This window comes from Euleptes europaea, chromosome 3, assembly GCF_029931775.1.
Source record: "Euleptes europaea isolate rEulEur1 chromosome 3, rEulEur1.hap1, whole genome shotgun sequence".
Taxonomy (NCBI): Eukaryota; Metazoa; Chordata; class Lepidosauria; order Squamata; family Sphaerodactylidae; genus Euleptes; species Euleptes europaea.
Genome location: NC_079314.1, coordinates 26,977,578 through 27,107,879, shown reverse-complemented (window position 1 = coordinate 27,107,879; position 130,302 = coordinate 26,977,578). Strand labels below are relative to the sequence as shown.

General features: G+C 45.7%; 1 protein-coding gene across 1 annotated transcript; it reads left to right on the top strand.

The window, feature by feature from the left end:
- The first annotated feature begins 78,896 nt into the window (after positions 1-78,896).
- Positions 78,897-123,998, top strand: PSMB2 (proteasome 20S subunit beta 2). The gene is made up of 6 exons (XM_056846927.1): positions 78,897-79,002; positions 83,125-83,247; positions 84,035-84,105; positions 116,219-116,381; positions 120,133-120,182; positions 123,835-123,998. The coding sequence occupies exons 1-6, from the start codon at positions 78,912-78,914 to the stop codon at positions 123,940-123,942; spliced, it is 606 nt and encodes a 201-aa protein (XP_056702905.1). The 5' UTR covers positions 78,897-78,911; the 3' UTR covers positions 123,943-123,998.
- The last annotated feature ends 6,304 nt before the right edge of the window (positions 123,999-130,302 follow it).

The window sequence follows — 130,302 nt, the reverse complement described above, 5'->3', positions numbered from 1 at the left end:
GGTGAAAACATCAATGCACTGGCATGACGCTGGTGGGCCAGCCCCCACGCCCTATATGCTCCTGAGGGTTGTTGGCTGTGGCCTAGCAACCCTTAGAGCACGTGTTTTGCATACAGAACCTCCCAAATTCTGTTTTTGGCATTTCCAGTATAGAAAGGATCTCAGGTTGTTAGGATAGAGCTTTCTCACCTGAAACTCTGGAGACCTGCTCTCTGTCAGAGCAGATGATGCTGAACTGGTTATCTGGCTCAACTGTGTTAAATTTAGTCACATGTGAGTTGAAGGTTCTTCTTGGGCCATGGGCATAGAGTACCAGGTTTGAATTGGAGCCATGGCATGTGTGGGGAAACGGCCTCAGCCTTCCCTCCTCCTGGTACCATGTTCCCAACCTGAAACAGTCCTGGGGATGCACTATTTGGGGAAATCCACATGCCACATGAGTTTCCCCAGAAGCACATCTTTGGGATTATTAGAGGTTGGGGAACACATGAAGTGCCTTACATTGAATCAGACCCTTCAGTATTGTCTACTCAGACCGGCAGCAGCTCTCTGGGGTCTCAAGTTAAAGGTCTTTCACATCCCCTACTTGCCTAGTTCCTTTAACTGGAGATGCCAGGGATTGAATCTGGGACCTTTTGTATGCCAAGCAGATGCTCTACCACTAAGCCACGGCCCCTCCCCTAAACAGTGAAACAGTGCAGGGAGGGGAAGACTGTAGCCCCTTCTCCCCATGAGCTGTGATCCTGAACCAAATTGGGCACCAGGTATGTGGGAGCTGAGAACATACAACTTGCGTGTGACACATGGTGGGAACCTCGCACCCAACCAAAATGTGTGAATCAGTAGGCAACTTCATATACAGTTTTTGGCACTGGGGGAGTTGGCTTCACCCTTGACTTGAGTCTCCCCTCCTCTCTGCCTTTCCCCACCCCAGCTTGTGAGGAAAAATCATCCCAAGGAGTGGACCTCATTGATTCATTGGAGTTGCAGTATCTCATACTTTTTTGCACATGGCTTGTGTTACTTGTCTTCCTAAATGGCTGGTCATCGTTGCTCCACAATACCTGATGGATAGTATCTCAAATTCAAGGTATATCATGTACCGTGACATTTTCCTTGAGGTCTCTTTCCCGTTTCTCAGTGCCCCCCCCCAATACCTTAACGACAATCAACCCACATTGGCAGATCCATCTTTTAATCGTTTTGTTTAGCGCTGCTCACTTTGGGGAGAGATTAATCAACAGGGTAATTTAGATGCTTTGCCCTGCAGGATGCCTTTTATTTGAAAGTAGCTCTTGAGAAAGTCCCACCTTGACTACGCTGGACTCGCTCTGACACATCTCATTATTGGAGCTGAGGAATGGCCTTTGCAGCACAGGAGAGAGGCCTCGAGGCCTTTGGGGCCCTGCGAAATGTAACAGTTATTCTGCAGAGTCATTTTGGCTAACCTGTGCCGGGTTAGAAAAAGGAGGGTTTACATTCTTCTTGTGCGCATGGAGATCTGGAAGAAGTGGGCAAAAGGGATGGCTGTAGAACTGCCAGCCTCAGTTGGGAAATTCTTGGAAATTTGGGGGCCTGGGGAGGGCAGAGTTTGGAGAGGGGAGGGAGCTCAGCAGGGGCGTGATGCCAAAGAGTCTGTCTTCCAAATAGGGTTGCCAACCTCCAGGTAGCTAGCAGGAGATCTGTTATTACAACTGATCAACTGATAGAGATTAGTTCACCTTGAGAAAACGGCCGCTTTGGCCATTGGACTCTATGGCATTGAAGCCCCTCCCCAAACCCCGCCTTCCTCAGGCTCTGCCCCAAAAACCTCCCGCCGGTTGCAAAGAGGGACCTGGCAACCCTGCTTCCAAAGCTGCATTTTCTCCAGGCAAACTGCTCTCTGTAGTTTGGGGATCCGTCATAATTCTGGGAGAATGCCAGGCCCCACCTAAAGAAGAATGTAATGGTCTCACCTAAAGAAGAATGTAATGGTCTTGCACCCCAACATGGGCTCCAAGGTATCTACCGATGGGCTTTCTGGCACCCATTTGCTTCTTCCCCGGTTCATTTGTTCCCCAGAATGAACAGCAAATCTGGGCTTTCTTCTACCTCACTGAAGCAGGAGATGCTGCAGAAGAACCCAGGAGGCATCATCTTTGGGTCTGCAGAGAGCCCCCATTTGGAAACGGCGGCCTTCATCAAAGGGGGATGCTTGGATGGCAACCTTCCAACATAAGTTTGGCCCCTCAAATCTCATGGCACGATGGCATCCTTTCACTCACCCCAAAATTCCAGAAGTGACCACATTCTCAATTTGACCACTTTAGAACTCCTTGTGTGTGTGTGTAAAGTGCCGTCCAGTGTCAGCCGACTTATGGCAACCCCCTTTTTGGGGGGTTTTCATGGCAAGAGACTAACAGAGGTGGTTTGCCAGTGCCTTCCTCTGCACGGCAACCCTGGTATTCCTTGGTGGTCTCCCATCCAAATACTAACCAGGGCTGACCTTGCTTAGCTTCTGAGATCTGACGAGATCAGGCTAGCCTGGGCCATCCAGGTCAGGGCTTAGAACTCCTTACTTAGCCAATATCACAAATTACAAGTTCAAGTTCTTTATTATTACAGTCCACGACCAGTAGATAAATAAAAGAAACATTAATTGCAAAAAGTATAAAAGTAATATACAAAAGTTCATTAATAAACACAGGATAGTCCTAATGGATACCAGCTAAAACTATACATGTCTGACAACAAATCGGCACTCGGACACTCTCCTGGGCAAATACTAAAAAATAGGTCATTTCAGTAACTGAAATCTCTGCCACTCTTCAGGGTTGGAGGCCCTTCCCAATTTTTCTGTGATTACAGCCCAAGGTGCAAAACTGGGCGACCAATCGTGTTGTATGGTGGTTCTTATCTGACAGAAGATATTCACGCCTAATTTTGTTAGATCTTCCAGGAAACCTTTCTAGCAATGGTCCGATAGTTTCGCTACGAATTTTGTTGTATAAGGTGCATTCAAAAAACAGGTGCTCTTCATCGATTCGGTTTCTTTTTGTGGGCAGAAGCACAGTCTTTGTTTACGCAAATTACAACCTTAGAGCGTCCTTTACATCATTACGCTTCCAAACTATGCCAACAGCTTTATTGGTGGGGCGCTACTCTCGAACACCAAGGGATCAATGTGTCTGTATTTGTGGATCCTCAACTCTGGAGGACTTGACTCATTACATCCTATTTTGCCCATTGTACGTAGGCCCCAGGGCTAAGTTTTTGGCAGGAATATTATCCAGTATTAATACACACTCAGATGCAGAGCAAATTATATTTCTGTTATCTGATATTGATGCATATGCATCATATAGAGTTTCTTTGTTTGCTCTTGCAGCAAAGAAAATAAGGTCCAACATGGTATCGGAAGGAGCAGCTATTTATCTTTCAAATCGAAATGTTTTAGTATATTCCATTATCTATTTCATATTTTACTTGTGAACCCATTGCATTTGTATTATTTATTTGTTTTAGCAAATTGTGATGGCCAATGACTATCTACAATAAAATTTTCATTCATTCCTTCACATGCTCAACATGCATGTGCATTGTGTATTGTGTATTGTGCAGGGGGTTGGACTAGATGACACTGGTGGTCCCTTCCAACTCTATGATTGGGGGATCCGAGATTCTGGTTTGTAGGGTGAATGGATGCTCCTGTATCTTTTAATGTTTTGGAAGAGATGAGGAAAGTTGGGCCTGTTTATTTGGCCACTTGTGCACAATGGTGAAAGATACACAAGTATTGTTTTTCGCCCCCTACCTGTGCCAGCTGTGATAGGTGTCTCGGGCACCAGAGACAACCAGTGTGGGCACTGGTGGTGGGTGGGAGCCATGTTGGCCATTGGAGGAGGGGCAGGCAGCCTGTCTGTGCTGCGTCTGGTGGTCCTTGTGTATCCCAGAAGCTAATACCTGTGAAAACGCAGGCTTAGCTTGGGCCATGTTTCATAATCTTCACACTCCCCGGCGATGAACAAAAGACCCAGCTCTTCAATGGAGTTCTTAGAATAAACCCTAAACCTCATCAAATCAAATCCGCCAATAAAAAACCCGGCTAACAAAAAAGGCTGACGACTAAGCTGCCTCTTTGCTGGGCTAACAAGTTTTTGCAGGGACTGTTTATCCCCACAATTCGGAACGACACTTAAAAACTCTAATCCCAACAGGCGTGAAAGTGATGGGCCCTGCCCAAAGCAGGTGTATTGTTCCTCCTGCGAGCTGCCAGCACGGTGCCCAGGGCGGTTTGTTGGGAATGGGGCAGCTGCAGGCTGAATGCCTTTCTAAGTTCAAAGGCGCCTCCCCCTTTCCCCCCATCCAACCCCCCCTACCACCCCATTGAGCCCAGTTGCTTTTTTTAATTTTCATTTTAAAAGGAAGCAAAATGGTTACAAGGTTTTAAAGCAGAAGCAAGCAAAATGCTCAACAATAGGGCAAGACAAAAGGAGGTTCAGGGTCTGCTACCTAATCCGCAAACGCATGGTAATGAAGTCCCATGAAAACGGGCAGAATTAAGCCTTCCACCAAAGGGACTGGAGGCTTAAACAGCAAAACTGTGGCTTAGCAAGGAGATGCTTTCCCCTCCGGCACGTTAGGAATCGAGGGAGACCTTTCTGCCAAAGGAGGATAAGAGGCGCTGGGTTTGTCTGTACTGAAAAAATCTGCTGGTGTTTTCCATTTTTGTTTGGCTTTCGTACTCCCCCACCCCTCCCCAAGCCTGCTTTTGCGTGGATGGCATCCATCTGATCGAGGGCAACACACTTATCACCCAAACAGACCCACATAGCTGAACAAAACGAAAGGGAACACAAACAAACATCGGTAGCCAAGTGAATGCCACATTTTTGCCCCCCAGGGGTGTTTATACCAGATCATTTAGATGTATAACCTAGCATGTAGCTACAATAGGGTTGCCAACATCCAGGTACTAGCTGGAGATCTCCTGCTATTACAACTGTTCTCCAGCCAATAGAGATAAGTTCCCCTGGAGAAAATGGCCGCTTTGGCTATTGCACTCTATGGCATTGAAGTCCTTCCCCAAACCGCGCCCTCCTCAGGCTCCGCCCCAAAAACCTCCTGCCAGTGGCGAAGAGGGATCTGGCAACCCTAAGCTACAGTCACTAGAAACTATGGAAAGCAGGGCTCCTCCAATATCTATGCAGAAGAGGGGATTTGGGAAGGGGTGTGTTTTGAACACCTACAACTATGAAAGGTACTGGAGCCCCTGTCCTCAGTTGAGCCTAGTCAGCCTCGGCAGAGCTTAAGGCACATGGGATGGTGAGGTGCCACCAACACGTGTGGTAGATCACCATCCTTCCAATTTTACAGCTCAGAAAACTGAGGTGAGGGCAGGGACGGATTGGCCCAATAACTTACTGGGAAAGTTCCTGGTGGGCTGCACCCCTGGGGGGTGGCTGGAAACATGGAGCAAGTGAGCCAAGGGCCTACACTGGCAGCTCCAGCTTGTTCCATCCATGTCCATCCCTAGATGAAGGAGAGGGGCGACATCCAATTCTGTTTGCTGGGTTCATGGCTAAGCTGAGATACTGCAACCATTTCCAGTGTAGATTTGGATTGGTTTCACACAGAGCCCTCAACCTTGGATGCTCCAGTGCAAACACCTTGTCCTTCAAGAGTGCAGGGAATTTCAAATCTGTATTTATTTATTTTGAGGAGCCCCGTGGCGCAGAGTGTTAAGCTGCAGTACTGCAGTCAAAAGCTCTGCTCACGACCTGAGTTCGATCCCGACGGAAGTTGGTTTCAGGTAGCCGGCTAAAGGTTGACTCAACCTTCCATCCTTCCGAGGTCGGTGAAATGAGTACCCAGCTTGCTGGGGGTAAAGGGAAGATGACTGTGGAAGGCACTGGCAAACCACCCCGCAAACAAAGTCTGCCTTGGAAACGTTGGGATATGACGTCACCCCATGGGTCAGGAATGACCCAGTGCTTGCACAGGGGACCTTTACCTTTTTATTTATTTATTTTAGAAGAAGAAGAGTTGGTTTTTATATGCTGACTTTCTCTACCGCTTAAGGGAGAAACAAACCTGTTTACAATCAACTTCCCTTCCCCTCCCCACAACAGACGCCCTGTGAGGTAGGTGGGGCTGAGAGGACTCTAAGAGAGCTGTGACTAGCCCAAGGTCATCCTACTTTCTTTCATGCTGAGGAGTGGGGAAACCAACCTGGTTCACCAGATAAGCATCTGCTGCTCGTGTGGAGGAGTGGGGAATCAAACCCAGTCATCCAGATCAGACTCTACCGCTCCAAACCAACACTCTTAACCACTACACCAGTGATGGCGAACCTTTTAGAGACCGAGTGCCCAAACTGCAACCAAAAACCCACTTATTTATCGCCGAGTGCCAATGCGGCAATTTAACCTGAATACCACCCCCAGAGGGGGCCCAGAGGGAGAGGCTAGGGTTGCCAAGTTCCTCTTTGCCATGAGTGGGAGGTTTTTGCGCCTGAGGAGGGCGGGGTTTGGGGAAGGACTTCAGTGCCATAGAGTCCAATTGCCAAAGTGGCAATTTTTTCCAGGGGAACTGATCTCTATTGGTTGGAGATCACTTGTAATAGGAGGAGATCTCCAGCTAGTACCTGGAGATTGGCAACTAGTTCCTTAGTGTTTTCTCTCTACATATCAAGACAAATGGAAAGGTGTTTGGAGGATGGCTTGTGGGCACTTCAAAGGTGGAATAGGACTGCACGCCCCTCCGCCCGCACAGACCCAGAGGGCGCCGGAGAAGCCGCTGGAGGGAAAGAAGGAAGGAAGGAAAGAAGGGAAGGGAGAAGGAAAGGGAAGGGAGGGAGGGAGAGAAAGAAAGAAAAAGAGAGAGAAAGGGAGAAGGAAATGGAGCAAGGGAGAGAAAGAAAAGTAGGGAAAGAAAAGGACAGAGGGAGACAGAAAAAGAAAGAGGCCATTTATGCATGGGAGGTTTTGCCTTGGATTTGCCACTCGGTGGGGCGTGGCGGCGGCAGGCTAGTGAGAGGCGAGCAGGGTAGGGCAGAGGACGCCTCCTTCGCACCCACCGGCCAGCCACGCCCCTCCACCCGCACAGGCCCAGAGGGCGCCGGAGAAGCCGCCGGCCATGCCGAGTGTGGGCGCTCGGCTTCTGTTCCCCGCTCTCCCACCCACCTGGCCGGCCACGCACGCTCCAGTGGCGGCAATGGCGGCAGCTTCTGTGGGAGAGTCCGGCGGCCACCGCCAATGATGTTGGAGGTTCCCCACCCCTGGGCTACAGCCTCCCCCATCCGGGGCAGGGCAGAGCCGGAAAGACCAGCGGCTTGGAGGAACCGCGCGTGCCGGCAGAGAGGGCTACGAGTGCCGGAAGTGGCACCCGTGCCATAGGTTCGCCAACACGGCACTACACCCTGTTGTTTCTCCAAGGAGCTCAGTGCAGTTCTCCCTCCCCATGTTATCTGTACAACAACCCTGTGTATGGTTGCCAACTTCTAGATGGAGCCTGGAGTTGTCCCAGAATTACAGCTGATCTCCAGGCTACAGAGATCAATTCCCCTGGAGAAAATGGCAGCTTTGGAGGGTCATCTCTGTGGCATTGCATCCTTGCTGAGCACCTTCCACTCCCCGAACTCCACCCTTTCCAGGCTCTGCCTCCTACCTCCGCTAATTTCCCACCCCAGAGTTGGCAACTCTAACAGGCCCAAGGCCACCCAGTGAGTTTCATCACAGAATGGGGTTTTGGACTTGAGTTTCCCAGGTCATAGTTGAGCACTATGTCACATGAACACATGATCAACAAAACAAACATTACGCTGCAATGAAAGTTATTCAAAGAAAAACAGCTTGTGGCAACACAATTGGCATGCAGAAGGTCCCAGGTTCAATACCCACCATCTCCAGTTAAGGATCAGGCTGTAGGTGATATGAAAGACCTCCACCTGAGACCCTGGAGAGCTGCTGCCAGTCTGAGTAGACAATGCTGACTTTGATGGACCAAGGGTCTGGTTCAGTAGAAGGGAGCTTCATGTGATCATGTGAATTGTAATATATATGCAAAAAATACATATGGCAAGGTGTGATCAAATCATCAATGTATTTACAATTGAAAGAATAAAGTACATTTCTTTATGTTTCCATAACTATTCTTCCTAACTTCATATTATGAGTCCATTCTTTTTGTTTACATAAATCAGCCACGTAATCTTACATATAATATAGTTTAAATCACAGCTCAATATATAGTATAACAATTTGTTGAAGTATCTTTTGAGAATCTTCCGTTGGGCAGGCTCCTGGTGAAAAATCCCTGTTTCACTGTCTACTTCAGCTGCCCGAATACACGGAGGCGGAAGATGTTGAAGGTTGACTCACATGAACACATGAAGCTGCCTATTACTGAATCAGACCCTTGGTCCATCAAAGTCAGCCTTGTCTACTCAGACCGGCAGCGGCTCTCCAGGGTCTCAAGCAGGGGTCTTTCACATCACCTACTTGTCTAGTCCCTTTAACTGGAGATGTCGGAGATTGAAACTGGGACTTTCTGCATGCCAAGCAGAGTCTCTGCCACTGAGCCACAGCCCCTCCCCACCACCTCTCAAAAAATTGTCTGCTGTAGTTTCCTCTGGCCGCCTCCTGGGTCAATTCGTTGAATTAGGAGATGGGAAATTATAATTTAAGAAGAAGAAGAGTTGGCTTTTATATGCCGATTTTCTCTACCACTTAAGGAAGACTCAAACCGGCTTACGATCACCTTCCCTCCCCCACCCCCCACAACAGATACCCCGTGAGGGAGGTGAGGTTGAGAGAGCGTGACTAGCCCAAGGTCACCCAGCTGGCTTCGTGTGTAGGAGTGGGGAAACAAACCCGGTTCACTAGATTAGCCTCCGCCGCTCATGTGTAGGAGTGGGAATCAAACCCGGTTCTCCAGATCCACCGCTCTCCAGAGTCCACCGCTCCAAACCACTACACCATACTGGCTCTCTCAGCCACTACGCTACTACACCACGCTGGCTTTAGAAGGATCCCCCCTCTGTACTGTTTAGCCCACCAGTTAAGAGCTCCCTTACAAGCTCCATTCTTTGTTGACCCGCCTCCAGAGGTGAGGCAGGTGGTAATTGGAGACTGAACTTTTTTGGTGGTGACATCTCTCCTTGGATCTAGGAGACATAGGTTTTAATCCCTACTCTACCATCGAAGCTTATGGGGTCATCTTGGGCCAAGCACACATGCTCAGCCTAACCTATGTCATAGGGCTGTTGTGAGGATAAAATGGAGGATAGGGTTGTCACCTCTGGGTTGGAAAATTTCTGGAGATTTAGGGGTGGAGCCTGGGGAGAGACCTCACCAAGGGAGAGATGCCATAGAGCCCACCCTTTGAAACTGACATTTTCTTCCGGGGAAACTGATCTCTGTTGTCTGGAGATTCTGGGGAATCGCCAGACCCCACCTGGAGGTTGGCAACCAGAGTATAACAATGTAAGCTACATGGAGGCCTCCTTGGGGAGAAAGGCAGAGAACAAATGAAGTAAATAACTGTATAAACAGACAGGTTCCATCTTTTAAAGTCAGTTTCTAGCCTAGGGTTGCCAGCTCTGGATTGGGAACTACCTGGAGATATTGGGGACAGAGCTAGAGGAGGGTGGTGTTTGGGGAGGAGACGGACTTCAGTGGAGTATAATGCCATATCTCCCAAAGCAGCCATTTTCTCCAGGTGAAGTGATTTTGTCACCTGGAGATCAGTTGTAATAGTGGGAGATCTCCAGCCACCATCTCTCTGTGTGTTAAGTGCTGTCAAGTCACTTCCGACTCATGGCTACCCTATGAATCAGTGTCCTCCAAAATGTCCTATCTTTGACAGCCTTGCTCAGATATTGCAAATTGAGGGCTGTGGCTTCCTTTATTGAGTCAATCCATCTCTTGTTGGGTCTTCCTCTTTTCCTGCTGCCCTCAACCTTTCCTGGCATGACGGTCTTTTCCAGTGACTCTTGTCTTCTCATAATGTGACCAAAATACGACAGCCTCAGTTTAGTCATTTTAGCTTCTAAGGTCAGTTCAGGCCTGATTTGATCTATAACCCACTGATTTTTTTGGGCAGTCCAGGGTATCCATAAAGCTCTCCTCCAACACATTTCAAAGGAATCTACTTTCTTCCAGCCACCATCTAGAGAGTGGACATGAATATCCTTTCATGAATATCCTTTTAGTCTATTCAAAGTTGGTTTTATGCACACTCTTGTTTTTAACGGTTTGTTTGGTTTTGTTGAATTGTTTTAATTGTGAGCCACCTTGAGTGGGTATTTGGAAAGGCAGCATGTAAATTTTTCTAAGGGAACACTAATGTGCATGTACCCCAGCAAGGAATAACACTCCTGAGCATGCTCAGGGCATGAAAATGAAGCTTACAAGACCTCCACTACCAAGGGAGGGTCCCATTACCGTGCTTTCTGCAGTCCTTTAAGTAGGGTATGTTTTCTTGGGAAACAGCAGTTGTGGCCAGGAGGTCTGGGAGCCAGTTCCTTGATGCTTAATTTTCCTGAGAAGCCTCTGGATTAATTGTGATTTCAGCTGGTTTTGATCACTAACTTTTGGTGCCGTAACTTTTCCCACTGGTTACTCTGCATACATGCACACACCTTAAGCAAAGAAAGAGAATCTGTGTGTGTTTGTGTCTGTGAGAGAGAGAATTCAAACATGCAGTCATTCACTTTCATTCTGAAACAACAGTTCCCCAGAGCCGAGCTTTTTCTATAGATCACCTATCACTGGGTAGTACTGGTACTATTTTTTCGGAGTGGATTTACAGTACAAACTGAAACCAATTTAATTTTGTTTTAATTATGAAGATTCATAATTGAAGATTCCTGGGGACTATAGTTTGGTTAAGAGTGCTACAAATCTTTTGTTAAAGTTCTCCAGAGTCATAGAATCATAGGGCAAAAACGCTCGGGAGGTTTTGCCTTGGATTTGGTGCTCTCTAAATGCATTTTCCCCAGCCAAATTCTCAGAACTCAAAAATAAGCCCCCATGCAGAGTTTTGAGAATTCAGAAGGGGAAAATGTACATCTAGAGAGCGGCGAATCCAAGGCAAAACCTCCTATGCATTTTTGCCCATAGAATCATAGAGTTGGACGGGACTGCCAGGGTCATCTAGTGCACAATGCAGGAAATTCACAACTACCTCCCCACCCCCACCCCCAGTGACACATGGAACATATGAAGCTGCCTTATGCTGAATCAGACCCTTGGTCCATCAAAGTCAGTATTTTCTGCTCAGACCGGCAGCAGCTCTCCAGGGTCTCAGGCAGAGGTCTTTCACACCTACTCGCCTAGTCCTTTTAACTGGAGATGCTAGGGATTGAACCTGGGACCTTTTGCATGCCAAGCAGATGCTCTACCACTGAGCCTACTCCATGCCCAGAAGATGGCCAAGATGCCCTCCCTCTCATCATCTGCTTAAGGTCATAGAATCAGCATTGCTGACAGATGGTCACCTAACCTCTTCTTAAAAACCTCCAGGGAAGGAGAGCTCACCACCTCCCAAGGAAGCCTGTTCCACTGAGGAACCGCTCTGTTAGAAAATTCTTCTTAAGTCTTTATTATATTTAGGGTTCCTTGAGCTTTGATGGGGCCAAACTAGATGTGACGGCATCCTTGTGGCTGCCATGATATCAGTGCCATTTTATGAACTAAAATGCTTTAATTAAAAATGAAGTTAGTGCAGCACAGTGAGATGAGGCGCTCTTCTTTCTCCCCACTCCACCATACTGAGTGCTGAAACTGCTACCCCCACAAGCTGTTTTGGCACTTGAAAAGGTGCCGGGGGGGGGCGATCTTTGTGTTGTAGCGGGCCCCCACAACATTTTTAAATGACTTTAAAACGGGCGGCGCCTCATGGCAGTGAGGGGCGGGCTTGGAGGGGCGCTTGCAAGATCCAGTCCGGTCTATCCATGTCCAGCACAAACCAACAGGAGTTGGAGGGTGGGGAGGTAAAGAAAGGGAGAGGCCGCCCCCCCCCCCGCATAATCCCACATTCCCTCCTCCATCCCCCCCTTGCTCCAAGACTCTTAGGCTGCAAGCTGGACCCCCCTTCCCCCATCGTTGCTGCCTTAATGTTGTAGAAGGTTGGTTTTTAAGGAAATTGTTTTAATTGTGAGCCACCTTGAGTGGGTGTTTGGAAAGGCAGCATGTAAATTTTTCTAAGGAAACACTAATGTGCATGTACCCCAGCAGGGAATAACACTCCTGAGCATGCTCAGCGCATGAGAATGAAGCTTACAAGACCTCCACTATCAAGGGAGGGTCCCATTACCGTGCTTAAATTGTTTGGACCATAAATAGTTTGGACCATAGTTAAAAAAGGTTTGAAACTGGATTAAGTATATTGTGTAGACATATGGACGTATAGTAAAAGGCTATCTGTAGAAGAATTGTGCAGAAAGATATGGAATATGAAGGTAACAAACTAGCAGCCTTTAAGACACAGCATGACAATGACCTTGAAATAGAAATAAGATCTGCAAAAAAGGCTCCACTAATATCTATCATTTTTTAAAATCCTGTCCTTCTAAGGAGCTATAGTATCCTGACCACATATAGTCCCCCTACCATGTGCAATTTTTCTCTGGACTGAACCAGTTTAAACCTTTCCATTGGTTCTGTTGGCCTTGAAGTTACTAGATCTGTGAGGGGCCACCCATCTCGGCTAGGGTGTCCCAACTCCAGGCCAAAGTATTAAATAGCATTGCGCAGGTGCTGACTATTGTATTAGGAGCGATACCCACAAATGGTATTATATTCGCCTTCATAAAGGCAAAGAGTGTAACCATGGGTTTCCCAGCTGGATTCCCACCCCCCCTGCCTTTCACCCCAAACGTTTGTTCCTGGGGTCAGCATCAGAGGCCAAGGGAGGGGGGTCTGCAGTGGGAAGAGGGAATTGGCAGCGATTGCTGCCCCCTCTTCCAATACAGCATTTTTTGGAAGAGTCACAACGTGTTTGGATATGTGCCGCTATTGGTTGACACTGTGGAGTTTGTTATAAGGGAGTAACCTGGCTACCTGCTTTTGAATACATAGGGCTGCCAGGTCCCTCTTTGCCACCGGTGGGAGGTTTTTGGGGCACAGCCTGAGAAGGGCGGGGTTTAGGGAGGGGAGGGACTTCAATGCCATAGAGTCCAATTGCCAAAGCGGCCATTTCTCCAGGTGAAATGATCTCTATCGGCTGGAGATCAGTTGTAATAGCAGGAGATCTCCAGCTACTACCTGGAGGTTGGCAACCCTATGAATACAATAATTAAGGTTTTTCACTCACTGAAAGACTCCCTGGTTTTTGTTCTTTGGCCTTGGTATTAGAGTTCAGGCTACCTCCTTATTACTGCCTTTCCCCTTTGTTTCTAACATAAGACTGGAAAGTGATCACAAAGGACTGAGCGAAGAGCGATAAGAGCCTTAAACTCACGCTAAACAAACACATTTGGATTACAGCTTCCATCGCTGCTGATACCCTGATTTCTGGTCCCTGCTGCAAACCTGGCAGCTGCTCTGTCCAGTCCGGTTAAAAACTTCCTTTCCCGAGCCGTCCATCGCCTCTATCAGCCCTCCGGCACAGTGACACGCAGGACGGGCCTGCTGGCTGTTTGTTTTCAGAAGTGTGTGAGGCTGCCTTTAGTGACCAAGATGTCTAATCCTCCCTCTTTTAATTGATTCGACCCAAACCCCTCATATCCTCAGGGCTGTGGGGATGGGGGGGAAGCGTGTGGCCCGCACTCTCTGCAGATTAGCACTATTCCGTTAACAAATCAGGCAGGTTCCCCCCCCACCGCCCGGCACTCACCCAACCCTACCCACAGCCTTTTTGCCCTCCAGCAATGCATAGAAATAACACTAATCTCATTAAAGCCCAGAAAGGAAGCCTTCGGAGCTTATTAATAATGGGAAAGGGCAAGGAGAGAGCTGCCTGGTAGTGCCTTTTTTTCTCTGGTCTGCTTCAGAAGAGGGAAGCAGGAGCTTCTTGGGTTTGCTCGATGCTGCCCATGCCTTGCCAGGTTGCCCGCCATAGCAGGCAACCTCCTGCTGATGCTACCCCGGCTCCCATCGAAAGCAGCAGGAGAAAAATGGGGGGAATGGCCTTGTATAATGCTGCGATGTAACATCCAGGTAGGCGTACCAGTTGCCCGTTAATGACAGGCACAATCTTGGCTAATTGTTGCTGAGGGCCGGCAAAATGGGGGTGGCGATCGTCCTTGCTGTGGGATGGCATCACTTCCTGCGCAACCCTGAAACAACGGTATTGCACCAGGTTGATGATTTATAGGGTTGCCAGGTCCCTCTTCGCCACCGGCGGGAGGTTTTTGGGGCGGAGACTCAGGAGGGTGGGGTTTGGGATGAGGAGGGACTTCAACGCCCTAGAGTCCAATTGCCAAAGCGGCCATTTTCTCCAGGTGAATTGATCTCTATCGGCTGGAGATCAGTTGAAATAGCAGGAAATCTCCTGCTACTACCTGGAGGTTAGTACAGGAGCGACACACAACTTAGCGCACTTAGATATCCAGGATAGTTATCTTGTTCCCATAAGGTTATCTATGGGAACAAGATATCTATCCTGGATATCTAAGTGCAGTCATGTATTATTGAAGCTTGAATAAGATTGATACTTTTGGGGACTGAGGAAGAATTATACAGAAGAATTTTGAAACGGCCGTATCCCCCTGTTCATCTCTTCCATGATATGCATCAGTTAAAACATCTATGAAGAAACCATATGTGGACTTTATTATGACCCTGTTTATACAGGACTTATTGCATTGATTGCACATTGTATTGTGACATACTGAGATTTGATAGGATTTTTTGCACTGATTGTACATTGTGACTTGTTGAAATTAGGTAGCTTGTTAATAGAATATTTTTGCACTTTGAATAAGTTGTGTGTCGCTCCTGTACTAATTTTATAACTGTTTAGTAACAGTACAGTGGTGTCTGCTTTTTTCCACCACTACCTGGAGGTTGGCAACCCTAATGATCTAGCACTCACTCAGAAATTTCATAGAGTTTTAGGGTGAGTGCTAGAGCATCGTCCCCGTGCAATGCTGGTGCTTCCGGGATGTGCCGGAAATTATGTCATCATGGGGCGGAGAAAATTGCCCCCCCCCCCAGTAAGAACATGCTTTCCCCATCTCCTGCCGGTTGCCAGGCCTACTTCCAGATGAGTAACAGGAAGTGACATCACAGTGCACAATACATCACAGTACACAACACATTAAAATTCCCCAAATTTATCTTGTATTTACCATAGAGTTTTAGGGAGTTTTTGAGTGTCACATGATTCCGTTTCCCCTCCCCACTCTTCGCCCCCAAATGCTCCTGACCCCAGCACCTGCTCCACTGGCAACGCTAGTCCTTGGTGTGGTAGAATCAGATTTCTTTGGACCCTCACTTTGCAAAGGCCAGCTGCAAGAAACTACCACTTTAGGATTGCCAGCTTCAGCTTGGGAAATTCCTAGACATTTTGAGGCAGTGTCTAGGGAAGAATAAGAGTTGGTTTTTATACCCCACTTTTCTCTACCTTTAAGGAATCTCAAAATAGCTTACAATTGCCTTCCCTTCCCCTCCCCACAACAGACACTTTGTGAGGTAGGTGGAGCTGAGAGAATTCTGAGAGAACTGTGACTAGCCCAAGGTCATCCAGCAGGTTTCATGTGGAGGAGCGGTGAATTGAACCCGGTGCACCAGATTAGAGTCCGTCACTCTTAACCACTACACTCTTAACCAGGTGGACCCTGAGGGAGGGATGGGAGCTCAGGAGGGAGGTGATGCCATTGAGACTGCCCTCCAAATCTGCCATTTCCTCCAGGACAACTGATCTCTGAAGTGTGAAGATTGGTTGCAATTCTGGTACAACTCCAGGTAGGGTTGCCAGGTCCTGCTTCACCACCGCTGGGAGATTTTGGGGGCGTAGCCTGAAGAGGGCGGAGTTTGGAGAGGGGAGGGACTTCAATGCCATAGAGTCCAATTGCCAAAGCGGCCATTTTCTCCAGGTGCATGGATCGCTATCGGCTGGAGATCTGTTGTAATAGGGGGGGATCTCCAGCTAGTAACCTGGAGGTTGGCAACCCTAACTCCAGGCCTCACCTAGAGTTTGGTAATCCTAGAGGAAAGCAGTTCCTTAGGTTGGGCTGGCAGCCATTCCGGACAATGTAGATATCAGCATAGGCACGATGAGGGCAGAGACCATCGTTTCTGGTTAGAGTGGTGGACATGGTTTTGGGTATGACCCTCTAGAATTTTTTGGGGTGGGGGACATTCGTTTCCATATCCCCTCAATTTGGCCCTAGTTCTCCCATACCACTACATACTTGATGCTTGGCACCTTGATACATATTTATTTGAGGTCAACCCAACTAGCCCTGATCTGTTCTTTCTGCAGCTACCTGCGATGCCTGTCCCAGCCGATAGGGGACACATTCACCTGCAGAATTCAAGGTTTACAGTAGAAAATGCAGCATATTCAGGCACTGCCCACAGTCATAGAGAAGACACCCCTCAGATTGCTCCAAAATCTGGATATTTTCCAGATATTCCAGCAAAGTGCTGCTAATTTCATTTTTATAAAGCAAGATTTTAGTCCTTATGACTGCAGGGGAAAAATCAGTAAAGTGTTGAGAGATTGTAATGAATAAGTCTTGCACTTTTTAGCCAGGCTGGGGGTGACAGAGGGCAGTTAATTCTTGGCCCCCACTGTGTATAAAGTGGGTGGTGGGATCTGGTTCAATTTTTTTAAAATGAAAGGAAAAGGGGGAGTGAAAGGCGATGGTGTTCCAAGCTCAAATCATTCATTCTAATTTTGAAATTGATCAGGGAGCAAATAAAAGAGAATCGGTGTTTGTCATGCGGTTTCCAATCAATGCATTCAAACAGCTGTAAAAGGTACCGTGCGATACAGCTAAGACATGTTTTATGATGGATCATTCCAATTTCCCTCAGTTTCCTGCGGGCGTTGCAACTCGAGGAAGCCTGTTTTTCAAAAATATATTCTGCATAAAGTGTTGGGAGCTGAGCTGTATTTTAAGAGAGGCACCTTGATTTATTAGCTGGCCTCAGAGCAGGGGCAAGATGATACAAAGCCCCCAGCTGCGTGATTCATGCCTCTTCCACACGCAGCCTCCGATTTTTGAGTGCAACTTGCAAAAGTAATCTATTCGTAACTGGGACATTCAGTAGGAGTTCTGCCTGCATATTGCCGTAAGAAACTGGCGTCTGAGCTTTGTTAGACCTTGGCCTGCCCAGTGTGAGGTGTGAGGTTAGGCCTGGCAGCAATCCATACCTTAAACAGAGCAAGAATCTATGGTTGATTATGCATGGTCGCTTTAACCTCCTTTATTCCTCGTTTCAGCCAGGATCAAATTTTTCAGTATGCACGCTACCTCATTCCTTGGAAGCTCAACACTGTTTCGACACAAAACGAATCCGGCTTTTCCCATTCCTCTTCTGGCCCGAATTAAACCATTGATCCTGGCTCATTCCGGAGTCACAGAGCATGCATACTCCGTTAGGAGGAAACACAGAAGATTAGCTTTTCTCACAGCCAATCACGAAGCAGTGTGTAAAGAGGCGGGGATTCAAGTGCTTCCTGCTACCTCGGAGCGCTTTCTGAGCAAAAGAAAGGCTTTTAAAAAACAAGGCTTGGATTCCCCCAGTTCTTTCAGATTGCTCCATTTTTTTGTTTTTTTGTTCTTAAAATGCTTTTTTATGCAGCAGCTGGGCTTGGGGGGGGTAAGAAATCTTCTCTCACAGTAAGCATTGCAAAGTAAGCCAATTACAGAGTAGCATTTAAAGGGGTGGGACTTGATTTGAGCTTGGGAGACTGCTTTTCTGTATTCATGGCTCGATTAGTACACAGTTTCATCCCTGATCATTCCAGCCAATGCATACAGTTTCCTCCAAATCGGGTTACATTAATGTGCAATGAACCCAAGTCCAGCCAGGGAGATTCAACCCATGCATAAAAGGCCCTTGTCTAACAGTGTTTATAGGATTCAAGCAGGGTCACCTGACCCAACCTGGCCCATTGGTGCACCACCTCTAGCCAAAGGAGGGAATTGCAAGGAAACCAGACCGATATGACTGGTTTCTCTGCAATACCTTTCTTTGGACAGAACTGGAAGGTGGTGCACAAGACTAGTCCCTGCCTACCGTTCCTTAGTTGACTGGTTCAAGATCTGCTAGGGGCACAAGATTGCAGCACCAATGGGGTCGCTTGGCTCAGACCCGAGTTGATCCTGACCGCCAGTTCTTTTAAAAATTGGAGGGGTCCAAATTGGTGAGTTGTATCTCTCTTTAGCAACTGATGCTGATGATTTGTATGCAGTTAGTAGCTGCGTTAAATGGCACATATCCACGGAGGGCACCAGTCCCGTTGGAAGTTCTCTAGAACAAGTCCCCTTGAACAAATGCTGTCCAAGAGCGCATTGTAGCTTCCATGTGGCTCCCATTCATTTACATGGGACTCATGCAGGGGAATTTCCCATTTGTGCTCTAGGGTCTTCCATGGGTTGCTTGCCCTGCAATGGGGGAGGTATGAGAAAAGGCTCAGCCAGCCCCCATAGTGGTGACTAGAAAAGCGAGATATGGGCGAGGTGGAAACTACGGAGCACATGCTTCTGAGATGTCCATATTACAAGGAGGCCAGATCAAAATATCTCCCGCCAGTGTTAGTTGGGTTTCTTGATGAATCTGATGCGGCTAAACTGGAATATCTGTTGTCCCCCCTTTTAATATACAAATCCAATGCCTCTGTGACTGACATAATGCCTTTTTTACTAAGCAATAGGGACCCCAAGGCTACAATGTCAGTGGCAAGATTTGTTTCAATCCTTATATCCCTCCAACACTAGATATATGCTGCTCAAGATCAATTGATCAAGGAGCTTCTAAGGGATAAAAGGAAAGGAATATCTGTTGTCTGATAGAAACCACTGGGTATCCAAACAAGTAGCTAGATTCTGTCTTGGGATATGTAAGACACGGGGAAATAATATTAAAGCTGATGCAGAGTTCTAAACACATTGGACTAGCTCAAATGTTCATGTAGCTATTTTTCTGTTATATTGAACTATTGTTGTTTTAATGATGTTTTAACTTTGAAATACTGGTGAAGGACCATAATAAATTATACTATACTATACTTTACTATGCTATGCTATGCTATGCTATGCTATGCTATACTAATAGCGAGATAAATCAGCAAGAGGAGGTTCATTTCTGGCCCTCCATGTTTGTATGGACAAAGGTGGGAGTGCTCTGGGCTAAAAATGAAATTAAGGATCCTGACCTAAGATAACATCCAGGATTTTGAATCACCCTCACAGCTCAGCTTCTCTGCTTTTGCAGAGAAGCCATCAAGTCAGGAGACAGACTGCCCCCCCCCCCGTTAGACCTGGGTCCTCGCTTTCCACACCTTTCAGCTCTCTTGGCTGTATTTTTCTGCCAATGTGTGGGCGTTAAGCGGGCATAGCAACAGAACTTGTTGCGGCACCCTCCTTGCAGCTGTAAATCCATGTCTATGTATAGCTAAAGTTTTTTCCCCTTTTCTTTGAGGAGAAAAAGAAAAGGAGCAGGAGTGCCTGGCAGAATCCAGCCCAAGCAATTAACTCTGATTTGGCATGACGAAGGCCTCCTTGGGAGTTTGGCATCTTTAAAGGTGGCTCTGATGCTCATGTGGGACTTTAATGATGGAGCAGCTTTGCTAACAAGGCCCATTTCTCATCCTAGTTGTGTTTTCCACCCCCCTCAGAATATCAACAATGCACACAATGCATACAATTTTACTCCAACTGCATCTCCTGCTACAGTCCCCTGTGCCAGTGATGCTTCTCAGACAGTCTCTTCCTGATGGTACCCTCACCTAGGATGGTCCATTTGGCAACGGTAGATCAGGGACTCTTTTTTGTGGCCGATAATTTCCTCTGGAATGGGCAACCTGAGGAGGTTCGGAAGGCATCTGCACTCATTGCATTCCGGAAAGCTTGCAGACGGTTTTATTTCAGAGGATGTTTGGTGGATAGCCTGACCTTATCATATCTAAGAAGCTAAGCAGGGTTGGGAAATTTATTCTGAACTATGCTGAAAAGTTCGATGGACTTGATCTGAAAGTTTGCATATACCTGCTGAACTTTAGAAAAACATTCAATCTCCAGCCGATAGAGATCAGATCACCTAGAGAAAAATGGCCGCTTTGGCCATTGGACTCTATGGCATTGAAGTCCCTCCCCTCCCGGAACCCCACCCTCTTCAGGCTTCTTCCAAAAATCTCCCACTGGTGGCGAAGAGGGACCTGGCAACCCTAAACATATGGTTTTAAAAAAATTTCTTCCAAACGCACAGCTTACCTTCACTCATGCAGTGACGAGCCTTGTGTGGTGGTACAGAATCAGTCAGATCTCCAGCGGCTAATCTGAAGACCTGCAGGGCAAAAGCCCTACCTGGCCACACCCACTTTCTAAAAACCTTCCACTAGGGCCCTAAAGTGTGGGCAGGCACTATGGTGCCCATGGGCCACACGTTGGGGTCTCCTGTGTTATTTTGAGGCTCCCGGATAACATGACTTCTTATCTGGGAATATTTCCCATGAACTGACATCCCTGTGGTTCTCCTGTTTTCACATCCTCGACTGTGTGAGTGTGTTAAGTGCTGTGAAGTCGCTTCCGACTCATGGCGACCCTATGAATCAATGTCCTCCAAAACGTCCTATCTTTAACAGCCTTGCTCAGGTCTCGCAAATTGGGGTCCGTGGCTTCCTTTATGGAGTCAGTCCATCTCTTGTTGGGTCTTCCTCTTTTCCTGCTGCCTTCAACTTTTCCTAGCATGATTGTCTTTTCAAGTGACTCTTGTCTTCTCATAATGTGACCAAAGTACGACAGCCTCAGCTTAGACCTTTTAGCTTCTATGGTCAGTTCCGGCTTGATTTGATCTATAACCCACCGATTTGTTTTTTTGGCAGTCCACAGTACCCGTGACACTCCCCTCCAACACCACATTTCAAAGGAATCTACTTTCTTCCTATCAGCTTTCTTCATTGTCTAGCTTTCACACCCATACATAGTAATAGGGAATACGATGGCATGAATTAACTTGATCTTGGTTGCCAGTAACACATCCTTACACTTAAGAATCTTTTCTAGCTCCTTCATGGCTGCCCTTCCCAGTCTCAATCCCCTTCTGATTTCTTGGCTGCAGTCTCCCTTTTGGTTGGTGATGGAGCCAAGGAATAGAAAGTCTTGAACAATTTCAGTTTCCTCATTGTCAACCTTAAAGTTGAGTAATTCTCCTGTAGACTTTCGTCTTCTTGATGTTCAGCTGTGGTTCTCCTGTTTTCACATCCTCAGCTACAGTTGAGTCATCCTGGAAATTTAGGCTATGATCAAGGGAAAGGCTTTTCCCCATAATGCCACAGGATGCCGACCAGCCAAATTATGTCATGATGAATCTGTATCGTCCTCCTTCACTTGAAAATGCAACATTAAAAAAACACACACCAAGCCTAGCAAAAGTATTGGAGGTGGGGGGAAGGAAGGAAGGCAAACAGGGGCAGCTGAACAGTGAAAGCCACAACTGAGGGGAAGCTGGGTCTGGGGCTGTTCTCCCTCCAGGCCTAACCTAATCACTCTCTCTCTGCATTATTACTCTACCTAACACGGCATGCTTTTAAATAAAATATGCACAGATTTCTCAAATTATTTCCTCAGGGCCCAGCACACTTTCTATCTTCTCTCGTGCATGTTAATCTGAAAAATGTAAATGCCGAAAGAAATACACACCCCGCCAATCTGTTGGGGTATGGCCATTTATTAACTTTTTTTTTAAGTAATGTGTTCGTTTCCAGTGCTAAAACAGAGTTTTTAAAAATCTGTTTGGATATACAGAAAGTGGCTTATTTTGCTACTTATTCCCCTTTCTGTGCCTGTGTTTGTTCAAAGCAAACAGTTTAAAATGTCTCCAGCTGCAAAGGTTTACTCAAGAATGCCTCTCTTTTAATTGTGGAATGGGTTTATTTGAGATTATAGAACATGCAGGTCTTTTAGTGTTTTCTCTGCTAAGGAAACCAGAAATATTCCAGTGCTGACCAATATCTTTCAAACATACAAGCAAACTGGACTGTTTTACTGCAATACCCTCTACTTGGGGCTACCCTTGAAGTGTGTTCAGAAGCTGCAGCTAATGCAGAATGCTGTGGCTAGACTTCAGGTCGGGGCCAGCTACTGGGAACACATATCCCCAGTAACTAGGGTTGCCAACCTCCAGGTATTAGCAGGAGATCTCCTGCTATTACAACTGATCTCCAGCCGATAGAGATCAGTCCCCTGGAGAAAATGGCCGCTTTGGCAATTGGACTCTATGGCATTGAAGTCCCTCCCCTCCCCAAACTCCGCCCTCCTCAGGCTCCGCCCCAAAAAACCTCCCACTGGTTGTGAAGAGGGACCTGGTAACCCTACCAATAACTACAGCAATTACACTGACTATCCATCCGTTCTCGAGCCTAAGGGGCTGGTTTTTTTCTCTTTTTAAAAAATAACTCTTTATTTTAAGTTTAATTTATAATAACAACAACAGCAAACATAAAAATAAAACAGCAGTAGGTTAAACATCCTTGTACAGTTGAGATATGTTTCAAAACTTGGTTCCAATATATATTCCAATATTATACCTCAGTGCTTTTTACAGAAATCATACCATTTGTTGTATTCACTTAGCGGAACTTAATAAATGCAAATCATACGATAGTTTCGTGGGCATCCTTTACTTCGTGATGCCCCCTTCTCCACATATTCTAGAAAAGGCAGCCATCTATCTAAAAAGTTCATAGTGTAAGATAAGTTATTTGCTAGCTGGTTAGGTTTGATTCGTTAAAACCCGACATGACTAGTATTTGGGGTATCTGTAGGACTGTCTTCTCCCACACGTTCTTGCCCCTGAATTAAAGTTGCAGGAAGATGCCCTCCTGACTGTCCCACCGATCAAAGACACTCATCTGGTGGGCACACAAGAGAGGGCCTTTTCGTTGGCAGCCCCACGATTATGGAACGACCTCCCCAGGGAGGTGTTCCTGGCCCCCTCACTGTTCGATCTTCAGGAGGCGGTTGAAGACAGTTCTATTGAGGACGGCATTTGTCTTAGTTTTTTTATTTATTGGAAGTCCTGATTGGAGTTTTTAAATCGAAATTGCGACCTTTTATGTGTTTTTATTGTTGTTTTGTTTATGTTTTTAAATGTGCTTTTTAAATCATTGTATTTGTAAGCCGCCTTGAGTTTCGTAAGGGAGAAAGGCAGCTAAGAAATGTTTTTAAGGTTTAAATAAATAAACGTTTCACTTTCGGAGAGCATTCTGTCCTGTCCAGAGTGCTAGTGTGGTGTAGGGGTTAGTGTACTTTATAAAGCACTATTTTATTAGTGTAGTTAGAGTACTTTATAAAGCACTACTTTATTCAGTTCGGTCTGAATCCTTATTAATAGCAGTTCATTTTCACTGTATCAGGTGCATTTAAAAAGGGGGGGGGCTTGAAGATACTGTTTAGTTTGTACATAAGTCAAGAGCTTTCATTTAAAAAGCCAAGAGCTTTCATTTAAAAAGCAGAATTACAGTGTACAATAGCAAAGCAGGAGCAGGGTGGAAGGTGTGGTTGCATTCCAAGGAGCAAAGAATTCCCTTCCTCGAATTTCTCTTGCCTCGGGAATGTCATTTTTTGGCATGTGAAGCTTTTCCCAGCCCATCTCAAGGTCAACACATCTTCTTCTGTTGTGTATCTGCCTACTGTAAAAGGCACAGAAGCAGAACCTGTAAAAAAAGGTCTCAGCCCTGATTTTGGATGTGGGGGGGGGGAAAGAGTCAGGAGCTCAAGATTTCCTGGACACCCACTCATATCCCTCTAGGCCACTGGTTCCCAACCAGGGGTCCATGGACCCCCAGGGGTCCGCGAGAACTAAATTAAGGTCCGCGAAACAAAGTTATAAACCCATAATAAATTAATATTTTTAATTAAAAGTTCTCTATTATAAAAATATACATATTCAAATATTATTCTAAGTTTAATGTTTAACAGTTATGATTAAAGTTTATTTTCAAATTCTCAGAATTTTTATTTTGAACCTTGGGGTCCCTGCACCGAACAAAAAAGTCCTAGTGGTCCCTGGTCAAAAAAAGGTTGGGAACCACTGCTCTAGGCTAGCATCTCTTGCTTGAGAACCTACGGATGTTTTTTGGTTTGTTTGGGAGGACCAGCAGAGGGCAGTGCCGCTTCCATGTGCAGAGGAGACTTGCAGCTGTCCAACATAATATCTCTGATATTTATGAGGTTTTGAGGCCTGCGTGGGGAGGGGGGAAGCAGAACTGGGGGGGGGATGTATGTGGGAACACCGGAGAATCATCCCAGCAGATTCGGTGGACTTCCCTGTAGCTCTGTCTTTAGGGGCTCCACTCCAATGTCATCATTAAAGGAGTGCATTAAAATGAAAACACGCATACTCCATCCAGCCCCATGACAAGAACCGGAGCTGACAGAGTCCTGTATTTTGATTCTAATTGGCAGCTTCCGTCCAGGAGAGGGCCGGCAAACAAACTTGCTTGAAGTCTAAATTGTCTCCCTTCCCTCAATCCCCGTTCCTTTGCCTCCCGGCCGCCCATCATCGAGGCTGAATTGGGATCACGGAGACATAGGCTTGGAGTCTGGATGCCTTGGGGGATGTCAGTGTTCACCTAAGTAATGAGACAAGGGAAGGGGGAATAGGACAAATACATATTTAAAAGAATTTAAAAAAACTCTTAAGAAAGTAAATCAAAGTTCTACCTTCAAAAGATGTTTCCCCCCCCCCCGCAGCCATCCAGGGGTCTCAGAAACCTTTCATTGCCTTATTACTGCTAGCTTCTCTTCTCAGATGTAAAGAGGAGGATACAATGGCATTGAGAACTAAGATGGGAGAATACATGGGAGGGGTGGCATAGGTCTGTCAGCCTAGTTGCCAGAAGAAGAAGAAGAGTTGGTTTTTATAGGCCAACTTTCTCTACCACTTAAGGAAGAATCAAACCAGCTTACAATCACCTTCCCCTCCCCACAACACACACCCTGTGAGGTAGGTGGGTCTGAGAGAGCTGCAAGAGAGCTGTGACTAGCCCAAGGTCACCCAGCTGGCTTCATGTGTAGGAGGGGGAAACCAACCCAGTTCACCAGATTAGCATCCGCCGCTGATGTGGAGGAGTGGGGAATCAAACCTTGTCCACCAGATTAGAGTCCATCGCTCCAAACCACCTCTCTTAACCACTACACCAGCTGGGCAACCAGTGGGAGACTGGGAGGTGGGCAGCTATTGGCAACAGTGTCTTTCTAGGAATCACTGGAACTCCTAAAGAGGCATGACTTTGCTTCAGTTTTTCCCCTGTAAGTGACATCCCAAGGTCATCAATGAAGTTTTTCTCCTAGTAGCCACTGTAGTGCCAGCGGGCCAACACCTGCTGGGGATCTCCCATCTCCCATCCCCAGCAAATACGTGGCAACCCTAGCATCCAGCCGCCTCCATTTTATCCTCACAACAACCCTGTGACAAAGATTAGGCTGAGAGTGTGTGGCTGGATTGGCTATTCCACTTTCCCTGCATAGCTCCCTTCATTCTTGTCTGCTTTTACCATTGCCTCTCTCTGAGAGTGTCATACATCGTGCTTCCAGCGTGGTGTAGTGGTTAAGAGCTGTGGTTTGGAGCGGTGGAGTCTGATCTGGAGAACCAGGTTTGATTCCCCTCTCCTACACATGAGCGGCCGAGGCTAATTTGGTGAACGGGATTTGTTCCCTCACTCCTACACACAAAGCCATCTGGGTGACCTTGGGCAAGTCACAGCTCTCTTAGAACTCTCTCAGCCCCACCTACCTCACAGGGTGTCTGTTGTGGGGAGGGGAAGGGAAGATGATTGTAAGCCGGTTTGAGTCTCCCTTAAGTAGGAGAGAAAGTCAGCATATAAAAACCAACTCCTCCTCCTCCTCCTCCTCCTCCTCCTCCTCTTCTTCTTCTTCTTCTTCTTCTTCTTCTTCTTCTTCTTCTTCTTCTTCTTCTTCTTCTTCTTCTCCTCCTCCTCCTCCTCCTCCTCCTCCTCCTCCTCCTCTTTTATTCTGACCACACAACCAGCCCAAAGTGTAGATCACAGCTGAGTGGAGCTTGGAGCTGTTACCATTACATCGCACTCTTTCTATTTGTGTCAGCTCTAGTCCCATGATAATCCCATAAACAGACATCCGTAGACAAGTAGTCCAAAAGAGAGTTGATTTATTGGAAAATCCACAGGTTAACAGAAGCTAAGAGTCAAATGGACACTAATGAAAACTATAAGCACGGTACAGGGCACATATGAAAGAGCATAGGGCAAATCAGGTAGATCTGGATGCCATGGCAACCCCCCTCCCAGGAGCTGTCAGGGAGGTAGGATTCTACCGGCATTCCCACAGAGTCCAGTCAAAACACGTTGTTTGCAGGGCTAGAGAGCTGGCCTTGGCCAGCCCCTGGAGAAACCACAACATCCTTTTCTGAGGCCATGCCTGACAATTTGAGGTAACTCACAACACTCCGAAGTAGCTACTTTGCCCAGCTGCAGACACACCGAGAAGAGTTTAGGTAGCTAATCGACTTTGGAGAGGGGAGAGAAATCATGGAAAGGGGGCTTCCAGAGGCCTGGGCGTCAGAGCAGACGCCCCGGCACATGCTCATTTGCCCCACATGGCTGGGATTCCATAGAGGCACCATGTGTGTGTGGGGCACTGCTTTTGATTAAGGTTCTCAAATATCAAGAGCCTCTCGAGAAACTGGCGCTCGCTTTCCCTAATTCACATTATTGCTTTTGAAGATCATATCGCCTCCCCAGCTAATTTGTTTTAGAATCAAAATTATAAGAGCCTAAAGATATTATTATCACCTTCCATTGCCTGGAGGTCTTGTTTTAAGATAGAAATCGTCTGTCCTCACTGTACTGGAAAGTATTTCTTTGCCCCTGCCTCACTTCTCCAGTGTCCTTGCAAGGTCTGGACAAAATGTTGGCGAGGGAAGTAAGCCGCCCGCTCAGAACACTTTGTGTTATATATAGCTTTATTAGCAAAGCTTCCCCATATGAAAAGAAGCACACAAGCACTTGAGGAGGGGGAATCGAAGCTTTGGATGTGGTTTTGATTAGGATAGAATAAGATATCCATGGGAAATTATTCTGGGGGTGTACAGAAAAGGATACACATAGAGACGTTTGGGAAAAGGTTTGCCTGGTTGTGAAATACAAAAGAACTTCGTGCAACGTTTCTCTTCAAAGCCCCCCTCTCCCCCACGGTTCCAACTGAGAGAGAGGAAGAGCACCGAAATATATGAACATGTATGGTTAGTACTTGGATGGGAGACCACCAAGGAATACCAGGGTTGCTGTGCAGAGGAAGGCACTGGCAAACCACCTCTGTTAGTCTCTTGCCATGAAAACCCCAAAAGGGGTCGCCATAAGTCAGCTGCGACTGGACGGCACTTTACACACACACATAAGAGATTGCATGTGTTCATGCGTTGTATCAGGGCGGTAGTGAATTCTCTCTATCTTGTGAGAATTTTAAAAGTTCTGTGTTGTATCAATCTGCCTATTGGGGCAGCTCAGTGGGCCAAGCTACACAATGCGTTCAACATGTGCCAGGTCACAGCTTGATCGGACGCACAGATGTACGTCCATGCTGCAGAAGAAACACGTGTTCTCCTTTGGCGGCACCGATCATCTAACTGAATGGTCTGTGCCAAGTAGGGTTGCCAACCTCCAGCCGGCAGAGATCAGTTCCCCCGAGAAAATGGCTGCTTTGGCAATTGGACTCTATGGCATTGAAGTCCCTCCCCTCCCCAAAGCTTGATCTTGCTTCGTATAGGGGAGCATAGGTCCCGGATTTAGAAGCCCCACTCACAGCACACTACAAAGAGTTAAAACATTCAGATACTGATATGCAATTTTTTGTTATTTGGCAGTTTCATGGTCGAGCATTTCATTATCAAAATATAGATAGAATTTTAGCACAACAAGAATCACGCTTCATCTTCCTTTTTGACACTTTAATGCCTAATGGATTAAATTCATTTTTGGATCTCTCCAGTTTCCTTTAACTTTTCTAATTAGTAGATTCGCTTCTTCCACACTACTTATGGTAACATGAGTTTGTACTATTGAGTAGATTGCTTGCACCTGTGGGATCAAGAAAACCTTAAGAAAGATTGCATTGAGTTTAACTTCAGACTCTCAGCTAGCCTCTTAAACAGAATGGCAGAATAGATGTCTCTCCAAACTGGTATGTAAGATATAATAGATTAATAAGATATATATTTTTGTAAGCTAAAATATTTTTGTATATACGAAATATTTTAAGAACCATGAATTATTTATTATAGTACAAACCTGTGATTTTTTGAGATATTATGTAGGTATGCATTTTATTACAGGTGATACTTGCACGTGATACTCCTTGAAGCTTGACGAAAGCTCTGAAATGGGGATTTTACCGGAAGCCCATTGCGTTTGAAATCTGTTCCGTGCTTCATTTGGACATTACCATTCTGGATTGTCAATTTTTGTGCACCTGATTTTGTTGTGTATATACACTTACCTGATGTAAATTTATCGCATTATAACAAGTTCTTGCTCTGTATTTATATCCTTGGGATATTGTTTTGGTGAGGCTCCACCTCACAATATAACTGCTTGCAAAGTGCTTTGTATGTGCTTTATTGAGCTTTATACAAGTGCAGACTTTTGATTTCCTAACCTCCAGGTATTAGCAGGAGATCTCCTGCTATTAATGATCTATACAGAGATCAGTTCCCCCTGGAGAAAATGGCCACTTTGGCAATTGGACTCTATGGCATTGAAGCCCCTCCCCAAACCCCACCCTCAGGCTCCGCCCCAAAACCTCCCACCAGTAATGAAGAGGGACCTGGTAACCCTACACCAAATGATGACACTGGCCCTTTAAAACACACGGGCACAGACACACATGCGCGCGCGTAGCGCACACACAGACAAGCCAGGCTCCTCTTTATTTTATTTTAAGGGTTTTTTTTCCTTGTTAAAAGATGTCTGCGAGGGGAGCTGCCAGTCTGAAAAATGATCCTTGCTTTCCCCCCCCCCACCCCCCATTTTCTTGGTATTTTCCTTCTAGCTTGTGATAATCTGTTCAGGTAAAAACCGCAGGCGCATTCATTAAATCTTTCTCTTTGACACCTCAGCTGGTTTGCTGCCTTAGGCTCCTTTTCTCTTCGCTTTCCCTCCTTTTCTTTCTTTTCAAATTTCTCTTCCCCCCCCCCCGCCTTTCTTCACCCCTTCCTTTTCATTCCATCTCTAAGCTTGCCTGATCAGCACATATGAAGGCTCGAGGTGTGTGTGTGTATGTGTGGGGTGGGGGGGAGAGATGCTCCAGAATTGTGCAGTTGGCAAAACTGGGCCTTGCTGAAGGGCTGAATTTCCAGACATTTCTATCAAGTTGGGGGGGGGGGAGCGGGGAGGAGAAGACGTCTGCGTTAAACTAAAGGCATTGATCCTTGAGCTCCGAGAAAGACTATTCTGCAATGCCTCCGCTTACAATCGGCGTCGAGGGCTGCCAGGCGTCGAGGCCCCCTGAGCAGCAACACCAGTTGCCTACCACCGCCCTGAACAGCAACAGGTGCCATAAAATTTTGGCTACGGATCCATTATCATGTGGGGGAATCAACCCTGTTAAAATACCTACCAGAAGACCCCTACTGAACGCTCTGAATGGACAATCAAGATAAAAAAGAAAATTGCCCAGATAGGCATCGACCTGGACTCCCTGCTTCTGTCCAGCGAGAGTTATATCCTAAGTACAATAAAACAAAGACTAGTCGATCACGAGTGCCAGCGCAAATTTCCTTTAACGCCGCCAACTTGCTCACCTCAATACTTTGGACTTCCACCTAATTTCCATTTAAACTACTTGGACCGTCTTGATAATCCTAAACTCAGGAAAGTCTTTATGCAAGCTAGGACTTCACTGCCTTCAGTGATCCTCCGTGGCAGATTCCTGAAAACACCTTATGCTGAAAGAGTCTACAGATGTGGCGCAGGATGTCCTGACTCCCTGTCTCATGTTCTTTTGGACTGCCATCTTTATGATTCCCCAAGAGGAAACTTAATAAAACCTATAGTTTTGAACTTCTCCTCAAATACTACGAAAATACTTTACAAACTACTAGCTGATAAGGACCCTGAGATAACCGAAAACATGGCAAAATTTCTGACGATTGCAGTTAAATAATTAAAGAATGATTTATATTAATTTTATTTTACTCTAACTTTTATCCTTTTATATACTGCGGATTGTACTATGCCAATAAAGGTATTTGAAATTAAAAAAAAAAAAAGAGCAGCAACAGGAGAGAGAGAAAAAAACAATGGCAATGTCAGCTGTGTTGCTATGTCACTTCCAGGGAAAACCATCATTTCTGGCAATTCCTAGAGCTGTCCAACGTCACTTCTGGGTTTCCCCTGGGAGTGATGTAGCGATGCAGCTGCTGTCATGCCCCCCATGTCCCCACACCCAAATGCCAGTTGTCAGGCTTAGCCTGGCAACCTTATGTGGTTAGATGGCCATCTGTCAACAATGCTGATTCTATAACCTTAAACAGATGATGAGAGGGAACGCATCTTGGTCATCTTCTGGGCATGTAGTGGGGGTCACTGGGGGTGTAGGGGGAGGGTAGTATAAATTTCCTGCATTGTGCAGGGGGTTGGACTAGATGACCCTGGTTCTCCCTTCCAACTCTATGATTCTATGAAAGACTCATGGAAGGCCTCCAAAATGACACTCAGATGTAGAACTTGGATAATGTTGCCTGTGAGCCATAGAAGTTATTTGCAAACTGTGGGGAAGAACCATATATGAAAGCCAACAGTTTGTTTGATATTCCTAATACACCACCTTATGCTGCTAAAGAGACAAACCATTTCCTTGCTTAGTGTATAACTTGTAAAGTGGCTTGCCTCTTCAGTATTGGTAGAAATTTCAAAGCAAGCTTTTAAGGGCTATCGAATAGAGTGTGGTGGGGGTAGACCCCAACTGTTCCTGGGTCACAGTTTAAGAATCAATGGACTAGGGAATGAGGAATTGATTTTCAGGAGCGGTTCTTGAACAGGAGGATTTTGACAAAGAATGCTTGCCTCCTCCAATCTTACCATATAACTAAATTTTGGTTGGCTCCATGATGTCCTCATGTTCTCAGTGTGATCCCTGATTGGCTGGGATCATACAGCAGAGAATACAAAAGCAGATTGTGCTGGCAAGAGATTGAGCTGTAAACAGATGTGAAAAGAAGATCAAAGCAACGAGAGGGAGAGCTTTTCCTGACAACAATCAGGCCCCTTCACGATCATATTTTGCCAAGTTCTTCATAGGCGAAAATTTGATGCGGTGTTACTCAATGCACTCCTTGGCACTAATTCAGGGTGAAACTACATGTGCTGCTGGGCATTTGCAATGGAGTCCCCCAATGTGTAATTTAGACACAGGAAGTAGACTTGGGAATAGGGTTGCCAGCAAGTGGCTGACACCTGAGGATGGGGACATGGGGGGGCACTGTCACATTGATGGCATGACATTGGACTTTTATGCTTGGCTGTTCAGCTCGCTGTCACTCCTTCAACGACTTGGGGTCTTTGTGTTGATTATGCATGCGGTTTCCGACCGTCAGAGGTCGCCTCGCTCTCCCGCTGCCTTTCCCGCATTTTGCCCCCATTTTCAGGGACCTGTTTTATCACAAATTTGTAAACACGGGCAAAACGAAGGGAAACGCAGGGGGAGAGCGAGGCGACCTCTGACGGTCAGAAACCGCATGCATAATCAACCCAAAGACCCAAAGTCATTGGAGGGGTGACCGCGAGGGAAACACCCATGCATAAAAGGCCATTGTTTCCAGAGCAACCCAGAAATGGCGTTGGGCTGCTCTAGGATTCAGTGAAAACTTTATGGTTTTAACATAGAGTTTCCACTGAACACAAGAATGGCTTGCTGTCACTCCTGGGTTCGCCCTGGAAATGACATCACTCTGTCAATGCGGTGGCAATTTTTGTCTTACCCCCCCCCCACGGGCCTACTGTGTGGAAGCAAGGGTCACGGGGTCATTGGTGGGGTGGTAACTGTATTTGGGGTGCCCAATATGGATTGTAATGTGCTAACTTTGGCCTTGAATTATTCCCAAAGTCAAAAATGCCCCCAAAATCAAAAATAGTGGGAGGGTTCGGGGGCACAGCATTGCGTGGGGAAACTTCTTTTAAAAGTGCAGCCTCATGTACTTAATGGAAGTGATAATGGGAACTTACATGTACTTAATGAAAGTGATAAAGCTCTAGAAAGCACTGTAAACTCTATGGTAAAGTGACATAGTGACGTTGCTTTTTCAAAAAAAAGGGGGGGGCTTGCCAGTGGGAGGGCTCCTGCCATAGTGGGAGGCTGGCTAGCCCACATGGTAGCCATTTTGTTATGTTCACTATCTGTTCTCAAACTTCTAGAAGTTCCCACAGGTTGAATAGGTTTGGGGACCCCGTCTTAGGCTTGATGAGGTACCAGGCAGGGCCTCAGCTTTGATGCCTCCCTGCAATACTATCAAAATTAGGAATGGGTGGAATTATTTTCCTGTCAGCTGATTTTAGAGTTTGGAGAATCTGGATTTTGGTTGATTCTGCACTTCTGCACTTTATTTGTGTTTTTATTTTGGTGGTTGCTCTGTTGTTTTAGATCATCTTTAATTAAAAAAAAAACACCTTTATGTGCAGCACAGTTTTAACTTTAACAGCAGTGTTCCTGAAAAGCAGGAGGGACGATCCTTTTTAAACAAATAAATATCACCAAATCAATTACAGGCATATGGCGTCATTCCTATTTTCCCTCAATGCTGCAGTTTCTGTGCTCTTTTGTATGCTCAAAATCAACATCAGACCCTCAAGTGATGAGAATCCATACCTAACTAGTGAAGTTGCCAAATTCTGTGCTACAATTTATAAAGTTCGTCAAAGTCTTGTTTAGCGAACTCCCAAATAAATTATTAAATTTAACCTGCAAATAGTGCGCAAATGGATATTGTATTCTATTTTACTACAAAACAGTTTAAATGAATGTTTCTTCTTAAACTACTATGATATAACCTATATAGTTTTTAAGTAACCTTCTGAAATATCTTTGTATTGTTTGTTTTAACTTTCTATTGGCGAAACGCCGCAATAAATTTTACTACTACTACTACTAGACCCTCAAGTGTGATGGAGATGTTTGGGTTGTGTGTATGCAGATGTAAGCCCGGGTGTGTTTTTCTTTCGTATGAGAAGGAGGAGTGGCTGTGCTTGCAAGATGTGAGAGGTAATGTGTGTGTCTGTGTATGCCTTCACACATGTTCAGAGTCAAGAGCCCCACTTCACTGTCAATTCATTATAATTCCTCCTCCACCACCACCACCAGTCCCTGCTGAGTGTGACTTTTCAAGGCATCAAACATTTTAAGTGAAAGGAAAGAAAACAAGCGATTGCCGTGGGGGATGTGTGCTCAGCCCGCCCTAGAGAGGCATGAGATTATTTTAAGAACCCTGGAGGAAAGAAAACTTTTGCTTTGCTTTATACACGAAACGACTCCCTTGGGTTTCCAAGAGGGTGGAGTGGGAGAAGGGCACCGAGGGGCCGGCAGGCAGATGGTCTTCAGCGCTGGCAACAGCAGCGTTCAAAAAGAACCGGAGGGTCTGAATGACGGATCTGCGTGGCACACAACGGTTCCCTCCCTCCCCACCTCCTGCAGCTGCTGGTTGTGCCTCATTGTCATTCCTGGATCTCACAGCACAATAGCGGGCGCATGCTTTGCATGCCCCAAGTCCCATGTTCAAGCTCTGCTAAATAATCATATTGTTTCATATATTCAGTCTTCCCAATAACCCTGTAAGGTCGGTTAGTAGGGTTGCCAGTAGGGTTGCCAGGTCCCTCTTCTCCATCAGTGGGAGGTTTTGGGGGCGGGACCTGAGGAGGGCAGGGTTTGGGGAGGGGAGGGACTTCAATGCCATAGACTCCAATTGCCAAAGCGGCCATTTTCCCCAGGTGAACTCATCTCTGTCACCTGGAGATCAGTTGTAATAGCAGATCTCCAGCCACCACCTGGAGATTGGCAACCCTAGTTGCCAGGTCCCTCTTTGCCACTGGTGGGAGGTTTTGGGGCAGAGCCTAAGGAGGGCATGGTTTGGGGAGGGAGTTCAGTACCATAGAGTTCAATTGCCAAAGCAGCCATTTTCTCCAGGTGAACTGATCTCTACACCATGCTGGCTCCCCATTTTCATTGCTGGTGGTAACTTTGAACATTGGAGAAAAATCTTTTCCACAGCACCGAGAAGTGCCGTTTTTCTGTTTTGCTTTCCTTTGGCAGAAAGCCACATCACCATTATCCTCCACAGAAAAACAGAAAGCAATAGAAAGCTTCTGAAAATAAAATGGCGCCTGTGTATGCATGAGAATCGCCATTACACAGCACTAAATTCTAAGTAATATTAATTAATAAAGCAAACCCTTGGAGGAAATCTGCTGGCACTCTCCCCTTGGAGCGCCGTGCATTTATAGTGATATGGAGACATGGCGCTATATCGATATAAAAGAAGTTTTAAAAAATACCCACTGGGTTATGGGACAGCTCTTTTGGTAAAAAGCACAACCCCCTAAAGAGAACCATTTTTTTGTCCGTTTTAAAGAAGAAAATTCTATTGCTAGGATGGGAAGATGCTTTTGAAGGAGCCGTCGTCCCTCTTATATCAGTATAAGTCTTCTTATATCGATATAACCATTGAATATTTAAAAAAGTAATAAACAGGGAATGCTCATTTTAAGCAGAGGCTAGATGGCCATCTGTCAGCAAAGCTGATTCTATGAACTTAGGCAGTTCATGAGAGGGAGGACACCTTGGCCAACTTCTGGGCACTGGGGGTGTGTGGGGGAGGTAGTTGTGAATTTCCTGCATTGTGCAGGGGGTTGGACTAGATGACCCTGGTGGTCCTTTCCAACTCTATGATTCTATTATTCTATCTGTGACTGCAAGCATGCACTAATGATCTCTTATTAAATGATAAAATGCCCCTTCTTTGGGTGGGAAGTGGATGTAGTGATATCCAACAGCAATCTAAAAGGGAGGGGCAGACCCGTTCTAAAAGGAAGTATTTCTTCACACAACCCATAGTTACATTGTGGAACTCCCTACCCCAGGATGTGGTGATGGCTGTCAACTTGGAAGGCTTTAAGAGGGGAGTGGACATGTTCATGGAAAAGAGGGCTATTCATGGTTACTAGTTAAAATGGATACTAGTCATGATGCATACCTATTCTCTCCAGGATCAGAGGAGCGTGCCTAATATATTAGGTGCTGTGGGACACATGCAGGATGCTGCTGCAGTGGTCTTGTTTGTGGGCTTCCTAGAGGCACCTGGTTGGCCGTGTGAACAGACTGCTCGACTTGATGGACCTTGGTCTGATCCAGCATGGCCTTTCTTGTGTTCTTATCACCTTGTCTCTCTCGTATATTTGAAAACGCAGTTTATATAACGTCATTTGTATATGTAATATGCCTACAGTGTACAATGCTGACAAGGTTGAAATGTGTGAAAACTTTATGGGGGGATGTGGTGCAAAAACCACACAGTGCAGTTTGTGCAAGGAAGAAACCAAAAGCAAAATGGAGATTTCTTTTGGGGGGGGGATCAAAACCTCAGGCATAAGAAATGGGAAATCATCTCACTTTGCACTTTTTGATGAGGATGCTGGGAGGCAGGAGAAGCAGTTAGCTGGAGCAACAGCCCAGAGGGGCAGACCAGCTCTTTAATGTACCAAGAAAGTCTCTGGAGGGCTACTCCCCTGCAGGGCCAGTCCACTAGCAGCCAGAAGTAAGTTGAGCCAAGTGCCTCCATGAAAGCAAAGCGATACCCGTTGTCATTGTTTCTGCAGCCGAGGTGCAAGCCAAGCAGCCCCTGTGGTGGTATGAATGCCACAGGGTCCAGCTTGCTCCAGGGTCATTTAAATGTCCCAATTCACCCTCTTTCTTATATTTCTGCAAGATTTAAGAATTATTTGGAACCTCTCTCTGTGTTTGTTTGCTTCTTTGTTTAGGGAGCCTTCTAAAGCCTAAATTTATTCTTCTCATTTGGAGCCAAACATGCTCAGTGGCTCAAGTCCATGCCAAAGCGTTCAGGGGGAAGGGGTCTGGTGGTGGGGTTCCCCTCATCTCTGCTGCAGGGTTGTGTGCGCTTGGCTCCTCCGTCCCTCCAGCTGGCAGCCTGAGGTCACAAGCAATCAGGTTTCGTTCAGCCCCAGCACAATCCTGTTATTTGTCCTGTACCAGAGGGCCCACTTTGTCTCTTGCTTAATGCCACAGCTGGCGCTCCTGGCACATGCCCGCTCTGGTTCTCAGATCAGGGGTTCTGGAGGGATTCCTGGTCCTTCTGCTTGGACTTCCCGTGCGGAGGAAACTTACCCTGCTGAAGTCTGGCTGCAGCTCATCTGGCCTGCTCAGATGTCAACATCAGGAATGAGGTCTACATATGTGCAGGATGAAAGGGATATTAAGGGCAGTGGAGGAGAAAGGGAAGAGCGGCATTCATGAATGTGCTAGCTTGACCTTTGGCAGTTTGGCATGCATGGGGAGGGTGTTAATTTTCTCGTACAATGCATACCTCTGAACCCTTGCATTCTTATTCTGATCTCTGTAAAATCTAGTCTGGCTTGCCACTGGGCTTCAGGAAATCCTCTTCATATCACCTTGTTGGTCAAGAAATTACCTCCCACAGAATCCAGGGTGTTGCAAACGATTCTGGAACATATACTTATAACGCACGCGCAGTGTCTGTGTGGCACCAGCTGAGCCTCTTTTTTTCCAAATAAGATTTTATTAATTTTATAAAACACATACAATTCATACACATCACATTATACTGTCCTCTCTATCATGAGTTAAGATCTAAGACTATCCAAGAAATTTTAAGAAACAATATAGGGGTACCTGATAAAATTTGTATCCAACGACTACTGGAAGATAGTAACCCACAAACTTTGAGATGTGTGGCCACATTTTGTGTTGCTATATATAAGGCCCGAAAGGATGCAATTTACAAATAGGTAAAATTTGATAGATAAATATTTTAGAAGCTAGCTTATTTGCCTCTTTAGATATGGGATTTTATTGATATATTTTATTTTGTGGACTCTTTGTCTGACTGATACTGTTTTTATTACAAATTTATGTTACTTCTGATTAGATGTGTTCTATTTTTTGGTCAAATGACCGTAAAATAAAAACTAACTAACATACACGTCACACGCACCTCGAGCTCAATATCCATAACAAGATCCTCCTCAAGTGACTAATAGAGCGGTCCCAATACATTCTATAATAGTTGGTTCTATTATTTTGATCTAGACACATAATACATTCTTTACTGAAGCAAATGCATAAACATTTTACCTCTAAATTACCTTTAATCTAGATTATTTATCTTACTTATAATTATATTGATTTAAAACATTACCATTAAGACCTAATATTTTCCATATCAGATCTACAATCTAGTTTTGTATCTATACATTACAGCCTATATAGTCAGCAAACATACTAATAGTGGTTAAAACATATATGAATATATCTGTATATATGTATCGTTATATATTATTATTGTTATATTATTATTGTTATATATATTTTTGTTGTTTGTATATAATAATAACAAATTCTTGTCTACATATGTATTATTTTGCCCGCCGGCCCTCAGCTGGTCGACGGGCAGCCTATTGTATTGGCGGGATTTTACCCACCATCACCGGGCACTTGTAAACTCCATCTCTGCCACCAGCAGCAGGTTTTGGGGGCGGAGCCTGAGGAGGGCAGGGTTTGGGGAGGGGAGGGACTTTAATGCCATAGAGTCCAATGGCCAAAGCGGCCGTTTTCTCCAGGTGAACTGATCTCTGTCGCCTGGAGATCACATGAACACATGAAGCTGCCTTCTACTGAATCAGGCCCTTGGTCCATCAAAGTCAGACTAGCAGCGGCTCTCCAGAGTCTCAGGCAGAGGTCTTTCACATCACCTACTTGCCTGGTTCCTTTAACTGGAGATGCTGGGGATTGAACCTGGGACCTTCTGCATTCCAAGCAGACGTTCTACCACTGAGCCACAGCCCCTCAAAGAACACCAAACATGTGTGCCTCATTGGTTTTCTTCATCTAGAGGAGTCTGCTTAGGGAAAAAAATAGAAGCAACTGATAGCCCTTCAGCACAATGACAATAAATGAGTTTGGTAACCACTGCAAAGTGGTGCTGATCTGGACTTGCCTTTCCTGGCCTGCCATTCAGGCATGGCTTTTATACACAAAGTTGCCAACTAGCCTGGAGGGAAAAAATTGTTCCTGTCTCTTGGATAAAAGCTTAATGGAATGTTATGGCCAGGCTGGCAACCCCTGGAAGTATTTTGGGAAAGGGCATGGTGATATTGTGGTGTGATCCATAGGGATATGGCGACGCCCCCTCAGTTGTAATAGCGGGAGATCTCCAGCTACTACCTGGAGGTTGGCAACCCTAGCGGATGGGTGTGGATAGCAACACCTCTCTGTGCATTCTGGCAACACCACAGAGCGCATCGTGATGCGGCGCACCGGGGGCAAGGGCGGTTCCGGGAAGTGTAAGCGACTCGGTGCCCCGCGATGCTGTAAATTCCTGCCGCGTTTTGTTCGCGGGAGCAGCGTGCAGCCCAGTGCCCTGCTCCGAATTAATTATCCGCTGACACGATTTCGCTTCTCTCCTTCTTTGTGTTATTTTAATTAACGGAGGCCTCCTCTGAGCAAGCCAGCTGCCATGTAAATTGTAAAACTGTCAGCATGTACAGGAACTTAACGGGGATTTTTAAAAAATATATAAAGCATCACACAAAAGGGATGTGCTGCTTCTTTCTGTCTCCCTCTCCCTCGCCCCTCTTCATGTGCATTTGTAAACTTTATTTAAAGTGTGAAAACTGGTCGGGGGGAGGGGAGGGCTGAACGAGGGTGGTGGAGGAAAAGGCCCTTTCGTTTTAGAGCCACTATATTTCATTCATCTGCCAGGCTCGTCTCTCTTCTAGATCTTCCTGGTGTGCTTGGGAGATTTCGACACAAGGCACTCTGTAGTTTGCAAGCCAGCGTGGTGTAGTGGTTAAGAGTGGTGGAATTTAATCTGGAGAACTGGGTTTGATTCCCCACTCCTCCACATGAGCGGCAGACACTAATCTGGTTTCCACATTCCTCCACATGAAGCCAGCTGGGTAACCTTGGGCTAGTCACAGCTCTCTTAGAACTCTCCCAGCCCCACCAACCTCACAGGGTGTCTGCTGTGGGTAGGATTGCCAACCTCCAGGTAATAGCGGAAGATCTCCTGCTATTACAACTGATCTCCAGCCGATAGAGATCAGTTCACCTGGAGAAAATGGCCCCTTTGGCAACTGGACTATGGCATTGAAGTCCCTCCCCAAACCCTGCCCTCCTCAGGCTCTGTCCCAAAAACCTCCCGCCGATGGCGAAGAGGGTCCTGGCAACCCTAGTTGTGGGGAGGGAAAAGTGATTGTACAACAGTTTTATTCTTCCTTAAGTGGTAGAGAAAGTTGGCATGTAAACACCAACTCTTCTTCTTCAAGGAAAGGGCCTTCTGTCCTCCAGAAAGAAAAATTACACCCAGTCCTTTACATCCAATGTGTAGAAGCGGTAAAATCCTGTCTTGATTAGGACTGACCAAAGGGTGGTCAGAGAGCTCTGCAGCTCAGTCTGTTTAATCCATTCTGATCATAGAGGAAGTCCAAATTAAAAATGTGCTTTGCACAGAAGATACCATGCTAATGTGAAGTATTCTGGGACAGATGCCCCAGTTACACTGCAAACCTATCTTAGTTTCATCCTAATTTAAGTGCTGTGGCTTTCCCCCTCCCCAGGAATTCTGGGGGTTGTAGCTTGGAGATGCTCAGAGAATTCCATTACATATCCCTAACTCTCCCACCCACCCACCAAACTATCTTTGCTACAGTTCTCTGCAGTACCAGATTGATGTATAAGCTAAACAAGCTATAGCTTAGGGCCCCACTCTCTTGGGGCCCCCAAAAAATTTTTAAGGAAAAAAAAACTGGATGTACATTTCCAAAATATAAGATAAAAAACAAATAAAATAAAACCTACATACAGCAACAGTGTTTTGTGTTGTGTAGGCTCCTATGATGTAAGTAATGGGCCCCGCCTGCTAGCCTGCTCCCTAAAATATCACTGGTTTGCTCATTTTAAGTTAGAGCTTAATTATTATTTCACTATTAATATACTTCTTCTTAATTGTATTTCAGTTCAACAATTACTTTGATAAAATACGTATTTTGTTATGTGCAAATGGCTTTAGATACCTATTAGGTCCATAAATTACCATATAGCATATATTCAACACAAAAAACAGCGACAATTTGTTGTTGACAAAGGACAGCTGGACATATAAAGGCCCCCATTACCTTCAATAGCTTAGGGCCTCATCAAACCTAAATCTGGCCCTGGTTCTCTGAGAAGAGGGAACTGTTTTTCAAACCAGTTCATTTAAGGATGTAGAATAGATGGACTCTGAGAAGTACACAGATGACCATCCTTTGGATTTTTTTAAAAATGAACTCTCTAGCACTCACAAATCTGTTGGAAAGCAGAGAATGAAAACGGGGGTTCTGTCAACATGAGGAGAGAATAGGTTTGCCAGGTCCCTCTTTGCCACTGGCGGGAGGTTTTTGGGGTGCAGCTTGTTGAGGACGGGGTTTGCGGAGGGGAGGGACTTCAATGCCATAGAGTCCAATTGCCAAAATGGCCATTTTCTCCAGGGGAACTGATCTCTATAGCCTGGAGATCAGTTGTAATAGCGAGAGATCTCCAGCTATTACCTGGCTGTTGGCAACCCTAGGAGAGAAGCAAAATCAAAACAAGTTTTGGGGACCAAAAAGGCAGGGGTGAGACCTTCAAAATTTTCCTCATATGAACTGCTAGGGTGACATTCAGTATTGTGAAAGCACTCAAGTACAAGAAAGCTGATAAACTGATAATGGAGGAAGTTCTGGAATATTCCTGTAAATCACACTTGCTAGAAAAAGAAGGATTCTCAGAATCCTTATGTGGTTTGGCTGCATATTGGCAAATTACTAGGATAATAAGTGTGAAAAACTGTTTGGATCTTCCGTGCAGGAAACTAGCTGGATTTGTGAGAGACGTAAACTAGTGCTGCTAACTCTGGCTCGGGAAATTCCTGGGGATTTGGCGGCAGAGCGGAGATTATGGAGGGGAAGCAGTTCAGCTGGGACGTGATGCCATCGAGTCCATCCTCCGAAGCTGCTGTTTCCTCCAGGGGAACTTCTCTCTGTGGTCCAGAGGTTGATCGTAATTCCAGGAGAACTCAGGGCCCCACCTTGAGATTGAGAACCCTACATGTAACATGTGGTTTACCTGAGATGGTATAGTCCTGCCAGAGCCACACCACACAATCAGAGGTGGATTTGTGTGGAAGCTAAACGTGCTACTGTCTACGGGGCCTCACAATATGAAGGGCTTTTAAATTCAAAATTATTGCTCAAAACTGAATTTCCATTTTTGGAAACGCTTTGGAGCCTCTTAACCCTGACATAGTTTAGGGCCTCCACATTTCTTAATCCAGCCCTACGCTTGATTCTGCTGTCTGCATAGTTTGGCTCTTCTCCGTGGAGTGAGCACAGAGGGACCCTCAGCAGTTTTTGTTGTTGATTTGCATAGAACTTGGCCTGCAAATTTTTGGCCATCCATAGAAATCAAAGAGTGTTTTCTTTGGAAGCCTTCAAAAGGGAGGGAAAGCACCGTGTTAATGGGACTCATATGTCTTTGCTTAAAAACTTCTTTCAAAAGCAAGAACAGCAGACACAGAATGAAGCAAGTGGAGGGGGACAGTGGGAATATGGCACAGTGGGAGTTCAAGCAAGGATATTTGGTGGGTGTCTCATTTCTAGCAAGTGGTTTTTTCCCCCATGTTTGATACCACAATTTTCAGTGTGGTACTAATCCAGCACCAAATGTTACCACTTGCATAAATTTAAAAACTTTATATTTGATAGCATAGTTGCTTGATATCCAGCTTGGTATAGTGGTTAAGAGTGGTGGTTTGGAGCGGTGGACTCTAATCTGGTGAACCGGGTTGGTTTCCCCACTCCTCCACATGAAGCCAGCTGGGTGACCTTGGGCTAGTCACAGCTCTCTTAGAGCTCTCTCAGTCCCACTACCTCACAGGGAGTCTGTTGTGGGGAGGGGAAGGGAAGGTGATTGTAAACCGGTTTGATTCTTCCTTAAGTGGTAGAGAAAGTTGGCATATAAAAACCAACTCTTCTTCTTCTTTCCCAATGCAAGGATGGATCGAACTAAAACTGAATAAGAATTGAAATAAAAAATTGTATAAATTAAACACCTGGCAGAATTTAAAACTTGGGCTTCCCAAATGTTGGGGAAACATTGCGTTCGAAATTCGACTTTTCCAAGATTTCATTGAAAAACCCACAATATGATACTTTCCTTTTTATTTGTGAAGGGGATTTCTGATAGAATTCTGATATCCTCCAATCAGGGACGGTCCTGGCCAATGGGTAATAGGGCAGCTTCCCCGCGCCCCGTGCTATAGAGGGCCTTGACCACCCAAGGCCCCATCCCCCTTCCAGACGGGGGGAGTGGGAGAAGAAACAGACAGGGTCCTGCTGCCACCACCCATACCTACCCTGTCTGGGGATTAGGTCACCTGCTTGCAGCAGCATCCACTCATTCCCACCTGTCCAAGGCTTGGGTAGCCAGCTCAGCAGTGGCTGCTTGTGCCTGCGTCATCAGAGGCTTCGGCAGCTGGGTTCTGGCAATGGCTCCCACCCACCTCTTTGTCCCAAGAGAAGAAGAAGAGTTGGTTTTTATATGCCGACTTCACCTACGTAACAGAGTTCTGCACCTGTGGAAAAAATATTTTAAGTAAATGAATAGCACCCAGAAATCTAATATGTCAAGAAGAAGGCTACAGCATGGTTCTTCCTTGTATAATTACTGGGTGGGGGAGGGATTAAACAAGGTGATGGGGAGAGAATCCAAATCTAAGACGAGAAAACTGTTATCAGCAAATCCTACTTGAACTCCCTCTCATGTGTTTGGGACCTGCTTTCTTCGTAGACCTGCAAACAGGGGCAGTTGGAAGTACAGGAACAGAAAAGCCCCCCAGGCAACCTGTGTTCAGCGAGCCCCCTCATTGTGGCAAGGTGATTAATGGCCTTCTGCTCTTTTGCCTCAGCGATCTGTTCTGCTCTCCATTTTTTGCTTCCTCACCCGTCCTCCTGTGAAGAAGCTGCAGCAGGTCTTCTGTAAACAGGGGAGGAGGGTCTAAAAAGAAAATCAGCTGAGAATGGGATGCAAGAAGATATGAATGCAGAAATGAGGCATGGGGCACGTCCAGGAGCCCCGCATTGTGCCTGATTTCTAGAAAGGGAGGCTGCACACTTTAATGGATTCATCGGGGCCCTTGATCAATCAGCAGAGATTGATCAATCATTTGTTGCGACAGCATGTTCTAAAGGTGCCCAGGGCTGAACAACATGTTACGTATTTCTCTGAATCCTCCCTGGGTCTCTGCCATCCATACGCGCTTGCAAGGTCCCAGGTGCATAGGACCAAATTTGGATCAGAACCACAACATGCAGAGAGAAGGGACTTCAGCCAGTGAGAGGTAAATGAAGAATCTGTCACTAGTTCTGGAGAAAATGGCCCTTTTTCTTTCTAAAAGCTCGAATAAAGGATGGTGGAGCTGAAATGACGAAAAAACCTCTGGCCCAATTTGCACAACAAGGTTATATCTGTTGAATACCGCTTTAATTCTCACTGAGGGTTGGGTTCTGAGGCAGTACAGAGTAGTGGGCTGGAGAAGGGGTGTTGAACTCATTTGTTATGAGGGCCGGATATGACATCAATGTCACTTGGTTGGGCCAGGCCAGGCCTCGCCAGCCCAGATCAGGAGTGGGGCGTGTGTGTGTGTGTGGGGGGCTGCCTTGGCTGGCTAGCCCACAGCAGGCTCGCCACCCCAGATCGGGACTGGGGGGGTTGGCTGGCTTGCGGGCCGGATAAAAGCTCTTAAGGGGCCGGATCCAGCCCCTGGGCCGTATGTTTGACACCCCTGGGATAGAGTGTTGAACAAGCCTGGGGGAGACCCAGATTCCCTCTTGTCAAAAAACGTACTGGATGGCTGTGGGTCATTCACTGTCATTCAGCCTAGCCTACATCCCATCATCCCATGGTTCTTTGGAAGGTAAAATAGGAGGAAGGGGGAGAGCTGTGTATTTTAGCCCGGAGAAAAGTGAGATGAAAATGTAGTAAATGAATTCATTGTAAACTTCCAATTCACCTTAGAAGCTCTGATGTGAGAGAGAACCCAAATACAGAGTTTTAACAGTCGTTTTGGTTCAAAAATCAAAGGGACAGCCTTTGATGGAATACAGTTTTTTTCTTTAAGTCTGCATGAACGAGGGACACACCGCTTGATGCAACGGGGAAGAGTCCCTTTGTTATATGCCTTTTTTCGCTCATATTTCAAGTTGTGGAGGGAAACCTTCCAAAATAGGCTCCAGCACAGTGTGAGCTAAACAAATTTGGAAGGTCTACAAAGAGAGGGCCGTTTATATGGTGTTTTTAATTTGCATTTTATATTCGAAGGCACTTCCTTAGCAAGGGTTTTTACGAGAAGCCTCGTGGCGCAAGTCGTAGGAGACAAGCTCCATTAGGTATGCTTTGAATCTAGTACCTTAACTAACTAGCGTTTATTATCTAAATAATCAGAGTTTACATTTTTTGACAGAGAAAAAACAAAACAGCAGCATTGAGCCTCAGGGCAAATTAGTCGAATGGCTGGAAGCCCATGAAAGTATATATCCAACCCCACCTCCAACCCCCTTTTTAAAAAAACCTGCTGCTAGTATCCAAAGTGCTTTAGTCTCGGTGAAGAAATGAAAGATCCTGATTGAGGCGGATCTGGATTTTACATTCGTATGACATGCGGTGTCATTCTTTGATGGCAAGGAATGGATATAAGGGGAGCAAACTTTGCAAACAGTCTCTGTTTCTTGCCCCCTTTATTCATAATTCAATAAGAATGGGTTCAGAGGGATTCTATGTGCAGGGTCCTCATCTTTTTTGAGCCTGCGGGCACCTTTGGGATTCTGACACAAGGCAGTGGGTACAATCACCAAATGGCTGCCAAAGGAGGCAAAAAAAGTAAAGGTAAAGGTCCCCTGTGCAAGCACTGGGTCATTCCTGACCCATGGGGTGACGTCACATCCCGACGTTTCCTATGCAGACTTGGTTTGCAGGGTGGTTTATCAGCGCCTTCCCCAGTCATCTCCCCTTTACCCCCAGCAAGCTGGGTACTCATTTGACCGACCTCGGAAGGATGGAAGGCTGAGTCAACCTTGAGCCGGCTACCTGAAACCAACTTCCGTTGGGATCGAACTCAGGTCGTGAGCAGAGCTTTTGACTGCAGTACTGCAGCTTACCACTCTGCGCCACGGGCCAAAGCCAACTGCAAAATGTCATGGAGTGAGGTTATGCATAACTGTAATAGGAACTCTTCAACATTTTAGGCAAAAGCTCTCGTTAATAGGATGCCTTTTTAAATGAACATATTGTTTAAGATCCTTGTGCTGTGGTGGCAGCTGCTGTCAAAGCAACATTTTAAAAAATCTGCACAGTCAATCAGATCTCCAAGGGCCAATCAGTAGCCCTACTGGGCAAAAGCTCCATTTGGCTCTGCCCACAAACACCATGTTGGGGACCCCTGGAGTAGAGTGCGTCTGGAACTTGATATTACAGAGGATGCAGGGGTATTGCCAAAAGCTTCAGTCCTCCTTCATAATATCTAGAGTTACAAAAGGTATGACATTTGTTTTATTTCATTTATATGCTGTCTCCAGAAGTTCCCTGCACCAGACGTTCCCTGTACCTCAGAGCCTATAGCCCCCCCTTGCCTTCTATACAACAGCAGGCAATAGAACAAGCAACCCAGAAACCCCCTGAATGGAGGAGGAGGAGAAGGAAGAAGAAAAAGAGTTGGTTTTTATATGCCAACTGTCTCTACCACTTAAGGCAGAATCAAACCGGCTTACAATCCCCTTCCCTTCCCCTCCCTGCAACAGACACCTTGTGAGGTAGGTGGGGCTGAGAGAGCTGTGACTAGCCCAAGGTCACCCAGCTGGCTTCATGTGGAGGAGTGGGGAATCAAACCCTGTTCTCCAGATTAGAGTCCACCACTCATGTGGAGGAGTGGGGAATCAAATCCAGTTCTCCAGATCAGAGTCCGCCACTCCAAACCACCGCTCTTAACCACTGCACCACGCTAGCTCTCTTCCACATTTTACCTCTAGCAACCCCAGAATCTCCAACAGGAATAGGAAGGTAGAGAGCTGAAGCTTACCTGCCCAAAGGAGCGTACACCTGGCAGCTCAGAGCATTCCACACTCCAGTCTCCAGCAGAAAGAGAGCACTCTAGATTATTGCAGGAGTCAAGAACCAACTCTGGCTACAGCAAGAGGAAGGGTTCTGAGCTCCCTACATAAGACTTCAGGTGCACTCTGGCCTTTGCTGATTCAACAGCTCTTCAATTTAGCTTACACTAAGCTTTGGACATGTGGAATGGTATAGTCTGATCTCATAAGATGTCAGAAGCTAAGCAGGATCTGTTCTTGGACGGGAGACCCCAAATAAAATTCTGCAGGGGAAGGCAATGGCAAACCCTCTGCTTCTCACTTGCCTTGAAAGCCCTTTGCTGGGGTCACCATAAGTCAGTTGTGTCTTCAGGACACTTACATGCATACATAAAGCTTTGGACAGCTTCTTGCAGCAAAGCTGTTGCCCTTACCTCAAGGGTCAACTTCAGCTTGGTCTGTCCTGTCTCCAGAGAAGGATTCTAGCCTAGTTCTTTTGCTGATATGCTAGTTTTCTTTGTGCAAAGATTTTTTTTTTTGGTCTGGAGCAGCATTCCATCCTATGAACCCCCCTCTGCAGTCTGAAGTGGTTCAGCCAAGATGGTCACTTCACTGAGAATTAGTCAGAGACACTGGATATGATTCACCACACGTTGATTTTCTGGTTTTTCCTCCCCAATCCCTTGTGCCTAGAGTTGTGCCTAGACTTCCATGCCATAGAGTCCAATTGCCAGAGCGGCCACTTTCCCCAGGTACACAGATCTCTATTGGCTGGAGATCAGTTGTGACAGCAGGAGATCTCCAGCTAGTACCAGGAGGTTGGCAACCCTACTTGTGCCCCCAACCCGTGCCACCAGAGGCCTTTTGTTTTGTTTTTTTGCAGACTAAGAAACAAACTCAGAAGTAGGTATATCAATGTTGTGTTATATCAATGTAACAAGCAAAAAGTGTACTGATTAGCAGGCTTCAGGTGCCAGGTTGCAGCGGTAGCAGAGAGCAAGGTGGGTTCCAGGAGTCCGAGGCTTTCAGTCCAAGGTCAGCTATCAAGGGTGAGCCAACACTATTAATCAAGACATGGTCCGAGTTCCAGGCAACAGACTAGCATCAGGTAAGCGTTTGCTGTACTCATTGTAGCCACGCCTGACAGTTTCCCCCAAGAGCCTTTTATGCTTGGCTCCCACTAATTCAGTCAGAATCCTGCAACAACTCATCTCCACTATTAGCCAACAGCTGCTTTCTGTTCTGGAGGCAAGCGCTGCGTCTTCTCTCTCGCAGCTCCATTTGCAGTCTTTTCCTACGTTGCTACAAAGGTGTAGGTGATCTGGGAGGGCCGGGCACCGCTGCTTGCCCTTCGTCTGCTGACTCAGAACTGAAGGGAGGCCGTGCTTCCTTGCCCAGCTCTGTCTGCGCCTTGGTAGTCCCTTGCTGGCTGCCTTCTGATAGCTCCAGGTTGGCTACACAGGGCCCTTCTTCCTCTGATGAGGCCTCACTGCCATGCAGTCCCGGCTGACCCACGACAAAAAGAGCGGGTAGGGTGGTGAGGAAATATGGAGGGGAAATGGTGCTGAATATGGGTGAGGAGGTACTGAAATATGCACCTTCCTATCCCTGACTTAACTCCAGTGTTTCTAGAAAGATTGTGTCATAGCAGGTTCTGGAAATTTTGGGGGCAAAGTAGGGGAAACCGTGGAATGTGACAGAGGGAAAACTGTAGGAGGATGTTCTGAAAACCCCTGGTGCAGTTTGAGAGCTGGGGCGGAGCGCATCATCCAAGTGGAAACATCCTCAGATTCCCTAAAATCAACATATCTTTTACTGAATTTGTTTCAAACATTATAGAAGAAGAAGAGTTGGTTTTTATATGCTGATTTTCTCTACCACTTAAGGGAGACTCAAACCGGTGTACAATCCCCTCCCCACAACAGACATCCTGTGAGGTAAGTGCGGCTGAGAGAGCTCTAAGAGAGCTGTGACTAGCCCAAGGTCACCCAGCTGGCTTCATGTGGAGGAGTGGGGAAACAAATCCAGCTCACCAGATTAGCCTCTGCCACTCATGTGGAGGAATGGGGAATCAAACCCGGTTCTCCAGATCAGAGTCCACTGCTTCAAACCACCGCTCTTAACCGCTACACCACACTAGATTTGTTTCGCAAATCTTCATTCAATAATTCTTACAATGACCCTATAAGGTGGGCTGGTATTTTCATTCCTCCGTGGAAGATGATGAAAGAACACCAGTTTGTCTTGGGTCACCTAGTTTGCCCCAGGCCTAGGAGAGATTTGAGTAGGGAATTTTGCCACTCACAACCACTGGGCTGCAACAGCCTGCCTTAAAGGGCAGTTGTAAGAATTATTGAGACACACACACTGTTTGAGGGAAAAGCATTGTGGAAATCCTCTTATGCTGAGCTTCCATTTTTAAGTCTGAAATTCTTGGCCCTGGCATGTCAGGCGTGGTTCAGAGTGAGCTTAAATTGAGGTGTTCTGACTTGAAGGTCAGAAGTTACTGAGCCAAACAGGCATGGGGGTGGGGAGTGGGAAAAAGAAGCAAATTCCAAAGGATTTTTTTTTTAGTTTTAATTAATGCAGAGAGGCAGAGGGGAGGTGTGGAGGGAAACGTGGTTGGATGCCCCCTCATTCCCTTCTCTACAATGACAGAAGTGGTATTAACCACCCCCTCCTCCAAGGATGCCTTTCCAAAGGGATATGCAAACCAGAGCACCGAGTGATTGACAAATCCAGGGTCCCTTGCCTCTCATTTAAATATGTTCCTAGTCTGTGCAGCCGATGTTAATTTATACATTGCCTAAACAGCCGGTGGCTATTGTCTGTAAAACCGCATCTGATCAGGGCAAACAGGGCAGCTAATGTACTGGCTGGTCAGTGAAGCGATCGCAGTTTTCCTTCCACTGGCTTTGCGGCCCCCAATGGAAGAACTGAGCTGGAAAGAAAGTGCCAGGGGCGTTCACTGAAGTTCATTCTGTCAAGCCGGCAACAGGACGAGCCTGAGCTCTCTGCAAAAACAGCCCCACATTTATGCACCCTTCTCACCCTACGTGAAGCTCGGGTGTCGCCCAACCTGGAGCAGCCTTTCTGAGTTCCCTAAGCAGACAGGAGTAGGTTTGGGGATGGAGGAATCATTCTGGACTCCTGGTGGACGAAGGTGAGTAGATCCTTTGTGTGTGTAAAGTGCCTTCAAGTCACAGCTGACTTACGGCGACCCCTTATGAGGTTTTCATGGCAAGAGACTAACAGAGGTGGTTTGCCAGTACCTTCCTCTGCACAGCAATCCAAATACTAACCAGGGCTGACTCTGCTTAGCTCCTGAGATCTGATGAGATCAGGCTAGCCTGGGCCTTTAGATACACATAAACACTCTTTTAGGGCATTTTACTATACTGTGATCTTAAGACAGATGTGCCCCTTTTACAATTCTCATGTGTACGATTTTCATCTTCAAGCCATTCTCCCGCTCTACCCAGGCTATAGGCCAGTGCATAGTGTTTATGTTTTCCAAGAGTCCTGCTTGCTTTTTGTATTCCCCCCCCCCATTAAACATGCGAGAAGATGCCATCTAAAGGCCAAGCTACATGTTACACATTAAGATGTGATCCACAGGGACTTGGCATCTATATGGCAGATGTAAGTTCCCTGTAGGAACTCAATTCCAAAGTGCTGCAGGGGCCCCATTTGAATTGGGACCATGGTTCAGGGGGAGAAGGAGATGTTTCAGCCTGCCCTTGCTTGCCTTTTTGCCCACCTGAAGTGGCCCTAGGGGTGATTATTTGTCTGACTGGGGGTGGGGGCTATATGCACACTGAGTACTCGCATGTGCCCCTTGAGGGGCAAATTCACATTGACTCTTGTAGTGCATTCACATGAACACATGAAACTGCCATATACCTTGGGCCATCAAAGTCAGTATTGTCTACTCAGACTGGCAGCGGCTCTCCAGGGTCTCAGGCAGAGGTCTTTCACATCACCTACTTGCCTAGTACCTTTAACTGGAGATGCCGGGGATTGACCTGGGATCTTCTGCATGCCAAGCAGATGCTCTACCACTGAGCCACAGCCCCTCCGCTAAACCCTAACAAGAGTGGCACAACCTTCTAGGTCAGATGAAATCAATGGGATTAGTAGGGTGTAAGTCTGTTTAGGATTGTGATATCAGTCAGTGTACTAAAACTGCGCTACTCAGAAAGCATGTCTTTTCATAAAAATTCCCTGAAACTTTGGCCCTAGATATGGGTCTCATTGGATCATGCCTAAAACTTTTGCACGCATGAGTAGGGTGATCTTTTCTAATTGCCCCCCTCCCATGGCAGACATCTAAGTCCCCTGCCAAGCTATTCCTGAGTCCCCTGCCCCCCTGCAGCATCATACCAGGGGGCATTTTGGGCTGCAGCAGGAAGAGGAAGCAGGGAAGTCACAATTCTGTGGATGCTGGGGTGGATCCTACCCATACTCTACCACTTTGCTGAGCAAAGTTTGCATCTAATGTGTAGTGCTGATTTTACTGGTGCCCAAACAGCATTGAAAAATACATACATTTTACAAACGAAGTTTTTTCCCACAAGGAAACAAAACAAATGAGATGAAAATATGAGTTTTTAGATGGATTTGCACAAGAAGAAGAGTCGGATTTTATATGCCAACTTTCTCTACCACTTAAGGAAGAATCAAACCGGCTTACAATCACCTTCCCTTCCCCTCCCCACAACAGACACCCTGTGAAGTAGGTGGGGCTGAGAGAGCTGTGACTAGCCCAAGGTCACCCAGCTGGCTTCATGCGGAGGAGTAGGGAAACCAACCCGGTTCACCAGATTAGCATCTGCTGCTCATGTGGAGGAGTGGGGAATCAAACCCAGTTCTCCAGATCAGAGTCCGCCACTCCAAACCACTGCTCTTAGCCACTACACCATGCTGGGAGACGAGGAACCAGAATGACAATTTTCAGACCAAAATGGTAGGGATGAAACATTCAGAAGCCTTCCTTCCATCGATCCTGCCCCTGGACTGAGCTGCTCCAGTGTTGTTGCCCTCTCCTATTGTCCCTCGCTGCCCCCACCGCAAGATGGTGGAAGAAAGTACGTCCTGGACATCTGTAGAAAAGTGGCTGTCTGGTGTTGCCGTGTTGCCTCCACAAGCATCAGTGCTGCTTCTCGGCAGGGACAAATGTTCTGTCTGTCAGAGCTCAGAACTTTCTCCTAGTTTCCAGCACACTTCTTTTTAAAAAGAGAAGGACATTTCTCATTCTGGTGGCAATGGAAGTCATAGGCCTGAGGCTGAGTGGCCACAATGGCATGCGTATTTGGAAAAAAAAAAAGATCCCCCGATTATCCCGAGAAGATAGCGCAGACAAATTTAAAGCATCCTTCTTCCTCACAACCCCTTGAGGTGGACTGCAGCCAGCTGCTTGCCGTAGTGAAGCGTTGTTTTGTTCGTCAGGGTTCACCCATAGCCATGACCCAGTCTGGTCACTGAAGCAATGTTTTAATGTAGCGAGGCTTCTAATTAACAGGATTTGGAGGATAATTAAGATGATCTTTCCAATCTCATTTAGCTCTTTTCTGTTAAGGCGATGTTGCTTTTGGTGAGTTGCTATGATAATGCTGCTCAGCCGTGGAGGCACGTGGCACAAGAGTCTGTCAGGAATCAAGACGAGGGCTCGGGGTATCAATTCAGATAATCGGCGAGCCGCCGACGTTTGCTTCTCTCCATTTTCCTTGTCTTCCGTAGAGTAGCAAGAAAAAGGGCACATGAGTCTGAAATCCAGTAACGTTTTGGGACTCCAAATTAGACAGGTGGAATTTTGAACCTTTTCAGAGTTTCCCCTCTTTGACTGTTTTAAAAAACAAACTTAAATCTTGTCGATTTAATTTCGCAGCAATAATGTTAAGCCTCAAGTTGCCAAATTTGAAACAGAAAAAAAACCTTCATTGCTTTTTAAACCTCCACCCCAATTCAACAATCTTTTAAAATGGGGAACCAAGCATCAGGTTGTGTGAACTGGCCAAAGTCAGCACAGGCACAGTTTGTCCAGATGTTGCCATGAGAGTCCAGACCAGTGTGAATTGGTGGCAGGGTTTCAAATTTAATTTTATGATTATTAGGTCTCACTGCTACTGCAATGCTGGCTTGATGTTTGCAGTTCTGAGGCTGGGCCGCTATCTTTTCACTGCTTACTAAGGCTGAAGACAAAAGTAATATAAAAAAGAACCCTCAACGCTTTCTTTTTGTGTTAGTAGCTGTTATATTAATTTTTCCTGCTCCAGCTAGGCGCCAAACAGTGCATTCCTGAAGGGGCCCCCAAATGCTCTTAGAAGTCGGCGTGACCCCTCTGCCGACATCCGTGCCACTTGCGCTGTGCAAACTGGTGTTGGGGCCCTTACACCAGACCCCCTGGACTGCAGCAGCAGTGTGGCCCTCGGACACCAGCGTGGCCTCCCGCCAGCATTTTCCCAATGTAGGTCCCTGTGCCGGCATCCCGGGAGGCATTCCTGGGGCATTCCAGGGGGCGGAGCTGCCTTTAGGCAGCTTCCAAACCCCTTTTGCCCCAGAACACCTCCTGGGATGGTGGAGGTCCTGTTCCCCTGTGAGGGGAAAACAGCCTTTTTTCCTTGTTTAATTTGGGGGAAAGACTTTTTTCCACCTCCGCAGTGGCCGGGAAGCCTGTGAGGAGGCTTCTCAGCTGCGCTGTCCTGGCCACCGTGGTTCACCCCACCCCTAGGAATGCTCTGAAAGTACCCTCCAGCCTGTTGCCTAAGAGAAAAGTTTTTTAACCTCCTTCTGGGCAGGTGAGCAAGTAAGGAGAAGTGAGAATGACAAATCAGTAATATCAAACAAGAGCTGATAATGTATTTTTGGTGCTGTACACGGTACAGGGCTATTATAGTACATCGGTCTTCAGCCTAACTCTCTTTCCATCCAGGTCATAGCATGTAGGTACCAGTCCCAAATGAAGGTCGGCTTGAACAGGAGATATCCAGATTGATCAGCCTATAACAGACTTCACTGAGCAGGTACAGGTTTTCAGGACCCTGGAGAGCTCCAAGGAAAATCAGATGTTGCTACAACCGTGGCATGAACTCTGACCCTTGACCCTTAACTAGACATTACAGCCAAATGAAACTTCTCTATGTCTGGATCCAAAGAGCTACATGACTGGCTTCAAATGGTTTTGGACTTTGGACTCCACCCCCCCACACCACCACCAACAATTCCATGTCACTAGGGTCTGCCGTTCAAAGAAAAATATCCATTTAGGCATATTCCCAACCATGAAACATTGGGAAGCTCTGCCCAAGAGGACGCTAGCCCCAATGTTATAAGGATGCTGAGGTTGATAACAAGATGGAGTAGCTTTTGCTACAAAAGGTCAGGCCTCCCCACTGCAATTTCTTCTCAGACGTCACTCCAGATTACACCAAGAGTGATATGATCAGTTGTAATAATACCGCCGCTTTGTCCCTAATTAGCTCCTCTCTAATTATGTACCCCGGAGAAATCTTTTAAGTAGTGCAGCCTCATCTACGATCTAGTCTGAGGGACTCATTTGTGTTCTTGAATGTGGGGGAAAGAGCTCTTGAGGCCAAATTCTTTCTAGACCCTAAATTGTGTGTGTGGGGGGGGACCCAAGAGGCCGACTAAGCCAATTTTGCTTTGCATCCAGCTTCATGGTGTACTGCTGATTTTCACCCCAGCTCACCGAGCTAGAAAAAAAAGACTTTTGCAGATTAGATGAGTTAGAAACAATGATAATATTCTTTTCAAACCCCTCTAATATAATAGAAAGTTGTGAAGACTTCCATTCATTATTATTATTTACATATTTTTAAAAAATCTTTTAAAGACCCTTTCTTCTTTCTTTGGTCATTCCCATCTTAACCCCTGGTTACTAACCCACTGGCAGAAGACTTGCTTTGAATACAGAAGGTTCCAGTTCTTATCCCCAGCATTTCCAGTTAAAAGGGAAGAGATGAACGTAAGAACATAAGAAAGGCCATGCTGGATCAGACCAAGGCCCATCAAGTCCAGCAGTCTGTTCACACGGTGGCTAACCAGGTGCCTCTAGGAAGCCCACAAACAAGACGGCTGCAGCAGCATTGTCCTGCCTGTGTTCCACAGCTCCTAATATAATAGGCATGCTCCTCTGATCCTGGAGAGAATAGGTATGCATCATGACTAGTATGACTAGTAGAGATGGTGTGAAAGAGCTCCACTTGAGACCCAGGGGAGCTGTTGCCAGTCACAGTAGACCTTACCAGTCCAAGCACTCAGTATAAGGCAGCTAGAAAGGGACCATGGCTCAGCGGTAGAGCACCAGTTTAGCATGCAGAAGGTTCCAGGTTCAATCTCCAGCATCTCCAGTCAAAAGGATCAGGTAGTAGGTCATGGGAAAGACCTTCCCAGGAAAGACCCCTGCCAGTCAGTGTAGACCTTGATAAACTGATTGTCTGACTCAGCAGAAGGCAGCTTCATGCGCTCATCAGCCAAGAAGGCACTATGTGCTATGGAGGAGACCTGGACTTCCAACCACAGGCCAGGATGAAGAAGAAGAGTTGGTTTTTATATGCTGACTTTCTCTACCACTTATGGAAGAATCAAACTGGCTTACAACCACCTTCCCCTCCTCCTCACACCCTGTGATGTAGGGGGGCTGAGAGAGCTCCAAGGGAGCTGTGACTAGCCCAAGGTCACCCAGCTGGCTTTATGTGGAGGAGTGGGGAGACCAACCTGGTTCACCAGATTAGCGTCTGCTACTCATGTGGAGGAATGGAGAATCAAACCCGATTCTCCAGATCAGAGTCCACTGCTCCAAACCACCACTCTTAACCACTACACCACTACGCTCTTAACCAGCTGAGCAGAGAGAGACCTCTCTTAACCAGTGTACCACGCTGGCTCTCGCCTGCACTTCCAACCACAGGTCAGGATCCATCAACACCCCCAAAACTGTTAACTTGATCCTTCAGGCACAGTGTAATTTACTCCAGGACAGGGTAATCTCCAGATTCTTGAGCAGCTTTGTTATTGACAAAAGCCCCTCCGTTTTTTCTGGGTTGAAATTCAGTTTGTTGGTTCTTATCCATCTGATAGCAAAGACTTCTCTAGCTGATTCAAAAGTTTCCACTGAGAGTTGTTCCAAGATCAGAAAACACAGATGCCCTTTAAAACATTTTGAAATTATTTTATCGAGCTTTTGGCCAGAAATCTGAATATAGCACATATGCTAGAGATTTTGTGCAGTTTCTGTGAGACGTTAACAATGCCCAGATGTAAAGTTCATACTTTGATATATTTAGAGATGGTCCAAGACCTTTTGGTGCTTGAGGCAGAACATCTGAACAACACCCCCTTCTCTGTGGGTGGTAACAATATTAAGGTAAGTAATCGACCATTTGCAGCCCTATAATGGCACCCCCCAAATCTTCCAGCTGAAGGGGGCTCCATCAATCTGTCTAATGGTGGAGCTGGCCAAGCAGATGTTGAAACTTTTGCTAAGCATCCATGATACGCCTGTCTGATGTACAAAGTCGCTTGAAGACCTTGGTGGAAAGTGCCATCAAGTTGCAGACTAGTTAGTGTTTTCAGTGCAAAAGATGAACATGGGTTGGTTACCACTGCCTGCCTCTGGATAGAGACCTTGCTTGTGTGTGTGTGTGTGTAAAGTGCCATCAAGTCGCAGCCGACTCATGGCGACCCCTTATGGGGTTTTCAAGGCAAGAGACTAACGGGTGGTTTGCCAGCGCCTTCCTCTGTATAGCAACCCTGGACTTCCTTGGTGGTCTCCCATCCAAATACTAACCAGGGCTGACCCTGCTTAGCTTCTGAGATCTGACAAGATCAGGCTAGCCTGGGCCATCCAGGTCAGGGCAGAGACCTTGCTTAGCTTCTGAGATCTAATGAGATTGGGCTAACCTGAAAACTGTGGTAGCCAATAAATATCCTTAAAAAATACAATTAGGCCATTTATGCTTGGTAATTAGCAACTCTTTCCAGGCTGAAGTGCCCCGCATTTTTATTTTTATTTTTTCACGCTGAACCATCATTCAGGTAGTGACTGCAAAGCCTGAGCATACCTGCTTCGCATATCTTAAGAGCCCCTTTAACGCAAGCTTTTGTATTTACTCCGCCCCTGCACTGAAGCATTTACTGGAAGAACCATGAAAAATCACAAATGTGACTTAGCTATGCAAACGACCATTGCCAATTGCTATGCAAATGAAGGAGTCAAGGAGCAGGCGAGTGGGGGTGGGTGGGGGGTGGAATTTCTCCTTTTGCGTCGGGACTGTGAATAGGCATTTTGAAGGCTGCGTTTAAAAAAAGAACTTTGAGAAAGCATCAAAACTGACCCTGCATAAATGGCCTTAGTTTTTCAAGTTGGTGGCCACCATTGTCCTCGCATAGGAGCCAGTGTGGTTCTGTGGTTAAAATACTGGCCCAGGAAGAGCTAGGTTCAAATGCAGACTTGGCTGTAAAGTTCACTGAGTGATTTTGAGCCATTCCCCCTCTCTGTCTATCTAATTTGCCTCACAGGGTTGTTAGAAGGTTAGAGAATCATATGTGCTGTCCTGAATACCTTGGAGAACAAGTTGGGGGGTGGTAGGATAAATAGTCAGTCTTGGAAGTCAGCATCAAAGCAATGACGCTACTTGCGTGGACAGTGGCGCTAGCTGGCAGTCAAGAACATCCCAACTACAGAGGAATCTCTGGGGGTGGGGGCAATATACTTTTTGCAGCATTGTGACCCAGTAAATGCATCGCCAGTATCTTCAGCAACTTTGCGAGGGATCCTGGAGGAACTTCTAGGATTGTGCTGTGCAAGGAGTGGACTGGGATGTTAAAGTAGTCCTACAGGACGTGGGACCAAATGGCTCTGCAGCGCTGGCAGGGCCACAGGGGTCACTTGGCTCATACCCAGACTGTGGTGATAATGATGGGTGGAGGCTTGCCCATTGTTATGGTCATTGCAGCCTGTGTCCAAGCTGAGCGGACCACCTTAACCTCCAGGGCAGCAGCCCTCCGAAATGTCCCCTGTAAATTGAAGGGCTGATCCATCCATGTGAGGAGAAGACAGAATGTTTCAGGCCAGTCCTCATTCTTATGGTATGTCTGTTTCATCTTTCAGATTTTTGTTTTAGGGCTGAGTGACCCTTCTCGCTGCCAATCTGCTTGTTATCACCCACCCCTCGAATCAGCTTTTCTGCCTTTAAAGGAGCTACTGGGCAACTGTTGCATAAATGAGTGTGGGATATGTAGTTTGGACCCTGGACCAGTTCTGTATCAAAGCAATAGGCTTAACCTGGTTGCCCACTGCAGCAGGCAACTTCCTGCCCCTGCCAGCTCTCCCCCACTTTGCCCAATCTCATGGTAGCAGAAAGCAGGGGGAGGGATGATGTTGTGGATGAGGCAACATTTCTGGTCACCTCATCTGCAATGCTCTATGGATTTCCTCTATTGTCTTTAGATTGGGGAAATTCCTAGAGTGTCACACAACATGGTGAGGTCACTTCCGGGTCTTCACTTGGAAGTGACATCACCATGTCATGCAACACTCTCCCTCTCCATGGCCTGCCCCCTAAAACTTCCAAGATTGCTAGGCACAGGCATGACAACCCTACCAAGCAACAATGGGGCAGTACATTGAGGAGGGCACTGACATGGTGCAGGGCCTTGACTTGTCCCATGCCATTGGTGTAGGGTTGCCAGCCTCCAGGTAATAGCTGAAGATTTCCTGCTATTACAACTGATCTCCAGCCGCTAGAGATCAGTTTACCTGGAGAAAATAGCCACTTTGGCAATTGGACTCTATGGCATTGAAGTCCCTTCCCAAACCTCACCCTTCTCAGGCTCCACCCAAAAAAACTCCTGCCGGTGGCAAAGAGAGACCTGGCAACCCTACATTGGTGGAATAGGAAGCAACTCAGCCAGTGGCATTGAAGGAGAAAGCAATTGGTGTACTTTCTTGTACAAATAAAACCTTGATCCAGCCTTGTTAGGCTCTTACTGTTTTGGAAATTTTCTCCAGATTTTATACGTTAACTAGGTAATGTGAGCAAATGTTTTGTATACTTGTGTACTCAAAAGCTGACCACATTTGACATCCCATGGTGAAGAATCCCCAAGTCTTGCATGGCTCTGCTGTTTCTCTAGGGTGAGATCCTATAACTTCCTTCCACTAAATTGGATCCTCTCTCTTCTAAGTCTTTTTGCAAGGGAAAAAGACTTCCTTCCAATGGAGAATGACTTTTGTCCAATGGAGAAAAGCTTTCTTTGGTGGAGGAAAGTCTTTGCTGAAGGAAGTTCTTCTCTGCTGGAGGAAGACTTCTTCGAAGGAGTTCACAGGGACCAACCCATCATCTTTACAAGGAAGTCAGATTGATCATCAGTTCCAGGAAGGATGCTGAACTCGGTCAACATTCCGGTTCCAAAATGAATGATTGAGGAGGACCTGGTATAATCTGTTGAAGGGCACAAAGGGAGCGGGGTTGTCTTGAAGCAGTTTGTCAGGTGGCAGTTGAATGGAGTAAAAGTCATGGTCAAGAATCCACTTGGCCAAAAACGAAATGCCAAGTGTAGATTCTTCTGGATAAATATCCTCAGCCTTATTTTCTTTCCAAGTGAGAAAAAGCCTTCCATCAATATGATTTATCCTCACCTTCCTCCAAGGAGATAAGGGTGACATACATGGTTTCTTCTTTAATCCTCATATCACTCCTGTGTGGTAGGTTAAGATGATTGGCCCAAGGTCACTGATTGAACCTCATTGGCTGAGCATCGTATTCCGATTCAGCAACCATGATGCCCTATTGCCTCTCCCTAATATGTTTTTACTCTGGGGGGGCTGACCATTTTAACATCCAGTGCTAAGGGTTGGACAAACTAAACTTCAGAGACAATAGGGGAAAGCAAAAGCTTGGAACCAGGAGCCAAAAGGGAGTTTTTATAATGAGTTTCTTTCAAGAATCCTTCCACTGGTCCCTATGTCTCCCATTTTTTAAAAAAATTGATTATCGTTGCCATTTACCACAAACTTGCAAAGTTGTTCTCCTTTCTTTTTTCCTTGCTTCCTTCCCCCCCCCCCCTTCTAAGTTTAATTCTGAACAGCCGGCTGCGTTCAGCCTGACTGGTTTGTTATGGCTTATAATTTGTGTTAGGATTAATTAACTAATTACCGACAAATGTCCGTTGGCAAGATTCTGCTTCTGCTTGTCAACTTGAAGTATTTAATTATTTTAATCATTTACTTTCATCTTCAGAATTTATGCTCTTCCAAGAGCGTTTCTAGGCATCTTTTAATTATTATTCTAGGTTTTTTTTTTCCTGAGATAGGGCGGGGGGTGGAAGTAGGGGGTGGTATAATTTCACATTAACTATTTCAAGCTAATGAACTTGCTACAGCATTGGGAGAGCATCTCAGATTTCCAGATCTTGTGACTCAAGGGAATAATTGTACATTGAGTTTTATTGTGTTTTTCTGTATGTGTTGTGCCTATTAGCGGCAGGGAGTGTAGGAATGGGGGAAATGGTGCCATGCTGGCTATGTGACATCACTTTTGTCAGATACCTGGAAGTGACATCACATTTCTTGCGTGACATGGAGGTGACACTCTAGGATTTGGCAAAACTCTGAGTTTTTGCCCATATCCTAGAGAATTACCTCATTATCACACTGGGACTATGACATCACTTCTGGGTTTTCGCTGGAAGTAACATTGTGCCAATAGCATGGGGCCATTAAAAATATTCCTTCCACCAAACCTCAATAAAAATGGGGGGCAGGAGGTCACCCACAGAAGCAGGACACTTGATCTCCCTAATCTGTATAGTTACTTCCTTTTTTGGAAGTAGACAGTAAGACAAATCAGAATTTGTAGTGATAGAAGAAGGAGAAGAGTTGGTTTTTATATGCCGATTTTCTCTACCACTTAAGGGAGACTCAAACCTGCTTACAATTGCCTTCCCTTCCCCTCCTCACAACAGACACCCTGTGAGATAGGTGGGGCTGAGAAAGCTCTAATAGAGCTGTGACTAGCCCAAGGTCATCCAGCTGGCTTTATGTGTAGGAGTGGGGAAACAAATCCAGTTCATCAAATTAGCCTGCACCGCTCATGTGGAGGAGTGGGGAATCAAACCCGGTTCTCCAGATCAGAGTCCACTGCTCCAAACCACCGCTCTTAACCAGATGCATACAATGGATTCCCACTAAATCCCACTAAATGTTATTTCTGCCCCACCCATGATAAAATATATTTATTTGCTAAAATTTATTTATTTATTTATTTAGATACACCACCCCACCCCACGCAATGGGGAACTAAGACGGCTCACAACATCATTTTCCCCTCCTCCATTTTATCCTCACAACAACCTAGGAGGTTGGTTAGCCTGTGAGAGACTGACCCAAGGTCGCCCGTGAGCTTCTAGGGCAATGTGGTCTATCTAGTCCAGCATCCTGTTTCACACAGCAGCCAAGCAGTTGCCCAGAAAACAGGGCATAGAGGCCAAGACCCTGATATTGCCTTCTAGCACAGGCAGGGAGAATGATGTTGCACGCTGCTTTTAGTCCCTGTTAGGAAGAAAAGCGGAGAATAAGTGTCTACATAAATAAATATAAATATTCCTAGGCATGTGCAAATTTTCATCCCACCTCAAATGTGAGAAGAAATGTTCATCCAACATGTTGACATTCTTCCCCCATTAAAAAAATAATCCATCGCTGTTCAAAAATATTTTGATGTTGGGAGAGCCGGCGTGGTGTAGTGGTTAAGAGCAGTGGACTCTAATCTGGAGAACCAGGTTTGATTCCCCACTCCTCCACATGAGCGGCGGACTCTAATGTGGTGAAACAGGTTGTTTTCTCCACTCCTACGCATGAAGCAAGCTGGGTGACCTTGGGCTAGTCACAGTTCTCTTCGAACTGTCTCAGCCTCACCTACCTTACAAAGTGTCTGTTGTAGGAGAAGAAGGGAATGAGATTATAAAGGAGATTATATGACATCACTGGAATTTCAGCTCAGGTCTCAGAGCATCAGAGGTGGCCGTCCAGCCTTTTGGAATAAACCTAAATATCTTTAAGTCTTGAGGAATGTATGATGGCCAAGATGCCACCAAATTACCCAGGAGAGGAGGTAAGAGGAAACTGCACAAAATGGCAGTGCGATTCCACTCCCAAAACAGGCTTCGTAATTAGCAGCACAAGGTGGTAACACTTTTCTGGAATTGTCTTCAGATATCACATCCTGGACTCCTGGTTAGCTTTGTCATCCCGAAGCAGAAGGTCCAGCCAACTGGGTTTCCTTGGTTGGTTCTAAAACAGGTTTTCAAATTAGGGTTTGGAGCTGGTTTGTTAACCGTAGATTTTGTTTTTTTGCAGATTGTTTGGGGAAGCAACTGGGTACCAGGAAACCCATCTGTGGGTGCCACGTCATCCATGGGTACCAAGTTGGGGATTACTGGTATACAGGGACCACTCCAAGCCACCATTCCAATGTATTTTAGCAAATTAAAATGACACCAAACAAAAATGTTCATTTGGGGTGACAAAAGTTGGTGGGTGTTTTTCAACACTCAGAACCTGTTTCAAACATCTGTCATTTTTAATCACTAACATGTTTGATGTTTGAAGGGTTTTCTACCCCAAGTACATATTGGTTTACTGTGAGGCAAATGTTCTCCAGTGAAGACCACAGTTTGGCCACACACTGTAGACAAGTAGAACACTTCATTTGTAGAGCAAGCCTATGTCAGTCTATTCAGAAATAAGTTGGGTGGAAAGGCAGCATTAAAATGTTTAAAATACATTATACACTGATAGTGATTAGTAGCTGTACCATGGGACCTTGATCATTCATGTACAGGTGACAGTGTCCTCAAAATACAAAGGTGTTAAGCTACTTTGCTACCCATTCTGCCCCCCAAAATAGCAACTGCAGTGTTGTATCCCAGAGTTTTTCTTAAATTATTCAAATTACATTTATATCTCCAAAGATAACAATAACAACTACGGCTGTTCCCTGAGAAGGGTATTCTGGCCACAATGATCTCTGCTGCAATCGTATCTGGCTAGGTTGTTGTAATATGCTGTCCACAGGACTACCTTTGAAAACTGTTCAGAAACGTCATTTTCATATTGCCATGGATATATTTGAATATCACCCAAATATGGCATTCTTTTCAGAACTTCAAATCTGTCTATGAAATCCAGTTCTTCTTCTTCTTCTTCTTCTTCTTCTTCTTCTTCTTCTTCTTCTTCTTCTTCTTCTTCTTCTTCTTCTTCTTCCAATAACAACAACAACAATAACAATAACAATAAGAAGAAGACAGGTGAAGTCAAGTCTATTGCACATGTTTTCTTCATATGGTCTTTCAGGAAGCAAGATTTAAACTAATATCTCCTTAATCTAACCAAGGACAGCTTTGAGGAAGGGGGGTTGAGGAATATCCTATGGCAGGGGTCTGCAAACTGTGGCTCCTGAGCCGCATGCGGCTCTTTGGCCCCTTGAGTGCGGCTCTCCGAACTTGGTTTGTAGCCCCTGCTCTTGCCCCTGCTCGCGCCGGCAGCCGGGCTGCGGAGCCGGCGTGCCTGAGAGAGAAAGAGAGAGAGCGGGCGAGCTGTCTCTCCCCCCCCCCCCGCCGTGGAGAATGGCCGGGTCCCCCTTTCCCTTGCCCTCAATGGTTGGGAGGCTAAAGCCTCCCCTCCCCTCAAGCCACGCGATTGCTGGGCAGGCAGCTCAGTAGTTCCTGCCCCCCCGCCTATCAGCTGTTGGGCGGGGCGGGCTTCCTTTGGTAGACCTGGCCTCCGGCTGAGTCCCTTTGGGAGGCCATGTCTACCCATTGGCTTTCTTGGCGGTAGACCTGGACTCTGAGGAGGGGAAAATGTCCCCCTTCAGAGGCCAGGTGTACCAATTGGCTTCTACGGGCCTCCGGAGGCCAGGTCTACTGCCAAGAAAGCCAATGGGTAGACCTGGCCTCCCAATGGGACTCAGCCGGAGGCCAGGTCTACCAATAGGCTTTTATGGCTGTAGACCAGGCCTCCAGACGAGGACTCCGTACGGGGAGGGGGAAATGGCAGGGACTTACAATTTAATTTTTATCAAGTTTTATTCAGTGTATCTATAGTTTAATTAAGACTAAAAACTTTAATTAAAGTTTATTAAGTTAATAAACAGTGTACCTACCGATATAGTTTAAGTTTAAGAAATTTGGCTCTCAAAAGAAATCTCAATCGTTGTACTGTTGATACTTGGCTCTTTTGACTAATGAGTTTGCCGACCCCTGTCCTATGGGAAGGGGCGGCCCAGATGATGAAACAAGTAGCTAAATTCTGTGCTGCAATCCATCAGACAAAGCGGGGGCTTGGCAATCTAACCTGAAACAGAAAATGTTATATTAATCTGAGGTTTTTAGCAAATAGTAATTTGTTTAATTTATTTAAGAATTATATATCCCGTAGTTTTAGATATTGTATCTTTTAATTCTATCTTGTAATTGATATGAATATTTTAATGGCTTTCCTGTATTAATAATACATTTCATCTAATCTAATAAGCACCAGCCAAGTAGGTACAGATCCAGTTCACATAAACTGTGATCCTAAGTACACATGCTAGGGACCAAGTACCATTGAACACAATGAAACTCTGAGTATACATACTTTGTGTCACACTGGTAGAACATGGCCAAGCCAAGGATAAGCATTTTTAAATCCTATTTTGATGGGAGAGTAAAAAACTGTTTAAGAGTGCAATCGGGGTGGGGATGGGAATTAAATTATACCTGGAAAAAACATCTTTTAAAATAAAGTGATGATAGGAAACATCACTGGTAGAATTTTGGGTTCAATATAAAATAATGTGCTGTTGTTTTTTAAAAAATGAAGGACTTCTCCAGTGAAAGAAAAGTTTGTAGCCTGTGTGTGAGTGAGAACATGCGTATGCGTGTGCAAGTGTTTTGCATGATGTGAGCCCTGACCTTCAGAGGGGAACAGAAGGAATATTTTCTCCCCCGAGGCGAGAGTTGTCAGTGAAATGTCTGTCTTTCTTAATAATTTCAATCTGGGTGACAAGGGACCGGGCATTTTGCTCTGAACGAACGTACTGTAAAAACTGTCAGATGGGATTTGTCTCAAGACATGGCGTCGCCATCCATTCAGGGTCATCGTTACAGACATCCCATGACCTGTGGAGCGGAGCACGTCTTTCCGACAAAGAAAAGACTGTCTCAGACACGCAGGATGGTGTGCGCCGTGGCTGAGCCTGCTGGTCTGTTCTAGCCAAGGCACTTTCCTCTGACAGAAGGAGTCTTTCCCTCATGATTCTCAAAAGAATGTTCTACCTGGGCTAGCGAAACAACTCTGCAAGATCCAGCCCATAATTTACCCTTTTCTTCCATCCAAAATATTAACTTCCCATATGTCTGTCGAGAATGCATAAAAGCAATTGAAGGCCTAATTGCCAAATCTGGTCCCCAGTACCTTTCCACTGGGGTTATAGAAGAAGGAGGAGGAGGAGGAGTTCGTTTTTATATGCTGACTTTCTCTACCACTTTAGGAAGAATCAAACCGGCTTACAATCACCTTCCCTTCCCCTCCCCACAACAGACACCCTGTGAGGTGGGTGGGGCTGAGAGAGAGTGACTAGCCCAAGGTCACCTAGCTGGCTTTGTGTGGAGGAGTGGGGAAACCAACCCAGTTTGTCAGATTAGCTTCTGCCGCTCATGTGGAGGAGTGGGGGATCAAACCCGGTTCTCCAGATCAGAGTCCACCACTCCAAACCACTGCTCTTAACCACTACACCATGCTGGTTCTTGATCCCCATTCCATCCCTGTCCACCACTAGGCACCTAGAAATGCACAAATGAGTATCTCTCCACATTTCTTTCCATTTCCATGCATGGTTGGGAAGACATGTTTTTCATCCCGCCTCTTTCCTTTAGCAAATTTTCCTCGTTTTGTGTCATTCTGCAATGGTATTTTTAAAGCCATTCTTAGTTGATGTACACTACATTATTATTACCAATTTCTATGGCATTTGTAGGCAACAGACCAATGACAGGTGTGAATTCTCACAGCAATGTTCCTGCTGAATCCTGTTAACAAGCTGAGGATCAAGGATGGGCATCGTTTCATCCTGAGTGTGGAGCGACACTGAAAGAAACATGACCTTTGGAATGGAATCACAGAGTTGTCGCAAAATCCAGCAATATCCCCTAAGGTGCACCCTAGTCATTTTATCCCAAATTAGAACACAGGTAATGGGCAGGGGCTGTGGCTCAGTGGTAGAGCCTCTGCTTGGCAAGCAGAAGGTCCCAAGTTCAAACCCTGGCATCTCCAGTTAAAGGGACTAGGCAAGTAGGTGATGTGAAAGGCCTCTGCCTGAGACCCTGGAGAGCCGCTGCCAGTCTGAGTTGACAATACTCCCTTTGATGGACCAAGGGTCTGATTCAGTATAAGGCAGCTTCATGTGTTCATGTGTTCAATGGGTTCTAAACACCCTCCTCTCCAGAGTGAATGGGAGAACTCTATTTCCTTATTAAGCTTCTCAGGTACTCAACGCACACACTGAGAGCCAGTGTAGTGTAGTGGTTAAGAGTGGTGGTTTGGAGCAGTGGACTCTAATCTGGAGAACCGGGTTTGATTCCCCACTTCTCCACATGAGCAGTGGACGCTAATCTGGTGAACCAGGTTGGTTTCCCCACTCCTACACATGGCCAGCTGGGTGACCTTGGGCTAGTCACAGCTCTCTCAGCCCCAACTACCTCACAGGGTGTCTGTTGTGGGGAGGGGAAAGGAAGGTGATTGTCAGCCGGTTTGATTCTCCCTTAAGTGGTAGAGAAAGTCGGCATATAAAAAACAACTCCTCTTCTTCAATACCTGGCAGAAGTCTAGACTCAGGGAAATGGAACTTCCTCAACACACAGCTTAAAGACAGAATGAGATGGTTCTGAGCTGGCAGATGGGAATATGTCACTTGGCATTGGATCATATTTTTGAATGTTGCCCTATATGAAAATCTCCCTGCAGGTAGAAAAGTAGCATAACAGGAAGTGGGTTGAAGTAGAACTTTTTTCTCTGTTGTGCTAGGAGTTTTTTTTTTTAATTGCTGGGAGTTTTTTATGTGCAGGAGTGAAATGCTATTTCCCCTCACACACGTATCTGCTCTCTGGAGTGATACAATCTGATACACCAGCTTAGGACTCTCCTACTACATACTGAAACATGTCTAGACCTAATTGAAAGCCATGAGCTTCTAAAGGAAGGTCCCTGCCAAATCCTGTGTTGTTGCTTAAACTTCTAAAGCTCTATGGAGAGTTAACATGATCTAAGGCCCCTGAAATCAACAGGCTTATAATGGAGTCACCCACAGGATAACCCTATTAAGAATGGAAAGGTAGCTGTGTTGGATCAGATCAATGGACTTATCTAGTCCAGTATCCTGTTTCCAGCCAGATGCCACTGCGGAGCCCATGGATAGGGTTGCCAACTCTAGCTTGGGAAATTCCTGGAGATTTCAGGGTGGTGCTTTGGAACAGCAGATTCTATGGAGGGAGGAATCTCAGCAGGGGTTGATGTCACTCTAGGACAGGGGTCTCAAAACTGCGGCTCCAGAGCCGCATGCAGCTCTTTGGCTCGTTGAGTGCGGCTCTCCGAACTTGGTTCGGAGCCCCTGCTCTTGCGCCCGCTCACACCGGCAGCCGGGCTGCGGAGCCGGTGCGCCTGAGAGAGAGAGCGGGTGAGCGGGCGCGCTGTCTTCCCCCCCCCACACACACCGTGGAGAATGGCCGGGTCCCCCTTTCCCTTGCCCTCAATGGTTGGGAGGCTAAAGCCTTCCCTCTAGCCGCACGATTGCTGGGCGGGCGGCTCGGCGGTTCCTGGCCCCCCCCACCTATCAGCTGTTGGGCGGGACGGGCTTCCTTTGGTAGACCTGGCCTCTGGCTGAGTCCCATTGGGAGGCCATGTCTACCCACTGGCTTTCTTGGCAGTAGACCTGGAGGAGTCCAGGTCTACTGCCAAGAAAGCCAGTGGGTAGACATGGCCTCCCAATGGGACTCAGCCGGAGGCCAGGTCTACCAATAGGCTTTTATGGCGGTAGACCAGGCCTCCAGACGAGGACTCTGGACGGGGAGGGGGAAATGGCAGGGACTTACAATTTAATTTTTATCAATAAATAAGATCACTATTAAGTATGATATCAAGTTTTATTCAGTGTACCTATAGTTTAAAACTTCAATTAAAGTTTATTAAGTTAATAAACAGTGTACCTACCTATATAGTTTAAGTTTAAGAAATTTGGTGCTCAAAAGAAATCTCAATCATTGTACTGTTGACATTTGGCTCTTTTGACTAATGAGTTTGCCGACCCCTGCTCTAGGACTTCTGTTTCTCCTATCTATCTATCTATCTATCTATCTATCTATCTATCTATCTATCTATCTATCTATCTATCAATCAAGTTTTATTTCGATACAATATCAGCTCTGAGTAAAAATCAAAGTAAGGTTAAAATAATAAAATAAAATAATAAAAGTTGATGATTCTGGGAAGGATGATTTGAAGAAGAGGAGGAAAGATCTTCTATGGGGAAAGGTTTTCAGTTAGCCGCTTACAAATCCCACTAGACCGGAGGCAAAATTTGGCTACTTGAGTAGTTATCTCCCGAGAGGAGTCTGCTAAGAGAAGGGAAACTTTAGCTTCTTCCGATCTCCCAGGAAAGGATGACAATATGGGGAGAATGTACTGCGATCTTATGTCGTTGTAGAAGGGACATTTCTCCTACAGAAACGAGCAAGCAGACAGGCAATGGCAGTCTGGCACCCTAAAAAATCTAACCCATATTGTACTGGTGTGAATTCAGTAAGGCATTTTATATGTGGAACAAAGAAGTACTTTCTTTTGTTACTCTGTATTAAACCAAACTTTGGCCTGTTGAGATTGGGCGGCAGCTACAAATTGCCTTTGTCCAGCTAACATGTCCTTGTCCTCACAGAAGACAGCTGACTGGAACTCTCTGCCAGGAGGGGGGCCACGGCAGCATGGTCCCACTGGGCCTTGCCGTGATTCTCGCCTGTGCTATCAATAACTGGGAATGGGCAGGGGTGCTAATCAGTTGCATTGACCCTACCAGACAAGTGGGCTGCAATCCATTTTCACCTGCACACACCAATCGATTTCCCCATCTCAGGTAGAGGATAAACACCAGGCCAGATGATTGGCGAGAGGGGGGGCATTCCCTTCAAAGCAGCAGGTTACATTAACCCCTTGGGTGTCCACGGTGGGGGGTGTCTAAGCTTCTGGGGGCATTAATGCTGCGGATGTGCCTGAACACCAGTTTCTGATAGAAGGGACTTCATTCTTTTTGCCTTTTCAGTGTTTCGTAAGAACATTGTTTGAGAAATCCTTGCTTGGCAGCAATCTACCCAAGGTTCAACAGCCATCCACCACACTATGCAAGTGCTAATATCCTGGTCACATGCCTTGTTTTTCCGAGAACACTGCTGGACAATGAAGCTACTTGTGGGATGCCACAGGGGGTGGAGTGGTGGAGTTGGCAATGGATCACGCTAACTGTTGGCCGTGCCTGCTCAGCTGTAAGTGTCCTTTTTAATAATCCAAGAGGGCTCCTTTTTTAATAACCTGAATATCAGTCTGTTTTTCATATAAGAAGAAGAACAGTTGGTTTTTATATGCCAAATTTCTCTACCACTTAAGGAAGAATCAAACCGGCTTACAATCATCCACAACAGACACCCTGTGAGGGAGGTGGGGCTGAGAGAGCTCTAAGAGAGCTGCGACTAGCCCAAGGTCACCCAGCTGGCTTCATGTGGAGGAGTGGGGAAACCAACCCGGTTTACCAGATTAGTGTCCGCTGCTCATGTGGAGGAGAGGGAATTGAACCCAGTTCTCCAGATCAGAATCCACTGCTCCAAACCACCACTCTTAACCATTACACCACGCTGGCTTTATTTACTGATGTCACTCATTTTTTTATATTTTAAACTGCCACTTCTTTAATTAGTTTAGTTACCCTACTTTTTGTAGCAGCCTGACCAGCCTGACTAGTGCTGACTAGCCCCATCTTGTTAGAGCCTGGAAGCTATGTAAGGTTCGCCACAGTTGGTGTTTTGGATGGGAGACCACCAAGAAAGACTGTGGTTGCTGCTCAGAGGAAGGCAATGCAAAAAAAAAAAACCTCTGTGTATCTCTTGTCTTGAAAACCCCACATACCTGGGGCCACCATGACTCAGTTGCAACTTGATGGCCAACATTATTATTATTATTATTACACTTTTGTTGATCTTCACCACATGTGTGAGAGGCCAAAATCTCTGACCTCTCCCATGATCCACTAAACCACCCAAAGGGTTCAAGTCCCCACACAGATAATCTCCCCTGGTTTATTAAACAAGGCCTTTCTCTGCTCAGCTGGTTAAGAGTGTAGTGGTTAAGAGCGGTGGTTTGGAGTGGTGGACTCCAATCTGGAGAACTGGGTTTGATTCTCCACTCCTCCACATGTGCGGCAGACGATAATCTGGTGAACCAGGTTGGTCTCCCCACTCCTACACCAGCTGGGTGACCTTGGGCTAGTTACAGCTCTCTTAGAACTCTCTCAGTCCCACCCACCTCACAGGGTGCCTGTTGTGGGGAGGGGAAGGGAAGGTGATTGTAAGCCGGTTTGATTCTCCCTTAAGTGGTAAAGAAAGTCGGCATATAAAAACCAACTCTTCTTCTTCAACTCCTTTCTCTTTCCCCCTCCCCTTTGGTAATTTTCTGAAAAGATGAGATAAAGAAGTTTCTTTCTTCCCATTGTATCTGAAGAAGTGACCTTTATCTCATAAATGCTCACAATGGAATAAATATTGTTATTCTTTAAGGTGCTACTGGACTTCTGTTTTGTGAGCCTCCCAACAACACTATTGGGTGGGCTGCTCATTTGGAGCAGTGGATAGTGCTGAAAAGGCAGAGCCGGTCTTCTCTGCCATCCTCCATCCCAAATCCATAGCTGGTAATGGTTTCAGATGGTGGAAGGACCTAGCTGCTCGGTTTGCTGCTGCAAAACCCCATGTAAATTTGCAGATGTGTGTGTGGGGATGGGGTTGTAAATAATACCATCCCTGTGTCCATCCGTCTTTCACTCTCTCTCCCACACATCATGCTGTTCACCTTTTCATATGCACACTTTGCATGCAATACTCGTACACACACTAAACTGAGGCTATTGTACTTTGGTCACATTATGAGAAGAGTCACTGGAAAAGGCAAGAATGCTAGGAAATGTGGAAGGCAGCAGGAAAAGAGGAAGAGCCAACATGAGATGGATTGACTCAGTCAAGGAAGCCACAGCCCTCAGTTGTAATAGCAGGAGATCTCCTGCTACTACCTGGAGGTTGGCAACCCTAGCCTGCCAACCTGATTGAGTCTGCCTGCACCGTCCATCATGGTCTATCTGTCACAACAAAACACCTGGTTGGGATGCTACAGTGCAGTTGCTGGGGAGGCTGACTAGGGTTGCCAACCTCCAGGTACTGAAGGAGAAAAAAGACACCTCTGTACTATCTGTATAGTCTGTATTATCAGGAGGATGAGAAAACCAGTACAGGAGCAATGCTGCTAACAATGCCAATATATTATAGCTACATATACACTTTACAGTATGTGGTAATGAAACCACCAACAACACATACATTCAGTACAACAGTGGATGTACAAAATTTCCACAGCTCATTTGAATTCCATCTGGTAAGTATCAAATAAGTCCTTTGAAGTAATTATCTTAGTCTTTTCTCAAAACAGATGCTGCAAGATGAACAGTCAAGGAGAATACGATCGTTTCGGAGCACAAGGGCTCAGTTCTTCATCAGTTCTTCAAAAGATGCAATGCATGCAATCCTATATCAACATCCATGATATCAGGTTTCAAAGAATAACCTTTTCCAGAATAAAGTGAATAATACTTCCCCAGAGGGGTAAGATGCTGAGTTCCTCCACTTTATTCTGGAAAAGGTTATTCTTTGAAACCTGATATCATGGATGTTGATATAGGATTGCATGCATTGCATCTTTTGAAGAACTGATGAAGAACTGAGCCCTTGTGCTCCGAAACGATCGTATTCTCCTTGACTGTTCATCTTGCAGCATCTGTTTTGAGAAAAGACTAAGATAATTACTTCAAAGGACTTATTTGATACTTACCAGATGGAATTCAAATGAGCTGTGGAAATTTTGTACATCCACTGTTGTACTGAATGTATGTGTTGTTGGTGGTTTCATTACCACATACTGTAAAGTGTATATGTAACCTCCAGGTACTAGCTGGAGATATCCTGCTATTACAACTGATCTCCAGCCGATAGAGATCAGTTCACCTGGAGAAAATGGCCACTTTGGCAATTGGACTCTATGGCATTGAAGTACCTCCCCTCCCGGTACTAGCAGATCTCCTGCTATTACAACTGATCTCCAGCTGATCTATCAGTTCCCCTGGAGAAAATGGCCACTTTGGCAATTGGACTCTATGGCATTGAAGTCCCTCCCCAAACCCCGCCCTTCTCAGGCTCTGCCCCCAAAACCTCCCACCGGTGGTGAAGAGGGACCTAGCAACCCTGAGGCTGATACAGTCGTGGCTCCAAAAACCCAACTACAATCTTTTCCCTGCCAGCCACTCACTAACCAAACACTTCAGGAAGCACCGCAGTTACACAGCAGGATTACTCTGCTTGTCTGTTTTCTGACTGTTTTCTGGTTGTTCCTGTTTGATTGCTGCTGCTATGATCATTGATGCTTTTTATTTCATCGGATGTTTCATTATGTATTTTGATGTAGTTTTCACTATATATTGGAAGTTGTCATATGAGGGTATAAATGAATAAGTAACACAGGCAAACCATTACATTATAGCCTTCTGGAAGAACCTTTCAGCCATGGTCATCATGGAGCATAGCGAACTAACAAAATATTACTGACAGTGTGGGGGAAAACGACATCATCCCTTTTCACCCCTGCAGCAGAATGGCCTGCAAAAAGGTGCCAGCACAGTAGATCGATCCAGAGAGCAGACGTGGTCTGATAAAATAGCAAGTTTAATTGTAGCATTGGGTGTTGTCCCATTTTTCGTTGCTCAACCAGGGGAAAAAATCTTCCGAATATCAATATGCCGACATCTGTGCAGAGGTTGAGCATCTGCATTGGTCCCCATGCACCCCATCAGTGCAAAATAGAAAAATCAGGTATTTTTGAATGAAATGTAAAATCTCATGGTCAGACACCAAATTCTGCTTATCTGTCATTGATACTAAATACCATTTACTGCCAAAGTTCTGTCCAGTTGACAGATGATCCAGGCATGCGTTAAGGGGAGGTTGTGCTACATGCAATCCTCTTGGTATGTTTGGTGTGACATAGCTTCCAGCAGCTTCAGTGTGTGCGACTGGAAATCCAGATTTTTTTAATGGTAGAAAGCTAGAAAATATGCATGTTGTCCTACTTGCACAAAATGGTGATGGTGAGTATTGGGAGGATTGCGGGGATGTGTTTTTCTTACACAAGGGTGGGGTGCTAAAATGTGGAATTCACTGCCAGAGGATGTAGTCATGGCCACAGGCATAGACAGCTTGGAAAGGGGGTTAGACAGATCCATGGAGGTCAGGTCTATCAGTGGCTACTAGCCACGGTGACTAAAGGGAACCTCCATGTTCAGAGGCAGTAATCCTCTGAATACCAGTGGCAGGAGGCAACATCAGGGGAAAGCCTCGGCCCCTATGCCCTGCTGTTGGCCCTCCATAGTAACTGGGTGGCCACTGTGTGAGACAGGATGCTGGACTAGATGGACCACTGGTCTGATCCAGCAGGGCTGTTGTTATGTTCTTAAAATTGTAATAACTGAACGGGACTAAATACTGGCCAATATCCAAAACACTGGAATCAAATATTGAAAAAACAGTACTCGAAACTAGGTACCAGATTTACAGTGGGTGAATGTTTCCGTATGCCGAGAACATCTAGTAAACATTTGATGTCAAAATTTATAGGAAAGAATTGAGGTGGAGCAGATCTCCTTTGTCTCCTATTTGGTGCTACCCGATGTCTGTCTAAATTATAACATAAATGCCAGTTCTGAACTTTTAACTGTAGCTCAGAATACCCATATTTTTGAGTTTTGTGCTGAAAAATCGGGGGGGGGGGGGCGTTCATAGCTCTTGATGGTGTTTACTTCTCTCCTCCTCCGCTCCCTGCAGTGCTGCCATCGTTACACTGGCCAGTAGCCAGGGCGTTGAACCGGACTTGCTGGCCTGGGGCTAACTTCACCCTCTCTGGCACCACGGCACACTGTGCCAGACCCTATTTGCAACCTGTAACTGGCTGGGCTGTTGCAGTCCATAGTGCCTGAAAAAGAATTCCCAAAGCAAGAACAGGTGGCAGGACAGGTAATGCAATTGCCCACCCTGCAGGAGGGCTGGCGAGGTAGCCTGGAGGAGCACCTCTCCCCTTCCCCAGCAGTTGTGCTCGCCACGACTCTGTGGTCTGAATGCGGCCACCTGCAGCTTAGCAAGGGAAGCAGCGGGGACTGGCTTGCCTGGGTAGTGCCCCGAACAGCCGCCTGCCAATTTTAACCACTTGGTGGCATTTCCTATTGATGAAACCAACCCAAATCCCTACCTGTCAAAATTGCCTACCGCAAGGTAGCTGTTTTTGATACACTGGCCATCAAAAACACACATACGCCTGTCAAATTTTGCCTGCCAGTGGCATTTTGTGAGAGCCTGTTTGTTCTTCTGTTGCTGTGCTTGCCAATCAGAATCACACAAGTGCCAAGGGAAACAATGCATCTGAACAAGTACTGAGTATCTTTGGACTATGATATGAATTACGAGAGAAGAGAGAGAGAAAAGGATGTTTCAGGTGATAACCATTTAAACAGGACACCCCTTATTTTGTGTACATTTTCTATAAGGCGGATACATCTGATATCAACTGCGGCCGACAAAAGCAGAGAACATCTCTAGCTAACTTAGCATGTTCAGTAGCATTTAGCTGCAAAATGTTACAAGTAGGCTGCTCTGGGTACTGTACCAGCCCACTGTATTTTAAAAGTCTGTCAACATTGCATGGCTCCATGCCCCCGGCTCTTTCCTGACCATCAGAGTCCCAAGTTTCCCCTGTTCTAGAGAAAGCCCTAGAAATCTGAGATCCAATTCTGTGTACAAGCTTAAGAATGATGATGGTGCCCAATAGTTTCAGGATTAGTTGCAAGGTCCTACTGGTAAGTGCCAACCGCTGATGCTGGAACTGGTCAGTGCATAAAGCTGAAGAAAGAATTTTAAATTGCTAAGTAGCACCATCAAATTCTGAGGCACCAAGGCAGACAGGTGCCTCCTGTTTTCCCGCTGCCTGAGATATTCCATCTTTCTTTTTCATCCTTGGTTCCGAAAATCTGATCAGTATGTTTTCCCTTTCTTCCATCAGATTCTTTTTTCTTTCCAAAATCCAATCTGTCAAGACAATTCAATAACAACCTTAGCATTTAATTGCACCCTGGGGCATAATAAAAACCAGCAAGAAGGATAGCTGTTGATAATTTTTTGTGTGTTAAACTTATGAAAATAAAAACACAAACCCACAAGTTAGGCTGGCCGGCTTTGTGGGTATAGGGAATAGTTCTAGCAATCTATAGGGAAAGCATATTTGAAAGCTCCAAAATTGGATCCACACATTTCAAAACTGGCATGTGGTTTTGCCATTGTTCGGTAAAGGGAAACATCCTGTTTTGATTTACACATGCGCCGCTCAATTTAACAAGTGTGGCTGTGGGCAATTGGAAAACAGTCAAAATGGTGAATGTATGCCTTACTCTCATTTATACTGTTTCCTAAAGACAATTTGTGCCCCCCCCCCAGCCCATTACTGCATTTTTTTGAAACCTGCAGTGCCACAGAGAGGGCAAAGCTGAAATCTCGCCTGCCGCTGTTCTGCCCAAATGCAACACAGGGAGTGAAATCCAAGAGCAGACATTGTAAGACATAGAGAAATAAATACTGAGCTGGTCTGCTCAGTAGTAAGTGCCATGTTATTCATTGGGACTTGGCCCTAGGAAACTCTGTTAGGACTGCAGCCCTTGAAGGGGAACAATTGTGGCTAAAGAAGGAGCACAGAGCTCTGGAGGGAAAGGGGGAGAAGTCTGAATCAGACATATACATATTCCTGCCTGGATCAAAAACTGCCCATCAGATATGAAGTTTTTAGGAACTTGGTTTCAATAGTCAAAAATTCAAAAATGACCCATGCAACAACCAAGTCATTCTGAAGTGTCTAACTGAGCAACATCTGAGCACACTCATTCTACTAGGACAGCCCCCATTTTCGTGGCACGTAACCCCAGTAAATTGCTCTTCCTATTTTGTCCTTGGAGATGCTTTTTTGTTTTGTTTTTAAGTGTTACTGGGTAAACACATGGAATGCTCTTCCCTTCCATTCTGTCCTAAACAGGGCCAGATATTTAACATGGAAGATATTTAACATATTTATATATTACTCTTTTGTTGTATACGAAACACAGTTTCCATATATGGAAAAAATAAACATTATAAACAGCAACCACAAATTCTGCCAATCAGCACGGCAGCAGTTCAATTTCCAGGGGGCCTTTTAAATCATTCAGTCTTGTTTTTCCCCCCTAAAGAGTGTCACAGAAGATGCCACTTCCCACACTTTTCTAGCTAGCCCATTCCAAAGGACTGGGCTGCTGCCAAGAAAGCCCAAATAGGAGCTGGAAATCGTCTCATCTGGCACTCCAGGGCGTATGTCAGGAGAGGTGATGTTGGTCCCAGGCCGTCGGGGTTCATGCCAGTGCTCTGAACTGAACTCAGAAACAAACCAATTTTGCAGTTTTCACTAGGGTTGCCAGGTCCCTCTTTGCAACCGGCAGGAGGTTTTTGGGGCGGAGCCTGAGGAGGGCGGGGTTTGGGGAGGGACTTCAACGCCATAGAGTCCAATTGCCAAAGCAGCCATTTTCTCCAGGTGAATTGATCTCTAACGGCTGGAGATCAGTTGTAATAGCAGATGTCCAGCTAGTACCTGGAGGTTGGCAACCCTAGTTTTCACTGATTACTCCTTCCTGCTGCAGACCCCCTTCATGTCATTCCATAGGGTCCCCTATCCCTCAGAAGCAGCATTTCATGGAGATCAGTGAGCTGCATTACAAGCAAATTTTTGTTCTGCCATTGGCAAATTTTGTCTGGACCCAACACCTGAAGACAATGTAATATGTGAGCATAGGGTTGCTAACTCCAGGTTGGGCAATTCCTGGAGATTTGAAGTTGGAGCCAGGGGAAAGTGGGGTCTGTGAAGGGGAGGGCACTCAGCGGGATATAGAGTCCACTTTCTAAAGCTGCCATTTTCTCCAGGGGAACTGACTGTCACATGGAGATCTTTTTTAAAAAAAAATTTGGGAGATCTCCAAGCCCCACCTGGAGGTTGGCAACCTTTTGTGGGCACCACCAACCCACATCTTCTATTTCTCCCCAATAGAGGAAAATGCACATGATCAGCCTCGGTCAAGTCATTGGGTGGTTGTACTTCTGAGGAATGTGCCTAGAATCAGTGTGGTGTGGCGGTTAAAAGTATTGTATTAGTATATGGAAGACCCACGTTCAAACCTCCACTCTGTCGTGAAGCTAGCTAAGTGACCAGCCTCTCTCTCGGCCAGCCCTAAAAATGTAGCTTATCTTGGTTCCAGTCGCTCTCAGTGTAGCCTGTCTCACAGGATTGTTTAGGGTTGCCTGGTCCCTCTTCGCCATCGGCTGGAGGTTTTTGGGTCGGAGCCTGAGGAGGGTGGGGTTTTGGGAGGATCTTCAATGCCATAGAGTCCAATTGCCTAAGCGGCCATTTTCTCCAGGTGAACTGATCTCTTGGCTGGAGATCAGTTGTAATAGAAGGAGATCTCCAGGTAGTATCTGGAGGTTGGCAACCCTAGGGTTGTTGGGGTTGCCAGCTCCAGGTTGGGAATTACCTGGAGGTTTTTGGGGGTGGAGCCTGAGGAGGGCGGGGTTTGCGGAGGGGAGGGATTTCAGTGCCATTGAGTCCAACGGCCAAAGCGGCCATTGTCTCCAGGGGAACTGATCTCTATCGGCTGGAGATCAGCTGTAATAGCAGGACATCTCCAGCCACCACCTGGAGGTTGTAGGAATGAAACAGGGCAGGCTCAAGGTATCAAAAAGCTATATTCTACAAGTACAAGACTTAAGCTAATGAGACATACAATTATACAACAATATACAGCAGCTGTTCCACAAAGTCAACAGAAATTACAAAAGGCCAAATGGCAGTCTCCAGAAGGGGACGTGAAGCAAGTCCGTGTGGAAAGATGGTCAGATGTTAAATTCCAAGGTGGAAACCTCAGTCTTGCCACTGTCCGAGCGGCGCGAAAGGGAGGAAACGCTTTCCCGGGTAGTTAACGCTTTCCCGTTCCCAGCTGCTGTATATTGTTGTATAATTGTATCATTGCATGTCTCATTAGCTTAAGTCTTGTACTTGTAGAATATAGCTTTTTGATACCTTGAGCCTGCCCTGTTTCATTCCTACATTCTTGCATTAACAGTGGTTTTGAGTCTTTGTTGCTGCTTACCACCTGGAGGTTGGCAACGCTAGTTATCACTTTCAGCCTCACCTAACTCATGTACTCTGTCCCGAGCTTCTTGGAGGAAGAGCGGGATTTGTTTAAAAAGTGTTACATTAAATCAGTGGTTCCCAACCTTTTTTTGACCAGGGACCACTAGGACTTTTTTGTTCGGTGCAGGGACCCCAAGGTTCAAAATAAAAATTCAGAGAATTTGAAAATAAACTTTAACCATAACTGTTAGTTAAACATTAAACTTAGAATAATATTTGAATATATATATTTTTATAATAGAGAACTTTTTAATTGAAAAAATTAATTTATTAGGGTTTATAACTTTGTTTCGCGGACCTTAATTTAGTTCCCGGGGACCAATGGGGGTCCATGGACCCCTGGTTGGGAACCAGTGCATTAAATGGATAAGAACAAAAGGTAAAATTTGGCTGGACGGGGAGTCACATGACTCTGGAAAGCCCCCTCCACGAGGAGAACAGTAGAGTAGATGACTGTCTGGACAGCCGTGGCACGTGTTTAGAAAAGGGGCGGGAAGAGAACGCGGCCCCGCGGCTCCACTCTCACGCGCTCCGTCTCCCAGTTCTCGCGAGACGTTACTTCCCCTCTTTCCGCGGCCCTTGGGTGCTGGCGTCATTTCTCCGCGCCGCGTCGCGCGCCGGGTTCCTCGCCTGCGCGCTGTGTCACTGTCGCGCGCTTCCGCCTTCTCTCCGGCTCCCGTCGCAAAGAGCTTTTGCCGCCCGCCGGGTCCTGATGGAGTATCTCATCGGCATTCAAGGGCCGGACTTCGTCCTGGTGGCCGCGGACACCATCGCCGCCTCCAGCATCGTCCACATGAAACGCGGTCAGTCTGTGGGCCACGGCCTTGGAGAGGGGTTGGTGGGGCTATCCATGGCCACGAGTCAAAATGGATACTAGTCATGCTGCAGACCTGTTCTCTCCAGGAGCAGAGGAGCAGGCCTGTTATCTTAGGTGCGGTGGAACACAGGCAGGATGGTGCTGCTGCAGTCGTCTTGTTTGGGGGCTTCCTAGAGGCACCTGGTTGGGCCACTGTGTGAACAGGCTGCTGGACTTGATGGGCCTCGGTCTGATCCAGCATGGCCTTTCTTGTGTTCTTAAAACAGATAAAAGGAAGTATTTCTTCACACAACGCATGTGGAACTCCCTGCCCCAGGATGTGGTGAGGGCTGCCAACTTGGAAGGCCTTAAGAGGGGAGTGGACATGTTCATGGAGGAGAGGGCTATTCATGGCTACTAGTAAAAATGGATACTAGTCATGATGCATACCTGTTCTCTCCAGGATCAGAGGAGCATGCCTGTTATATTAGGTGCTTTGGAACACGGGCAGGATAAATGCTGCTGCAGTCATCTTGTTTGTGGGTTTCCTAGAGGCACCTGGGTGGCCACTGTGTGTACAGACTGCTGGACTTGATGGGCCTTTGTCTGATCCAGCAGGGCTTTTCTTATGTTCTTGTGTCTGTTTCTGTTACTCAGGAGCCCTTGCATCCTGTCAGGTGCAGACAGGGTCCGTCTTGCGCTGCACTTTCGTTTTCTGGCTCTGCTTTCCTCACTGTGCTGAAAGAGGGAGCGCTGGGGGGAGGAGCACTGGTGAGAGGAGAAAAGCTGCGAAATTTGAAATTCCCACACGACTTGGGCACAGGAATTCTGCTTTCCAAGGCAGCCTGCTCTCTGCCTTTTTTTCCTTAAAAAGGGGAGGAGGAGTAATGTCATTTCTGTAAAGCCCTTTTGATCCCAGTGTACCCTGTTACTGATACCTAGGCCTTGTCTACACATACAGTAGAAAAAAGGGATTGGGTTCTGTGGTGGCAGAATGGGCTAAACGGTTTCAAACTATATATGTGTGTTGAAGGGGACTTATTTTTTGTGCTTCCCATTTAAAGCTACTGTACTTTTGGAAAAGTGTTCTAGCCCAGCATTTTATTTATTTTTTTAGATCATTTATAGCCTGCTTTTCTCACTGAGACTCAAGGTGGGTTACAGAGTAAAGAAAGAGAGAGGAAAATGTGATCATACAACATGACATCTAGTGAACAGTACAACAGGTGTAGGAATATAACATTCAAAGACAATGTGATCAACAAAGAGAACAGCAAGCTGCTTGTGGCAAAAGTATTATGTGAGCAATGCCAAATGTGGATTTCCAAGGTATGAGACAGTGCAAGTCATACCTACAATAATAATGGTGTGCTTTCTTTGTAACTGATTAATGGCGACCCCAGGACATGGGGTTTTCAAGGTAAGAGATGAGCAGAAGTGGTTTGACATTGCCTTCTTCATACCAACCCCAATGTTGTTTGGTGGTCTCCCTTCCAAGTACTAACAATGGCTGACCCTGCTTATCTACCAAACTCTGATGAGTTTGGGTAGTCAGGGCTATTCAGGCTACTACCTACAATAATAGATAACAGCAATAATGATTGCAAGATGTCCTTGTTATTGGCTTACAGGAAATTAATATAAGGGAACTTTGAAAACGACAATGCCTCCCTTGCAGTCCAAAATGGTAGTCTGCTTTGCCACCTCAGCCTCACGGCTGTAGTGTGGAAGTGGCACCCCAGTTGCTGATAGAAGAGAAACCTTTTGCCTGAACTGCTTGGGGGTGGAGAGGGCTGCTTGCCACACAATCTAGCCTGTGGTGCAATGTGACCTAGATGCTGCTGCACCTAGCCTGCCTGCTTGCCATTTGAAGACCACTGGTTATTGTAAATTTATTTAACACAGTCCGAGACCAATAAAAATAGAATCAATCCATAAAAATAGAATCAAACTTCCAGAATATCAATTAACATGATCTCAAGTGGGCCAACTTGAGAGAATATCAATTAATATGATCTCAAGTGGGCCAACTTGAGAGCCCTTTTGAGCAGAAAGGTACGATGTAAAATTCCTAAACATGAAATGAAGTATATTAAGAGTGATTCGTTATGACTTTAGCATTTTAGTGGGCCAACTTGAGAGCCCTTTTGAGCAGAAAGGTACGATGTAAAATTCCTAAACATGAAGTGAAGCAATGGAGTGTAAAGTGAATTGGAAAGACTTGTGGTTTAACAGGTACAACTGTAGAAGAAGAAATACAGACAACCTTTTGCCAAAGTCTTACGATTATTGAAATGGGTTTTTTTTAATAGTAAACAAAGCAACCTAAATGTAAAGTCTCTTCTGCCAGTGTAAGGTTTTTATTTTGGCCTAAGTTTTCATGGGGTAGAGTCTGCTTTGTCATGTGCGTGAGGTAGGCTCTCACATGGCAGGCAGGTATATGAGGTTACGAAGGGGAAAAAACTGAACACTCTTCTGAAGTTAATGGGGGTTACCACACTTTGTATTCCCAGCGATGTATTAAGAGTTTGAAAACGTTATAAAAAACATCGCTTTAAAAGGGTTTTTGGATACCACTGCTTATAAATGGTTGGAAGATGTCTTCACAGCTAAAGGGGCCAAACAAAGTGCAAACAGTATTTTTTATAATGTTTTCAAATCTTAATACATCGGTGGGAATACATAGAAAGTGCGAACAGTATTTTTTATAACATCTTCAAACTCTTAATACATCGTTGGGAATACAAGTGCAGTAACCCTCAATGTCAGAACATACTTGGAGTTGAGCAACATGCGATGGTTGCAGATAGTGCCATTAAGTGTGTGATGGAAGGGGTGCAATTTAAAGTGCACAGTATGTGTGTCTCCATAAAGTTTCCCTTCTCTTAGCAGACTCCTCTTGGGAGATCACCACCCAAGTAGCCAAGTTTTGTCTTCGGTCTTGTGGGATTTGTAAACGGCTGACTGAAAATCTCACCCTGTAGATGATTTTTCTTCCTCTCTACAAACCGTTTCTCCCAGCATCATCAACATATTTTATTATTTTAACTTTTTAATTTTTATCCAAAGCTGATCTTGTATCGACATAAAGATTTGATTTAAAGTGTGTGATGGAAGGGGTGCAATTTAAAGTGCACAGTATGTGTGTTTCCATACTTTTGAGAATCCCCATAGCGCTTCCCTCTTTGGTGTTTCTCTTTCCATCTTAGTACTAAAGTGAAGAGGGTGGAGACCCAAGATAAACAAGGTGTGTGGGGAGGTGTAGAGTGGCGGGCCAAACTTTATCCAGAAGCTGCCATTTTATTTTATTTCCTTTATGTATGTATGTGTTTAGGCGCCCCGTGGCACAGAGTGGTAAGCTGCAGTACTGCAGTCCAAAGCTCTGCTCACAACCTGAGTTCGATCCCGACGGAAGTTGGTTTTAGGTAGCTGGCTCAAGGTTGACTCAGCCTTCCATCCTTCCCAGGTCGGTAAAATGAGTACCCAGCTTGCTGGGGGTAAAGGGAAGATGACTGGGGAAGGCACTGGCAAACCACCCCGTAAACAAAGTCTGCCTAGTAAACGTCGGGATGTGACGTCACCCCATGGGTCAGGAATGACCCGGTGCTTGCACAGGGGACCTTTACCTTTATGTATGTATTTATTTATTTCCCTTTATTTTTCAGTATTGGTTTCTGGTTCTGGATTCTTCCTCCTTCCTCTCCACCCCTTCCTGTTTGGTTATCCCCATTATTGTATTTGTATTTATTGTTAGGGCTCCTATTGAATTTTAGAGTTTTTAAGTTTTTTAACTTTTATGGTGTGTGTGTGATTGGCACAGGGGATACTGCCTATGGTGGCTTTCATAGCATTATTTGTTTGTCAAGTGGCATTTTGGCTAGGGCCCAATCAAGAGACAAAGGTAGTAACATCAACACTTTTATAGGATGGTTCACTCTGCACTTGCCTCTTTTGAGAACTAGTAACAAAGACTTTCCTAGCTTCACATTGTGCGGAGGTCTGTTGAGCTCCCTACATATGGTAGTCTTAAATTCGAATGTGGAAGCTCTGTCTCATTACATGAAGCTTCACAGGAGTTTACTCTTATTTCTGATAGTAGTGTAATTTCTTCTGTTTCCCGTGGGTCTAGATCATGACAAGATGTTCAAGATGAGTGAGAAAATCTTGCTCCTGTGTGTTGGGGAGGCTGGTGACACTGTCCAGTTTGCAGAATACATCCAGAAAAATGTCCAGCTCTACAAGATGAGGAATGGTGAGTGGAGGCTGGGGACTTCTGTTTGGGGCACCAAATGTTTAGGATTCTCCTGTGATGAAATACTTTGCATGTTTACAAGGTGGCAGGAAGTGTGACTAGAAGAGAGGCTCCAGAATTCTACATGCATCTTGGTTGGGCAGAGGCAGGATATGTCTTCCACCCACCATCCCAGTTGCTGCCTGAATGACATTGCAGTAGAGCAGGTTCTAAAGAGAAACTTTTTATTTGCACCCCTATGCTTCTGGGGTCTCTTAAGAGACTACACATTCTGAATACCCATGTAATGGGATTATATCTCTTCAGACTGCAGGTCTGATAATATCATCATTAGAAGTAGTATTATCCTCTTTGTCCTTGGAAACCAGCACTTCTGGGCTAGAGGTGAGTGGGATAGAAGTTCTCCTGAAATACTAGTCTTCTATAAGGAAGGGACATTTAAAACAAGACAGGCATCCATTCAAAGATGGGACCACATATCACTGCTAAGTGAATCCATAGCACCCGACCTCCTCCACAGGGCTGGAATTTATCTCAACTGTCAGGTGTGGATAGAGATTTCCAAAGTGTTTGCATAAATAAGAACAGACATAAATAAGAACAGACTTTTAGCTGCCAAGGAGAAAAAAACTACCCCCACCCCACATCTGTTGCAGAATCATTCTGACCCTGACTCAAAAAGGTCAGAGTTGTACATGAGTCAGGAAGTGAAAGAAATGCTTGTTTTCATTCTCTGAGTATATTATCTGTTCACCTATAGCCTTGTGAATATGTCAATTTATTGCAGGGTATGAGCTATCTCCAACTGCAGCTGCCAACTTCACGCGTCGGAATCTGGCTGACTATCTGCGGAGCAGGGTAAGCAAGATGCAAGCCTCTTATATTACTCTCATGTTGAGTCAGTTCTGGCTTTTACATGTTTCAGACGTGACCGCCTGCATTATTTCCTAGTATAAAGTTGATCAAGCTACTGGGAGAAGTATTCGCCTTTTGGTAAAGGTGGCAGTTAGCAATGAATAGTGAACATCTTTGAGGCTGTGTCTTGCTACAGGAGCAGGAAACACATACTGGTCTTCAGAAGCATCCATTCTGGGTTTTATACTCTGAACTAAAAATGACTTTGTCCTTTATTTATTTGATACATCACCAGTATTCACAACCTTAAATATATGTGTGCCCCAAACCATATTTTTAAACTTTACTTGTGAAGGCAGCCTCAGCAAAGCCAGGTGGTCACCATGCTGAAAAAATTAAGTTTTGTATCCTAGTTAATGCAGATTCTCTGCCAAGTAAAAGTGAAATTCTGCAGTCTTTATTCTGCATAATTTCTCTTCTCTTAATTTTGAAATCATACTGATTTGGCAAAACCAGAATAAATTATGCAAGCCATAAGGAGGGGTCTGGAGCTGTGCTGGGCCCTGAAGCCCGCTCTCCAGCCACTGGGAATCTTATCCTATCACATACAGCCCACCGCCACCACCCTGGCTCCTGGGACTTCAGCCTCTACTTACTTGCTCTATAATTATGTTGGAAGCCCTAAGGGCTAAAATTGAGGGGTTTTTTTTTAGTTGAGGTTCTCAGAAAGCTGAATTATCTAGGGTCAGTACAATATTCTGCATGTTTTTCTCTGCACTCTCTTAATCTGAACACAAGGGGTAAAGCGGATTCAGGAGTAGGTACATGGCCTGTTTGGGGGCAGGGTTGTACTCATTCTGAAAGAGCAGGGTCACAGTCTGGGGGATCACACCTGATTCTTGTTTTGGTTAAGCAACTCTCCTGGCCACTGTCACACACCTTAGTAGCATTCAGATTGGATTACTGTAACATGCCAGACATGGAGTTGCCCTTGAAGATGGTCTGAGAAACATCACTATTCAAAATACAGCAGCCAGGATGTTCAGTTGGGGCTTGCTGCAGCACAGATGTTAAGCTTCTAGTATTTTCTGGTCTCCCTTTAAGGTGCTTTCTTAATCCTTAGTGCCTTGGCCTTAAAGTACCTGACAGACTGCATCCTGCCCACATGTTCTTGTTCACGCACTGAGGTCAGTCAAGTGGTTCTTCTTTTAGGAATCCACACTATCACAGGTTTGTTGGGGGGGGGGCACTTCCATACTATAGAACTCCCTTGCAAACTCTCGGTACCCATCTTCCAGCAGTATCTGGACTTGTTCCAGAAAAACTGCAAGCAGTGTGTTTTTATCCTGGCTTTTATTAGTTGGTGGTGTTGCTAGTTTTACATACTGTCAGTTTATTTTTTACTTGCAAGGTTCTTTGGGCATATTTACTACAGAAAGGTAGCCATCTGTATAGTGCTTGGGGCCATACAAAATGGTTTGCATAAGCTGTCTTGTATTCTTTGCAAAAACTATGTAAAGCCAGTATTGCTGTCCCCATTTTGTGGACTGGGGCTCTGGGCTGGAGAAAGTTGGTTGGCTGAGGTCACTTTGTAATGCTATTGTACTATATGCTCTTGGCTAATCATGTTACACCAAAAGTGAGCTAAGACGAGCTGATTGGGGTCTCCTTAGAAAAAGCAAAGAGTATGTTTGGGTTTTCACCCTTCCCTCTCTTAAAGTGGCTGATTGCAACAGTATTTGCCCCATCTCCTTTCACTGTGATTTTTTTTTTTTTTGGTTGGGTGTCTCTCTTTTTACCATAAGCATGTGCATACACATGACTGAACGCTGCAGGGCAGAAAACGCAAAGTAAAAATGGAAGTGGCATGTGATCAGCCAAGTTTGCCTCTAATTTGGAAACAGCTGCTTTAAAAAAAATGTAGCTTAGCATTATGGCAGCAGGAAATGGTGAATAGGTAAACAGTATGGTCCCAAGTATCAGTGCGGTAAGCTGTGTCCCGTGAAAGCTCATACCCTGCCCGAAATTTTGTTAGTCTTTAAAGTGCTACTGCTCTTTTCTAGAGTGGTCTCATGGTATGGTTAAATGATACAGCAACCTTGGTGGTCATATGTCTGGACAGTGACGGAATAGGAGACTTTCTGGGACTGCTGTGTAAACGGCCTTGACTTCCACAATGGCAGTATATGAATATGGTGTAAAAACAAAAAAAAGAGAAGGAACTGGTGGGTTAAGTATTTTCTTTTCCTACAGAGGCCTAAGATGTGGGCTGTCTGTAGAGGAAACAATTGGCTGTACAGGGATAGTTTCTCTGAATATGTAGTGCTGCAGTGCAAAGTTAAGTCTGTTGTGAACGCAAGAATAGCCTCCTGGGGTCACGCTGATTCCATCTGTTCATGCATTCTAACAGTGGCAAAGCAGAATACCCCTGGGAAACGATCTTGTTTGTACTCGGCATCTGATATTGAGGTGCGCCGCTTTTATACACAGGTTCTATTGAGCGGTGCTAGCTAACGGCTGTTCATCTGGCACAAGTGCCGAACAGTAGCACCTCAGGCCGCTTCGCTCAGCACACGAGGGCTTGTTCTCCATCCAGCCGACTGAGGTGAGCCCCATGGGCCTGGCAGTGCCTTTGGGGCTCCGTTTGCTCCCCATGTATCTGTCCAGCTACAACCCTCACATTCTCCCCACACGTACTTTGTTGTCTTTACACAAAAGCCAAAAAGTTGCCTACCCCGTTCACACCCAATTTGCTATAATTTCCCCGGGGGGCGGGAGGGGGCGAGCTCAGTGTAGGAGCTGAAAGCTTTCATGTGGCTTCTTTGGCATCCTCTACGTAGAAGCATCATGGGTAGTGGCAATGGGGAGTGGAGGGGCTGTGGCTCAGTGGTAGAGGATCTGCTTGGCATGCAGAAAGTCCCAGGCTTAATCACTGGCATCTCCAGTTAAAGGGACTAGGCAAGTAGGTGATGGGAAAGACGCCTTGCCTGAGACCCCAGAGAGCCACTGCTGTTCTGAGTAGACAATACTGACTTTGATGGACCAAGGATCAGATTCAGTATAAGGTAGCTTCATGTGTTCATGTAAGATAGAAAAGGCCACTGCCTGATATCCTGTAGTCCCGTAGCCAGTTACTGACATAAAGTGTTTATCCCATGGAGGGACCATTGCAAACCCCTTCCAGCCTCCATTTTCTGAATACTAAAAGCCTTTCCCATTTCCAGAATTTTACATCTTTTGCGCTTGATTCTGTGAGCTGATATCTATTATTACCATTAAGCTGATTTAAGATTTATATCCTGTGTTTCTTACCAAGCAGCTTTTCAAGCTGCTGTTGCCTCCTTCATTTTATTCCCACGACAACAACCTTGTAAGGTAGGTGGGGCTGAGAGACAGCAACAGGGCCCAGGATCCCCTGGCAAGTTTCTATGATAGACCAGAGGTGCGAGCCCAGTTGTCCCAAATCCTCGTCCGACTCTCTAACAACCCCTGTGTCAGCTCTCAAGGTTGCAGGTCAGGTTCAGTCACGAGCTAGAGGCCGTCTGCCTTCCTGTTCTGAGCTGTGTCAGCTGTGAAAATGGCATGAATTCTATATCTGTTTTTGCACTGTCAAGACCAGTCTGCTTTCTCTGGCTTGCGCTCCTTGAAGCGTGTCTTTAGCTACATGCCATGGCTTGGCTTGCATGCTTGAACCTGGCGCAGAGAAAAACAGTCCTCCAGAGTTGCTTACAGCTAACCTAATTCCCCCCCCACACTGGATTCATTTTTCTGTTTTAGCAACCTTCCTAATGTCTTGTCAGAAGATTCTTCTGATCGGAACCCCCCCTCCCCCAGCATCATAGTGCCAATTTTTAAACTAGTATGCATTCTGTTCCAGGGTGACACTTCACACTATCTTGATGCTGTTTTGGAGGGGAGGGGGAGAACTGTCACAAGCATTTTGAGCTATTTTTATCGCAATGTAGAGGCTTGGGTTAAGCAGGCAAGATCACGTGTCGGAAGCTGCGGTTGTGCCGTGTTAAGACGGTTGAAGACATGGAACATCAAAACAGTTTGGCCTGGGGGTGGTGAAGAATTGTAGATGTGCAAATTTCTCCTCAAAATTAAACTTTACTTACTGCCCCTTCGAAGGCAAAATCCCACGCACAGCCTCTGTGTGCATACCCTGCATTCCGCAGGGGCACATTCATTGAACTATGTGAACATGTGCGTATCCTTCCCTTCAGTAGCGGAGAGTGTGAATTTCCTCTACACAGGCTGCTGAATCAGAGTACCTGTGTATGCGTGACACAGTGGATGGGCTCAGCTTTCTTGGTGCTCAGGGTCGTTCTGGAAGTACATATGGAACCTCCATGTACAGGTATAATATACCTCTGAATATCTGATGCCAAACAGAAGGCCATCAACTTTTTGTAAAACTCTCTTCTGAGCCACACAAGTGGGCTGTTGTTGGAAACAGAATAATTAGGGTGGACCTTGGACTGATTCAGCAAGAACGTTCTTGTGTTAGAAAACTATCCTGAGCTGGAAAGCATGTCTTCCACCCAATGCATTAGGTTTCTGCCTATGTAAAACCACTTCTTGCATTGCTTATGCCGCGTTTAATGCTTTTGTCTTCTTTCAGATTGCTAGTCCTGTTAACACTATTTGTTAGAAAACTCATCCTGTTGATTGCATTGACTTCCATTATATTGATCTGCCTTGAGTCTCTGTGAGAAAGGCAGAGTATAAATGGCATAAATAAGGTATACGTTCCGATGCATGGACACACTCCATCCTGCTGGAGTGACTAACTCAAGAAGAGCTCTTATCAGGAGTTTTCTTTGGTTTCTGCTAGTGGGGACTGTGGTCTGGGGGGTGGGTGTAATTGCATTATCTATTGGCAAAATGCACAATGTCCTCCTTAGCTATAGCAACCCATGGCAAGAGCTTGTTTCAATAAATGAGCTGCGGAGGGCTATTCTTTATAATCCATGTGCATCATATGGCACTTGAGGCTTAACAGTGACAGGCATTTTTGGAAGAGCAGAGCGGTAGCCTCCTTAGACCATTGTAGCAAAATAAAAACAGAAGTCTGGTGGCTCAACTGAGCTCCAGTTTTTTTAAAGATCGTGTTGAAATAAATGTTAGTCTTTAAGATGTTACTGGAATTCTGTTCTGGAAGAGACTTTCTTTGTTTTGCAGTACTTTTCGGTTGTCCCGACCCCCTGCACTGTTTATAGAGTTATAGCTGGTGAAGGTACACCTACGCTTATTCAACTTTGAATTTCCTTTGTGCAGAATCCTACCCCTACCCCCCTCCAGTTTTATATTGTTAGCTCTCAGAAATAAGTGGCTGGTTATTCTCTCATGCAAACTCCCAAGGTCTGACGTTTCCAGGCTGAATTAGCATCCCTTTCCTCTTGCAATTGCTCCTGGTTTGCCCTCATGCAGTTTCCTTTCTTTCCTTCTTTCGAACTCCCTTAACCAAAAGGTCTTGAGCAGTAAAAGGGGAGCCTTTATTTCTTTTAAGGAAAATATGGTGGATAGATACTTGGCTACCACCAATGTTGTTCTTGGGTCTCTATCCACCAGCAAAAAGGACAGTGTTTTGTCTTTTTACGGTGGTAGGTAATTTGATTAAGATGGGGTAACACATCGATTGCAATAGGAATTATATTGAGGACATTCCAACATCGTATGGGATAAACGTGGACAGAGCCTATCTGAACAAGTAAATTGCCATTTCTTCCATTTAACATCGCTGAAGGGGTGGCATTCAAGCAAGCAAGCATGAATGGTCTACGGTAACGAGGGACTATTAAATTGCTAAAATAAGCTGGAGTTCGCAAAGATGGAAGGATACCTAAAAATTGGGTAGAGCATAGTCTCCTAGCACGCATTACAGACCTGGAGTAATCTAATTTTTTTAATATAGTTCTTGATGGTTAATATGGATTGACTTTTCCTCATACCTGATAAAGTATCCTTAAATAGGCCTAGGATTAATAATTTCTTGTCTATTTCTTGCATCCAACGGGAGCAAAACTGTTCTTTGTTTAGTTTGTAGACCAGGCCATCCTTCTCAGTTGAAAATATGACCTTGCAGGCTTGTAGCCATGCTTTAGCTTCAGTAGAACCTTGGCCTTATTCTAACCTTAAACTTACCATCTCATGCAGTTTCACTACTCCTAAAGTTCATTTCTCGCTGACACAGCCATGGGCTGCTATCTTAGAGCTTTTGCACATGTGCATACACATGCAACCAAGATTGGGGAACACCCGATCAACACAGCAGTGTGTGGGAGAAAGCAAGGCCTGAAATGTCATCCGCTGCTATAGATCTATTTAATTAGAGGGCTGCAGGCTATGTTTCGGCTTGTAAACACCAATGATCAGGCTCTTGCTTTAATTACCTACACATCAGGTGCAAGGGAATGACCCCCTTCCTTCATAATCCGTAATCCGTATCTCCGTTGCCAGTCTCTGCCTTCCTGCCCCCTCCATTCCCTGTTTCTGTGGCATTCATACTGCATCCATGTCTTCCACTCTTTGGCTGTTTCTCTTGTGCTGCTGCCCCATTCTCTCTCAGGGGTTATCTTCCCTCCCTGCCCTGCCCTTCCGACTCACATGTTTGTACCGAGTGTTCATTGTAAGCGCAGTACAAGAATCTTTAAATTTAGACCCAAAGACATTGACAGATCGTAATAAATCGTGAAGTGATGGCCCTATTCTGCACAGCATGTGATCTGCCAAGCCAAGTACAGGCCACTCTTCATCCGTTATGTCCTGCTAGAAGGTTAGCAGGGGCTCCCTCCCCTGTTACTACCCCACACAGTAAAATCTGGAGGTCTGCGCTTGGTGAATTGCATGTTGGGCAGGCCTGTGATAGGCAGTTTTTGGAGCCTGCAGTGTTGCTAGTGAATTTTTCAGCTTTTGAAAGCAAAAGGTTCTCTCTGCCTCCCCCCCTCAAAAAAAAAAAAAAAAAACCCCAACCAGCCATAGACAGGGAAATGAATTAAGTCTTTTTTTTTGAAAATTGAGATAAGGCCTTCATTTCTCATACAAATACGCGGATTCTGTTTAATCTCTGCAAACAAACAGCTTCACTCTATTAAATTAGCTGTTTGATGTGGTGAGCCAAACAAGCTCCTTTTTGTGAAAACGAAATGTGGAGGCTTTGAGTAAATGTCATACCGAGCTGAACTGTGCGTTCCCAGGCACCAAAAGCAATTACCGAGTCTTCCACAGTCCCGTCACAACAAACTGCCAAGAGAGCCTACTTCCTCGGCTCTTCTGCAGTACAGGGACGCCAACACATGCTTTCTCTCTCTGTCCGCCACTTCTCCAAGTAATGGACAGAGACTTGCAGCTCTTCCTTTGTGGCAGGAGCCTGGCTAGATGTGGGGTATTTCACTTTACCATCTAACATGTTCCAGCGTTTGTCCATAATGCGCTGTTCCATAAAGTCCTTTTGTAAGTGGCAGTCCCCTTCTTAAAACTGTCATCGGGTCATCTGATTGCAAAGAAAAGAACAAGGTCTGTTTGCTCCCTAATAGCGCACCTTTCCCCTTGTGCATTGCAGACCGGATCCCATGGAAAAGGTCCTGTTGAAGCCTGACTTCCCAACCTCCCCCATTCCATGGCAGCCCGAAACACTGCTCCTAAGGGTCCCCCATCTTCCAGGATCAGTATTTCAGGGGGCTTTTCAGGTTGCTGGGGAAGGCGAGGAAGTCTTGCTTATGTGCCCAAAGTCCTTCTATGCACAGATCTTTTCATCGGGATCCATTTCTGAATCTCTTCCCTTTCTAGCCCTGTTCACAAGTTACAATGAACGCACAAACAATCTATGTACAGGGTGCACTTGAGTGTTCTTTGTATGCGGGCTGAGTAATTCTCATGTTACAGTCGCTGCACGTATACATGAACGTGTGATTTAAACTCCTCAGGTATCCAGGTACTGGTCCCAAGTTTCATTTGTAAAGTGAATGAACACTGGCTCTTTCTTACAAACAGAGCTAGGCACGTCCAGGCAGGATGTACATGTGTTCAACTGCAACATGTGAACAGGGCTTCTGGCCTGTTTTCATTGAGAAAAGAGCCCCCCTTTCTTACACTGTGTGTGTGTATGTGTGTTAAGTGCCATCAAGTTGCTTCCGACTTATGGCGACCCCATGAATCAGCGTCCTTCAAAACGTCCAATCCTTGACAGCCTTACACTGACCAGTCTGTAACTGGACATTCACTATTATTGTTGGGTGTAAATCTGAATAGTGTAGCATTTAATTTCGTTGTTTCATAACAGTGGCAATTTGTGTTGATGCGTGTTTTTTTTTCTTGGCGATGCTTCTCTTGGAATACTTGGCGGTTGTTTGATGGATCTGATATAAACTGTGGATATGACAAATCCCTTTTCCAGGGTGTAGTGTTGTCTACATCCCGGTCTAAAAGTAGACAGTAGTATCAGGGTTTTCCAGGCTTTTTTTTTTTTTTTTGATGGGGGTATATCTCTGCAGGAATACGTTGTATCCTTTTGAAGGGGTTTTTTTTAAAGGAACTATAGGGAGGACATCTGGATTCCCCCCCCCAAATCATCTGGAATTTCTTCATTCAGATCCTTGCTTTGCAGAGTACCGCCACATTCAACTCCGAGCATCGCTCTGCAAGGTCACGTGACCTTTGGAGCAGATGGTCCAGGTGCAACTGGCTTGGAGCATCCCTCACTAACGAGGGCAATTTAACATGCCACTTTGGCAAAGAAGAGGTTAGCAGGATGCGACATGACGGGGACGGCTGCCTCCTTCCTCCCCGTGCCAGGTCCCTTGAGGCCTGATCCTGCCTGCTCCTCTTTCCTCCCACCCCCCCACCTCCCAGTTGCCCGGCTATGCCTCCTAGTTCACCTGCTCCAGATGGGCCACGCAGCAGGGAGGACACTGGCAGAAGCAGATGTGTTTATTTACCGGAGATGAAATGTTGCGCTCTTGCAGATGGCAGCCCCCTCCAGCAAACGATGCACTTTGACACCATGGTTGTGTCACTTGGCAGAATGGGGGGAGGGAGGTAAGGGGGGGCTTTTTGAATATCTCCTAGACTACATTTGCATGAAAAGCAAAGGCACTTTCAAAGTGAACCTGCAACTGTTGGCATCGGTAGTGTTCCTCTCCTGGTCATTCTGAGCAGCTTATTTTCGTTCCGAGGCTGCTTGCTTGTGTTCAGAAAGGTGTTTGGGGGTAGCCAATATCTCATATTCACAAGAAGCATGTTTTGCATGTTCAAGTTCCCCTCCAGGTTTATTGTATTCGCGGAACCTTATTTTCACAAGCCTTCCAAGTAAAACCACATAGAATTGCATACAGACGATAAGCAAAATAATTAAACAGTGAAGCAGCAAGGCAAGTACAAGTAAGAGCCCAAAGACTAGGGTCGCATCTCAAGCTACCAAAGGCCTCTCTATGGACTGCCTGAAGATATGAGTCTGGGCATTCCAGTGTTGTGGGACCACGGCCAAGAAAGCCTTGCCACTTAGAGGCCAGTCTGTCCTCTAATAAATTGGCAACTGAAGCAGGGCCTCCTTGGATCATCTTGAGACTGAAGAGGTTCCTTCCCCACCTCAGGCGTCGCCAACATCCTGCGGTCTGCCGGAGCACCCAAGCCCACCACCCACTCTCTAGTCATTATCCGGCTTGCTTTATTCGTCCCCGAGACCAGAACCTTGAGGGGCTGTAGATCAGTGGTAGAGCACGTGCTTGACATGCAGAGGGTCCCAGGTTCAAACCCTGGCATCTCCAGTTAAAGGGACTAGGCGGGTAGGTGATGTGAAAGACCTCTGCCTGAGACCCTGGAGAGTCGCTGCCGGTCTGAGCAGACAATATTGACGTTGATGGGCCAAGGGTCTGATTCAGTATAAGGCAGCTTCATGTGTTCATCAACCTCAAATGCTTAGGCCCCTTGAAAGCTTTTGCTGCTATAGGCATGGCTATGTTTGAAATGATGCCTGTGTGCGCCCCCCCCCCCCCAGGGTTGTAAGTTGCCACTTTTGTGTGCAGGGAAACTGCTGATAAACATTTCTCAGTTTTTCTTTTAAACTGTCGATGTAGTACAAATGACTCTTGTGTTAACTATCACAAGTTTCATGCCGAGTAGCGCCTTGGAGACCAACAAGATTTCCAGGGTTTGAACTTTTGAGAATCAGGGGGTTACCGCACTTTGTATTCCCAGCGATGTATTAAGAGTTTGAAAATGTTGTAAAAAACATTGCTTTAAAAGGGTTTTTGGATACCAAGGCTTATAAATGGTTGGAAGACGTCTTCACAGCTAAAGGGGCCAAACAAAGTGCGAACAGTATTTTTTATAACATTATCAAACTTAATACATCCCTGGGAATACAAGTGCGGTAACAGCCTTAGAGTCATCTGATGAAGGGGGCTTTGACTCCTCAAAAGCTTATACCCTGGAAATCTTGTTGGTCTCTAAGGACCTACTGGATGCAACAGTTGGTCTACTGCAGACCAACACGGTTACCCACCTGAAACTGCCTTTAACTATGGCTGTTACCGCACTAGGTATTCCCAGCGAAGTATTGTTTGAAAATGTTATAAAAAATACTGTTCACACTTTCTATGTATTCCCACCAATATATTAAGAGTTTGAAACTGTTATAAAAAATACTGTTCGCACTTGGTTTGGCCCCTTTAGCTGTGAAGACGTCTTCCAACCATTTTGTAGCCATGGCATCCAAAAACCCTTTTAAAGCGATGTTTTTTATAACATTTTCAAACTCTTAATACATCGCTGGGAATACCTAGTGCGGTAACAGCCTCTCAGCCTAACCTACCTCAAAAGTCTCCATGCCCTGCATTTTGGCACAGGTGCAGGGAGGGAGGGTGATGTAGAGATGTGAAGGCCTGCTCCTGGTTTCCGTCCAAATAATACACTTCTTGTTTCTAACAAAATGTGTTTTCTAGTCCATGATATGATCAAATACTTAACAACAGCGGCAAGGACAACTATAGCCACCATCTGGAAGACGGAGACCATACCAGACGTGCAAAATTGGCTGAAAAAGTCACTGGGTTACATAACAGTGGTGAAATTAACAGTCTGGCAGACAAAACACAAAAACATTATCAAACAAAATGGAAGCCCTTTTACAAGTTTATTAAAATAATCTTCTAAGAAAAAAAAAGCAGAAATAGTCCTTTAAATGTCAGCAATCTCCCTCAAAAATAAGAGGGAATAGTTTTTGACTCACAATACATATGTTAACGTAGACAACTCATAAAAACAAAATTTAAGGCAAGAAACAAATAAGTATCGGGCAAAATCGCACAAAATTTCCAGAAGACTTCTTAAATGTTGGCATTGGAGGAATTTATAAAAAAGACTAAATAAAAATAAGCACAAGCCGGCAAAAGATCAGGGATTGAATTAAACAACATCATATTTAGGCCTGAATATCTTGAATTTGTATTGTTTAAATATCAAGACTATTTGAATGACAGGTTGGACCTTCCCTTCCCCTATGTTATCAACTACTGTATGCATTGTGTACGTTTACCCCATTCTTTTTTCTGTTCTAAATATGAATAAAAAGAATTTTTTAAAATGTGTTTTCTAGTTTCAACTATTTTCCTTCCCCTTAGATGGCAAAAATTAAGATGTGTGTGCCCAGGTTAAAGTAACATAGGGTGTAGTAATTTTCAGTTTTCTCCTAAGCACTGGGCATGTTTGCACTTTTGCTTGCAGAAAACCTTTATACCTTTAAATGTTCCATAAACATGCCAGTTTTGTATTCAAATTTAGTGGTAAAACATTAAAAGATGTTTAGGTTTGAAAGTGAAGTTATTATTGCGCATATATATATATTTAAAGACACAAGAACATGCTGGTTTTCCCCTATGCCTTTGAAACTTCTGGAGATTTTACATCTCTGTTGGGTGCAGAGCCTTAGGATGGGAGTCCATTCTGTCCAGTGGCAGTACTGGCGCTGGTTGTGGTGGCGAGGGTAGCCCCCCGTGTTTGCTCCTGACCCAAGCATATGATTTTGAATCACAAGACTTTTGGGCTGTTTTAACCATTTGCCCTGGAGGCTTGGAAATCAGATGGCCGGAGTCATCTCTTTCTGCGCATGAAAGGGAAGGATCCCATAAAACATGGGTTAGCTGATGAGGAGGGGGGGTTCATCAGCCAACAACACCATCTCTCTTAAGATGGGCTCATATGTCTGCTTCAATACTGGGAAGCTTAAATAGTTGCTACTGTGAGTGGGGGGGGGGAATAGGAATTTTTCTCACTGGCTATGAAACATTAATGGACTGGATCCAAACATGCTATTCTGGGGGTGTCATGGCACTCTATTGGGGGATTTTTTGCTCATGGCTTCCTTCACAGTAGACAACCGCCCCCTCCGGAGACTTTGCCTGCCTATGCTGTTTGTAAGGGTCTCCTGACTCCCAGGAGAGAGTTTTAGGGACTTGGTGGGCTACAGTGGGGAAGGGTAGATTAGAAAATGCTATTTTAATTTGCTCATTAACGAAAGGGAGACTGCAACTGGGAAGGGTAGCTACGAAGGAGCTAGAAAAGATTTTTCTTACAAATCTTGCAAACAGGATTAGAACTTCCTTTGTAAGCTAGGAATAGGTTGAGACTCCAAGCAGCTCTCGAAACCTGGTAGAATCCAGTAGGTTGTTGCCACTTTTTCCTAATCCTTCTTGAAAATGGAGAGAAGCATGTGTGTGATTTGGAAAAGTGGCCCAGCTGGCTTTGGTGGTTTCAGATTAATGGCGTGAGTGTGGAAAGGCGTAGCCTTCCGTGCACTGCACTAGACTGGGGGCTATTACAGCTTCAACAGCAGAGGCCCCGTGTCCTCACTGTAGGAATATCACCATCCAGTGGAGCACTGCTTATTTTTAAATAGGAGCTCTGTCCCTCTGTCTGCCTTGGGCCTCTAGGCCAAAGTGTAACCTCCCTTAAAGCAAAAAAATGAAATGAATGGCATATTCGTGTGCTAGCAGTTTTACAGTGCTCCCTCTTCATGGACTCTTGTTGGCCTGCCACGTGTTTTCCATCTTGCTCTTGAACACATGAACACACATGAAGCTGCCTTATACTGAATCAGACCCTTGGTATATCAAAGTCAGTATTGTCTACTCAGACCGTCAGTGGCTCTCCAAGGTCTCAGGCAGAGGTTTTTCACATCACCTACTTGCCTAATCCTTTTTACTGGAGATGCCAGGAGTTCAACCTGGGACCTTCTGCATTCCAAGCAGATGCTCTACCACTGAGCCACGGCCCCTCTTAACAAGATGTACCCATTACATGACAAGAGGAATGGGAAGCTGAATAGTAAAACCTCTTTTTGGATGTGTGACCTGCATAGTTTTAATTCTTGTGTCTTAATTGGGAGATCCAATGATTGAAAGTGACCCATATCTGAAGAACCACGAATTGGACCATAGTATTTGTTCTCCAGGTATTTTGTGCTCGTTGCTTAAAAATTCAGTGTCAAGAAGAGTAGAGTTCTGCAGCTTATAGGATTTTAATGGACCAAGGGTATCCAAACAGACCCTTTGGAATGGCCCTGTAATGACAGGAAAAGGACAAAGCTTTAGGCGTGTCTTGTCCTTTTGAGAACCCTACTTTCTGGCAGGCATCACATGTTTCACAATATTTTATGATGCATACTGTATGAGTCCTCTTACTAGGCAGAAATTAGCTTCACAGTGACAAATTGTACATGAAGTGCTTCTAGCCATGAGGGTGGGCAAGGAGATAGATGGGGCACTGAAGCCCCCCCCACACACACACACTTTACCTTTCCCAGTGACTGGAAACCTTCTTCAGCTGCCTGTCTGGCTTCTGAAACTTTGCGGTTGTTACTGATGTACTGCTTAGCCTGTTTTCTTGACATAAGTTATAGAACTTTGCTTTTTTTTTGAATGAAGGCTGAGCTTCTTAGCTGAATCTTTCGTTTGTATCATGCTCTGATTTTTCTGTGCCCACAGCACACTTAATTACTTCATTTTTACTCTACTTTTCTCCCCAGTGGGGGACCCAACATGACTTGCAACATTCTCCTCTCCTCTCCTCCATTTTATCCTCACAACAACCTTATCTGGTAGAAGGGCCGTAGCTCAGTGGTTAGAGCACCTGCTTGGCATGCAGAAGGTTCCAGGTTCAATCCCCGGTATCTCCAGTTAAAGGGACTAGGCCAGTAGGTGATGTGAAAGACCCTGCCTGAGACCCTGGAGAGCCGCTGCCGGTCTGAGTAGACAATACTGACTTTGATGGACCGAGGGTCTGATTCAGTATAAGGCAGCGTCATGGGTTCTTCATGGGTTCTTCGATTAGGCTGAGTGTGTGTCTGACTGGCCCAAGGTCATCCATTGACTTCCATGGCAGAGTGGAGATCTGAATCTGGGTCTCTCAGATCCTAGACAGATGCTGGTCTTCTCATACCTGGTTTTGGTAATGGTCTCTCCATGTTGGCTGGTCTGGGTCAAATTTGGGCTTGAGGGAGCAGTCAGCGCAACCCAACAACGAATGGCTGAACTCTTCCCCTCGTTCACCTGGTTACATGAGGTGTGCATTTTAAATTTCCAAATCTTCCCTAAGAAGAAGAAGAGTTGGTTTTTTTATATGTCGACTTTCTCTACCACTTAAGGGAGATTCAAACCGGCGTACTATCACCTTCCCTTCCCCTCCCCTCAACAGACACCCTGTGAGGTTGGTGGGGCTGAGAGAGCTGTAACTAGCCCAAGGTCACCCAGCTGGCTTCATGTGTAGGAGTGGGGAAACAAATCCAGTTCACCAGGTTAGCCTCCACCGCTCATGCAGAGGAGTGGGGAATCGAACCTGGTTCTCCAGATCAGAGTGCTCCAAACCACTACACCACTCTGGCTCTAAGGAATTGTAGAGATCTGGATCCAGAATCCCACTTGGCCTGAAATAATCTCCAGGTGAGTTTGGAGTAATAAAACCACATGAGAGCTTGTCCCGTGCTGACTGAAATTAATGGGGTGTGTGAATTTCTGATGCAGAGACCTCTTGCGAGTTTTCTCAGGTATAAAGCTTTCCCCTTTTCCAAATCTCTCTCTGTGGGGGGGGGGGGGCAGCCATGTGTGAAGATGTTGCGTTCTCGCTCTCCCAAAGCTTTTGTAGTGCTCCTGCAAGGTGCCTGCTGCGATTGGAACTCCCTGTGTTAAACAGCCCTGTGGGAAGCACGCAGCAATTTTCTCCCTCCTTCCTTTGACTCCATTTGTCAGGGCCTGGCTGACTTACTTCAGCCTAGACCGAAGCAAAAGCAGCTGCTCTTTCCAAAACAATCAGAATTCATGTTAACACTGCTAAATCTAGTGTGCATTTATACATTATTTCACTGCGGTCTTTAGACCTGTGATGCTACCCTGTCTCTTCCTTACTTTAGCATAAGAAGTAGTGATTTGTATATTTTTTAAATTATCTGATCCCAAATGGGTTGAAAGCTGCACTTCAAAACTTCATCTAATAGAACTTGCCTGGTTGACTTGCTCACAGAAGTATCAAAATTGCTGGCATACTTCCACATGTTATCCAAAACCAGGCAGTCTTAGATACCAAGGTTACTTAAACTTGAACGGGAGTCATTTGTACAACCTCTCCTTAGCAGAAGGTTATGAGACATTCTCAGATACTTGAATTGATCCCACTCCATTTAGTACACCTGGAGCCTGAGATGGCATGTTTGCTAGGAACCTGTGCTCTTCTTTTCAGACTTCAGTTGGTGGACGGGGTTATCTCAGTCAAAGCCCGGCTCTTGGATACAGGATCTCGCCAAAAAGTATCTCGTACTCCCTGTTTCTTGAATGTTTCAGCCACCTGTGATTATGTATTCAAGCTGGGTCTCTCTTATTCTCCCACTAGTGGTGTGGGAGAACATGCTGCCCTGCCCAACCGGACCCCTTCATGGGTCATGCTAAGTATGCCACTTAGCAATGAGAACTTCTTCCAAAATAGTGCCCTCTAGAGGGCAGGGGGGTAGTGATCCTTTGCCTTTCTAGAGTATGCTCATGTACGAGAGTACAAAATGCTATTTCCGGGGCGGGGTGGGGGGGACACCAAACAAGCTTGTAAATAGCCACTTGGTTAACTGTCTTTGGTGGATAAGACTTGCCCCTGGCAGGCAGAGTTGAAGAGTTGATTTTCTTCTCCCCTCAAAACTGTGGCTGTTCTGCAACTGGCAAGTAGAGGAATGAGTGGGAAAGTAGGCTAGTAAAAAAAAAAATGAACTATGAACTTTTCATTCACTGATTCTCATGGCTGGTACATGGACCCAGGCCAGTAGTTGCACTGTCAAATAGCTGTAGCATTATTATTTTTGTTTATATCATTTTTACCCTGCCTTTCTCCCCAGTAGGACCCAAAGCTGCTGATGCTGCTCTTTTCTCCATTTTATCTCACAGCAGCCCTGTGAGGTAGGTTTGGCTGAGAGTGTGTGACTGGCCCAAAGTCACCCAGAAAGCTTTCTGTAGCAGCGAGGAAATTTGAACTCGAGGCAGGTGCTTCTCCTCCTGTGCGGAAATGAGATTGAACGATATAATGCATTTTGTGTTCAGAAGATCACATTCTAGTACTGTGAATGAAATGGGGGGGGGGCTAATTTTTTGCCCAGCTTTGGTTAAATACTTAACAGTGAAAAGCAGGTACAGGAGCCAGTTGACTGCTAGCAGAGCCCTGTAAGTAGAAGCGGGCAGTTTTTCCTAATTCTCCCCCCACCACTGCAGACTTCACAACATATTCCCAATACTCCAGGCAACTTTCCGAGGATCAGAAGGGACTGCGATGGGAGGTGGCACGTGGGCGGAGACCTCCCTCGGCCAGTAGTCTTTTTGTTAGCAACTTTGTGGGCTGCAACCAAAGATTTCTTTCTGGAGCAAGATCTGACCTGTGGGGTTGTCAGTGAGTTAGCCCTTCCTGCTCAAACAAAGTCAAATTGAACAAGTGGAAAGTTGCCATGTGGACTTTCACACAGGCCATTAAACAACAAGAAGAATTGTTTTTTATATGCTGACTTACTCTACCACTTAAGGGAGACTCAAACCGGCTTACAATCCCCTTCCCTTCCCTACAACAGACACCCTGTGAGGTAGGTGGGGCTGAGAGAGCTCAGAGCTGTGACTAGCCCAAGGTCACCCAGCTGGCTTTGTGTGTAGGAGTGAGGAAACAAATCCAGTTCACCAGATTAGCCACCGCTGGTCATGTGGAGGAGAGGGGAATGAAACCTGGTTCTCCAGATCAGACTCCACCGCTCCAAACCACAGCTCTTAACTATACCATGCTGGCTCTCCTACACTACAAAGGGATATCCAAATCATATCACTACAAAAGGATATCCAAATCATGGGTCTTTATCTGTGAACGTTCAGTTTTGTGGATAGGAAGGAACGGATAGGCTGTGTTATGTCTGTTGGAACCATGGCATTAAAATTTCATCCACCAAATTAGGTTATTTTCAGTGCTGTGTTATGTTTAAATAGTGAGGCTCCCCCAAATTTGGCAGAGAGTTGACCTCCGATTCAAGTCAGCCGTTCTGTACTTGCGCCCCTTGCCGATTTGTCTGGCTTGAGTTTGCTTATCTTTGAATCTGGCTCTGTTCGAACCCTGTGCTCTTGCAATTTCGCAGTTTTCCGTGTTTCATATTTATAGCTCTTTGTTCCTCTTGTAGCTCGTACGTCTGTGGTATCTGTTGGAAATGAAGATGTGAAAGCCTGGGAAAAAAACAGAAAAACTGGGTGAGGGGCACACATGAGGTTGGGGGTTGCCGCACTTCGTATTCCCAGTGATGTATTAAGAGTTTGAAAATGTTGTAAAAAACATCGCTTTAAAAGGGTTTTTGGATACCACAGCTTATAAATGGTTGGAAGACATCTCCACAGCTAAAGGGGCCAAACAAAGTGTGAACAGTATTTTTTATAACATTTTCAAACTAAATACATCGCTGGGAATACAAGTGCGGTAACCCCCGTTGTTTCCATTTTTTAAAAGGGTTTTTTAAAGTTTCCAAAGGAAAGGGTAGAGATTTGGGTGAACCCTTAAACTCTTACAACATATTTTCCCTTTTGGAATGAGTTAAATTCTCTGACAAGATTTAACTCACTGTAAATTATGAAATTATTTACATCAGCCTACGGGATTAGATACTAGTAATCCTTGTATAAACATACAACAATATCTCTATTTAAATGTAACTGTTTTTGTCCCGTGGGGCAGAGTGGTAAGCTTCAGTACTGCAGTCCAAGCTCTGCTCATAACCTGAGTTCAATACCGACGGGAGTCAGTTTCAGGTAGCCAGCTCAAGGTTGACTCAGCCTTCCATCCTTCCGAGGTGGGTAAAATGAGTACCCAGCAAGCTGGGGGTAAAGGGAAGACGACTGGGGATGGCACTGGCAAACCACCCCACAAACAAAGTCTGCCTAGTAAACATTGAGATGTGACCTTTGCCTTTTGCTTTTGTCCACAATGTGCTTTACTGTGTATGGATATACTACTGAAGAGTTCAGTGTTACTTATGAAGTGTAACTCAATATTAAAACACAGTGCTTGTCCTGTGAAGGCTATGTGTATCTGTTTCTGTGCAAATCAAACACTTTTCTTCACTACAAAATGTGCGTTTTCAGTTTTCATCTTTATTTTTTCTTACCTCTTGGTTGACAGAACTAAGATACCTGTTCTAAGGTATCATAGAGTACTGCAGTTTGCAGTGTTCTCCTCGGTATTGGGTACATTCACAGTTTTGCATATAGAAAAAAAGTTGTTATTTTTAATTCCATAAATATGCTGAATACCACAGTGTATAAATTAAAGTTCTATATTGAGCATTTTATGTTAAAGGAATAAAATAAGTTAGGTTTCATAAAGTATTGCATATTTGTTGATCCCCACCACCACCACTACCAATATTTCTAGGGTTTTTCCATGACTTCAGATTTTCTGGAAATGTTACATCCCTAGTTGAAAATCATGGGGTTTGTCCCGGGTAAATGTCAGCAGTTGATGTGTAGGCATTAGTAGTAGTTGGCCATTGTAAGCCCCGTTCACAAGTTACATTGAACACACACATAATCTGCGTACAGTATATACTTGATTTTTCGTTATATGCACTGAGTAGTTCTCGTGTTACATTCAGTGCAGTGGAATGTGTGACTTAAGCTCTACATTCGTATATGTTTTAAATTGTTAGCCGCCTTGGCAGCCTTTGTATAGGCAGAAAGGTGGGATATAATTTTTTGTAAATTATCCAAGTATAAGTCCCCAGTTTCATTGACTTTCCTTTTAAAGACTAGACATTTGTGTGGCTTCAAGGACTGGGCTGAGCCTAGCTTGCAGCAGTCTAGCACTTAAAAGTTTATTTTGTTTTTATTTTTAAAATTTACTTCCATTTTGTTAAAGTTGGGGAAGTCCGTTCTAAGTGCTCACTTACCGTTCCAGTGCTGATAATAGCCATTGACCTAAGAGCTGAGCGGTCAGGTAGAATACTGCCAATGCTGTTTCGCACAAACCTCTTAGTAAAAGTTCTAGTGACTTAAAGCCAGGAAATTGATTTATTGAGTCTAGCTCAGTATTGCCTGCTCTGACTAACAGCAGCTCCTCAAGGGGGTCCGAGGGCAAAGGTCTGTCCCAACATCCACTGATTGGGATGTCGAGGCTGGAAACTGGCTCCCTTCAGCATGGAAAGTATACACGCTGGTGCCAAACCATGCCCTCTCACCCTGCACAAGGAAGAGATCTGGAATATTCCTGAAGATATGTGGCCTCTATAGCCCCCCACCCTGCTGCCACTGAGATACCTGCCTGATATTGTACGCTCGCACAGATTTCTCCACATATCTTTTTGTGCTTTTGATGTGCCTTTTTCCCAAGCAACAGTCAATGGTTTTGAACCCTCATCCCGCACTCCTGCAGGGAATCTGCAAGCAGCCGTTCTGCTATTGCGGGTGACCCGGTCCGACAAACTTTGTGGCTGCCCGATATAACGCCTCGAATCCTTTAATATTCTTATTGGGTACCAGCGCTGTTCTTGATTAACAAGTGAAATTGGCAGGGAAACAGAATATTGTGTTAACTGCTGGGTATAATAAGGCATCTGTGCCATGTTGCTTTTGAAGTCGTTAAATTTGAAAGCCGTTCTAATTACAGCAGCAGGACTACAGTTCTTTACCAAGATGAGAATAGGGGGAACCAGGAGCTGATGGTAGGGACTGTTTTAGTAAGTTGTGCTGGTAGGTTGGTGTATGTTCTCCCTATAAAGAAAAGCTCAGGTGTGTAAAAAAACAAATGCAAACTAAGCAGCTTACAAATTTATGAATGGGGTATGTTTAAGGGGTTATATTTCTTGGGGTCACCCAGCTACGTCAATGGGCAACCAGTTCAAGATTGACTAAAGAAACTAGTTCTTCATCCAAGCACATCTTTAACATTTGGAAAGTGCCACCCTAACACATGGTGAAAGCTACTAGACTATCTCCATAATACTTTCACCCAGGGTGGATCTGATTTAAATCAAATTCATTTAAAGAAATTAAATCACTAGTTGGTAAAGCTCAATTTAAATCATGGTTTTCCACATAAAGGCACATTCTTGCTGGTTGCTATAACCTTAATATTTACAACCCAGATGGCTTCATTTTAAGAATAATAACTTTTCAGGTTGGCTTTACAGTTACATCAGAAAATTAACGATTGGTTATTTACTGTCTGAAATAGTTCGCCTCGCAATGATCTTATAATTATCTATCTCTAATAGGCTAATCATTCATATTTGTCAAGTTTTCTGTTGTACTTTATTGGAAGGAGAAAAATAGTTACAATAACCATTTAAATTGTTTTATTTAATGAAAATGATAACATATAGTCTGTGTTTTCTTCAATTTGCTTAAATATCCATGTTTGTTAAAATGGTTAAACCAAGTATCTTTTTAAAAAAAACTTAGTTTGGCTACATCAGTCAGGTTCACATGCAAAACTTAAAATATTGTCTTTTGCAGCTCACTCATCTTCATCTTAATTTTCTTGCTTGTTCATGATATGGAAAAGGGGAAAAAAAACAAGCTTTCCTGCTTTATCAGGTCCCAAACGATGTCTCAGATGAGAATGAACGAGTCCAAAGAAAGAGAATTCTCTTTCTACACCAGCAGAAGAAGCTGCTGCTGTTAAAAGTGAAATAATTTGACAGACTCTAAATCCAAGTGGTTAAGTGACTTCCTCTAGTTCACTGGTGTGACTTTCTGTGAAACATCAGCAAATATGTATATTTCTTGAATGGTTCTCCCTTAACTCTGAAGTTTATTATAGCTGGCATTATGGCTGGATGATTGCCCTGACCTGGATGGCCCAGGCTAGCCTGATCTCGTCAGATCTCAGAAGCTAAGCAGGGTCAGCCCTGGTTAGTATTTGGATGGGAGACCCCCAAGGAATACCAGGTTTGCTGTGCTGTGTTTGCTGTTAGTCTCTTGCCATGAAAACCCCAAAAGGGGTCGCCATAAGTCAGCTGCGGCTGGACGGCACTTTACACACACACACACATGGATGGATGATTGCTGGATACCCATGTCAGAACTAAATCCTCTTCTTCAGCACAAGATTTGGCCCTGGTGCCGGATATTGACAATATTTGTGAGAAAATGAGCTTGCCCTGTACGTTTTTAATGGCACTTAACACACACAATTTAATTCTGTCACTGCGTAGTTCTGTTTCTAAGGGCTCACTCAGTTCCTTCCCAATTTCAACAGCATCAGCAATAAAACATCTATTTTTCCTGTATTTTGTTTAAAGTTTCAGAAATGGGTTTCAGGATGCTCAGCATATAATTCAACATTTTTCTTAAGCCCAATGCTGAGGATTTTGGCTGTGACCCTACCATCTATTCTCTTGATTTCGTTCACAAACTCATCAGAACTGGCCAATTCTTGATATACTGCTCAAAACATTCCTCTACAGAGTTCCATCTAACATCTTGTGAGAGAAGAGTATGAGTCCAGTAGCACCTTAAAGTCTAACAAAATTTCTGGCAGGGTATGAGCTTTCGTGAGCCACAGCTCACTTCTTCAAATTAAAACTTCAGACTAACACGGCTTCCCATTGTGATCTTGTGAGAGAGTTAACTTTTGGTTCCACCCATTCTTTTCAGAGCAGTTGCTGCAAAATGATTGCTACGGATGTATTTAGCAATTTCAACAACACTAGCCTTTATTTCTGGAACACTGAAGTCTTTGGCTAGGAGGTTCATCAAATAAGCGCTGTAACCTTATCTTATTAGCTTGACATTCTCTTAATTCTCTTCTAAACATTTCCTCATCTTGGATACATTTGCAGCACTTTCCGTGACCAGGGTGCCTACTAGACATTTGAATTTGTGTTCATGTTTCATTATAGCTTTTGCTGCTACTTCTTGTAAGTATTCCTCTGTGCTTGCGTTTCTGACGTATCCATTGTTTTTGCAAGGAAGACGTTCCCCTCTTCTGTTGTTAAACAAGTGCAACAGGATCATTCTGGACATCGACTGCTCCACCCATCAAGACTTAGATTAACAATTTTACCCTCTAGACCAGGGGTGGGGAACCTTTTTTCCAACAAGGGCCATTTGGATATTTATAACATCATTCGCGGGCCATACAAAATGATCAACTTAAAATTAGCCACCAAGCCCCAAGCAGGCAGCTGCCCCAGATTAGCCCCTCGCGTTCATGCGGGCAAGGAGGCATCCAACCAATGGCGCACTTGCCCACCTGGTGGCACAGAATGGTCTGTTGCACCAGCTTGGCATAGCCATCCAGCCGCATGCTGGAGTTGCTACAGCCTGCTCCTGCTACCTCCGCCTGCAGGGATGAAGTGAGGACACACTGGCTAAGAAACCCCGCCCCCACGCGCATTCTGGCCCTGCCTTCTTTAACCCCTCCATTGTCGCCACTTCCGCCCCCAGCCCTCTTGTAGTACAGAGGGAATACGTTTCTCCATGGCCCGGGTGGGAAAGGGTTAGCACAGTTTCTTGGGCGGTCCTAGCAGCTCCATAGCTAATGACTCTTCTGCAAGGGGGGGGGGAAAGGTTCCTTTTCTCGGCAAAACAAACTCACATCCTCCTTGAACAGAGGCTATTCCTGTCCATGGGAGGGGGCAGATCGCCAGTCTTAGATCCTTCTGAGCTAGAGATCTGCCAGGACTCACGAAGGGCCAGACCAAATGATTTTGTGGGCCTTAAATGCCCCCTGGGCCTGACGTTTCCCACCCCTGCTCTAGACAGTGCACACTGCTCAATTTCTCTCTCATACATGTTAATCCAGCAGTTTCCCTACAACATCTGCTCTACTGGGTGGACTGCATCCTGGTTTTAATGACTGAATCATATTAATGAAGTGCAGGTTTTCAATCAGATGGAAAGAAACATTTGTTGCGTAAACAAACTGGGCAATTTTTTTAATCAATTACTTTTCCCCCTAATCTGCTGGTTCTTATCACAGATTTATCTATGGTGGTTCCTGGATGGTGTTTTTTTTTTTTTAAGGTGATTATGTACTGTGGATATGTGATGTATACGATGTGACTGAAACACTATCCTGGACAGATAACTGTGAAACTGTAGAACAGGAGGATGGTGATTTCGAAGCTGGATAGTTTCCAGAATCCTGTATGTCGATGATGGATCCCACTAAACAAAAAAGTCAACACTGTTATTACTTATGCCATTTCTGCTCATTACTCGTTGTATTCCCTGCCACTCAGTACTGCCTGAAAAAAAAAGGAAGATCTGGGCAGTTTGAAGCTAGGTCTCTCTCGGCTTCGCAGCAACACAGAAGCCCATGTTTCCGCACCCTGCAAAGCCAAGTTTGCTGCGAGCAAACCATTCAGGCAAACTGGTGAGTGACTGGACTGTGAACCCAGATCTTCCTAGATGGAAGTCCCGTGTCTGCTAAGGTCTGGGTACTTTGAAGAGCTTGTTGGTGTGAGTTGGGCCACCACAGAGGGAACCTGCATCTTGCATAATGCTTTTGTCCCGAGATCGGCCCCCGCCAAGCCGACTTGGGCCCTCAACGGACCCCCGAGCCTCCCCAGGGGCATCCACCCGCCAAGGGTCGGGTGGAGCCAACGGGGCAAAGAACAAGTAGCGCAGACCCTCCACCCAGCCGGCTTACCTTCCTCCCAGGCGGAAACGCGGAGGGACAACCAGCCGGGAGCCGCAAGACGCCCGACAAATGCCGCAGGACCTCCGCCACCGTTGAGGAAAGAAGGGCAGGACCCATCCTGCCAGGAAGCGGCTGCGGGCAGGAAGACGAGCGCGGCGGTAGCTGCGGCGCCGCGCAAGTCGGGCTGGGCCCCGCTGCCCAGCTGAGAGTCAGGTGGGCTCGCCCAGGTCGGGGGCGCGCACGCGCTGAAGATACCGGGAGGAGGGGGGCACCAGGGAGGGAAATGGGGGAAGGATCGCCCTAATAAGGGCTCAGGGGGAGGAGCTACGGGAGAGGGGTTCGTGAGCCAGGCCTATAAAAGGCCACTAGAGCTGAGGCTGAGGAGGATGGTCGGAGGTTTCTACTCCTGTTGGCTATAGTAATAGCATGCAAGTGAGAGACCCTGGCTGCATCCGGGGGAGAGAGCGACTCGGACTCTCCCTCGGAATGGTCTGAGGCCGAGGAGGCCCCCTTGGCTCAGACCCCAAGGATCCCTGAAGGGCCGGAGAGGGCCAAGTCTGAGGCGGCGCTCCACAGCTTTTTAATTTAAAATTTTTTGGGGGGGCTTTCTACACTTACTGTGCATTCCTAAGGAGAGTTAAGTATAAGCCCATTCATTTCAATGGGTTTAGACTGGAGTAACTCTCCTTAGGAATGCACTGTTAGCGGCCAGTCATAGAATGGCAATAAACGGAGTGGTTGCGCCCCTCTGGGGACCTGGCCTCGACCGAGTTGCTTTGTGCCTCGTTTGAAAAAGCTGTGCCCGAGACCCAAATCAGCGTCTTGTGAGAATGCTGTGGATTCGGACAGCGCAATTTGGGGTTGCTGGATTCTCTCCGTGGATCCCGCCCCCTTGGATTAACCTGCTAGAGCTTGAAGGCTGCTCTGCTTGTGCACAGAACTGCTGCACCCCCCCCAAAAAAAACATGCTGTCTCTCCCCTCTGTAAAATGCAGCTTCTTCAAGATACATTTAATTATAGGTGAGACTACCTGGCCTGAGTCCAAAGGGAGCCTGTGAGTTCCCCTCCTGCTGTCCACGCCCGGTAGGATGCCTTCCTCCCTCGCCCATTGCGTCTCATCTCCTCCCCTCCCCGCCTTCCCTGTGACTTTGGCTTCCGCCAGATGTCACGCTGCCGCCCCCAACCTCCCATTGCAGTTTCTGTGTGTGTAGGTGTGGTGTGGTGTGCGGTTGTCACCACAGTTCCCTTCAGCTGTAAATTCTGAAGGGTTTTACGCTCTTCCTAATCTCTGCAGTTATTTTCAGTCGATGGGAGAAGCAAAAGATCCCTTCCCCCCAGTTGTTGGTGGTAACACCGAGGTGGCATTGCTTTAAAAAAAAAAAAAAGCTACGTGTCTACCTCATGCTTTGAGCAGCCATCTTTTGACTTGAATCTTCTGAAATGTACTGAAACATGGTCAGAATTTAGAAACCCTTATGATTCACGAAGCTTGTTGAGGTGCCGCTGCTCATCAGCAATTGAACATCATAATGAAACAGACCCAAGCTGTATGCAAGGTACTTCGGTATGTTGATTAATTTTCTCGAAACACTCTTGGACTGTAATCCAGTGAGACCAGGCTTGGTTTATCCTTTGCCTGCTTCCTCCTCCCTGGGTTTCAGACGTTTTTGATCTAACCCGTTTGTCGTGACATCAGAACTGAAGTGTCTCCACAAATTGGGGTTTGTTGCTTTGACACAAAGGGGGATCCTGAAATAGAATGTAGAGAAGGGATTGTGCAAGCCCAGGATTAAACCAGGGTCATTTTTACTCCATGCAACCCACAGTTTGTGACATCTGAATGCAACTTAGCATTTCTGAAAGGGGGCCAAATCTGATCATGCACACTGTTTGGGAGCGGCCGAGAACATTGTACTGCATTGATTGGCGCCGTTGCAGCGTGTGCCTCTTGGTCCCTGTTCTGCTAACCGAAGGGGTGAAATGGCCAGTACAGGTTATTTGGGACACAGAGTAAGTTAAGCGATACTCTTATGGCATAGGGAATCTCTGCCCTGTTTTTTGGGGGGTTTTTTTGCGGCAGCCCTGTGTTTCCTGTAATGTTCTCATTCCGTCCTTGCAAAAGGCACACTCCTTAAAAGCAGTGGGGAATCGGGGAGCGCAGCATCTTCGAGGAGAGGGCTTGAAATGTCTTCTGCGGTCGGCTGCGCCAAGTTGTTACACAGCTGTCCCGGTCTAATTAGCTTGCGCATCATTTATGTATGTATGCTTTGACATCTGACACGCACGCAGACAAAAGTCGGTGTTTCTGCGCCCCGTTTGTGGTGCGGAGTCTGACTCTCCAATTATGGCCCGGCTTCGATTTGCCAGTTTCTATATGTGCAAGATGCCTAGGCGTAAATAAGGGGGTGTTAACATGAGTTAATTAAATCAGTTGAGCTGGAGATCAACTTGCAATTTCAGAAGCTCTTCTAACATTCTTCTATGTCCCTTTTTCCCAGTCTTCTGTCAATGTTTACTGTTAAAGAACACTTCAGGATGGAAGATATCTGTTTAGCATGTTCCACGGGGGCTGGAATAAAATCACCCCAGGCTATAATGACAATGACCCCTGGTCACTCTCCATTTTTCAGCTTGCACAGGGAAAACCCTGAATCGTTGTTACTAATAATCACCTGCTGAGCTCTTTGGCCTTGGAACCAGTAGTTCTTTCTCTCTTGGATGTAGGTGGCTGTAGCTTGTAATGTGAGGATGCCAGCGTTTGGAAGCTGATATTGTTTGGAATGCATATGTTTGGGGGAGTTGTGGGGGGGGGTTTGTACCATGGGGCAGGTACCTTGTCAGAAGCATGCAATGCTGAGTATATTCACTATGTGGCAAGCAGGCATGTATAAATCAGGGTCTAAAGATGAGGGGGCCCTGACCTGGATGGCCCAGGCTAGCCTGATCTCGTCAGATCTCGGAAGCTAAGCAGGGTCAGCCCTGGTTAGTATTTGGATGGGAGACCACCAAGGAATACCAGGGTTTCTGTGCAGAGGAAGGCACTGGCAAACCACCTCTGTTGGTCTCTTGCCATGAAAACCCCGAAAAGGGGTCTCCATAAGTCGGCTGCGACTTGACGGCACTTTACACACACACACACACACACAAAGATGAGGGGAGGTTAACCCTATCCTTGCCACTGGTTTCCCTGCTCAAAATTGCCCTGCCAGTTGCTTCTTTCCCTAAGGGATAAAGAGGCATATAATTCTGAGAATTCTGAAGGCTCTCCTGGTAGCTGGAAGGAACCGAAGAACCCCTTGAAGCCTTTCTCTGTCCCTCTTCCATCTCTGCTTATTTTATTTTTAAACCCCCACCCCCTCTCAACCATGAGAGACAATTAGCTGTTAAAGAAGGATTAAGCGAGGAAGAGAAGCAGGCAGGCAGCTCTGACGGTGTCTCCGTGTCTTAACATTTGGTTCCCTTCATGCTTTCTCTAACTATCTCTTTCTGGGGGGGGTTTCAAAATCCTCATGTCAGCTTATGCAAGGCTGTTTCTCACTTGAGGGATACAGCATGCCCCCCCCCCCAAATCTAAGACATTTCATGAAATAAAAATCCAAATCCCTGCATGCATGGGGGGAAGGGAGGGTGATCTCTTTTATGCACATTCAGCAGTCTACCTGCCAGCATGGTGTACTGGTTAAAGTGTTGGACTAGGATCTGGGAAACCCAGGTTCGAATCCCCACTCTGCCATGGAAGCTGGCCGGGTGACCTTGGGCCAGGCACACACACTCTCAGCCTAACCTACCCTCACAAGGTTGTTGTCAGGATAAAATGGAGGAGGGGAGAGTGATGACTGCTTTGAGTCCCGATTGTGGAGAAAGGCAGGGTATAAGTAAATAAACAAATACTTGCTCAGAACCACTTGGTTGCCACACATGCATACGAACACCTGCACTTCAAAGTTAGATTAGAGCCCAGTAGCACTTGAGAGACCAATAGGATTTTCATGATATAAGCTTTCAAGAGCCAAAGCTCTCTTCATCAGTCACCCCAAAAACCTTGTTGGCCTCTAAGGTGCTGCTGGACTCAAATCTAATCATTCTACTGCTGGCCAACACGGCTGTCCTCTGAAAATGCACTTCAGAATAAGTTTGTGGACACAGTAGGGATTCAGAACCACTTCTGCAGTCTGGCTGTACAGAAAGACCCAGACAGTCATTCTAAGTACCAAAAGGCTGGTCTGTAGGGCGGGAGCCTTATAGCATCCCTGAGCAGAAGGGGTTGGCAGAGCCATAGAACTGGGCCTGCATGTCCAGCAGTGTAGGGGTTAAGAGCGGTGGTGTAGTGGTTAAGATCGGTGGTTTGAAGCGGTGGACTGAAGAACCAGGTTTGATTCCCCACTCCTCCACATGAGCGGCGGAGGCTAATCTGGTGAACGAGGTTGGTTTCTCCACTCCTACACACGAAGCCAGCTTGGTGACCTTGGGCAAGTTACAGCTCTATTAAGAGCTCTCTCAGCCCCACCTACCTCACAGGGTGTCTGTGGTGGGGAGGGGAAGGGAAGGTGATTGTAAGCCAGTTTGATTCTTCCTTAAGTGGTAGAGAAAGTCAGCATATAAAAACCAACTCTTCTTCTTTTCCTAATGCTAACCAAGAGTAATCTATACATAATAGGTGTTTCTAACATACTTTTTTGGGTGAACTGTTTTGCAAGTTTTAAGATGAAGAGCAACTTATAAATGTAAAAACAAGTAAACATGTGCTGCAGTGTGCCCCTGGAGTATATTCAGACCAGTGGAATTGTGGTATCTTAGCTTGGGAGGGGGCAGTTTTGTTTTCGTTTTTGAAAAAGTTTTTTGTTTCATTATTCCATTTGTATTTCTTTGTTTTCATTTCGCTGGATGTTTACGCAGTGAATCTGTAACCTGTTCCCCTCCTCCCCCTCTCCGTTTGGCTGTCAATTTTCACGGGCACTATCCTTCACCCAAAGGATCTTTCCTGCCTGATTTCTGCTGGATAGGGTAACGGACAGCACTTTTATAGGCAGTTATACAATCTCTACGGAGCCTCGTGGCGCAGGGTGGTAAGCTGCAGTACTGCAGTCAAAAGCTTTGCTCACGACCTGAGTTCGATCCCGACGGAAGTCGGTTTCAGGTAGCCGGCTCAAGGTTGACTCAGCCTCCCATCCTTCCGAGGTCGGTAAAACGAGTATCCAGCTTGCTTGGGGGTAAAGGGAAGATGACTGGGGAAGGCACTGGCAAACCACCCCATAAACAAAGTCTGCCTAGTGAACGTCAGGATGTGACGTCACTCCGTGGGTCAGGAATGACTCGGCGCTTGCACAGGGGACCTTTACCTTTACCTTTTATACCATCTCTCACAAAGAAGTAACGAGATGTTTGGCACCCTAAGAAAGGCTGGCAGAGTTGCAAAGGGGCACAGCTGCAATCCCAAGAAAGACAGACCTGGTAACTCTGCCGCAATCCCTGCTCTGGTCTTAGGCAAACTCCCCATTTCTTGCTCACTGTACTGACAGTGAGCGCATGTGCTTAGCGGAAACCTCTGTAACTGTGTGCTCGCAGTAGCATTCTCACACGCAGCTTGTCAGTGTGAGTGCACATAATTGCTGCAGTGCCCAAGGTAGTGATACCAACTAACTTACAGTTAGAGTACAGAATTGACAGTCGCGCTTGCACGAAAACTTAAGGAAATAAGGGGGAAACGTCACTCTCATTAAGCAGCAACACTCTGTTGCTGGCAAAAAAAATTAGCAAATCAGTCGTTCTCTCTCACACGCAGGTCAGTCACACTATGCAACGTGCAAAGTTCCAGAACTCACAAGCGCCCCGTCTCAATGACAGGAGTGAAGGAGGTGCTGGTTATATAGAATCAAGAAAACCCTACCCAAGGAAAAAATCTCTTCTGTTGCAAGATCAGTTTCACTCTGATGGCGGGAAGGGTTCCTGTCAGTCTAATTATCACCTGCCTTGCCTCCCTTTCCCTCTGAATCTGGTCAGGCATTGAAGAAACTACTATTAATGAGTGTTGTTTTCATTATCACAACAGCACAACAAAAAGGACTGCAGTTTCTTTTTATTAACAAATAAACGAATGTGGATACCAACTATGAGCAGTTTTATGAAAAATGGAAATTATTTTATCAATATATTGAGGTTTAATTATAGTTAACAAAAATAAGAGTCATTGCTAATTATTTGTAGTGAAACCCCATTTAATTTCATATTTGGATAATTATCCTGACTCTATACAGTGTCTATACCCTAAATATGCTCGATATGTTTGATAAGGTGATTAGTTTTCGGTCGTATGATTAGTAATGTTAAAATAATTTCTGGCAAGTTGGGTAGCTATTTCGATTGCACAACTGCGCTGAACAGCATGGCAATGTAATCTGTTTGATTTACCTTTTTTACTTTCTGTCTTTAATTGTATTGCTGATATCCCTATTTCCCCCTTTTTCCTTTTGTATCCCCCCTATGTAGAAAAATAAAGGGGGGGGATAAGTGAATAAATGTGCACCTTCTTGGCTGCCAGTATTCTAATTTGATTAATTCCATATAGAAGTCGTGAGCTTGAGCGTGGAACATCATTTAGGTTACAAAATGGGCAAAAGAACTTAGAGTTGCTACTATTTGCGTTTAGAAGCTTTTACTGGTGGATTGTAGTACATCTATGAATTTTAGGCATATGGGTCACTTAAAGAATAATGGATTTTAGGCATATGGGTCACTTAAAAAATAATGGTCACTTAAAGAATAATGGTTGCTTACAAAAGCAACCGTCATGTAATTCCTTTTTATTAGGATCAACCAAAATATCACCAAACAGCTTCAGACTTGAATTTAAGGTTCTTCTAGATGTGCATTTGTTTTCTGAGCCGGATGGGCGAAATGTTCATGTGCACAAACTTAACATCTGAGCTGTGCATAACGGCGCTGAAAATACAAGTTCAGGCAGCTGAATCTGATTTGCATGCTGTTCTGCAGCTCTTAATATTTTGAAGGGTTTACTCAGCATATTAAGTCTTGAGAGCGGTGAGGTCATAGTGGGGGGCGGGATCGAAGGGCTTCTCTTTGGCCACTGGTAATATTAATTCAGATACCCCGTTCCCCTTGCTTCTAGGATTGCCAATCTCTTGGTGGGGCCTGGAGTTCTCCCAGGAACCACAACTGTGCTCCAGACTACAGAGATCTGTTCTCCTGAAGGAAACAGCAGTGTTGGATCACACCCCTGGCTGAGCTTCCACCTCCCCCAGGCCCGGTCACCAAATCTCCAGGAATTTCCCAAGCTGGAATTGGCAACCTTACTTGCTTCTGCATCTTTACCAGACATTACCCACATATTTTTTCTCAGTGTAAATTCATGACTCGTAAGGACTAGGAACTTGATTTAAAGAAAGAGCTGAAATTCTCTATGGATGGAATTCTGCCCTCTGTATTCTAATGGGCTTTCCCCACTACACACTCACACCAGCATATTGATTTATTGTACTTCTCTTTGGCGAAAATTGTATTCCAAACAGTTTAAGATCCATCACAAAGATGATGCTAGGGGTGTACTGGACTTGATTTGGGGGTTATGGTGAAGATGGTTGCTTTGAGTTTTCTTTCTTTTTTTGGCATGTATTTTTGCATGTTGATGCTCTTACCATAGCCTGCTTGGCTAATTTATTCCTCCTTGTGCATTTTTTAAATTAAAGGCAGGTGCTGAGCCTTCATAAACCCGCAATTAGCATTCTGTTGACTGCAGAGAGATGAGTAACAGCAGATACACAGCCTTGGTTTAAATGTCTTTAAAGAGTGTGTGTATGTGTGTGTGTGCAATGTAATGTATAAGCTAGGTACTGAGTGGCTACAGTTTGTGTCTAACTTTGGCTAAGTGCCCCAGGTGGGCACTATAAGATAGTGCAGTGAGCTTCCGACCTGCTGGCGTGTCCATTTTGGTGCTCTGATTTGGGCTCCTCTCCTTTCTTTTTTGCAGACCCCTTATCACGTCAACCTCCTCCTGGCGGGCTACGACGAGCAGGATGGGCCTGCCCTTTACTACATGGATTACCTCGCCTCTTTGGCCAAAGCTCCCTTCGCAGCCCACGGCTACGGGGCCTTCCTAACTCTCAGCATCCTCGACCGCTACTACAAACCAAGTAAGCACCAAGCTGGTGGCGGCAGCGGCACACAAGCTTCCCTCAAGCTGGTGGCACCAGCACGACCCACTTACATTTTCCAGGCAGAGGGAACTTGAGAGTCTGATGGATTGGTAGAAGTATAGAAATATTGATACAGAGAGCCAGTATTTGTGTAATGCAGAGGTTCCCAGACTGTGCTCCGTAGAGCACTTGGTGCTCTGCGGAACATCTCCCAGTGCTCCATGAAGAGTTTGGAAAGAAAAATACTACTGTCATTCAGTTTAGTACATAGGTGCTAGGTGAAAATTAGTGCTCTGTGACAAATTTCTCTCCTGAAAAGTGCTCCATGACTCAAAAGATTTGGGAAACTCTGGTGTAGTGATTAGAAAGTTAGACTATGATCTGGGAGTCTTGGGTTTGAGTCCCTGCTCTGTCATCAAAGCTTGCTGGGTGACCTTGGGCCTGTTGCACACTCTCAGCCTAACCTACCTCAAAGGGTTATTGTGAGGATAACATGGATGAAAGAATGATGTAAGTTGCTTTGGGTCCCCGTTGGGGAGAAAGATGGGGTATAAATGAAGTAAAAAGTAAACTGGAATCCTACCTGATAGGGTTACTACCAAAAGTTATGGTGAAATCAGATAAGACGATCTGTCATTATAGCTTTGCAGCTGCAAGAATAATAATAGCTAGAACCTGGAAGGGAGACACTAGGCTCCTCTTAAAAGATTGGAGAGATAAAATGTTATATTTTGTACAAATGGCCAAATTAACTTGTAGCCTACATAAACATGATGTAGAAGACTTTAAAACAGATTGGCATAAGGCCTTTGTACACTGGGCTGACACGGCAAAGATTGACTTCATGAAGATTGTGGAAGAGCTGTAAATATTGTATTAAAGAGAAATTAAATATATAGCAGTTGATATAAAGTTAAGAGGTACTTCTACGGAAGTCACAATGGGGGGTGGGCACAGATCACGGGGGTGGGGGGTATGGGACTTTTTATTTTTTCTACTTGTGATTGTATAATGTCCTTCTGTAACTTTTTTGTTATTGTTTAAAATGTTTTCTTTCTGTTTAATAAAAATTTTAAAAAAGTATAATCTGAATTAGAGGAGCAAGCAAGCTTTTGGCAGACAGGAGGAGAGAGTTGTCCGTGGAGCTGACTTTCCTGGCCACATCTAGTGCTCTGTGAAGAGATTGGAAAGAAAAATACTACTGTCATTTGGTTTAGTACATAAATGCTAGGTGAAAATTAGTGCTCCATGATGGATTTCTCTCCTGAAAAGTGCTCCATTACTCAAAATGTTTGGGAACTGCTGCTCTAGGCTGATCCTGCATTAAGCAGGGGGTTGGACTAGATGGCCTGTATGGTCCCTTCCAACTCTATACCTCTGTGGCCCTTGGAACTAAAAGAAGCACACTGCAGTACAAGAGTCAGATGTTCTCAATGCAGAATTTTTAAAATTATTATTTCATAATAGAAACAGCACCAAAAAATGGAAAGTACAGAATAGAAAACAGTACAGATTAATAACATACAAGTATCAAATATTCATAACCTAACTGAGTGTGCTTCAAAATGTACGTTTAACCTAAAATATAACAGCTACTTTCATACATTCATTTACTCTGAACTACCTTTGCATAACTTAACATCGCTCCTGGTATGTCAATGCTGGTCTTTGTTGGCCCTTGGAACTAAAGGAAGCAAACTGCAGTACAAGAGTGAGGTGTTCTCAATGCAGAATTTTTTGTTACAGACAGTGTGTGCCTGCCGTCAATATTTATTTGTTTGTTTGTTTGTTGCCCAAATTTGTGGCCTGCCCTTCTCAACAAGCTGGCTCAGGGCAGGTAACACCAGTTTAAAACCAACAATCAAACAACACATAATACTAATAATAATCATAAAACCAGCACTGGAATTTTAACTTAAAAGCCCCTAATCGAAGATGGCGCCTAAAACCCCTTTTGCTGTAAGAGCCCCTGCAGGCGGCTGCCCCTCCACTATACCATTTTATACATATGAAGGAAATAGGGAATACTGGGAAAGTATTCCAATGCTGGACAAGGCAGCCATTACAAGCGATCGGGCAGGTCCCAGCCATTGAGACAAGCATGGCAGCCACAAGGAGGTGCTAGAGGGCCTTGGGGGACTGCTGCTACCTGCACTTCAGTGCATGTGCGTCAGCCAAATGGGGGTGTTCGTGATGGTGCCCAGGAGTCAGGATACCGTTCAGTTGACACTCCTGCAGAGCTCTGTAGTATAAGGTACGGAAACTAAAATGGTTGGCTTTTGAGCATTTATTCTGTAACTATCATACTAATCCACATATCGTTAGATGTTGCTAAGCAAGTCTTTTAAAAATATTTTTCTTAAGATAGCAAGAACTTTTAGACCAACTTGGTAAGGAGGATGTGCTTAGCCCAAGGTTCTCCCGGCCTGTTGAGTTTGTGGGGCGCGCTCAGGATTTTGAGAACAGGGAAACGGGTGCCACCACCGAATGGCTGCCATGGAGGGCTGGGGTCCGTCACAAAACATTGGGAAGCTGCAGGGCAAAACCTCCTCCTGCTGCGAAGCCTGTTTCTGAGTTCTGCACTCCAGTAAGTTGGAGGAAAACCAGGATTGGTGTGCAACAAAACACATGTGAGTCTCATTGTAATTTGTGTGGTTTCACTGGCAGTTTTTGCTCAGTTGATAAAATTTGTTCCCCGAAATAATGGTGAATGTTCTCCAGATATTCGCTGAGCATTTTGATAGCAATATTTAGCACACTGTGATGTCTGTATTGGAAATTGGTTGATGGCTAACATGTTACGGTATTAAGTAACTATCAGTGTTTGGTTGGCCTGTAGAGTAATACTTGCCATTTGACTTATTTAAAATTACTTTTGGTTATTTAAACCTTTTGTATGCCGCCTTTCCACCCAACTTAGGGTTCTCCAAGGCAGCTTGGGGAGTTTGCAGCTTTTGGCTGTGAACTCTCACGACAAAATTGTACATCCGGAATTTGAGCTGGCAAAATTGGCCCTTCTGGCAAGTAGTAAACTGTCTTCAAATATTTGTCTCAGGAATTGGTTGAAGCAACAGCTCCCCAGAGAAGCAGGCTATGTGTTAGTTCTGCCCTACTTAGACGTCTCTTCGCTGCTGCAACACATTCCCCCCCCTGATCTGAGAAAGCAAAATTAAGCCCCCCCCCCAACTACCCTTTCAGTGTGTTGTCACAGTTTGCTGTCCCCAGCATGGTTAGGCCTTGCTTCTAATGTGAGAATGGCTGAAGCACTTCTCACATGAGCCATTTCCATTGTTAAAAGCCAACCCCCCAGTGGGGAATGCAGCACTGTATACCCAGCCCTCTTGAGCAATATGTAGCCAGCTGGGGACAGATGGAGCTGATTTAAAGCTGTAATAAGCTCGAGGAGGCTGAGGTGGCCGGGCTCTTCCAAAGCCCCGGCCCCTGGCTGTGGGAGGCAGGATTCCGTCGGGCTTCCTGTTACGGTGGAACAAATTGATTTTTCTCCAGTGCCTCAATTGGCAAGAGAGCTGGGGCACAGGTGATCCTTCAGACATGTGGAATGAGTTTTCTCTGAGCTGGGAAGGGATCCTGGTTTCCTTTCTTTTTTCTTTTTTTTTTCTTTTTTGCACAACTAAAAAGCTGTTCAAACTTCATAAAGAGTTGGGGGGAGTAGGGAGTGTCTTCACTGCTAATTAAAGCGGTCTGTGAATGTCTGTCTGTCTTTTTCTCCCCCCCCCCCCCCCGCCAGGTGTCACCCGTGCAGAGGCAATAGAGATTCTCAAGAAATGTCTCGAGGAGGTGAGTGACCTTCCAGGGCTGGAAAGACTGATGTTTGGTTGCCTTTGTTAGGTTAGTTTCCCCTTCCACCTCTGCGGCTCCCTCTTCCTCCCACCCTACCCCTCCAAAAGATTCTTGCCAGAAGGAGAAATAAATACAAAGCAGCCACATGTAAAATTGGCTACTGGAGCATCCCCCCTCTATTTTTTTTTCCTTCTCTGGATTGTGATGCTTAAATTTGCTTTCATCTCCTTTGGTCTTCCCTCACATAATGTTTGTAACTTCTCTCCTTCTTCTCTTCCTGGCCAGTGGCATAGCCCTTGACCATATGTAAGATAATTACATATGAAGAGACAGTCACTAAAAAAGACAGCCATACTAAGAAAAGTTGAGGGCAGCAGGAAAAAAGGAAGACCCAACAAGAGATGGATTGCCTCAATAACTGAAGCCACCACCCTCAATTTGCAAGACCTGAGCAAGGCTGTCAAAGATAGGACATTTTGGAGGGCATTGATTCATAGGGTCGCCATGAGTCGGAGGCGACTTGACGGCACTTAACCCACACACACAAGATAATTAAGGCAGATGCTGAAATCTGTACGTAAACCTGCGTCACATCAATTTGCAGCTAATGGCAGATGCTCATAAGGACAGGTGTTGTTGGCTCACAGCCTGGCGTGTGCCTGTGGAGCTTCTGTTTGCCCAAACTGGCACCTTTATGGGCATGGGGGGGTGTCCATGCAGCCACAGCGATTGATCCAGTTGCAAAAGGGTCCACTGTGGTTTCATGTGCCCTGCTTGCCTTAGTACTGCCAGACCACCGTTCAAACAGCGCCCTTTGCTTTTTCCTGAGGCACCTGAGAAGAAGCCACTCTCAGGTCTGAACTGTGCCCTTGTCATGACCATAACCTGGCTCCTACTTAAACTTCATAAATCTCTAAGCCAAAGTAGGACAGCCACCAAACAGATGATAAATGGGGCCCTGAATCTTTCAGAACATGCATGCAAAACTTCACCATGTCAGAAGGTGGAAGTGGTAAATGGGAAAACTCGCCTACCATTGGATAATGATGTGTTGTGTTCCTTTGTGCCTTTGATAGTGGCCGCTTCTTGAGACCATCATAGGTTGAACTAATCACAAGGGTTGGATCCTGACGATTTCTGCTAACAGACGGTTCCTTCTGCAGCCCACTAATATCCCTGAAATCCACAGAGTGAATGTTAACGGCAATGATCATTAGGAACCAGCCATTAGACCAGTGGCAGAGGTTGAGCTGGGATCTAGGATTTCCTGGTACAAAATCACCTCTGCCACAAACTCAAAAATACATATGAAGCTGCTTTATACTGAATCAGACCATTGGCCCATTAAGGTCAGTACTGTCTACTCAGACTGGCAGCAGCTTGTCTGAGGCACAGATCTTTCACACAACCTCCTACCTGATGCTTTTTACCTGGAGAGGCCAGGGATTGAACCCGGAACCTTCTGCATGCCAAGCAGATTCTCTGCCCATGAGCAGCAGCCCCTCCCTAGGCAAGTGGCTCTTTTAACACCCCTTCCCACCCAAATCTGCACTACGAAGGAGAGAATGCTGGTTTTCCTTACAAGGTGGCCGTAAGAGTTACAAAAAGAACAAAAAAAGGGATGCTGTTAACTCTGAAACCTCTATAAAGATTCTAAGCATTAGTCAATCTGAGCCAAAAGGCGTGTACGAAACTGGTCCCCACTCCAACAGTTTAATGTTCTTTACCCCAGTGGAAAGATTTTTTTTTTCCCGTCCTGAGATTTAAGTTTGGGTCAGCATCCTGAATCAATAGTTCCAACTAACATGGAAGCGAATCTGCCCTTCTCTCTCAATCCTTGAGGCATCACCACACGGATGCGTTCATTGTGAAAGCCATTTGCCAGCATGGCACAGTGGTTAAGAGCGGTGGTTTGGAGCAGTGGACTCTGATCTGGAGAACCGGGTTTGATTCCCCACTCCTCCACATGAGCAGGGGAGGCTAATCTGGTGAACTGGGTTGGTTTCCCCACTCCTACACATGAAGCCAGCTGGGTGACCTTGGGCAAGTTACAGCTCTGTTCGAGCTCTCTCATCCCCACCTACCCCACAGGGTGTCTGTTGTGGGGAGGCGAAGGGAAGGTGATTGTAAGCCGGTTTGATTCTTCCTTAAGTGGCAGAGAAAGTCGGCATAAAAAACCAACTCTTCTTCATCTGCTGGCCTAAATTAATGATGAATACCTGAAGCTGCCTTATACTGAGTCAGGCCACTGGTCTCTCGAGGTTGCTATTGTCTGCTCGGATCAACAGCAGCAGCTCTCCAGGGTCTCTGGCAGAAGTCTTTCGCATCACCTGTTGCCTGATCCTAGTCACCAGAAACACCAGCCATTGAACTTGGGAATTTCTAATGAACCACAGTACCTCCCCCTGTGATGGAACCCTTGCTTCTTTTAAACGCTTTGGCTTACCCCAAAATGCAATGGGGGTAAACCAAAGAGCTTCTTAATTTATATATTTGTTTATCCCTTGTTAGATTTTTTTATCCCGTTCCTCCCCTGGCCCAAGCCGGGCTTGGAGTGGATCGCAGCCATCATAATACAGGCAAAATTCATTCAGTTTTTCAAAAATCAAAATTGTAAGGAAAAAATATATAAAGCATCCAAATTACTTTTGAGCCCGGTAATGTTTTAAACAGAAAACAAACAGACGGAAACTTGTCTACCAATCAGGCATCCTTCTATGGAGAAATTCCTGTTAAAATGTGATCCAAGGACAAAGATCTCTAGATTTTCCCATTCTGTGATATCATGACTGCATCCCCCATATAGGAATGAAGGCAACTCCCTGGTTTTCTGTGGCAAACGGATTTTCTCACTCTGAGGAGGAGGGCATCTGGAGAAACGGGTGATTCCGTCTAGGCATTAGGAAGAATTTTCGAACAGTTAGAGTGGTTCCTCAGTGGAACGGGCTTCCTCGGGAGGTGATGAGCTCTCCTTTCCTGGAGGTTTTTAAGCAAAGGCTAGATGGCCATCTGTCAGCAATGCTGATTCTAATACCTTAGGCAGATCATGAGAGGGAGGGCTTCTTGGCCATCTTCTGGGCATGGAGTAGAGGTCACTGGGTGTGTGTGTGTGTGGGGGAGGTAGTTGTGAATTTCCTGCATTGTATAGGGGGTTGGACTAGATGACCATGGTGGTACCTTCCAACTCTATGATTCTATTATTCCCTTCCTGTGGTCAGGGTAAGCAGGATCAATTTCACTTCCTGTTCCTGGCCTGAATCGCACGCCGTCTCCCCAGTTTCCTTCCTGCCTTGCACAGGGAAGGCAGCCACTATGATTGCGCCAGAGAAACAACCCATAGTTGAGTTGCCAGGAATGCCTAGTGGTGGAAGAAAGTCTCTCAGCCCTTGTCCTGGGAAACAAATGCTGGAGGCAACAGGCTCAGATTCTGTTTCCTTCAAACCCAGTTCTTTATGACCATAAGAGAGCCCGGTAAAGCTTATATAATAGTTCTCTGGAAGCGGAAATCAGGGCAAGGGAGGATTACCTGTATATCCGGCAGCATACAGAAATGATGCTGAGAAGGACCGGGCGATTAGAGAAGCGAAACAAACCTCCTTGGACATCTTTCCGAAAGCGCTGACCTCATCTCCCCTCTTTTGTGCTGCAGCTCCAGAAACGCTTCATTCTGAACCTGCCTTCTTTCAATGCCCGTTTTATCGATAAAGATGGCATCCATGAAGTGGACAACATACCGCTCCTGAAAGCAGTAGCCTGAACGTCCCGACTGATTGCCCTCTTTCTGCCTCAGTTTGGCTTTTTTGTACTCTGTTCGAAATCCACCCGTCTCCAACTGCACTTTGCAAATGCAAATAATAAAGGTTGACTCTTTTATTCTGTGCAAAAAAAAATTCTGATCCTACTATGAGACAGCTCTTTAAGGGATGGCCAGGTCTCCTTTCTTTTAAAACTCCTCCTCCTCCTCCTCCTCCCTGAACTTGTGGAATTCACTATGACATGATGCAGTGATGGATGCCAGCTCGAGCAGATTTTAAAAGGGATTAGACAAATTGAGGGGGCGATGGGCCTTATACACTGGCAGTACACCTCTGCACACAAATGGGGGAAGCACGCACCTTTGGGCTGCACTTAACGGCTTTTGAGGACAGCTGCCAGCCAGAGATTGAACTCAGATGGACTTGGATGTGGTCCACCAAACACGGCATCCTTAACAGCACAATGCAGTCGCACGTAATTAGAGCAAACTCCGCAGCCTGTTTCATAAACTACCGGCTGTTTGTTTATTTTATTTAAAACATTATTATGGTGCCTTTCCACCCAATGCAGGGTCCACAATGCGGCAAACATTTTTAAAAAATAAAACAATTAAAAATACAGTTAAAATTTTAGAAAGGATTCAATTAAAAACGGGGGAAAAACAAGCACCACTAGAAGGAGGGCCAATAACTGCTATTCGGGGGTATGCTAGATGAAACACAGTCTTCACCCGCTGGCGAAAGAGGGAGATGGACGAACCTCCCTGGGGAGCAACTCCCCGAGTTTTGGTGCCACAACAGAGAATGCCCTTTCTCGGGTCACTGCCCATCTAGCTTCAAACTGCAGGGGGCAATCGAAGCAAGGCCTCTGGGAATAACCAGAGAGAGCAGGTAGGTTTGTATGGGAGAAGGTGGTCCAGACATTCCCCAGTGAGATGTACGTAATGCTGGAGCACTAGCATATCTTCCCAGTTCCCAACCGTGCGCAGCCAGTGACCTTCTCTTTTTTCCACGGTGGAGCTGGTGCCTTTGCAGTTGTATGGAGTGGTGCCTCCTGCCAGGGAATGAGCTGTCGGAAGAGGCTTGGATAACTTTGTAGCCTGTCTCGGGACCCAGTACAGGGATGCTTTCAGCTCTGTAGGGATGTGGGCCCGCTACAGTCATTGAAGAAGAAGAAGAGTTAGTTTTTATATGCCGACTTTCTTTACCACTAAAGGACCAGGCTTACAATCACCTTCCCCACCCCTCAACAGACACCCTGTGAGGTAAGTGAGAGGTAGGTGGGGCTGAGAGAACTGTGACTGGCCCAAGGTCACCCAGCTGGCTTCATGTGTAGGAGTGGGGAAACAAATCCAGTTCACCAGATTAGCCTCCGCCGCTCATGTGGAGGAGTGGGGAATCAAACCCGGTTCTCCAGATCAGAGTCCACTGCTTCCTTAAGTGGGAGAGAAAGTCGGCATATAAAAACCAACTCTTCTGCTGCTGCTGCTGCTGTAGGAGCTAGCTCAGGAATTTGGGAGCTGGACTTACATTTCAGCCTTCAGGGTTATGAATGACCATACTTCCTCATTATTGCTACCGCAAAAAAATTCTAGTCACCTTAATGAAATTTCTACATGCCATGGCAACCTGGCGCCTGGGATTTTTCAAGCCCTGCTATAACGTATCCTGATAGCAGCCCGAGAAGGCAGGCCAGCGAGTGATTTTGATGGGGAGGGGGGCACAGGAGGGTTATAGGCTTATACTTACATTGTATGCTTATATTGCACAGGGCGTGAGTGCATCTGATCCTCCATGTGTGTATGTATCTGTGTCCTAAGGAGCAAGTCTGGTTTGCCTAAGGTCACACAAGTTGTGGGGTCTATTTCTGGTTGAGTCCATGCTGCAGAGGAAAAAGCTCACCCCTTGCTCTAGTGATGGAGCATGTGCTTTGGGTCTGGAGTGACAGAATCTTTGGGGGGGGGGAGAGTAGAGAAGCCCGTTCTGCCTGAGCTCTTAAAGCTGCTCCCACTTAGTCAGATTAGACCCCCATTTTTAGTGTGCTGCGGCAAATTAAATTGAGCTTTCAAAAGCTCAGAATTCCCACTTGCAGAGGTTGCTGCCTTCTATGTCTCTGCAGGTTTCTTTGCTCTGGCAGCCTTCTGTTGTGTGGGTAATCTGTTGCATCTCTGCATCAGAAGTGAAGGAATGCTCCCATGCAGGCACACAGCAGAAATGCCTGTCCTGAAGGGGGTGCTGCCTGCTGTGTCTCTGCATGAGTTCACTCATCTTCCTGGATTGGCATCTTCTAGGGCTGATTACTTCTGCCCTGTCTGCTTTGCTGGTGATTGGATCATTCTGTCCAATCCTGATGCAGCGAAACAAGACATCAAGTGCCCCCCTCCCACCCCGCTTTCCCGACGTTAATGGCTCTTTGGCCACTCCCTGTCTCTGAATGTGTCTCAGTCCCTGTCAGCTGGTCATGTAACCATTACATGAGAGTTGGCAACTCAGAAGGTTTCTTGCCTTCCAATCCCCTTTTTCCCCCTTTAGTAGGGGAGCGGTGCGTGCGTTGCATCATAGACTGTTATTTTGAATGATAAAGTGCCAGGAATGTAAAAGTAGAAAAACTATAAAATTTATAAAATAATTATATTTATAATAATTTGGAGGCAATGTAGGCTGTGATTGCCTCTTCTGACCTTTTCTCTTTCCACCCTGTCTCTGCATAGGGTATGATTGAATCATACCCAGATGAAACTGGACTGAATTACCCACATTCAGAGGAGGCTGCCTGTTGCAATTCTGCATGTATTCATCACTGCCAACAAGGAGGAGGAAAGTGAGGGCAGGCTTCACCTAATCATTTGTCTAATTTTGATTCAGAAAAATGATTCCGCTATCAGACATTTGTGAAACTCTGGCACATGAAACACTTGCCAAGTTAGACCAAGTGACTGAGTCGGTATCGTGGGGCTGCCCTCTGTTAAATCTGGAGAGTGCCTTTGTTAAATGCCCTGGCCGCATACAGCGTACGTGGGCATTCCTCTGATAATAGAGTCAGGCCAGCCCATTTCAAGTGTCTTTCCTTCTCCAGCTTGCATTAATGTCACTCCTTCAGTAGACTTCTAAACAATTTCCATGCTAGTTTTGACCACTTGATATGAAAAAAAAATAAAGCAATTCGGGCTCACTTATACATCAATATGAAGAATTCTATTCACATCAGAGAATCTGGCTATTCAACATATGTATCAATGCCAAAACCTATAATAGCATATGTAACAATGCCAAAACCTATAATCACATCAAAATTATATCAACCTAGTGTTCTATAACATAATAGTTGAAAATCCAATTGCAATGCAACTAAGTTCATAGAATAAACAGGATTTCTGTCCAGATGAACTGATAAGGACAGTTATACAAATCAATGGGTTATCAAATCAAGCCTGAACTGACCCTAGAAGCTAAAATGACTAAACTGAGGCTGTCGTGCTTTGGTCACATAATAAGGCAAGAGTCACTGGAAAAGACAATCATGCTAGGAAAAGTGGAGGCAGCAGGAAAAGAGGGAGACCCAACAAGAGATGGATGGACTCTATAAAGGAAGCCACGGCCCTCAATTTGCAAGATCTCAGCAAAGCTGTCAAAGATAGGACATTTTGGAGGACTTTAATTCATAGGGTCACCATGAGTCGGAAACAACTTGACGGCACTTAGTACACACATAAGGTCTATGATCTAGTATTCCATGTCAGTATGACTTGCCAAGTCATTCCTTCAGTAGAGTTCTAAATAATTTCCGAGTTGGTTTTGACCACTTTGGCATGTTGCAGAAGCCACAGCGATGACTCCGAGCCATAATAATGGCTCTTTCCCCCTCGGCTGGTGTGTGGCAAAAAGTGTATTTAATTAGACTCCTTTAAAAATTAGACTGCATAATTTATGCCTGGAATAATCACTGGAAAATGTTTTGGGGTCTCTCCCCCTTCCCCCCAGTTATCCCTTCTCTAGAGGCAGGTGATGGCTTTATGTCTGTTAACGATTCCACCCCAAACAGGCCAGTTGGCATTGGGTTAGAATTGAGCATATGTTCTGCCCGGAGGCAGGAGCCCGAGAGCTGGATCCCCCAATGACTGTGGCGATAGGAGAGGTTGCGCGAAGAACACGCAGAGCGGCAACCTCTTGGAATCAATGGATCAGCGGCCCAGCATTAATCCGCAGGACAAAAGAGTGAGCCGAGGCCTCCAAAGCACATCCATCAATAAGCATTTTGTTCTTCTCTGAGCATCCTTTTTATTTTTTTGCACAGGTTTTATTTTTTGCACAGGATTTCTTTATATAGTTTTTCTTTTTACTGTTAGCCTTTTTTAAAAAAACGTGGCTTTAGAAGTTTAAACCAATGGGTACCGGGGGGGGGGGACCCTTTAAGAAATAAGTGGTGGTAAACACTTCCCAGTGAGTAAGGCTCAACTGCCTGTCAAGAAATCTGATTAATCTCCACTATAAATTTGCCAAGTGGCTGAAAACAAGCCACTCCCTTTTGGCCTTCCCTCCCTACCCCAATCTGCAATATTGGGGTGGGGACGCCTCTTATCTACCTTATAAAACTGTCGTAGAGTTTATAGCAAGGTAAGCGTGTAAAGCTAATACAAATGACCACTGTATGGTTTTAGGTAGTCCCTCCATCTCACAACAGATGAAGAAGGCTGTGTGTCTCCAAGGGAAATGTGGGATTTATTTCTGGGCCACAGCATTCGGCTGGCTGAGAGGGTCCCCTTATTTCACAAGACAAGGGGCCAGTTCTTGCAGCTTCTGAGATCAGGCTCAAAAGTGTGTGACAAAATTCCAAGGGGCTTCTGCTCCGCCTCACTCTTCTGTTCCTGCCTCGAGGATAGTTAGAGCAGGATACATTGTGCCAAAGGAGGAAGTCTGTCATTTGTCTAATGTGCATGTAGAATTCAGCTTGATGCACTTGCTTAATTAGCTATGTGTGGTGTTCTAGTAGTGTCTGGAATAAATAGTATTGTCCACCTGGCAGAAGCGATGAAGAAGAAAAGTTGGTTTTTATATGCCGACTTTCTCTACCACTTAAGGGAGACTCAAACTGGCTTAAAATCACCTTCCCTTCCCCTCCTCACAACAGACACCCTGTGAGGTAAGTGGGGCTGAGAGAGCTGTGACTAGCCCAAGGTCACCCAGATGGCTTCGTGTGTGGGGAAACAAATCCAGTTCACCAGATTAGCCTCCACCACTCATGTGGAGGAGTGGGGAATCAAACCCGGTTCTCCAGATCAGAGTCCACAGATCAGTGGCCAGCTGTCCTGGGGTTTCAGACTGAGGGTCAAACCAGGTGTGGGTTGGACATTCCATCTTGGTGACCCCAGCAGTTTCTGAAAATTAATTCATAGGCTTGGGGAGTTGGGAACTGCAGAGGGGGGTTAAGCCGCACACACACCACACACACACACACAGCACACATGTTTCCCCAATGGGGGAAATACTGGCTCCCTGGAGCCCCTTTAAATTTGGGGAAATGGTGCAGGGGAAGGTATTTAGCCCCTTTTTCCTTCATGACACAGTCCTGAATGTAATGGGGGAGGTTGCATCCCTGAAAAATTTGTCCCTGGCAGCTCTAGCTGTGGAACTCCCAGCACACCTGGTTTAGCCTACAAGGGCCAGTGTTATGTGATTGCTTCTTTTTTTAAACCATGAAAACCTTTGCTAGTTTATAGAATCATAGAGTTGCAAGGAGCCATACAGGCCATCTAGTCCAACCCCATGCTCAATGCAGGATCAGCCTAGTGCTTCTCTGACAAGTATTTGCCCAGGATCTGCTTAAAGACTGCCAGTGAGGGAGAGCTCACCACCTCCCTAGGTAGCTGATTCCATTGCTGAACTTACTATATTCCCCCCCACCTAATTTCCAGCTGGTACCTTTTCACCTGCAATTTAAACCTATTATTGCAAGTCCTAACCTCTGCTGCCTACAGAACAGCTCCCTGCCCTCTAAATGACAGCCCTTCAAATACTTAAAGAGCGCAATCATGTCCCCCCTCAACCTTCTCTTCTCCAGACACAACTTTCCCAACTCCCTCCGCCTTTCCTCATAGGGCTTGGTCTCCAGGCCCCTGATCATCCTTGTCACTCTCCTCTGCACCCACTCCATTCTATCCACATCCTTTTTGAAGTGAGGCCTCCAGAACTGCATACACAGTACTCCAGATACAGCCTGGCCAATGCAGTGTTCAGCAGAACAATTACATTTTGCAGTTTGGCTGTTATGCCTCTGTTGATACACCTGAAGATCGCATTAGCCTTTTTTGTTGCTGCATCGCACCGGCTGCTCATATTTAACTTACGGTCCACTTGTACCCCAA

Excerpts from the sequence above, each read along its gene's own strand:
- PSMB2 (XM_056846927.1), top strand. The coding sequence starts at position 78,912 with ATGGAGTATCTCATCGGCATTCAAGGGCCGGACTTCGTCCTGGTGGCC. Across the intron at positions 116,382-120,132 it reads CGACCGCTACTACAAACCAA|GTGTCACCCGTGCAGAGGCA; the intron begins GTAAGCACCAAG and ends CCCCCCCGCCAG. Across the intron at positions 120,183-123,834 it reads TCAAGAAATGTCTCGAGGAG|CTCCAGAAACGCTTCATTCT; the intron begins GTGAGTGACCTT and ends TTTGTGCTGCAG.